The 106,415-nt window shown below is 39.0% G+C and overlaps 2 protein-coding genes and 1 long non-coding RNA gene across 7 annotated transcripts; 2 read left to right on the forward strand and 1 right to left on the reverse strand.

Annotated features, from left to right (window-relative positions):
• The first annotated feature begins 13,570 nt into the window (after positions 1-13,570).
• Positions 13,571-17,984, forward strand: LOC311614765. Its single transcript, XR_014793715.1, has 3 exons — positions 13,571-13,667; positions 17,265-17,357; positions 17,952-17,984. It is a non-coding gene; the product is annotated as an uncharacterized lncRNA (long non-coding RNA).
• Positions 17,985-18,164: 180 nt separating this feature from the next.
• ACE2 (angiotensin converting enzyme 2) lies at positions 18,165-60,133 on the forward strand (the record flags this gene model as incomplete). 4 transcript variants are annotated; one of them, XM_084869828.1, is made up of 20 exons in its annotated part: positions 18,165-18,348; positions 18,995-19,283; positions 27,616-27,774; positions 30,874-30,964; positions 31,394-31,537; positions 32,910-33,022; positions 35,100-35,205; positions 37,401-37,498; positions 39,895-40,064; positions 42,580-42,806; positions 45,110-45,254; positions 46,792-46,890; positions 47,607-47,729; positions 48,147-48,316; positions 49,088-49,146; positions 51,515-51,612; positions 52,294-52,410; positions 55,160-55,354; positions 57,087-57,222; positions 57,684-60,133. In XM_084869828.1, exons 2-19 carry the CDS (start codon positions 19,095-19,097, stop codon positions 57,193-57,195), a joined length of 2,412 nt encoding a protein of 803 aa, XP_084725954.1. In that variant the 5' UTR covers positions 18,165-18,348; positions 18,995-19,094. The 4 variants fall into 4 exon arrangements, with proteins under 4 accessions (XP_084725954.1, XP_084725953.1, XP_084725952.1 ...); XM_084869827.1 differs by having other exon boundaries at positions 18,990-19,283; positions 57,087-60,133; XM_084869826.1 differs by having other exon boundaries at positions 57,087-60,133.
• Positions 60,134-60,214: 81 nt separating this feature from the next.
• On the reverse strand, positions 60,215-106,066 carry BMX (BMX non-receptor tyrosine kinase). Of its 2 annotated transcripts, none has more exons than XM_084869836.1 (19): positions 105,856-106,066; positions 99,687-99,833; positions 98,309-98,413; positions 96,474-96,555; positions 93,881-94,000; positions 91,416-91,480; positions 87,116-87,291; positions 81,961-82,026; positions 81,251-81,304; positions 80,865-80,919; positions 79,311-79,390; positions 76,759-76,886; positions 72,816-72,890; positions 71,689-71,860; positions 68,816-69,032; positions 67,817-67,881; positions 64,912-65,030; positions 63,062-63,219; positions 60,215-60,867 (listed from the first exon to the last, which is right to left on the reverse strand). In XM_084869836.1, the coding sequence occupies exons 1-19, from the start codon at positions 105,856-105,858 to the stop codon at positions 60,793-60,795; spliced, it is 1,962 nt and encodes a 653-aa protein (XP_084725962.1). In that variant the 5' UTR covers positions 105,859-106,066; the 3' UTR covers positions 60,215-60,792. The 2 variants fall into 2 exon arrangements, with proteins under 2 accessions (XP_084725962.1, XP_084725961.1); XM_084869835.1 differs by having other exon boundaries at positions 81,961-82,029.
• Between the last annotated feature and the right edge of the window lie 349 nt (positions 106,067-106,415).

Raw genomic sequence — 106,415 nt, forward strand, 5'->3', positions numbered from 1 at the left:
ACTTAAACATCTTGCCTTCCTAGAGGTCTCTGCTGGACATCCTGGCTTTGTGCTTTTAGAATGCTCAGATAGTTATGCTCATCTTGTACTTTGTATTTAAATGTGATTTATGTAAGAAGGGGACCTCAAACCAAGAGTGCCCTAGGGCCCCCAAAACCCTAATATACCCTGTCTCTCTAAACATTTTCATAATCCACTTTAGTTTGCTCCCACCTCTAACTTGATAGAATTAATTACTTGTTGTAACCTCAGCATATCTATATAAATTTTCAATTGTAATATTTCATTTATTTGTTTGCATATCTATATTCATCCTAAATATAATATTCTTAAAGGCAGTTTACAAGTCAATTAAACATACTGCCTTATCTTCCTCTTTCATTCCCTTCCTTTCTCCTTCTTTTCTTTCATTTATTCTGCAATGGTGAGCAAAACTGAACACAGTCCCTGCCCTCATAGAGCTAAAAGTCTGCATAGTCAGAGCTCAATAAATGCGTGCTTATAGGCAAGCATGTGAAATTATAGTTGTTGCCCTCCTGAGAGCAAAGCCAGAATTTGTGAGTGCAAGGTTTTTGACTTGGACACCATTTTTACTTGGGAGCCATATACTCTTTATTATTACTAGAGTTTCTTTATTTTTAGGAGAGGAATGAGTTTTGATCTCATTGGCAAAGTATGATTTACTAAAGAACCATTTTCTATCTTGCATCCTCTTGAGTTGTATACACCAGAATGGGGTATCTTTGTATATAGAACTGATGAAACATCTTCTGAATTCAGTCAGTGTGTACTAGCAAGCAAAATCCAAAACAGGTATTGTCATGAAGATGGAAATTGTTCTTGGTAGGGAGAAAAAAGTTTAGATATTACAATGGTTTATATTCCTCCAAAGGGAAACAGTACATAAACAGATAGAAAGTATATCTGTGGCATTAACATTTCATGGTAAGCTATCAGGAAAATATGTCTAAAATGTCTCAATAATGGGGAAAATGGTTGAGAAACACTGGTTCTAGATAAGCTTATTATTTTTAAGGCATAGATAAACCAGTTTGAATAATTTTCTTTACTGTGTTTATTCTCGTGCCAAGGGGGATTTATTCCAGTTGCAAAGGTCTGTTCCACTAAATAGACTTATTGGGTAAGTCTTCTATGTTAGCAGAGATGTGCTGTAAACCTGACAGTCAATATAACAGCAAAATGGAGCTTATGTGTCCTGCCTACTGCCTTTGACAAACACTCTGGGTAATTAGAGAGTAGCAATCATCAACTACACCTTCCATTTTTAATGTAATGATCCTGCTATGTGCCACAAGGGAACACATTGCGAGGTGATATGTACTGGAAATAAAATGTTGTAAAGCAATTGGAAATATCGCTGTCATTCAAGTCCTTAACAAAAGCTACCATGAAACTGGAAAGATGGACGTGTCTGAAAACCAAGTCACTACAGAAAAAATTAGTGGGTATGGTAATAGCTGGACTTGTTTCACAGAAGTATTGTAAATGCAAAACTTTGAGGGGGGGTATAGTTTTCTCTTCCACATTTTTCATCAGGATTAACTAATATAAAATATCACTATATAAAATAATGCAATGAGTTCTTGAATTTAGATGATACTTGATCAGATTTCAAATGTGAATGTCACCAAGTGAAACATGAACATTTATGATTACTGGATAAAGGACAAGGAATAGGAGAGAACACAGGTTAAGAACCAAAAATAATAAAACATTTCTCTTTTTAATTTTTTTTTTTTTATTTCAGAGAGGAAGGGAGAGGGAGAGAGAGATAGAAACATCAATGATGAGAGAGAATCATTGATCAGCTGCCTCCTGCATACCCCACACTAGGGATCGAGCCCACAACTTGGCATGTGCCCCTGACCAGAATCGAACCTGGGATCCATCTGTCATGGCTTCATCATCATCCACTTGCTCCCTAACTTTTTCATTCTGGCTTCCATTCCTATAACCTTGAGGAAACTGCTCCCTCAAAGGTCACTAGTGAATTTCTGGTTGTCAAGGTCACAGATTCTCAGTCTTCATCCTACTGAATGAATCTCTTTGAATCATTTTACAGTGTAGGGGCATCCTATATCCTCCCCTTTGACACATTTTCCCTTCTTGAATTGTCTGTGATATAGAGAAGTTGAAAGAGAAAGAAAGAAAGAAACAGGTGAAAAATTGAGTGATTTTTGTGTAAAGTGTAGTGTAGTTCTCAATAGTGAAAAGAAAGAAGAGAGTTGCATTTTGTGCATAATTAAGGCAATGGAGAAAATACTTGGAGTTAATTATTATCTCTAATGACCACCAATAGGTTTCCATTCAGAGAAGCCTTGGAGTAGGAGAAAAAGGAGTGCAAGTAGTCATTGCTTATTAAATGATTAGTTGCTTCACATAGTGGTAGAGAGCACCAGGGCTAGAAGAATACATGTCACAATTCCTTATCTGCTACTCCAAAATTCAAAAACCTATGAAAACTGCTTGGCAGCAACACCTGACCTGAATAGATATGGTGTTCCATATGATATTTATCTATTGTGCTTGATATTGAATGCAGAAATATTTAAGTAGTTTGGCAATAGGATTCTACTGGGAGTAGAATAATATATGGCACATGCACTATACCATCGATACAGCCTGTGTTCTAATTCTAACACCACCATTTACTAATTGGGTGGTCCCAGGGGAGCAGGAATTCATAAAAGTGGAGCGAAGGCAATCCAGCAAAATAGCTTGTCTCCATTTGATATAAATAGACTAGCTTTAAAAAGAAACTAAAACTTGCCCTATTTGCCCAAAGCGTTATTGTGAGAATAGAATGAAATAAATAATAAAAAAGCAAAATTAATAAAGAAAATGTGCTTTGTGAATAAAACTTTTATTGAAATTTATTTTGAGCTTGTCTGGTGTGGCTCAGTGATTGAGGATCAACCTATGAACCAGGAGGTCACGATTCATTCCTGGTCAGGATACATGCCCAGGTTGCAGCTTGATCTGCAGTGGGGAGTGTGCAGGAGACAGCGGATCAATAATTCTCTCTCATCATTGATGTTTGTCTCTCTCTCTCCCTCTCCCTTCCTCTCTGAAATTAAATATATATATATATATATATATATATATATATATATATATATATATATAATAAAATTTGTATTGAGACTACTCAACTTGAGACCATAAAGAAGAATAAAAGGGTTCATTTAAGGCAACTATTTTTTTTTTTAAATCAATCTTTATTGTTCATATTATTACAAAGGTTCCTCATTTCTTCCCCCCTCCACCAGGTTCCCACCCCACCCTTTGCCCCCTCCCCATCCCCCATTGTCTTCATCCATAGGTGCACAGTTTATGTTCAGTCTCTTCCTCCCTCCCTTTCCCCGATAGTAAATCCCTTTTCAGATAGTAAATCTGTTACTTAGCATTTTCTCATATCAATAATACCTCCACATGCCCAATGATACATTTCACACAAAAGACATTTCCAAATAGGTTAACCAGCCTCATCCAGGACCCACCCAAGGCACTCACAGATCAACACCCCAGCGCTATACTAACTCAACACATCCAGATCTAAGCCTTCATCACTTGATTCAGCAGACCCTCAAGTTCCCGCAAAAGTTTCCAGCCATGTCTGAGAGGCAGCCGTGGGCAGGGACAGGCGAGGAGCGAGCTGTTTTGGGCCTAGCTGCTCCGGGCCTGGCCTCTGTTGCTCTGGTTCGTTCCACAACCAGCTGCTCCGGGTCTGGTCACTGCCGCTCCCGACCTAGTTGCTCTGGACTTGGCTGTTGCTGCTACAGGCCTGGCCGCACCCGACCCGGCTGCTCTGGGCCCAGTTGCTCCGGTCCCGGCCGCTCCGGGCCTGGCTGCTCCCAGCCTATCAGCCGCTGCTCCGGGCCTGGCCGCACCAGACCCGGCTGCTCCGGGCCTGGCCGCTCCCAGCCCGGCAGCTGCTGCTCCGGGCCTGGCCGCTCCCAGCCTGGCAGCTGCTGCTCCTGGCCTGGCCGCACCCGACCCAGTTGCTCCGGGCCTGGCCGCTCCCAGCCTGGCAGCCGCTTCTCCAGGCCTGGCCACTCCCAGCCTGGCAGCCACTGCTCTGGGCCTGGCCGCACCAGACCCGGCTGCTCCGGGCCTGACCGCTCCCAGCCTGGCAGCTGTTGCTCTGGGCCTGGCCGCTCCCAGCCTGGCAGCCGCTGCTCCGGGCCTGGCCGCACCAGACCCGGCTGCTCCGGGCCTGGCCGCTCCCAGCCTGGCAGCCGCTGCTCCGGGCCTGGCCGCACCAGACCAGGCTGCTCCGGGCCTGGCCGCTCCCAGCCTGGCAGCTGTTGCTCTGGGCCTGGCTGCTCCCAGCCTGGCAGCCGCTGCTCCGGGCCTGGCCGCACCAGACCCGGCTGCTCCGGGCCTGGCCGCTCCCAGCCTGGCAGCCGCTGCTCCGGGCCTGGCCGCACCAGACCCGGCTGCTCCGGGCCTGGCCGCTCCCAGCCTGGCAGCCGCTGCTCCGGGCCTGGCTGCACCAGACCCGGCTGCTCCGGGCCTGGCCGCTCCCAGCCTGGCAGCTGTTGCTCTGGGCCTGGCCGCTCCCAGCCTGGCAGCCGCTGCTCCGGGCCTGGCCGCACCAGACCCTGCTGCTCCGGGCCTGGCCGCTCCCAGCCTGGCAGCTGTTGCTCTGGGCCTGGCCGCTCCCAGCCTGGCAGCCGCTGCTCCGGGCCTGGCTTCACCAGACCCAGCTGCTCCGGGCCTGGCCGCTCCCAGCCTGGCAGCCGCTGCTCCGGGCCTGGCCGCACCCGACCCGGCTGCTCCGAGCCTGGCCGCTCCCAGCCTGGATGCTCCGGGCTTGGCTACTGTTGTTCTGGGCTTGGCTGCTCCCAACCCGGCTGCTCTGGGCCCGGCTTCTCCGGGCCCGGCCACTCCGTGTCTGGGTGTTCCTGGACTGGCCACCCTGGGCTTGGCCGCCTCTGCCTCAGGCCTGGCTGCCACTGCCCCAGGTCTGGCTGCTCCAATGCTGGCCGTTGATGCTCTTGTTCTGGCTGCTGCTGCTCTGGGGCCTGGCCACTGCTGCTCCGGGCCCAGCTGCCACTGCCTTGTGCCTGGCCACTCTAGGCCTGGTCGCCGCTGTTCCAACATTCTGTCCCTTTTTTCTCTTTTTTTTTTTCTTTTTTTAAAAAAAACAACAACGCATTTATGTTGCAATGTTGGCTGGTGCGTTGAGTTCTGACTTAGTCTTTGATTTTTCAAGATCTTCTTTGTATTCTTTCTTAAGTAATTTTACTATCATTTGCTCTAACTTGATTTCTTCACATTGAGAACTTCTTTGGTTTCTTCCTCCTTGTCCTGGGAGCTCAGCAGGTTGGCCTGTGGCACCCCTTTGTTCTCCACAGGCTCCTGCGCTGCTTCAGCCTGTTACCAGGGTTGGCGCCGCCCAGGAAGCAGCCCCCGTCCTTGGCTCCGTTGCCCGCGCTCAGCAGTCGAAGGCTCAGGGGCACCCCCCCCCCCCTGGGGGCCCCGTCGCCCGGCTCCTTGCTGGCGCCCGGCTGGTCGGTGTCCGGCAGGGGCTCCTGCTCCTTGTCGCGTTCCTCCAGTCTGGAGCTTTCTTTCTCCCTCCCATTAGGGGAGTCCAGGATCAGAGTCAACAGACTGTCCTCTGCGCGCAGTGTGCGCGACTCCAGGGGCTTGGCCTTTTGCCGCGCTCCCAGGACTCCACCTCACAGCCCCGTCTCCCCCTGCCCGAGCCTGGGTCCCCAAGGACTGGCCCAGACCTGGAGTTCGGGGCGGTCTGGACTGAGGCTCAGCGCCACCGCCTGAGGCTTTGTTTCTTCCGGCTAGGGTAATCCAGCATCAGAGTCAACATTCAGTCCTCTGCGCGCCATGTGTGCGCGACTCCGGGGGCCCTGCCATCCCCCGGAATTCCGCCTCACAGCCCCGTCTCCCCCTGCCGGAGCCTGGGTCCCCAGGGTCTGGCCCATAACTTGGGGCTCAGCGCTGCCGGTTCGGGGGTTCAGCCCAGGCTGGGGGTTCTATTTCCTTCCTGCTAGGGAACGCCAGGCAGCACCCAGCCCTCTCCTCCTCTCCGGCTGCGACCTCTCCGTGCGCGCGTACGTGCGAGCGCACAGCATGTCTCCGTACCTTAGGCTTTTTTTCAGCTCCTCTGATTTTTCTTCTGGTTTTCTCCCTCCTTCCTATTGTAGAGTTTTCAGTCAGTCGACTACCTGTAGCTCTGGGCAATGTCCACTCTACATTTTATTGTAGTTGTATTCCATTGAAATTGTTGTGAGCTGCTGCGGCTAGGTGTCTACCCGAGCAGCCATCTTGGATCCTCTCTAAGGCAACTATTTTATTATATAATTATATATTCATACTAGAGGCCGGGTGCATGAAATTTGTGCACAGGGATGGGGGGGTCCCCTCAGCCCAGCCTGCTCCCTCTCCAATCCGGGACCCCTCAAGGGATGTCTGACTGCCGGTTTAGACCTGATCCTGGGCCTAAACGGGTAGTCGGACATCCCTCTCGCAATCTGGGACCACTCACTCCTAACTGCTCACCTGCCTGCCTGCCTGCCTGATCGCCCCTAACTGTTCCCCTGCTGGCCTGGTTGCCTCCTTCTGCCCCCATGCTGGCCTGGCCACCCTTAACTGTCCCCCCACCGGCCTGGTCACCCCTTACTGCCCCCCTATCAACCTGGTCTCCCCCAACTGCCTCCCTTTACCAGTCTGGTTGCTCTCAACTTCCCCCCCTGCCAGCCTGGTCGCCCCCAATCCCCCTGCCCTTGCTGGCCTGGTTGCCCCCACGCAGTCTGTTGTTCAGTCATTCGTCAGGTTGTTTCAGTTGTTCAGTTTTTGGCTTTTTATATATTAGGATCTATAATGGCTGAATCTCAGAACTGTGCCCTACATTACCCACAAGCAAAGCATAAATAGCATAAATATCAAAGATACAACCACATGTAGATCTAGTAGGGAGACAGTGGGTAGGCATTTTCAACACAAAGAAAGAAAGAAAAAAACCTTCGAAAACTCTAAGAAAAATCTTTCAAGTACACATCACCTCTAACCCTAATTATAACATAACTTCCCCCCCAGAGGATATCATCCTATATAATCCCTAAAGAAGGACAGAGACAAACTTGTGGCAACTCAGCTAATTATCCCAGTATTAACTTTAACTCAATTAGGTAATGGCCATCATGTTTTTAAATGGTTATTCTTTTTTTTTTCTTTATAACTATCATTGAATCAATTGACATTTATTAAATCAACTATTGTACCAATCAATTCAGTTTAAAAAATCTGACTGATGGACAAGCTGTTTTTGTTGAATTTAATCAATATGGTAGAACCTTGTGTATGTAGTCAAATTCTAATGATATTTAGAGTCTCTTACATTGAGGTTTGGAGCCTGTGAATTATCTGCCAGGTACATGGGGATGAGTCACCTATTCTGTTTTTACATTTCCTGGAGCTCTTACAAGCAGATTCAAAGTTCCTGGGAGGATGGGGCCACAGCCAGCAGCGGAACAATTCATTCATATGATAAGCCGTTGGCCTTTATTTAGTACAATTCCATGGACAATCTAACATGTTATTTGAAGAACTAAAGAAAACTTAAATTAATGAATATAAGAACTCAAATCTGTTTGCTCAAAAGTGACAGAAACTTGCCAATGTTAATTTCTTTGCCATTATTTTAAGGGAGAGAGCACCATGTTAATTCCCATCACATGTTATAGTATCTGTTTGCTAGATTATCATCTGCTTAGCCATAAAGGGAAATGCCAAGGTTCATTTTAATTGTACAACGATTGCAGAAAACCTCAGGTTTATAGTTTCAAACGTAATGCTTTGACACAGCACATTTCAATAGATGAGCAAATAAAATGCCATTTACAAAACCTCCCCAAGGATTTTCCCAGAGTCCTTCAGGGGAGAGGATTGAGGTGTTGTGGGGGCTAGAAATGAGAGTACTTGGCAGTTTTCCTCATAGTTTCATACTTCTTTTTTTTTCTTTGTGCTGGGAATCCAAATAGGTGCCTTACATATATCAATTATAGTTGAAAAGAAATATTCTTTAAAAGGAAAGTTGCAGTTCTTGTTCCTGTAGCCTCTAAAATGTGCCCTGTATTACCCACAAGCAAAGCATCAATAGCAAATGATCTAAATAAATCAAGTATAGCACAGAAATGGCCAACAAGTTGAAAGTGCTAAACAGTGAAGCAAAAATATGATCCCAATTTTTAAAATTTTTCAGTTGTGAAATATATCCCATCTATTTAAGATTCTGATTCTTTCCATGCCACTGCCCATAGTTCTGTATTCAGGATGGACAAAGAATAATCCTAGCGATCACACTGCACATTGCTCAGGCATGGAGTTTCAGGCACCACAATACCAGTTCTTACCCTCCACTGAGTACACACCTGGCACAGCATAGATGACATATGCAACTCATTCCAGGAGAGGAGTTGATGACAAAGCATTTTAAAAAATGGAAATAAGCTAAAAGTCAAATGATAATAATTAAAACATGGAAACGGAAAGAATCAGCTGTTATGAATTCTTTAACACAATGTATGAGCATTTAAAAATACTCTATAATTTGGGTAAGACATTTAAATTGGCTTTGCCTCTGTTTCTTTTAAGTAGGATTAGTAACACTTGATATTGAATGAAATAAAGAATAAAAATCTGTAAAAATTAGTGAATAAAATGAACCATGTGATTCAACATACCTTATAAAGTGATCCTGTCACTATAGTTATTACAACATTATTGACTCTATTTCTATGCTGTACATTACACCCCCAGTATGTAATGAGACCAGTGCATATACATACATGTAGTGTGTCCCAAAAAGGTATACACACTTTAATAGCTCTTATGAAAATGAAATGTATTTCAATAAACACTGTCTTTATAATTATTCAAGGTGTCTATACATTTTAGGGACACTATATAAATATACATATATATACCTTGGCAGCTTTACCATTGGGAATAGGTAGTTTACTATTGTGCTTGGCCCTGACTGAGATAGAATCATGTACACATGTTAGTTCTTGAGAGCGCTATGATTATAGCACTATCTAGACCAGGGTCCCTTAACCTCAGCACTTGGAATTTGGGCTCAAATAATTCTCGTTTGTGAGGCCCTGTCTGGTGCGCTGTACAATGTTTAGCAGCATCCCTAGATGTAGTAGCACCCTCCCCCAAGTTGTTAAAACAAAAAATGTTTCCACATGTTTCCAGTTGTCCTCTGGGAAGCAAAATCACCCTGGTTGAGAACCACTGGTATGGATTTGCTTTAAAGAGAACAAAATTATTGCCATTCCCATCTGACGTTGTCATCTGGGAATCTATGATCTCTAATCTCTCCCTATTACTGAACATTCTCACCTTCCTGAGAAAAACAGCTTTTTACCAAGGTAGGGTAGAGCCCTGATACTGTCCTCTCAGTGAAAATCATGATAAATGTAATAAGAAGTGCAAGGAGAAACTGTGTTGGTAACTAATGCAAGTTTGATGTCATCCGTTTTTTGAGCTGTCCCTCCACGACTTTTTGCTTCTTCATGCCTTGACTATCATATCTGCAATCAGAATTGCTTCAAAAATCCCTTTCTGACCACAAAGAGTATGGACTTGAAGCCAGACTGGTGAGGTTTGAATCCCAGTTCATTGCTTTCCAGCTTTGTGATCTTGATTCCATGCCTCACTTTCTTCACCTAGAAATGAGGGAGCACATGTAATAGTACAGCAGTTAAACTCTGCCTGGCACATAATAAGCACTCAACAAAGTTTCAATATTATTATTGTTACTGTTATTAGTAGTATTAGTCTTTATGATTTAGAGTCTCCTTTCCTTCAGAAAACTTACCTAATTTCTTGGGCCCATGATGACCTTCTAATTCTCTGAAATCATGAAAACTTTTTAATCTTACAAATTAGTTTATTCACGTCATCTTTTTTTGTGTGTCATCAGAGTAAAAATTTTCCAACAACACATGTTGTATGAGCCAGAGATTATGTGTTCCACATGGTTTGTATTCTCTCATACATCTCATTTATTGGGTAAGGAGTTAACACTGTTAACTCTTATCTGGTTAATAGAGGCCCAGCACATGAAATTGCACACGGTAGCCCACCACTGCTTGCCGCCTCACCCACCAACCTGCTGCTTCTCGTCATGCTCATTGCCCTGCCCGCCTGCCACCTGCCTTGCTGCAATCAGAGCCTGTAGGCCATGGAGGAGGGACTGAGAGGTGCTCAATGCACATCCTGGTGACCAGTCATTTGGTCATCCTGATTGTCACAGACACTGGCTATATATATATATATATATATATATATATATATATATATATATATATACACACACACACACACACACACACACACACACACACATATATATATATATATATATATATATTATACACACTAGAGGCCCGCTGCACAAAATTTGTGCATGGATGGGAGGTGTCCCTCAGCCCAGCCTGCACCCTCTCCAATCTGGGATATCCCTCTCACAATCCAGGACTGCCAGCTCCCAATTGCTTGCCTGCTTTCCTTCCTGATTGCCCCTAACCACTTCTGCCTGCCAGCCTGATCACCCCCTATCCACTCCCCTGCCAGCCTGATTGATGCCTAAGTGCTCCCCTGCCATCTGATTCCCCCTAACTGCCCTCCCCTGCAGGACTGGTCTCCAATAACTGCCCTTCTCTGCAGGCCTGGTCACCCCTAACTGCCCTCTCCTGTAGGCTTGATTGCCCCCAACTGCCCTCCCTTGCAGGCCTGGTCCCTCCCAACTGTCCTCTCCTGCTGTCCATCTTGTGGTGGCCATCTTGTGTCCACATGGAGGCAGCCATCTTTGACCACAAGGGGGCAGCTATATTGCGTGTTGGAATGATGGTCAATTTGCTTATTACTCTTTTATTAGATTGGATATCCTACATAGTCAGTCAGTGGGTAGAGGCATCAGAATGATATTGACACTTAGATGGAAACTCCCTCCAGATCAAGGTACAGTTCAGGAAGATCTTGCATGTTCTGTCTTTTGTGCCTGAAATTCATAAGAACCCAAACTCATGGTTGGAATAAAATTTCTTTAAAACATATATATTTTATTGATTTTTTTTACAGAGAGGAAGGGAAAGAGATAGTTAGAAACATCAATGAGAGAGAAACATTTGATCAGCTGCCTTCTGTACACCTCCTACTGGGGATGTACCCACAACCAAGGTACATGCCCTTGACTGGAATCAAACCTGGGACCTTTCAGTCTGAAGGCTGATGCTCTATCCACTGAGCCAAACTGGTTAGGGCTGGAATAAAATTGTTTTTACAGAAAATATCCCCAGAAACAACTCATCTGCAGTGGGTAGAGAAGCACTACTTATATTACCTATATGAAAGACATCCCTTCCTACTTACTTAAGGCAGAGCCAAGTTTAGTTGGACGTATACCATTTTCCAACATAAACCAGATGTATATCTTTATTAGTCTAATCCATTTGTCCAAGTCCTCTGGAAAGGTTTCCCTTGTTATTATAAAAATTCATTGAAGCCAACCAGTGTGGCTCAGTAGTTGAGCCTCGGCCCATGAACTAGGAGGTCACAGTTCAATTTCTGGTCAGGGCACATGCCTGGGTTTTGGGCTCAATCCCCAAAAGGTGGTATGCAGGAGGCAGCCCATCAATGTTTCTCTCTCATCATTGATGTTTCCATCTTTCTCTCCCTTTCCCTTCCTCTCTGAAATCAATAAAAATATTTTAAAATGAAAATAAATAAAATTTTATTAAAAAAGAGATTCACAGGGAGAAACAATTCCTCTTTTCCCACATTGTTGTTTTTAGATGTGATGCCTGAAATGAATGTAGCTATCTTGTGATTGTTCACAGGCTTTAATCAGAGCAGAGGTCAACATGCTGAGGGTGAAACAGTGGAAAGATGAAAGAAACCAAGGTCTTTGATGATATCATTAAGTCACTAAATTAACCAACTCTGGATTTAACTTGTCATAATTTTTATGTGTATATTATTATGTTTTCCTTATTGTTTAAGCAATTGAGTAAGAGTTGCTTCTTATTTGCAGCCCCAAAGCATCCTGACTGAACAGATAATTTAGAAAGACCTTGGAGAGATTAAGAGAACGTATTATCACTTGTTTTTTGCTACATTAAAAGCCACCCCCAAAATCCATGGCTTAAAACAACAGCCATTTATCTAGTTTATGATTCTGTGGGTTGACAGTTTTGTCTGTGCTCACCCGGGAAGTTCTGGTCTCAGCTGCTCTCACTCATACATCTGAAGTCAGTTGCCAGAGAAACTGGAGGCTTGCTGGTATACAGTGGCCTCAGTTTGATTGTCTCATTTCTGGTTTCTCAGTGAGTGGCTTCTCACTCTCCAGGAGATTCAAGAAGAAAGGAAATACATTATATCTCTTGATGGGAGATGCTGAAAGTCACATTGTAAATGGTGTTGATACAAGGAAACGTGAAGAAGTAGTTTTATAAACCACTACAGATATCCTATAGTAAATATTTGAGAAGCCCTCTCCCTAATTAGTTGGGCATTATGATGAATAAATGGATTAAAGGTGGCCACCTCCACTTTTTAATTAGACTTGGGCTGTTTAGTTAACCTCTCTAAGTCTTCATGTATACTATTATTAAATGGAAATTATAAAAGTTCCTTACTCATAGGGTGACAGTGAGGATTCAAGAAGATAATGCTTATAAATTGTTTAACACAGTTCATGGCATATCAATACCAACCATTATTTGTAATCTGTAAAGGCAGATCCATACTCTAGTTAATGCCCTAGAATTTGCTCATCCTCTCTTTGTTAAATAAAACTTAGGTATTTTTTTAAATCCATTCTGCCTCTACTCACCACCCCATTACTATTCTAGTTGGCAGCTTGGCAACAGCATCGCCATACATGTCAGAAGCTCTGTGGCCCCAGTGGAGAGCTTCAAGGTATTGGATTGCCAATAATAATGCTCACCGATGAGTGTCTTGGGACCTGGTCTAATGCTTTGCCTTCTCCTTGACCTTGAAAACTCTGAATTTTTATTACCAGTACCTTTCTCCTCTTTCTCTTTAGAGGAGTGCCAGGTTGAAATTCCAACTGAGTAATAGGTGGAGATTTTTGTCCTCCCCCTCTGTTTACTAAGGAGAGTGTTATTTTGAGGCATGGATCCAGACTACCAAGTGTCTCCAGTGTCTGTGCTCTTAAGCATCATAGGTTTTTCAGCACCATCTTATTGAAGTGTTGGAGTTATTCCTGAAGTCAGGTTCATATTGAATTTGTATAAAACTTGGGCCTAAGGACGTCTTGACCACATAAATTCAGAGGGGATGCTGAATTATTTCCTAAATATTATCAAGCTACCCAGTGAGCTGTAACTGACTCTTGCTTCCAGCTAATTTTAGGGAGATTCCAGTGTTGCAATAGGGGAGAAAAAAAACTTTGGGTAACACCAATCACAAAACCCAGTGAAAAAGAGAAGAGAAATATATTCAGTATGAGAGCTCCTCAAGATCCAGCCACTTCTCACAAATTTTACTGCCACCATCATAGCTCACCTGGATTATTTCAATAGCCTCCTTACCGGTCTTTCTGCCTATGTAGTCTGTTCTCCACATAGCATACAGAGTGATTCTTTTCAAGGGTAAGTGAGATATGTCACTCCTCTGTTCAAACTCTGCCATGGATTAAAAATTTCCTTAGGATAAAGGCTCAAGTTTTGCTCCTATGGCTCTAGATGTAAATTTATGTTAGTGGGCTCTAGTATTGCCTGATATTTTGCAGTCTGGGTATGAAAATAAATTAGGGTTACATGGCAAGCACTGTATTATCATAAATTCGGGTCAGTAATAATCAGTACAAACTCCTTGAAATCCAGTTTGTCCTCCCAAGTTTGAACTTGGTTGGAAATATTTCTCAATATGGCTACTGAAGATTATATTTGCTCCATCTATAGGGGGAAATGACCACTAGGCAACTAGAAATGTAACCAGGAAAGAGCTATAGCTTTTCCTTTGGGCTAAAAAGCCAACTTATTTACTTTCTCTAAAGTACTTATAAATTCATTTTGTATAATAAATATGTGGTCAAAACTAATTTTACTAAATGCAAATAATTAATGGCCATGTAAGTTTTAAACTCTATATGCTTTATATTCTTGATATGCTTTCTTATTCCTGTCAGAAGCATTATTCTATCAATTTTAAGATAAGAAATTGCCCAAAGCATCATTTTTTCCCTCTGAAGTTTGCCAATTTCTCAACTTGGGAAATCTGAAGAAGTTTTTGCTAGAGCTATTTGGCAGTCTCGCCATTTATGACTATTGGAAGTATGTAAAAAGTATGAGCAATAAGGGCACTATGGATCTCAAAGTCTATGCACTTTGCTCCAGCAGAGTGGAGACCCACCCTCAGATCTGAGCCTATGAAGAGGGAGTTCTCTGATTGAACTCTCTGGTTATCTAGTTTCCATTTAGGTTTTAGTTGGTAGCATATCAGAAACAGGGAGGGGATTTATGGTGGGCAGGGCTACTAGAAGTAGATTCTTCAAGAAGTGACAGTGAATTCAGAGCCTACATAGACAGCAGAATTAAGAGCAATAAAGCTATTTGGAGCCATTTAATGTAAAGCCTAGAAGACATTGTCACATTACAGCTTACTCAGTAAACAATTTTCAAGTTGATGACAGTGAGTCATGGTAAAAAAAAAAAAGATCGAGAGATACAAAATAATGTACAGGCAACATCCTGATTAGGATGGAATATAGTTCAGAAACATTTCTACCTTAAATGGTTTAAAAATGTAAAACTGGTATAACCCAAGCAGTACATTTTAGTTTTGTTTATGTAGCCTGTTTATTCTTGGACTATCCCAGTTTCCTACAGAACTACTATGGACAATTCTCCTGTTTCCCCCATTTCCTAAAGTTCCCTAATGATGTCACAACTCCTCTCATTTCAAGTGGCTTTTATTATTAGGCTCACAGCATTCTTCTCTGTGTTCTCAAGTATTTTTGAAAAATATATTCTATTGATTTTTTACAGAGAGGAAGGGAGATGGATAGAGAGTCAGAAACATCAATGAGAGAGAAACATTGCTCAGCTGCCTCCTGCACACCTCCCACTGGGTATGTGCCCTTGACTGGAATTGAACCTGGGACCCTTGAGTCCGAAAGCCGATGCTCTATCCACTGAGCCAAACTGGTTAGGGCTCTGTGTTCTCAAGTATTGGTTCATATAATACACTATCCCTATGAGATTGTTATCAGCTTTGAAATAAGGAAATTATGTACAGGGGAATATTACCTGCCTAAAATCACACAAGTAATAAGTGGCAGAGTAAATCTGTTATGCTACTTAAGTCTTCCATATGATGGCCCCTGATGGAGAAGAACTATCCACTCCAAGTCTTTTCTTCCACGTCTGAACTGTGCTTCAGATGACATTATTTTAGATCCATTTACTTATTTTCCTCTGGATGCTCTCCTTGTCTCTGCAAATTGTGGTTATCAGAAATGAGCATGATGCTCTAAATTAATTTGCATCTTTTAAAAAAATCTATTTTATTGATTTTTTACAGAAAGGAAGGGAGAGGGATAGAGAGTTAGATCAGCTGCCTCTTGCACAGGGAATTGAACCTGGGACCTTTCAGTCCGCAGGCCGACACTCTATCCACTGAGCCGTACCAGTTTCAGCAAGAATGGTGGGTTACATCTGTATTTATACATTGCAATCAAAGGAGGGACATAGGTAGGTTACATGAAATTCACTGGTGATGGATTAAAGGAGTGGGAGGAAGCAGAGTGGAGGAAACCTCTGGGATTGGATAAAAAGTAAAATGATGGACATATACTTAGGTGGGTGCAGTAACAATTAACACGATAAAGAAGGAATATGTGGTCTCTGTCCTGGCACCCACCACATTTGGTTGTGCCCCAATGGGGTCCAGAAAAATGAAAGTTACAAGTTACCCAGACACTTCAAGGGTATGTTATCACAGATGCAAAAAGACAGTTAAGGTAAGGTAAAGGTTGGCTGGCCTAGGATGTAACTGCCCACCATCACAGCGTTTAGTTCAAGTTTAATTTCAGCCCATCCTTTGTTGTTACTTTAGGTCTCTGAGTTTGCAAGACCACCATGCGGGCCTCCCTTGAGCTTGTCAGGTCAGCATGTGGCCCCTCTCATACACAGTAGGTAGACAATAAATCATTAGTGAATCAAAATTCTTGTTGTTTTGGACATGAACTATTGATCAGAGGACTGCTCAATCCTACAGTGTGTGGTTGTTTCTGGGACATTTAGATCTATCTGGCAGAACTTTACACTTTGTTAAATCTCTTATTGAAATGGAAGAAGATACACTGTCTTTGTTTGTTTGTTTGTTTACTCTTCTATTCTTTTATCCAAAAGGATATGAAGCAGGCAGCATTTGACTTGTTCCTAGTGAATCCTTAGGTATCCTATATAATAAAATGTTAATATGCAAATTATTCTCTCCACTGGGAGTTCAACCACAAGCTTGACCAGGGGGTGTGGCCAGCCTTCCAACTTCTTACGACCCCTCCCTGTAGCCCCTCCCCACTGCCTGCTGGCCCCATCAACTAGATGGGGCAGGCTCGCGGGACCCCACCCGTGCTGGGCCTCTATACAGTATTTTTAGGGCCAGAGATATATATTTTCCAAGTTCAAATCACATTCTACAAGTTATATTTTATAGTTTTGAGAGGTGTCAAGATCAAGAGCTCTTCCTTCTACCCTTTATGCCTTTATAAAATTCACCCTCAGCCTTTGTGAGAAGTAGAACAGGTTTTCTGCATCTCCAAGGTCCTGATGTTCTCTGGCTTCATTCTTTCTCAATGACAATCCTTCCTTTAGGCCAGTTGTTTATATGGGTCCCACCCCCGGGAAATGGGGTGGGATTTCCTTTAGTGGATTTATTTGCATTTTCAGAATGGGCTGGATGCTTCTGGACAGGTGTCAGAAGAGCGACACCTTCTCATTGCAGAGTGAAAACATTCCACCAATACAGTCACTACTTGCAGTTGGCCATCACTGAGTTGATTTTCCTACAGAATTATTGCGGACAGTTTACCTATTCCCCATGCTTCTCAAAATTTCATGGCTTTCAGAATTTTCCTGCCTCACTGTTATCTCAGGTTCTTTGACACTGTTTTTAGCTTTCAGAGTTTGCATCCTGCTTTCTCCATTTTAATTTGAACACATTCATCTTATTTTCTGCCTCAGTGAATTGGAGTTGGACTACTCCCATTTTTGTCCTGAACCTGAGCTTCATTCAGGAAGTGACCTCAGTAGAGTTTTGTTTCAGCTTTTATTAAGGTAAGATTGAAGCTCCTTGTTCAGAGCCTTATGCTATGTTGCTTCTTTTCTTGACTGGTTATTCTCCTACTGCCTGTGAGAAGTGAGTGGGTCTCAGCTCCTCAAACGTGGGAGGAGAAATTTCCTATAAAATTTCCTGATTCTCTCTCCCCATGTTACTTTCTTTAAAGTTTGTTATTGTAATTACTTGAATTCTTCAACTACTTAACTTCTTAAAAGATTCTTGTATGATGAGTCACAACAATGGCAGTAAGAATCTACCTCTTTTTGACGTGGCGGGACCACAATCCATGATTTTCACAGACAGACAGCATCAGCACTGTCCCTCTGCTGGTCTTGATCTACACCCCATCACTGCTCTTTGACTGACTGCAACTTAAAGGCCTGTGCTCTAGGATTAAGCTGCTTGCATTTGTGTCCAGGCTCTATCACTTACCAAGGGAGTGAGGACTGACAATTGGTTTAACTTCTCGGGTCTCAGTCTCACAATCTGTATAATGGTGATAAAATATCTACCTCTAGATTGCTTGTAATGATTACATGACACACCATCATGGAAAACACTTGCTTATAATAATTTTTCCTATGCCACAGTGATACGTACAGCTTTGGATAAGGGGAAGAGGCGCAAACTTTTTCACAGGCTTTAATGACTGTAATTTCACCTGGACCTGGAAGACTTGTTTTTCTAGGTGAAGAAATGTTTCCCCTGTGTGAAGGTTTCACAATCACAGTCACCCAGACCCACGAGCCTTGCCATTTAAAGAGGCTCCTCTCTTTTATCTGTGGCATGAATGCCTACACCTTCTGAATGAGGACACTGATCCAGCTCCTGAAGATTTGCCAGGAGAACCACTGAAGTTTCTTTGGACTCTATGCTGCCATGATCCTATGGCCAATGATAACCAGAGCTTGACATGGACACTCCTTGAGTTTCATACCTCGCAGAGGCATTCTCATTTCCTGGTGACCTTGCCTGAGGTTTGAACAGGTAAGTGGAAGGGAAGGAGGCACACAGTGAAGGCTGCCATAGAGCCAGTGCTCACCATGGTAATCTCAGAAATAGAAACTGAACCTTTTGAAGTTTTTCCAAGCTACATCAGGAGAGTTAACCTGTGGAGTGGAAGCTAGTCTTATTATTTTAAAAACTAATTGTGTGAAATTTAAAACGTATCAGAAAGAAATGAATTTCCTAAATGCAGGGGCTAAGTCATTTATGTAGGAAGAGAAAATGTTACCCAAGTAGATAGTTTCTGTGAATATAAGTTTGAAATAAAAAAAAAGCAGGAATAACTCACTGTTCATGGAATTGTCTGAAAAACAGATAAGTAACAATATTGCTTACACGATCCTTAATTTGAGCCTTCTTTGGTCACTGTAAAATTATAACACCTTCAGTGTGTTTTTAACAGCTTTTTAGGAACTTATTAACCAAATGTACAAGTTTTGATTTGGCCATAAAAGCTAGGAAAGCTAGGATTCTCTTGGATTAATGAATAACATTTGTTTATTTGATTTCCTTTAAAAATCATTTTAAAACATGCGGACATATCTGTCCTCTCCAGGATTAGCTTTCTATTGGTCCATTAGATTGTTTACTGTTTCTTCTTCCTTTTTTTTCTGTCTTCCCAGCTCAGTGCCCAACCCAAGTTCAAAGGCTGATGAGAGAGAAAAACTCATGAGGTTTTGCTCTTGGGAAAGTTCTTCAGTGGATGGGATCTTGGCGCCCAGGCAAAGATGTCAGGCTCGTTCTGGCTCTTTCTCAGCCTCGTTGCTGTAGCTGCGGCTCAATCCCCAACAACTGAGGAAGAAGCCAGGAAATTTTTGGATAAGTTTAACTCTGAAGCTGAAAACCTGTCTCATGAAAGTGCTCTTGCTTCTTGGGATTATAACACCAACATCACCGATGAGAATGCCCAAAAAATGGTGAGTGCGCATGGCTTCCTATGAGTATTTATTGCTTCTTATGGGCTAGATTACTGCCCATCCAACTGAAAAAGAAAAATCAAAGAAGTGCCTTGAGCTGGGAAGTTGGATATTTGCCTCAGTATGTCTGATTTCAGAGTCCCAGATGACCAAACTTAATTGAACTTGGGGTTCATTTTGGAAAATTATTACAGAGTAGTTCACGCGTCTCAGTTCAGATTCCTGGAAAACAGCGAACTTGCCTTATAAGGTTGCCACCATATTGTCATCATTGTCAGGGTTTCAAAGCATTTCATGGAAATGCCATAAGTTATTGATGTGAACAGGAATATCTAAAGACTCTCTAAAATAATATGGTAACTGAAAAATGCACCTAGAGGCTTGGTGAAAGAGCTAGATAGTAATTATCTAACAATTGGTGGGGTGAGGCTGGACTTAGGAATTTCTTAGTTCGCTGTCACAGAGCTCTCTCGGAGGGACTTGCAAAAGTCACAGAATCCACACAGAGCCCTCCAGGAAAAAATACAATTTAGACAGTTTTGACAAATCTCAGAATGTTCTGGGAAGCAAGCTGTTTTGTTAGACGAATATACAGGTTTAAGGTTTCTTCTCTTAGGGACCCCAAAGAAGTATTCTTCCACATTTAGTGTTGGATATTGAACAACATTATTTAAGAAATAATTTTGGGGGCACTTGTATGACAATACATTCCTTCAGAAATGTAGTTCATAAGTTTATTTTTTCAAATGATTAGTAAGTTTGTATGCTTAAATTAAATAACCGTTATTCACTGGACAAAATAACTCTGACACCTATTATTTTATTTGAAACCTGTAAACATAGTTTTTTTCTTCTACTTTTTCTAAAGCTCAAAGAAATCCAGGAGATTTTGACAGTCCAGTATTGTCAGAGAAGATCATGTTGTTGTTGTTTTTTTTGTCTCATGTTTTTGTCATACCTCTTTTTCATCTCTTCATTGTTGCCCTTTTCTTATTTTTTATTTGATCGCTGTTGGAGGTGCTTGTAGTGTATTGTGTATTTGTTTGCATGTTCAGCTGAATGTCCTGTAGGTGGTGATGAAGGCATACTAGCATCATGCCTAAGAGCTCTAGAATCAGACAGTCAAACTCCAGATCCTGGCTCCACCACTTTCTAGCCAGTGAACTTGAACTAGTTCATTAACCTCTCCGCACCTTAGGTTTTTTGTCTGTAAAAAATAACATAACTTTCGTAAGGTCATTGTGAAGACTGAATTAGTACACAAAACCACCAGGATAGGACTTGATGCTTGTGAGCATGGAAAAATAATAAGATACCATTGTCGTGAATGTGAGAGGGAGTTGTGATTGCTGACGAGACTTGTAACACTTTTGTTGAATGCCCAGAGGCTGAGAAGGCCTGTTATAGAGTGATATGTAGTGATGTTTCCTGAAATCATCTCTGAACCACTAAGTGCTATTCCTTTTGAATGGCACCTATTGATCAGAGCAAAGGCCAGAGATGAAAGAACATAAACATAAAGTGTGGCCAAACTGCAGAAAGTCTGGGCCTCTTAAAGGAGAGTGAAAATATTTGAATGCAAGAAGCAAGCAGGGGCTCAATCTCTCTTTCCTCAAGCAGCGGTGAAGGGTGCACTGAGGTGCACTGTATGAGTTTACCTGCGGAGGGGAGTGATAGGCAGGGAGGGGAATGACTCTGCTTTCTCTTATCACATATATATTGCTATGCCCTGACTACGGCAGGTGGTATGAGAGGTACTAAGATAAGCAAGATGCTTAGAAATGCTGCTGGTGGCCGTTTTAGAAATGAAGAATTTTCCCCCAAAGAGAGCAACTGGACTGATTTAAGGAGATCAGAAAGAATGAGGAGGGAAAGCAGAATTAGCTATCCAAAGCCTGACTCACAAAGAAAAAAAAATAGTCTGAGGGGGAACAAGAAAGGATGGCATGTTCCCAATTGTATTGACCCAATCTCTTCATGCTAGAAACATGGTCCTTTTGAAAACTCAAAAGAGAGAAATTTATAACCAATAGCAGGACATGCTATTTACACCATAGGTGGTAAAACTGGTAAGACTTGTAAAACGAGGCCATTCATTTTTTTCAACCCCCCCCACCCCCGCCACCTCCCTCCCCTTCGGCAAACATCGGCACATCGGCTTCTCTGTATCTATGGGTCTGTTTTTATTTCGTTTTGTTTAGATTTGACATATAAGTAAATTCATACAGTGTTTGTCTTTCTCTGTCTTATTTCACTCACTAGCCTCTAAGTCCATCCATATTATTGAGAATGGCAAGATTTTTTTTTCCTGAGTAATATGAAAACCAGGCTATTCTTTAATCTAGAAAAGCGAGACACTGAAAGCTATTGTATAAATAGGTTCTTGAGATATTTAAGCAAATGTAATGATTGTAGCTCCACTCCGGGTAAGGAAGTACGGTTAAGTACATTGAGGGACCCAGCTCTTTACCCTTTCCTATATCAATGCCCAAGGGTCTGTCACTTTGCAGTGTCATTCCACCGAAAGTGATGCAAATGTGTTCATCATATCACTTAATGAGATCCATGGGATGTTAGCAGACATGATGCAAGTGGAGGCTTCGAATGGACTAGAACGATGGGGCTTGTCTTTTGTTCCTTCGCTTTTGCTATGAAAACATGCCTGGGCTAGCCAGCTAAAGAATGAGAGACACATGAAGTAGTTGTGCCAGAAGGAATCACCCCCCACCCCCCAAAGTGGTAAGTTAATCAAGTCAATATCAGCAGAGCTGCCTGGCAACCTCTGTAATCCCAGGCAAATAAAAAATACACTATGCCCTGACCAGTTTGGCTCAGTGGATAGAGCTTCAGCCTGTGGACTGAAAGGTCCCAGGTTCGATTCCGGTCAAGGGCATGTACCTTGGTTGCAGGCACATTCCCAGTAGGAGGTGTGCGGGAGGCAGCTGATCAATGTTTCTTTCTCATCAATGTTTCTTTCTCATCAATGTTTCTAACTCTCTATCCTTTTCCCTTCTTTTCTGTAAAAAAAAAAAAAAACAATAAAATATATTTTTTAAAAATGCACTTATATAATTAAAGATTTTTGTTTTATTGTTATGTAATTTTATTGTAGCAATAGATACTATGGTAAAGGAAATTTGGGCCAGATTTCAGAGTCAAAATATTGGGTTTGTCAGTCTATGAATCTGACCTAGCATGTTGATTTTTACATCAAGTTGTGTGAACATACCTTAAAATAATAAAAGGCATCAAAACTTGATCAGTGTAGTGTCCCAAATGCTCCCTACTTAGGTGAGTTCCATCAGATAGAGATAAGAAAAAAAGGTTGGTTCGAAACAGGTTTTCAAAGAGTTTAGAAATTCAGTAAAAATAAATTGTCAAGCACTTGTGATGTAATGTATAATAAATTGCCCCCATTATAGCAAATACGGTTTTCATGTTTGAGACTGAGTATTCACAATTAAACTGTAATTATTTTCTGAGTAAAATAATAGTACTTTTTTTTTTTACACTGTCCCTTTTTTGCAAATTTATTGTTGGCTTGCTTTTTGACATAGGATCCATATAAAATCAAAAGGATTTATTTTTGCAGAGAGGGAAGGTCTCCTGGACAGTTTTATTTCTGGAACAGAGCAAAAGGATCCTATTGTGGCAGAGACATCCTGGTTCATTGTTCCAGTGATTGTCAGTAACTCCTAAAGCTGCCCTACGCAGCTGAAGTGGGTGTTGAAGAATGCCCTCTTGGAGCCTCCGAGGTCTGAAACAACCCTTAATAAATATTTCTTGAGGAGTTGTAAGAAACTGCAAAGAGAGAGCAGGATGCCCATAGTTAGCCTTTGGATACTCTCTGGGGCTTCTTCAGCCCTTTGTTTCTGGGGCCCCCTAGAGATCTCTGGCATTTCTGATTCTTAAACCTTAATTCTTTGCCATTAGGGCTGGAGTCACAGTGAACTTAGAACAGGGGAATTTTAACATGCCATTATATGCCCAAGAGAAGAATGTCAACTTCATATCTATCTCCAATGATTCTGTCCCACCCTCCCGGACACACACAAATACCTACACACAGGTACAGGTTGGGAGAAGCTCATTGTGCTGGAAATACAATGGAATTCAGGAAATCTGATGCTCTTAGGACTTCTGAGATGGCTCTTGATAACCTTGCTCAAGTCACTTACTTCTTAGTCTCTTGAAATGGAAGGGTGTAGATGTTAAAGATAATTCAGTAGATAACAATTTTTGAATGGATAAATTCCTCCTGTACACAATTAACATTGGTGAAGTGTATTAGAGGCCTTGCTCTTACTGGTTTCCTTTTGTCTTGAAAACTTGATAATGTCCCAGTTCAGTGATGTAATTTTGGTGAAATTAAGATCGAGCATCTCAACATGATAGGGTTAAATACACCCAAATTTAGCACAATTATTCACTGATCTAAGCACTCTGATTGGATGCCAGGCAACCACCAACTACACCTAGGGAGGGTGGTTTGATGATAAGTGACTGCTGCTGCCTCTTGGTATGCACCAGGTACCTGGGTAAAAGAGCATTGCATTAATTTGGCTAAATCCTTTGGGTTAGAGCAGTTCCATGGGGATTTCAGATCTCGTTATAGGACTTAGAGAATGAGGTGATTTTTAAAAAATTTGCTTTTACTATTGCAGGCTGTAACAACAGCTTTATTGTGATTTAACTTAAACGGCATAAAATTCACACATTTAAAGCATACAATGCAATGCTTTTTAGTATATTTACAGAATTGCAGGATCATTACCATTTCTAATTTTAGAACATTTAGCCACTCCAGAAATCAATCACCAACTATCAATCAACACTTTGGCCAATCTTGTTTTATTTTTCTCCTTGATCCACATTTATTGAATTATTTGAAGGAAACCCAAAACATCATATAGTTTTATGTGTATTTCAACTTGTGACTCTCAAAGTGAGAATTTTTACAACAACCTTAATAATACTGCCATGCCAAAAACTTAACAATGATTCCTCAGTATCATCATATAGTTTGTCAATAGTCAAATGGTCCCTACTCTCTCCTTTAAAAAAAATTTATCAGCTAGTTTATTTGAATCAGAATCCAACAAGGTCCTTTCAGTAGTTTTGATGGATGTATCAATATTTCAAGCCTTTTTTAATCTATAGAGTCCCTCTCTCATTTCCCCCCAATTTATTTGTGGAGAAATTGAATTGTTGGTCCTATAGAAACTTCCACTTTCTGAACTTGCTGAGTGTGCCCTCTCAGTGTTGCTTTACATGCTTTTTTGTCCTCTGTATTTCCTGTATGTGTATAGATCAAAGTCAAAAATCAGAACACTTTTTCTGTAACAGCCCAGATAGTAAATATTTCAGACTGTGGGCTCTCCCACCTTTATCCTACTTTGCCATTGTAGTGTGAAAGCAGCCATGGGCAATATATAAATGGGTGTGAATATGTGACAATAAACTTTTATTTACAAAATAGATGGTGGTCAGAGTCCTCATATAGATACCTGATCAGACTCAGGTTTCACCTGTGTTATTTAACAAGTGTAGAAGTTGAATTTACACTACTAGCATAGTGCAGGAAATTGTGAGTTGTCTTCAAAGTTGATTGAGAATAAAATTATTCCTATCATTTAGTATCAAAATTTTACCAGAAATTTTGCTTGACACTAAGTCATTCTGGATTGGGTGAATAAGGGTAGGGATTGAGAATTGAGTACTGGGTTGCATCAATGAGTCTGTGCTGTAGACAAAATTATTCTTTCTGTAGCTCACTCCTAACTCATGCATGTTAGACAGAAGACTAGAATGTGTCGAATGCAATCTAAGTTACTGGTTAGAGAGCATTAGCTTTGGAGTAAATATATCTTGGTTGATTCTTCCAGTTACTAGCTGTGTGACCTAGGTAAAGTTATTTGTCCACTCTGTGCCTCATGTTCATCATTTGTGGAATGGAGATAATTATAACTACCTCACAATATTGTTTGTGAAGATTAATTGAGAAGTAGTTTCTGAGGGGTTGTTTGAGCTCAATAAAGAGAGAAATCATTTTCCATTTCTACTGCCACTTTTTCACCTCTTGTCTGATCCATTGTTATCACTTCCATCATGTCAGATGCCTGCTTGGAACCCCTAAATGACTCCCTAGTATTCACAAGATAAAAGCAAAATTTCTTGGTCTGAAAAGTGCAGTCATGCCTGGAATCTGTATTACCAGTTATTTATTGTGTAAAAAATTACCACAATAGAGCGTCAGCCTGTGAACTGAAGGGTCCCAGGTTCAATTCCAGTCAAGGGCTTGTACCTTGGTTGCGGGCACATCCCTAAGTAGGAGGTGTGCAGTTGATTGATATTTCTAACTCTCTATCCCTCTCCCTTTCTATCTGTAAAAAATCAATAAAATATTTAAAAAATTACCACAAACTTAGAAGCTTAAAGCAACACACATTTATCAACTCACAGCTTCTGTTAGTCATAAATCTAGGAAAAGTGTAGCTGACCTTCTGCTCCTGAGTCTCTAGTTGCCGACAAGGTCCTGGTTAGAGCTGTGGTCTCACCTGGGGCCTGACAGGGGATGAATCACTCCTAAGCTAATATGGCTAGTGGTAGCATTCAGATCCCTGTGTGCTGCTGCACTGAGATTCTTGGTTTCTTGCAGGATGTCAGCCAGAGGCTGCCATCCTTAATTCCTTGCCATGTGGTTATTTCCACAGGATAGTTCGCAACATGGCATCTTGCTACATCCAAATCAGCAAGGGACACAGAGTCCTCCAGCAAGATAAAAATTAATCTTATATGACATAAACATGTACATCCTATCTTCTTTGGTATATGCTACCGCTTACAAGTGGGTCCTGCTCACACTCAAGGGGAGGAGATCACACAAATGTGTACCACCAGGAAGTAGGGGTCATGGGAATTATCTTAGAGTCTGTCCACCACGGGATCCAAGATCCAGGTGCTGGCAGATGATTGCTAGCTCCACTATTATTTCTCTCAGACCCTCAAAACACACATGAAAAATGGATACAAAATGGTTTTCTATCTAATGGGATTGTTAAGAAGATCAAATGAGATAAATTATTTTGCAAAGTACTTTACATCATCTAACTCCTGCCTACTTTAAGGTCTGTCTTAGGTCCCACCTTCTCCATGAGGGCTTGGTCAAGTCTAGTTGTCTGAATGAATCTCTCTTTTCCTATAACTGAAACTGCTTCACTTACTCATAGTTTATATATATTATCATATGCTCTTATATATCATTAATGAAAAATTCATGATGCATATCTTATCCATAAGATGAAACTCCAAGCAATGTAAGAACAAAGATGTTTTTCTATTAAGTGCTAAAATAGCAAACTTTCCTTAATCAATAAAGAGAGGGGGAAAAATAGCAAACTTTTCTTTTTAATGCATAGGATGCATTGGGCACTCTACTAAGCATTTTCTTATTTGTTCATTCTTCTTATCCTTAAAACAATCCTTTGAAGTAAGTTTTATTATTACTCTAATTTTACAGATAAGGTAATTGCAGCTCAGAGAGGCTAAGTAATCTGCCCGAGGTCATGCAGCTAGTGGATGGTGTTTGACTCCAGGAATGGAGCTCTTTCTTACTTGCCTCATATGCTACCACTTTTATATGGTCTAGAGAAGTACAATGTACAAAGTAACTGTTCACCGTAGTCTGATAAATGGAAATTTGTGCATTGAGGGAAGACTGCACTAGAGAAGTCTGTAGGAGTTCGTTTGCCCGCTGATGTTCAAGTCCTGGCATCATCACGTGCTTGTTAGTTTCTTTTGATGGTAAAAAATGAGCACGGCTATCAAATAGCCATATTCTGGACAACCTTCTTTGGGGAACACAATTTAAGATCACAATATCTGGTAAGTCATGGCACTATGGAGCTTACTGCAAACCAGTGCTCATTTCTCAAGGTTCCCATAGTCATGAGAGTCTGTATTCACAGTAAGTCCACGCTAAGCTCTACCTAGCTCTCCCTTGAACATTCACCCTTGAATCCTGATCAGCTCGCACATGTCACAGTGCTAAGGCTATAAATTCCAGGGTCTTACAATGTGAATCATCTGTGAGAATTTACTTCTAGTTCTAGGGACAGGACTCTTGGGAAAACTAGGCAGTGGGCCAGGAAGAGAGAGTGACCAAGAGTGGCCTGGTCACTTTTAACCTAAGCCTCGACCTTCAGCAAAGTAGAGAACTAAAACACTTAGGAAATATTGCATGCTCCACCAGATGTTTTTGGGACCGCATCTTCTATTTTATCTGTTCAAGTAGTGTCATTCTGCCTTTAATTTTATATTTTTGTCATTTCAGAATGAAGCTGACAGCAAGTGGTCTGACTTTTATAAAGAACAGTCCAAGCGTGCCCAAGCTTTTCCACTGCAAGAAATTCAGAATCTTACAATCAAGCTTCAATTGCAGATCCTTCAGCAAAATGGGTCATCGGTGCTCACAGCAGAAAAGAGCAAACGAGTATGTGAACATTCTAGCATTGATCTCAAGAGTTGAAATATTGGGGAATAGTAAACATTCATATCACCCATGGCTGCTTCCTTTATCTGCAAAGAGTGGCATGCTGACATTAAAAAGAGCTCTGGGCTTAGAATCTTTTTGAGAGTGAAAGAAGACATGTAATAATTATGTTAGGACACAGAGATAAACTGGGATTGTTTGGGCGCTGTGGTGTATAAGGACACCCTAAACAGAGGTTATCTTCCTGAGGACAAGGCAGCCTGAATAATATACTTAGTCTATGTCTGTGGTTCATAATTGTGGGTGATTTTTGCCTCCCAGGGACATTTAATAATGTCTGGAGACATTTTTGGTTGTCACAACTTGGGAGAGGTGATATTGGCATCCAGTGGGTAGGGATGCTGCTAAACATTCTGCAATGCACAAGACATCTCCAAACAACAAATAGTTATCTGGTCTAAAATGTCAATAGTGCCAAGCTTGAGTAGCTCACATTGTAGTCTAATCCTTTCCTCTTTTCATTCTTGACTCTCCTCTGCAAACTCTTTAGCAAGTGGCTAAGAACCTCAGCTCAAACTTCTTTAGGGATGGGGGGTTCACCTCTTTCCAAACATCAGTTTCACATCTGATTTCCTCTAATTGATGGAATGATACTCACTCCATTGAGTGGTAGGGGATGTACCTACACTTTGTTCTGCCATCAAAAGCCAAATTGCTCTTTCCTATAATAGTCTTTAAATAAATAAAGGCTGCTAGTATATATATTTTTTTAACTAGTTGAGTCCTTTTTCTCTCTAGGCTAAACATAGCACTTTGAGTTGGTTCTGGTCTGCATAGAGGTGAGCAGCAATGTAACATTCTGCACTTTGTGCTTTATATCTGCCAAGACAATCTAGGTCTTATTGTTTGATTGTGTGCTTTGTTTTTTGACAAATTCCATGGTTTTGACTCATATCAATGTCATTGTCAATGAAGTCTCCAAATGTTCTGAAGGGATACTTTTAAAATTCTATACTTTTAAAATTCTATTCAAAGAAAATTCTATTCTTTGCTAGTTTGTGCAAATTTAAGAAAGCCTATATTTGCCCCATGTTTCATTCCATCTCTCTTGCCCAGGAGTCAACAAACTTTTATACAAAGGTAAAGATAACAAATATTTTAGGTTTTGTGGGCTGTATTGTCTCTGTCACAATAAGTTAACTCTGCTGTTGTAGTGGGAAATCAGCCATAGCTAATGCATAAACAAATAGGCATGGCTGTGTTCCAATAAAACTTTATAAAAACAGGAAGCAGATAGGATTTGGTCTGCAGATCATAGTTTAAGACCCTTCATCTAATCTATTGAAATATTTGGCTATTTAACATCAAAGTCTTATTTCTTAGTTGCTTTTCCTCTGGAACTCTGTGTTCTAATCTGCATCTATAAAAAGAAAAAAAAATGCATGAGAAGAAGAAAGATGAAACCATATGGCCTGTATCTTCTTACAAGTTGAGATTTATTATTTTGCATTCTTTGGATTCACTTACTAACTAGGTGTTAATCCACATTATCTTGTCCATTCCATGCTTCCCCATCTTTCCTACAAAGATACCGTGTGAAACTTTGCTCATTGATCTGGTCTATCCTAGCTGGAACCGGACATTCTATTTTTAAAAGATCCAGATACTTCTAATGTGCAGCCAGGATTGAAAAGCATGAAATGCATGTAAGAGCTTAAAGTGTTTGGGAAGAGGGGAGACTCAAAGATGCATGAATTCAATGGAAAGGAAGAAGGGAGAGAGTTGAACATAGTAGATGTTCAATAAATGTGCGCTCAGTGAATGCGGAATGTAATAACAATTGCACTTTGTGCATGCGAAGGTGAGAAATGTTTTTGGGATTTTAGTACATCTGTTTATTTTAATTACTTCACATATATTTATTACTGATTTATAAATTACTAGTTGATTCTTTTGAAGTTTTAAGCATGGAATCTATTTTATGTCTTAGGATAGCAACTCTTGTAGCAGAATAAAAGAATAATGGAAGCGGGAAATAGGAAAAGGGGAAACAGGGTATTTCATCTGGTATTTCTTAAATCATCTGGGGGAGAGAACCAGCCCTCCCTCCCTTCTTCCCTTCCTCCCTTTCTCCTCTTCTTTTATTACCAATCTATCGCATGCCTAGATGTCATGGAAATATTAAATGGTCTTACAAGTTTATAAACATTGATTCAGTTACTGTACTTATCATATAATGGAAACAAACCATTTGCTGCCTTGCATTGATTCATGGACCATATTTTGAGTAGCACTGCTTTACTCTATTATGCTACTCCCCTTTACACTCTAACTACAGGGTACAGTTTAACTTTTCAGTGTGACATAAAAGGTTCCTAATAATCAGGCTCCTGCTTATCTTTCCATTCCCACGTCCTTCAACCAGCACTACTATTCTAGTTTTCATCAACATGTCATCACTCCCTGAAAAGGCCGTGTCTTTCCCAACCTCCTTCCACCTTTTAGTCTCTGCCCTCCATCTCTCTTTTCTGCTTCTCTTCCAAGACAGAGCTCTAATTTGCCTTCCTCTTTGAAGCCATTACTGAATCTCCTCCTCATATTCCCACATTACTTTTTGGTGACAGTGATAGCCCATATCGCTCTGTTATATAATTATTAGTGCCATGGCTCCCTCCTTGTCCCATGTCTGTGGGGTCCTTGAGGACCAGTGATTTGTTCATGTCAGAACTGTCAGAGTGTAGAACATAGTAGATGTTCAATAAATGTGCGCTCAGTGGATGCGGAATGTAATAACAATTGCACTTTGTGCATGCGAAGGTGAGAAATGTTTTTGGGATTTTAGTACATCTGTTTATTTTAATCACTTCACATATATTTATTACTAGTTTATAAGGCTCTGTTGATAACTGATGGTGAGGAGATTTAACTGAGAGATTCCTGCCGTGCATAGAAAGATACTTGGCAAAGAAGTTGTGAACTGCTGTATTTGGATTCATAAAAAAAAAAAAAAAATCACATGGCTAACAGGACATCTTTACATTAGCATTTTCTTTTGCATATCTCTCGTTTTTAACAGTGTTTATTATCTTTAATTTGCAGTTGAGCACAATTCTAACTACAATGAGCACCATCTACAGTACTGGAAAAGTTTGTAACCCAAATAATCCACAGCAGTGCTTCACACTTTCAGGTAAGTTATTAATTTTGAGCAGTGATTATTATATTCACTTTTCCCCAAAGTTTTAAAAATGAAATTGATGTTAGATAATGGCATTGCGCTTTTTCACATGGATAATCCAAAGGTGAGAAGATTCCAAATATGTGATGCAGCACATAGACAAACTTAGCATTTAACAAAACTACATTTGTAAAGTCTGTCATATTCAAGTAACTTAATTAAGTTAACAGTTAAATGATGCCAATGGTTTATTTTCTCCTCAAATATTTTGGAACTATAATAAGAATGAGGAAATTAATGAATCATGATATTTCGTTTTATAACTTTATGACCTTATGTCTGCCAGCCTTATTTTTAATTCTTGAAGGTTCATGTAATTGTTTACAAATAAAAATTTTACCAATGCATGTTTATTTCCCTTTGGGTGCTTTGCAATAACAGGCTTGGAAGACATAATGGAGAAGAGCAAAGATTATCATCAAAGGCTCTGGGTTTGGGAAGGCTGGAGGTCTGAGGTCGGCAAGCAGCTGAGGCCATTATATGAAGAGTATGTGGTCCTGAAAAATGAGATGGCAAGAGGAAACAGTAAGTTTGCTGGTCTTTGAGGTCTTTGAGGTCATGGTTTTTTTCTCCCCTCATGGATTCCCAAGGCTGCCCTTTGACATAAGGTATATCCCTACATTAAGGATCCTCTGCTGAATAATTCATGTTGCCTTTCTCAAAGAAGAAACTACTAGGGAATAAGGAAAGGTGAATTGACATTCTATAGTTAAAGAGCTCAACTACAGGGCTTCAAACAAATCAGTTGTCTGGGAAGGTCTCAGGTCCCCAAGGTTCCTGAGCTTGTTTGGGGATTAAATAGGAATTCTGTTTCGCAGAAAGAATGAGAAACAGAGACAGTCTCTCACCTGAGCTCCCATCTAGCTACAGTTCATTCTCAAAAGTCATTTGTGTGTTTACCTCAGGGTGGTGTTACAGAAAGAAAAAAAATCAGATTAATTAAGGCTGGAAACTCATAACATTCTGCAGTTGTAATAATAACTCAAATCACGTGGTCATAAAAATCTTAACATGGGGAGGAATTCCCATCTTTCTTAACTTATGCTCCTGCCTGGGTAATGAGCTGAAGCCCATGGCATTATGAATAACTTTATTGGGTTGAGCGAGAAAGAATTTTTTCATCTGTGGTTTCCAAATATCTTTCACTGATACATAAACTCATATTCTCAAGGTATTGATAAGCTGGAGACAGTAACTCATCACCATATCCTTCTATTCAAATATTTGTTTTTCTCCTCATCTTCCTGATCATTCATTGCCAATGTGCCTGTAAAAATAAAGATTATTAATATACATTTGCAAACTTTATTAGCTAATAACTTAACACAAGCTCATGTTTCCTGATGATGAGATACTACATAAAATGTAAAGAGATGTACTGTTTATACATATGATTTGCAAATAAATATAGGCACACTGTGGCAATGTCTAAGATGAGTTGGGTTGGATTTTTAAATATATGAGTGGGAATTTAAAAATGCAGATGCAATCACATATTTTAAAGCTAAAGATGTAAACTACGGAGAGAGTAGAGACCCAGGGTTAGGAAAGTAGGAGTGTGCTCCTGTGCCTTACTAGCTGTGTGCAACCTTAGACAAATGATTTAATCATCTAAAAACAGGCTGTTAATCTGCACAGTGGGCATTATAATAATGTCAATCTTGTAGAGTGTTTGAGTCTATTAGATGAGATAATGCAGTTAAATTTCTGACACAGAGCAAGTGCTTAACAGACATGAGCTAGTGTCATTATTCGTTTATAATCCTTTCAGTTGATATTTAGAAGGGCAGTAAAAAAATGTGATATATCTTTGGATTTTTTTTTAGCCTCCAGGCAAGGCTAATACATATATACATTGTGCTTTTACTCTTTCTTTCCCTTGTGTTCTTCTAAACAGATTACGAGGACTATGGGGATTATTGGAGAGGAGATTATGAAACAGAGGGGGGAGATGGCTATAACTATAGCCGCAACCAGTTGATGGAAGATGTGGACCGTATCTTTTTAGAGGTAACTAAGGAATTGTACCCAGAGACAGATGTAGGGCAGTGCTCAGGAAGAAGGGAAGGTGACAAAAGGCATTCTGGCTTTTTCTAACACACTGGTCAGTCATTCCCAGGCCTCATAGTTATGTAATATTAGAGCTTGAAAGTATTTTAAAGGATAACAGGTCAATTCCTACAGATGATCAGTATTACTCTACTCCCCCCTTCCCCCACTTTTCAGCCACTAACCAGAAATTACCAACAGCAAGATTATAAGAAAGAAAAATTACAGGAAGGAGCAGTCTTTTAGATTATGAGAAGGCATGGTCTTTGTGAGCTGCCTAGGGCAGCATTGTCATCCTCTGTTAGCAGATCCTTTCTCAGGACAATTGGTACTATTGCTTCCTTATCTTTATAGGAAAGAGCGAGTCTATGAGTCTAAGTACCCCATGGACACTTCTTAATGTCTCCCTCTTCCTTCATTTTGATCCCCACATCTCCTTATTTCTGAGCCTTCAAACTTCTTATGTGTAGTTACTCTGTCTATCCATAGTTGGGCAGAGCTATAAAAAAAATGAAAGCAGGACAAATATCCCCCCCCCCAAATAAAGAGAAGTAGGCAAAATATTTTAATAAGTATATCATCAAAGAAATGGCAAATAAGCAAGTAAAGCATTATTAGGAAAATTAAAACTATAATTAAAAACGACTACACACCCACGAGAATAGCTGTAATTAAAAAAAGACTGACAGACTGGCCAGCATGGCTCAGTGGTTGACTGTTGACCTATGAACCAGAGGTTGCTGTTTAATACTCAGTCAGGGCACATGCCCAGGTTGCAGGCTCCATTTCCAGTGTGGGGCATGCAGGAGGCAGCTGATCAATGATTCTCTCTCATCATTGATGTTTCTCTCTTTCTCTCTCTCCCACTCCCTTCCTATCTGAAATTAATAAAAAATATATTAAAAAAAAGACTGATTGTACCAAGTATTGGTGAGGATATGAAGATACTGGAGCTCTCATACCCTGCTGACAGAGATGTCAAATGGTACAGTCACTTTGAAAAATAGTTTGACAACTTAAATGTTAAACATACACTTTCCATATGACTAAGTTATTCTTAGGTGTCTATATGAGAGAAGTGAAATGTATATCCATACAAAGACTTATATGTGAATATTCATGGAAGCATTATTCATAGTAGCCCTAAAGTGGAAACAATCTAATCATCCCACAACTGGCGAATTTTATCCATGAGATAGTAAATGAAGCAGACTCTAGTGTATTCATACAATGAAATGTTTATCAGTAATAAAAAGGAATGATCTACCGATGCATGCAATATCATGGATGAACCTCAAAAACATTATGTTAAGTGAACAAAGACAGACACAGAAGGTCACATATTATATAATTTCATTTATATGAAATGTCCAGACCAGGGAAAACTACAGAGACAGAATCAGTTCAGTTACCTAGTGCTGAGGGTAGGAGTGGAATAAACTGCAAATGGGGGTAAAACTGGGTGGTGGGAATGGTTGCTCAACAATATAAATGTTCTAAAACTCATGAAACTATACACTTAAAGATGGGTAAATTTTATCGTGTGTAAATGATATTTCAATTTAAAAACAAAGGAAGTAGATAACATCTTTTTTTTTTTTTTTTTTACAGAGAGGAAAGGAGAGGGATAGAGAGTTAGAAACATCGATCACCTGCCTCCTGCACACCCTCCACTGGGGATGTGCCCGCAACCACATGCCCTTGACCGGAATCGAACCTGGGACCCTTCAGTCCCCAGGCTGATGCTCTAGCCACTGGGCCAAACCGGCTTGGACATCTTAGAAATGAATATTTTTGCATCTGCTTTTATTTTGGAACGTGTATATCTTCAGGTGTGCTTATTGCTTTATGCAATGAAGCTAGTTATCAGCATCTGGAAAGAAGGAACACTTTCAAACTCTCCATAATATTTGAGAGGAAAAGAAATGAAACTTTAGGGACATTCTACTTGTCTAAATAAGCTTCTATTTTTAGTGTTGAGGATTGGAAATAGGAACCAGCTTCTCTTGGTCTTAAACTTTCTTCCTGGGCTTTTCAGATTAAACCATTATATGAACAACTTCATGCTTATGTCAGGGCAAAGCTGATGAATGCCTATCCTTCCCGTATCAGTCCGACTGGATGCCTCCCTGCCCATTTGCTTGGTAAGAAACTCCACCAATTCTTCGTATACTTTGCTCTATGCTATTTCCACTAATAAAGTTCTTTTATGGAGTGAGGCCCAACATAAAACTTTTGGAAAATTCTGTGAATGGAATTAATAACATCATAGAAATTATATTTTGAAAGCACTGTCTTCAATAGAAAAATTATTTTGAAATCATTATGGCATTACTTTATTTTGTACATAAACAGTTATTATGTTGGCTACAATTCGAAGGATAAAGGGGTGATTAAGACAATTAGAGAAGGAACGCCAAGTTCAAATAAGAGTGTGAATGGGGAAAATAAGTCTTATTCAAGTTGGTTGGCTAAGCTTTTGAAGTGAATTTGGGATCTTAGTATTATATTGTCAGAAGAATGAAGCTTGGTAGTCAGCCATGAGAGAAAGGCTTCTAGAATTAAGGTATGGCCTGAGCTAAAGCTTTGTAAGTCCTTTCTTAACTGTAGCAATTACTTTTGCTGGAAAGTACTTGGTTTGGAATCACATGAGTATGTATGAAGTCTTTATAATGAAGGAAGATGCCTAGCTTAGGAGAAAAATCAATCTTCCTAAAACCTTGGATTCTGCCACAGAGCCTTTGTAGACTATACAAGACCTAGGGCCCTTAATTGAACCTGCTAATTTCCCTCCAGAGAATGACTATCCTCCACTTGAAGCTGAAAAATTCATGTCATGTATACATAGTATTACTACTGCAGTCAAGCTAAATTAATGGCAGCAAATTCTCCAAGACCAAGCCTTGTTCAGCAGAAGAGAATATGGACAAAGACTTGTGGAGACTTTTTACTCTAAAACAATATGTATAAATACTCTCTACAATGTCTTTGCCAGGCGTTCTTCAGTAATTCAGTTTCTGCTTAAACCTACCTGGTGTGATGTAGCTTTTTCTTTCTTCCAAGGCAGATTATTCCATTGCTTCATGGCACTAATTATAAGAAATGTTTACTTTGTGTGGAACTGAATTAACACCCCCTATTGCCTTACATTCGTTACACCTAATTCCATGTTAGGAGGTTACCTAGGGTATATCCATTCTTCTTTTACAAAATGGCCTTTAAGATATTTGCAAATAGCCATCATAGAAGACATAACATAGTATCTGGCATAAGAATATGTACTCAGTATACTTTTGTGAGCATTATTGTTATCATCATGCATACACTATTTTCCAATTTTAAGTTAAATGTGAAACAGAATTTTTAAACCATTCTTTTAAAATATCACTTTTCTATTTGTTCTCCTTTGGATAAGCCATCCCTTGTTGATGTCACTCTTCAAATATCAAGCTCAGAACCACAGTTATTTTGATGAGGTTTAGCCAACATGGAGTAAAAATGGAACCATGGCTTCCTTTGTTCTAGATACTTCGATTCTATTCATTTACGTTATAGTCATATTTGGGTTTTGGAAGCAATGTCATACTGTTTGCTGGGTCCCTTTTGGCCTGTGTTTCAGCCTTATGTCACACATCACATATTTCCACAGTGAATAGATATCTTTTTCTTTAAAACGTGACTTCATTGGATCATTCTTTGTATAGTTAAGTTGCCCTATCTTTTGATGTCAGGATTCTGGTCCTGCTATTAGATTCACTTGTTCTACATCCATCTTCCCTTTTAGGGCCTGGCCTTGAAATTCATTTTAACGTTTATTTGAGATGTTTGAAAAATTACCCAGTTAAGTGTATTACTCTATTATAGGAATAAAAGTGAAATGTAATCACTAATTACTAGAGGTCGCTGAATGATGATCCTATATGATCTCTCTTGAAGCCAACATTAAGGATTACTAATAGTTTAATTTGTAGTATTTTTGCCCCTTGGATAGTAAATTCAATAAATATGCTTCTAATCTATATTAGCTATGATGTTCCACATATTTAGTAAATTGTGCTTTTTAAACCTTAAATGGGAGAAACTGGGATGATTCCCTAACAAGTTTTGCCTAACTACAAAATCTTCTGCCATTTTAACCTTTTAGAGGAGATAGAAAAAGATGGGAGTTTTGAAACTAAAATAAGAGAAAAAGAGATAGTGAAAAGAAAGCACAGAAATTAGATTAAATGTAGAATACTAAGTGACCTGTTTATCAATCTCACCTCATGTACTATGTAAATATCAGTTCTGTACTTCTGCTGTCCTTTCTGTGTATTAACAAAATCTTTTTTTTTAATAGGTGATATGTGGGGTAGATTTTGGACAAATCTGTACAATCTGACAGTCCCCTTTGAACAGAAACAAAACATAGATGTTACTGAAACAATGAAGAAACAGGTAAGAAGAAGAGGCCTTGGAAATAAAATCTCAATCCTTCACTTCATTTCTTTTTAGGCTATCTTTCTCTTCTAGCTAACAGATGCTAATTGTTCTATGAAACTATATAAATAAAAAAATTTCAAGCTAATTAAATGTATTCCTCATGTAGCTATCTCTTCATGGAAAAATGGTTTACAATTTCAATGGCATCAAGTACCTTGAATAATAGGTAGGGTATTGATCTCACTGAGAGATATTAAAAATGAAGAGGACCTAAGTTTTCCATTAAACAGTGACATGTGTAATTATCAACTGTCTGGCCACACTCTTTCCAAAGTTAGTCATTACTAAGCAATCAGTTAGTAATCTCAATGAAAAAAAAAAGGACATCATTAGATAATTTTTGCATACTTAAAATTTATTATTAAAATATTGCAAGAGTATTTAAAATAATTTTAAAATTACCTTTCTGTTACCATTTTGGTATAATTGTTTAACTTCTTTGTGTTCCCTTATATTTATGACATTATAATATATTATTAAATTCAAATAATTGTCTACATTTCTGGGTAGAATTCATAGTCATACTTCTATTGGCTGTGTAAAATTTCTTCAGATAGTTGCACCATAACTTACATTTTAGGTATTGCTGGACTTTTTTGTTTATTAATAATTTTAAATCTGCTGAAACCAGTTTGGCTCAGTGGTAGAGCATCGGTCTGCGGACTGAAAGGTCCCAGGTTCGATTCCGGTCAAGGGCATGTACGTTGGCTGCGGGCACATCCCCAGTAGGTCGATGGTCGATGTTTCTCTCTCATCGACGTTTCTGGCTCTCTAGCTCTCTCCCCTCCTCTCTGTAAAAAATCAGTAAAATAATTTTAAATCTGTAAGCAAATCTGTAAGCAATGAACATTTTCTCATATATTATATAACATACTTCCCATGCTCCTGGGAAAAGTCCAAAGCTGAATAAAAACATGAAACTGTTTTTATTTTATAGTTGAGCAGTAGCAGAGGCCTATCTTTATGTTATCCCCTTAGCTTTTCTACAGTGTTTTTACACCCACCATATCTCCTAATGTTACCTTTACAGTAAACCTCTGGGATGATCAGAACAGGTATTGTGATAAATATATATATATTGATAGTTCTATATTGTAGTCAAGAAAACAGAGGCTCGGGTAAATGATTTGCTAAAGTAAAAAGGAGTCAGTGGCAACTAAGGTATGAACTCAGAGCTCCTAATATTTCCAGTGTAGTTTTCTATTCATTCATTCTTTATTTAACAGATGTTAACTGTTCCTACTAGTCTACACTGTTTTGGTATTCATTCATTCTGTTCAAGAATGCCTTGCTCAAAATCAGTATTGGCTGATATTAAGTCTTATAGGTCAATAATTTTAAAAAGCCATAGTGTCATATCCTGTTTTATATCCCCAGGGTTGACATAGGAGAAAAACCAGACTTCACTGGTCTTTGAGATCAGAAGAAATTTCCTGTGTCACCAGAAGTGATTCATGAAGCATATGCTGATTACACAAATTTAGTTTGCCTGATGTGGGCCTTATCTCCAAAGAAGTGTTGGCTCTAGGGACACTGGTTCCCAGAAGAGTTTTTTTGGATGGGAGATAGCTACTGCTGCCTGTGTCTGATTCCAGAATATTCTAAAGTTTAGATTCCCATACAGACTATAAAGCCAATGCCCAACTACACATTGGCTATTGGGTCACACGTCGGCCATTTTGGTTCCAAAAGCCCCTGACTTCATGTCCATCTTACTGTTTATGTCTTTCACTGAGCCTAGTACCAAAGGCTTACTCCTTGAAGGAGCTCAATCAGTAGTTGTTGGTTTGAGTTAAATAGTTTTTATCAAAGAGGTTGCTGTTGTTTCTGTTATACTTGGAATATAAAGAATAAAGACAAAAATACATCACATATAATGTCACCCAGTCTATGAATATTTTTGTGCATTTCCTCATCAAGATTATGTGCTATATAAATGGTTTACATATTCTACTTTTCACTTACTAATTTATTATATTTTCCATTTCACAATGTCGTAATTATTTACTTAATCATTTTAGTGGTTATTTCCATTTTTCCTTATTAAAAACCATTTTACATGTTGTACATCTTAAATTTACACAATGTTATATGTCACCTATTTTTCAATTTAAAACAATAATAAACAAAAAATCAGTTTAAATTTAATTCTTTGACCTACTTTCTGAGAAGTTCCCAGGTTAGTTCTCTAGAGACAGGATTACTGAAACAAAGAGTATAAATACTTTGAAAATTGTTCATTCATGATGCTAAATTGCCCTCCAGAAAGGTTATGCCTATGTACGAAAGAATGCTGTTGTTTTAATGCTAGAATTAAATGCTGTTATTTTTTCTTTTTTTCCTTTTTTCAGTCCTGGGATGCAGGAAAGATATTCAAGGAGGCTGAGAAGTTCTATTTGTCTGTTGGACTTTATAGTATGACTCAAGGATTCTGGAATAACTCCATGCTAACTGAGCCAAGCGATGGCCGGCAAGTGGTCTGCCACCCCACAGCTTGGGACCTGGGGGAGGACGACTTCAGGTAGGGAGGCTGATATACAGCTGATACTGACATGGGAGACATGGGAGGCATGGAAAAAGATGAATTTAGATTCCTGCTCTTCTTCTCTGAGCACAGAAGAGATGAATGAACTTCCCTTTAATGAAAGCTGGGAGTCCATGAGAGTACATCTGAGTTTTTCCAGGAAAAGGGGATTGTCAGCAGGCCCTAACTTGAACCTTTAGACAATTTGCCTCATTTGAAATAATATGCACCCATTAGAGTTGCATGGTTATGGGTATAGTGGTGCCCCTATTATGAAAGTCTTGGTGGTAAGATTTATGGAAGGTGGAGTTGTGAATCAGGCATTGGTCTTCCCCTCCATGTTAGTGAGACAGGACAGGTGAATAAATAAGCTAGAATAAAAGAAAGTGGTACATGTCTTAAGAGAAACCGATACCACTCAATGGGGGAATTGGAAGAGAACTGACCACACCTGGCATAGCATGTAGGATCAGACAGGGCTTCTCAAGTGGCATTTGAATTAGGCTTGAAAGACAGGAAGCATTCAGACAGACAGAGCTGGGAGGAATACAGTGGATTAAATGCAGAGTGGCAGGACCTGGCATTGTGTCCTGATATCAGCAAATTAGACTAGAATAAAGGGCCTCTGAAGAAGGTTCTGTGTGATAGGACATACGAGCACAGGCTTTTGAATCGCAAGCGCCACTTAATGGCTGGGCAACCCTGGGCAAGGTATTTAACCTTCTTGGATTTGTTTCCTTATGTATAAAATGGAACAGTAATTCACAGTTGGCAGGTTTGTGAGTGTTTTAGGCTGAATTCCCTAGCTTGAAATAAGATGCATTGAGGGGAAGCTCTCAGGCAAAGGGGTGTGAAGGAAGTTGAGAGGGGGCTGGAGAAGGATTTAAGTAAAGATGTGGTCTCAGCTGGAGCCTTGCCTCAGCCTCATCCCACAGGGCTCTCTGGAGCGTGATTTGTACCTGAGTTGGTGGTCATATCTTGAGACAAGGTGTATGTAACGAACAAGTTGTACTCGCATATTAGTCACTCATTGACTGTGGACTGCCTGAGTGGGGGAGGGGGGCATAAACTCCTGGCTGAGGCACCTCACATTTAGCCAAAAACAGTGAAGAAGAAAGCAGCTATAGGCTGTTAAGGGCTATGCCTCAGGCAACCGGAAGATGGGTGGATGTGCCTGGTAAAATAGATCTGGGCAGGAACCCAGCAGAATCCACTGGAGTGGCAGTTGGCAATCCTTTTCTATAAAGGTTCAAATAGTAAATAGTTTACGTTTTGCAGGTCTCTGTTGCAACTACTTAGCATGACAATAGCTCCAGGTAACTAGTGTGGTTGTGTGCCAATATAACCTTTTTATCAAAACAGATGTTCAGCCTCAGACCATAATTTACTGGCTCCAATACTAGAGTGAGGCTTAATGTAAGTATACATAAGTTTTCTAGCACAGGATCTTACATACAGTAGACATTATATATATAGTAGCTATTCCCATGTTTTAAAAGAGAATGGAAAATAACCAAGTTAGAAAATTAGGTTATGTTGGGGTATATAAAGAAGGTTGAGTGTATTCTTAAGCAGTGGGAAGTCCAAAGGGTATTTATCAGGGAGATGATATGGTCAGAGTGGTAGAAGGGAAATTAATTTTGGAACCTACTGAAATATGACCCCTCCCCCCTACATTCACCTGAATGAAATTGCTATTGCCAAGTTGAAAAGAACCACTACATAATTGCCACATGCGGTCCTTATTTCATTGGGCCACAACAACATTAGATAATATTTACAAATTGTCTTTAAAATGCTGTTTTTCATTGTCCTCTGCATTGTCATCCTCTTCTGGACTTATTTGACTTCTCTCCCCAACTCCTTTGAAGAACCTTCATCTCTGCACTCCGTACATACTGAAACTTCCTAGGACTTTGTCTTTGGCTCTCCTTTTCTTGCTACTCTACCTATACCTGCTTCCTGGACTTACAAGCTTATTATTCCAAACTAACAATTTCCAACCCCTTCACTATTCTGACTATACCAAACTGCTTTCAGTGTCCTGAATGGCATTTTTTTCTTAAGCTTTTCTTACTGAGCACCTCCAGGAATGTCAACCTCTTGTCGCTCCCTGCCATCTACCTGCAAACTTCTGCATGCTGATCAAGGTCCAGTATGCTCATTGCATCCTCAGTTATGCCCTTCTTGGTGCTTCTAGAACACTGTGCCTGTATTCACTCATTGTTATGGCCCAAACCATGCCTACTGACCACTTACAGAGTACTTGTCTCAGTTTATTGTAGTAGAGAACTGCTTGTTTTTCTTCCTGTGAGCCTATGACCAGGAGAACAGCATTCAATCCTGCCCAGCACTATATATTCAGCACCTAGTGTAGTTCCTATGACCTAAAAGGTAGATCCTCAAGATTCACTGGTGAATGAATCTTGCTACCAAAATCCTATCCAGCTCTACTGTGATGATTAAATGAAACTCAATGAGATGCATTTTAATCTTGTCCATTTATGTGCAGGATCAAGATGTGCACAAAGGTGACAATGGATGACTTCCTGACAGCCCATCATGAGATGGGACACATCCAGTATGACATGGCATATGCCAAACAACCCTACCTACTAAGAAATGGAGCTAATGAAGGATTTCATGAAGCTGTTGGGGAAGTCATGTCACTTTCTGTAGCTACACCCAAGCATTTGAAAGGGATGGGTCTTCTGCCATCTGATTTTTCTGAAGACCGTGGTATAGACATTTTTTTCATGGCTTGTTTGGTGGGTTCTTTAGTTTGATGTGGGGAAAGATATTTATTATCACGCATAGGATATATTTAACTTTTCCACATAAAATATAAGGTATTTATGGGTAACTAGAAATTGCTACTTGTAAAAAAAAAATAAGTATTTATCACGACATGCCAATTTGTGGTTTTGTATCTTTGAAGAGGGCATAAGAGAGGTAACTGAATGAATGGTCTTGGGACTCTAAGAAACATCTAACAAGATATTTTTAAACATTTAAAACAGGCCCACAGAACATAAATGATTTATCCAAGGTCACCTAGCTAATTAGGGTTAGAGTTCTGACCAGATCCTTCTGGTTCTAGATACAACCTTCCCAAAATGTTAGAGGAAACAGATTCTAAAAACCATTTTGCAGAAGAAGCAAACTGAAGATGAGAGGGAAAGTAACCAACCCAAGGTCAAAAAGCAACATGGCTAAACCAGACCCAGAACCCTAATCTAAAGATTTTCCCACCATATTATGTTAAGTAAATGATAATTTGAAATTTGGGAGTTCTTAAAGAACAGGTGGTGAAAAATCATGATTGGAAAGGACTGAAATGTTTTGCTTATCCGCAGGAAGCATAAATCTGCCCTTGTAACATCTCTTCAGATCCATGCTATTTTTCAACAAATTTGCTTAAGGTAGCATGTTTGTCTTTGGATGGCTTAGACTTGATAGAACATGACAAATGTTCACAATATTCAAATTCTTCAGTGAGGATGTCATGCCTTTTTATTCTTCTTTGTAAAAGAAGGACACTTAGAGCCAAATATATTACTATTCTCTTTTGAGTATTCCTGTCCTCTTCGTTATTTGATACATAAATATGAGCTCTGCTAGTTGGACGGTTTGGTCAATAAGGTCAAGGTCACAAGCTCCATTCTTGTGTGGGCAACTCACTCTGCCTTGACTTCTAGCTCTAGACCTTACTGATCTCAAGAGAACGTGAGAGTAGGTCAGTGTAAAGCCATCAGCATGTCTGGAAAAGTTACTATAAGCAGGTCCAGTGGGTAGCAGACGAGTAGCAGCACCCTTCCATGAAGGGAACAACAAATGAAAGGGAGTTCACAATAACCACACCTGTTCCCAATTTTAAAATATCATCCTCCAGTCAACTAATAGACAATTATTTGTTTTATCATTAAAAAATATTCCCTGACAGCAGGAAACGATAGTTGAATTACAGAGACAGTACTAAATATGGTTAAACCACTTGTTTGAAAAACTCTTTTATTGGTTCTGCTCTGATTGGTGAATGATGTTAAACAATTAAGTTCCTTTATTCTCTTTCCCCCCTCCATTTCTTCTTCCAAAAATATTTATTGAGCACATACTATGTACAAGCGTATTTCTAGACACTAGAGATAGACTGGTGTGACAAATAGATAATATTCCCCTGGTTACATTTCAGTAAGCTTCATTTGTACGTTGGAGTGAGCTCTACTGCCTTTTTATATCACTAATAAAGGATAAATAACAATTTCTTAAAGCATTTTAAACTCAGGTAAGGAAAATGTCAGTACATTTAAAGAATATTGTACTTCTGATTATCCAATAGATGGTTAAAAGAGGTTCTTGTTTGCTTGTTTGTTTTATTGCCTGGTTTACTGGCTTTTTGCCTCCTTTGTTTATTATTTGTTTACTTAACAAAGACACAGAATGCATCATGTAGCAAACACCAGGCTAGATGCTGGATTTGGGAACATCCAGCCCGAGTTCTGTGTAAGGCCTTCAAAATCATCTGGTCTGGCCCTGCCAAGGCAACCATAGGTAGGAGTTGAAATTCAATAGATCTAGGAGCTTTTTTTCATGGCAATATAAATTTATATTAAGTGAATTATATTAAGCGAATGATGTTATAAATATCCAAATGTCCCTTGGCAGAAAAAGATTCTTCACCCCTGATATACAGTCTTCCTTTATGGAACTTACAGAAAATAAATAGTATGACTGGTAAAATAGATGAAACAGCTTTATCTCTGATCACAGGTATTAAAGGAAGGCAATTGAAGCTAATAAAAAAATGAGGATTAGGAGTTACTGGTGGGTTTATCTTGTCTGTTCTATCCAAGACTTCACTCTAAATTCCTTAGGTGAGAAAATGAATATGTACATATTATGTCCACTGTTAATATTTCTCATGTAATCAACCTTATAGTAAGTATATCCTGAGGAATATTTTGAGGTTAGGAAATTAGCCAACACAAAACATCTACTGTCATCCTCCCTTTAATATTTACCCTTTTCTATTTTCCTTTCAGAAACAGAAATAAACTTCCTACTCAAACAAGCACTTAATATTGTTGGAACTCTACCGTTCACTTACATGTTAGAAAAGTGGAGGTGGATGGTCTTTGAGGGTAAAATTCCTAAAGAGCAGTGGATGGAAAAGTGGTGGGAGATGAAGTAAGTCAATGAATGTCAATGGCAATCAGTAAAATGTTTTCTCATAAGTTTTCTGTTTATTTAAAAGTGTTTGACTGGTGACTTGCTTGATAATACATCTTCTAAGGGCGGCCTTTATTTCCCTGTCTCACTTCCTCACTCCTTTGCTAATGTTTCTCAGAACTTTGTCTCAGGGTATGCTTCTGTGATAATGCAATCTAAAACAACTAGGATTGGGGTTCAAAATAACTTAGATTTCAACAGTTAAATCTTAAAATATGCTGAGGTGCGGCTAAATGCGTGAAAATGAGAGAGAAGTGCATTTGGGCTAGGGAATGCCATCACTACACACACACACACACACACACACACACACACACACACACACACACACATACACACACACCATCACCACTACTACCACAACACAAGAACTTCTTCTATTTTTTAAAGTCTTTATTTGGGTGCCCTCTCCTCAGATAAATGTGTTTTGGCTCTGCCTCCCACCCAGGCAGGACCAGGTGACACAACTTGCACTGTCTTCTTCGGTGTTTGGTCACCTATGAAACTGTGACATTATTTAGGAAGTGATCAATTTATTCATTATATTCATTCTTTTAAACAAAAAGATCAACTCTTCATTTTAGGCCAAGCCCTGGGGACCTAATGCTGATCATTCCAGATATTATTCTTGACTTCAAAGCACTTTAGTTTATGAAGAGATGTGGAAAATGAAATTACTGCAACATGTTGTATTATGATGGGAAGAAATGGGGATTCATGAGCAGTCAGGTGGTGCTCCAAGGCCCAGTCTGATAGGTCAGATGAGGGGAGGCACCCAAATTGAACTCTGAGAAAGGCGCAGGAGTTAACCATGTGTATGTAGAGGGAAACAGAAAGAACTCCAAGCTAAAGAGAGCCTGGCACATTGGGACAACAGATAGTGATTCCTTTCAATAGTTTCCGCACTACATTATTTATCACTGTTTCTCAAGTGCTTTGCATGGCGCCTGACACATGCAGATATGAAATAAATGGGCTTTGGATAAAAAATTACAAAAGAAGACAGAAAAGAAAGGAGGGAGGGAAGGAAGGAGGGGAGGACAGAAGGAAGGAAAGAAGAAAAGGGGGTTTACTGTGCTGCCAGTTGGGTAGAGGAAACACGGGGCAGGCCTCTTAAGAAAGGGCCATTTGAACTAGCCTTGAAGAACAAGTAAGATTTCAACTTTATAAAATTCTGTGTGTACATAAACCGTGGTGCCAGAGGTGAATTATTAGGACTTTCACTGATTGTTTTAGGCCATGCAATGCACTTTATTAAATCAGTGTTTTGAAGACAGTTATTTTCTAATGGTATAGTCTGGCTGAATTAAATAAAAGGAAGAGATGACTACATAATAGGCTGTAGTCTGTCATGTTTGGCATGGTTTCTATTTCACCTGACATAGTATTATAGTATAAATACCATTGGCTGATGAAACTGCACTAACTGCACCCAACTGTACCTCCTCATAGTGAGTGAGCCACAGCTAATATATCTTCTCTCCACCCCCCAAAGGCGAGAAATAGTCGGAGTGGTGGAACCTCTGCCCCATGATGAAACATACTGTGACCCCGCATCTCTGTTCCATGTTGCTAATGATTACTCATTTATCCGGTAACGTATACTTTCTCTTCATTGTTTAACTAGTAGGTTTTGTGGACAGCTGTGCTAATGGCAGATAAATAGGGATCTATTAAGCAAAGGCTATAATTTTTCTTTCCATCTCCATCCACTCCCCCCCCCCCAAACCTCAAAATAGATGATGAATTTCCATTCAATTTAACTCAACACAATTTATTGGGTTAAATAAAACTGTTTGAGATCTTTTCTCTTCTATCAAGGAATTTATGGTACCTGGAGATAAAAACAGAAAAGTATTTTTGTTGGTCTGTTGTTACTGGCAGAGTTCAGAGTGATTGTAATAGAAAGACCATTTTTAACATGAAGTGCAAAAACTTACGTTCTTCACCAATTAGCCCCAGATTTGAATTTGCTGAGCCTCAGTTTCCTTATTTGTACAGAGGAAATAATATTATTGACCTGCCGTAAGGACTGATTGGTATCATTAAAGAGCTATTTATCTGTAAAACACAATACAAATGTGATCTAGCATTTAACAAAACTACTGCCTTTTTATCAGCTGATACAGAAATGCATGCAGGTTATGGTGAATCTATAAGGGTTCATGTTTGGGTCTTTCTGGAGAAAGAGGTTTAATAAGTATCTCTTTGATTACTAGGGCCTCAGAATTTAAATATATAAGTCTCAATCTATGACTTTATCATAGTAACTAAACACGAGCCTGCTTATTTTCTTTGTCTCTTTTACAGTTATTTCACAAGGACCATTCTTGAATTCCAGTTTCAAGAAGCCCTCTGTAAGATAGCTAAACATGAAGGTCCTCTGCATAAATGTGATATCTCAAATTCCACTGAAGCTGGGAAGAAGCTGAAGTAAGAAATGCTTCAAAATGTTGAACCTTTCATACTATCCAAAATTCTCATTTCAACACCTATGGCTATGTTTAACTTTGATTTCTTTTGTCTAAAAAGAAAAAATTTGGCCTCAAAATTTGCTCATCCATTAATTAAATGTTTATTTTGGAGTCCTACAGGAACCTAGACCATGTGATGGCTGGACAGGCCACCTCCTTTCTCCATGTCAGTACTACAGAGTTCCCTTGGTAGTGATCAAAAAGGAGAAGAGATTGAAGGATAAACATACCTATTAATGTGTCTTATTTTCTTATCTGCCAGGAGCAAACTTACATAAGCCAAAGAGGAGAAACCATAGATCATACATGTAAATATATGTACACCTGAAAGCCCTCAAAAGGCCCTGAACTTACCCTGCCCCATTTTTTCATGTAGAGATATGCTGGAACTTGGAAAATCAGAACCCTGGACCTATGCACTGAACCAGATTGCAGGAACAAAGGAAATGGATGCAAAACCACTGCTCAACTATTTTGAGCCTTTGTTTAGCTGGCTGAAAGAGCAGAATGGGAATTCTGTGGGATGGTCTGCCGACTGGAGTCCATGTGAGTTTACTGAGTTGACACATTTCAAATCCCTCCCTCTCTGCTTCCCCTAGTTTTCTCTGGCCCCAAACTACCCCTCCTCCTGGTTTGTTAGCCTAATATTTAAAATAAAGGAGTATAACAGCCCCAAACCCACTCTACTCAAGTCCTACTCTTCAAAGACAATAAAGCTTAATAATGATTTTTAATAAAGAAATTACCAATATTTATATCATTATGTCTGCAGAGCCAAGTAATATACTATTTTATATCTTTTATTTTGTGGCTTTTGGTGATAAAAGGAGGTGGAAGAGTAGGCAGAAGTGTATGTCTAAAATTGGCCAATAGAGAAATAATAAGATAAATAAATTGTTTAGAAAGATAAAAGTAATTGCCATAAAAAAATTAATTCAAGAAAGAAGATAGAATCCAGAAAGCAGTGAATTCAACCCAGAAAAGCAGCAAAGGGATGAAACTGAAAAGAATATCTGATATATCGAAATAGTTTGTATCTTCTCTCCACCCCCATCTGTGCCTCAATCCCAAGCCTCGCTGGGATTCTCTGGGACTTTTGAGGTCTGCACTGCCTCTGCGTACAAATTAGGCCACGGCTTCCTGACCCTTGAGAAAGCACTCACCACTCCTCCATTACTTCTCATTTTCCAAAAGTGTGTTTATATCTCTTTTAAAATTCACTTACTATCATTTTAATGGGATTTTAGGAGGGGAAGGAAATAAACACACATGGTCAACCTGTCATATGTAGTAACGCTGTGATTTCTCTTTAATCAGATTCTGAGCAAAGCATTAAAGTGAGGATAAGCCTAATATCAGCTCTTGGAGAAAAAGCAGTGAGTATTCTGGGCAGTGCGTCCTTGACCTTTCAGTGTACTCCCTTAAGTAGGACACAATAACACAATAAGCCCATTCCAGCGGGGTCTAAAAGATGAGCACCCACATGGTTTCTTAGGAACGGCAAGTCCCCAATTCTGGCCTTTGGCTTTTGTTTATTTACCTTCAGTAACACATTCCTTATTGGATTGGCTATGTCTACTTTTTTCTTGTTACCTTGAAGGTGTTATGAAGATCAATGAGAACTTAAACTTAAATATCAAATACCCACCCTTACAATTTACTGTTATCATTATTACTTGTATTTGAGGAAGAGAACATCATTATATTTTGAGAGATTGTTTGTTTTTAGAAGTAATGCAGGGAACTCTGCTTAACTTTATTTTATTCAATCATCTATATCCTGGAGGTGTGTTAAAAATGCAGAATCTTAGGCCCCAGCCCTGGACCTGACTATTCAGAACCTGCATTTGAACAAACCTCCAGGTCATTTGTAAACACAATAAAGACTGGGACACTCTGATTTAGAACACTGTTTCTCAAACCTGGCTGTACAGTGGAGTCATATGGAATGTCTTAAAAATATGAATGCTTGAGTCCCTCTCCCAGAGATTCTGACTTAACTGTTCCGGGGTGTGGCATCAAGAGTTGGGCATCAAGTGTTTTGAAAGCTCCCCAGGTGATTTTGATAACAGCAAACTTGGAGAACCACGGTTGTAGAGATGCATTTTTGGATAACAAAGTGTTTTACAGAAAATAATATTACTTACACCCTCATGTGAATTACTTTAATCAGCTCGTGCTTTCTTCTCAACACTGTCTCACTTTATCTGGTCTGAAGAAGTAGTGTCTTTGATTGGGAAAGGGAAAAATGTTGTCTCAGACAGATGGGAATCAAAGGACTGGGTTGGGGCATGGCACCCTGAAAGTTCTGCGGGATTAGAGAATAATCTGGGACTCTTGGATAAAACAATCCAAGGTGCTATAGTAAAATGTTATTTGCACTTGATAGATCCAAAGATTGCATTTCTATTCCCTTACTTTTCCTGGGAAGTTAAATATTATCCAAGATTCCACATTTGTTGTAGCACAATTTTCAATAGACATCTGAATATAAGCAACATAGTAGGAGTGAAACTGAACATTTAAAAAAGAAATAATAAAAATGGAGATACATCACTCCCCAAACCCTAAAAGATACACTACCCATTTCTTATCATTGGGATTCTTTCTCTGTCTGCCCTTAACACTTGTCTCATGTGCTCTTTCCATGCACTGAGGGATTGGTTTGAACATTCTGAGGCTGATTCACTGAGCAAACAGCTCTTCTGATGACACCAGAATTATACTTCTAGCATATCTACTGCACATCAGGGTTAGAATGTCTGTCCAACTCAAGCTATTTCATGGCATAGTTTAATTGGATCTTTTGAGAAATCATCCTTTTTACCAAAGAACTTATATGTGTACACACACACAGACAAAATTGTGGGGTGAAGGCCTGGGGAGGGGGCCGAAGCAGGGTGGAGAGGTCAATGGGAGGAGAAGAGGGAGGGGACATCTGTAATACTTTTATCGATACAAATAAATTTTAACAAATATAGAAATAGTAACCAGAATATTGTTAGTAGTAAATATTAATAATGTTATTACTATTAAAGCAACCTTTTCCAGAACTCGAGTGATATCAAACAAGCTAATATAACAGTTCTTTTGTGAAATCTTGTAAATGTTTTTCTTAAAAGAGAAAGGGCAGATGCAAAATTTGTGCCATTCATTAATCTCTACTGCCAACTACTGGAGACAAGAGTGAATACATTTTTCTGTTGTAATTAGTTTTTCATAGACTATGCAAATACACAAGATATTTTTTTTTAGCACTGAAAAGAAAAAAATTACCTTGTTTATAGAATTAGTTTTTCCCTTGAATCTCATTTTTATTTTATTTTACACTACACATATTTGAGAACTTACTATAAAATAATAAATCGTACTTGTCTATAATTACGGACATTTAACCAAAACCCGCGACTTGCATGACTCCTGTCTATAAGCCTACCTTCAGAGTGTTTATTTCATGTTACAGGAAACTGATGTTAAAGAATCAATGAACCTGGTGGTTTTTAAAGTGTGGTTGCCTGACCAGCAGCATCAGTATCATCCGGGAACTTGTTAGAGATACAACTCTGAGGGTGGGGCTCAGTATGCCATGTTTGAACTAGGATTCCAGATGATGCTGATGCACACTCAAATGAAAGGTCACTGACTTAATGAATAACAAGAATTTAAAAGTAATGCTTGTGGGCTATCAAGCCTTGCATGTATGCTATGATCCCTACTGAGCAGTGTTTTCTTTTGAATTCGCAGTATGAATGGAATGACAATGAAATGTACTTGTTCCGGTCATCGGTTGCATATGCCATGAGAGTGTATTTTTCGAAAATGAACAAGACGATTCCTTTTACGTGAGTTCATTTGCTGTGCTTTCAAGTTATTCCAGCTAGTACTCCCCTCATTCTTGGGTCTGAGGAGATAATTTTGTTTAACCTTTTATTCAAGTGAAATTAAGAAAATCCTCCTGACAACTTTTTAAGACTTCTTTTATATCCTATTACGTGTGCCATTCTATTTGCAGAACTGTGACTCCTTTGACTTGCAGATTGCAAAAGTATTGTTCTTATTAAACACCTTCTCCTCTCCCTTTCAATCCCCTCCCCTCCCCTTCCCTACTCTCTTCTTTTTTCCTATCCTCTTCCCTCCCCTAAATGCTCTCTCGTACGTACCCTCAACACTGAAAGAAAAAGGCATAAACCTCCCTTCACAAAGCTTGTATTCTAATGGATATATATATATATATATATATATATATATGTGTGTGTGTGTGTGTGTGTGTGTGTGTGTGTGTGTGAGAGAGAGAGAGAGAGAGAGAGAGAGAGAGAGAGAGAATTTGTCCTATTGCCCTGAGAGAGAGAGAGAGAGAGAGAGAGAGAGAGAGAGAGAGAGAATTTGTCCTATTGCCCTGACCCATATTTCTCTACTTAACCCTGTGGTCCCCTACCAATCTCCTTTTCACCAGTGGAAGTCTTCATTCTATTCATTGTGTTCTCTGCGTTACAAAGGAAGATGTTTCTTTTGTTTCTCCACAGGGCAGAGGATGTGTGGGTGAGTGATGAGAAAAAAAGAGTCTCCTTCAAGTTCTTTGTCACTTCACCTACAAATATATCTGACATCATTCCTAGAAGTGAAGTTGAAGATGCCATCAGGTGATATTTTACTTTCAAACTATAAGGTCGAGGGGGTTAACAAATGCAACAATATCCATAACTAACATTGAGTATGCTCTTACTGTGTGCCAGGCATTGGTCTGAGTAATTTACATATTTTATCTCATCTTTTTAAGAAATACGTTTTTATTGATTTTAGAGAGCGAGAGGGATGCAGAGATAGAAACATCGATCGGCTGCCTCCTGCACATCCTCCTCTCTGGGGATTGAGCCCACAACCTGGGCATGTGCCCTGACTGGGAATCAAATGGGGGACTTCTTTATTCATGGGCCGATGCTAAATGACTGAGCCACATCAGCTGTTTTACTTCATCTTAAAATTTGGGCTTTTATTCCAGAAGGATCTCCTAGCAAGGGAATTATTTTGATTTGAGTTCCTCCAGATGCAGGCCCTTAGACAAGGATTTGAGTGGAAGCAGTTTGTTTGGGAGGTGATCTCAAATAAATGTATATTTAAAAAAAAGGCTTAGGGTATTTGACAGTCTGTTTGATGCTTCTCTGTCTCTGTATCTATCTTTTTGTTCATCATAAGCACTGGTAGAGAACTGTGCACAGGAGACAGAATGGAAGGAAGATAACACATCACATATTACCAAGCAAGTTACCACTGTGGGCAACTAGAGCTCCAATTTTGCTGTGGAATTCTGGGATACCATGTAGAATATGCACCCACATTGTTCCAGCAGAGCTGGGGTATTTATTCACCACCTCCCATCAGTTAGTGGTTGAGAACTGCTTACAGGTGACAAATTCCCCAGCATTTCTGGCCTGCAATCAGAGCAGAATCCTGTAGTCTGAGAATGCTCTCACAAAGGCAGCAGGCACAGGATGAAGAAAGTCTAGCCAGCACTCATGGAAAATGGTTTCAGTGTGGAAGGGACATGGACAGGTATTGTCATCGTTTGCTATGGGGACTTGATTTCACTCACCAAAGTCGGAAACAAAGTAGGCAAGCAGAGATTTCCTTAGACGTGGTTAGCCTCCACACAAGGAGAGGGACTTGCTGTGGGCAGTGAGTAGTTAGAAGGAACAGCTTGCCCAATTGCCTCAGCTGTTTCCCAAAACAGCAAAAGTGAAGAATGGGCAGATGCAGATGGTTCCCCTTGTATTAAAAGACTTAGGGCTGAAACCATTTTCGCTCAGTTGCTAGAGCGTAGGTCTAAGGACTGAAAGGTCCCAGGTTCAATTCCAGTCAAGGGCATGTACTTTGGTTGAGGGCACATCCCCAGTAGGGGGAGTTTGCAGGAGGCAGCTGACCCATGTTTCTCTCTAGCTGGTCGATGTTTCTCTCTCATGGACGTTTCTAGCTCTTTACCCCTCTCCTTTCCTCTCTGTAAAAAAAAATCAATAAAATGTATATATATTTTTTAAAAAAGACTTAGTATATTTGACAGTCTGTTTGATGCTTCTCTGCCTTTGTATCTATCTTTTTGTTCATCAGGTTATAATGTTCTTTATTATCCACAAATGAGTGAGATCATGTAGTGTTTTTCTTTCACTGCCTGGCTTATTTCACTTAGCATAATACTGGAGAGTGTTGCGGGAGGGGGGGGAAGGGGCGGTAAGAGATCAATCGAAGGACTTGTATGCATGCATATAAGCATAACCGCATAACCAATGGACACAAGACACTTTGGGGGTGGTGGTGAGGGCATGTGTTGGGAGGGGGGGGGATAGGGGAGACTGGGGAAAGGTCAATGGGGGGGGGGAAAGGAGACATGTGTAGTACTATTTGTAATACTTTAAACAATAAAATTAAAAAAAAAAAAAGGCTTAGGAAAGCCTGCTAAGGCGAAGCACACTAGATGGCCCTCTTGAGCTGCTGTTCATCTTTGGAAGCAGAACTAAGACAGGCTGGGCAGTGTAGGTGCAGAGAAAATCTGGCGTAGGTGGGGGTACGACCCAACCAGACCAGAGACTGAGAAAGAAATGAAAGAGCCCAGCCCCCCTGTAAGCTGCAGGGGACCTCAGACTTCCTATTTCCAGAATGGCTTGAGACACTTTCAGGCTAAGGTTGCCAAGGGTTACATGACTAATTCTGCTTTGAGCACTGTATTTCCCTGGGTAGGACTATGGGCTGCCAGACACTTTGGCTTTTGATCCAGAATATTATCTATTTCACTATTTTTTTGTTGTTTTGCTTTTAAAAGAATTTTCATCCTTTTAAAAAAATCTATAAAATTCAGCCATGTCCCATCCCTGTGCTGGAGAAATTGGCAAAGGCCCTTTTCCCGTGTCCCTGCCCAGTGCCTCTTCCAAATGTCAACACCTTTTATTTGGAAAATACAACTGGGTACAGGACCTTATTCATTTATAGAAGAGGTATATTCACATTGTCCTTTTTCATTGTTTGACATTGTCATTGTAGGTATACTCTGATAGAAAGGAAATTCTTGCTAAATATACTAACTTTGCCTTTGCAACATAGTCATCACAAATGAACAAATGCCAGCCATTTGCATGTTTCCACACTTGCAACCCATTATCCGATGAAGCTGTTGCCAAACCTAATCCAGATTGCAAGATATTAAAGGTGCATAATTGTTAAAACCTATCATTCCTTGGACCTAGTGATATACTTTGATTTCATGGCTATTTAAGGTGTACATTCTTAGGATAGGCCTTATCAAAACCTTTCAGGAACAATGCTATAAGGAGTAAATAATTGCACGCCATTTTATTTCGCCTGAATGTTTCTTTTGCCTAAGTGTTTTACTTTTGGGGATAGGATGTCCCGGAGTCGTATCAATGATGCTTTTCGCCTGGATGACAATACCCTGGAGTTTCTGGGTGTTCAGCCTACACTAGGACCCCCTTACCAACCACCTGTCACCATATGGCTGATTGTTTTTGGAGTTGTGATGGGAGTGGTAGTGATTGGTATCGGCGTGCTCATCTACACTGGGATCAGAGACCGAAAGAAGTAAGTGACCTTTCCTAGACTTATCTATCCTAAAACAGGAAGGTTTAGGGAGTACTAATTGGAAAATTTGCAGTAAGTGGTACGTTGTACAGGATAATTGCTACATTTCATCAGCACTTTGCCTACCTGGTAAGCCCTACCATACAGTAGAGGCCTGAGGTTTACTGGCATTCCTTGGTAAACCCAATCCTGGCCACAGCATCATTTTCCTACTGGCAAGAGGCATTGAAAACTCAGTAGTGGGCTGGCTGAGAGGATTATCTTTACTGATGAGACCTCCATGGTCCATGCTGGATTTTTCGATAGGTTTGAACTGTGAAACATTCAAGAATGAGCTTTGCTTCAAACTGCTACTCTTTAATCATCTTCATTCTTTATCAGTTAGCACAGATTCACCATCATCTTTTTAGTGCATGGGTTAGGGACCCTCTAATTTGTTCTTGAGTTGAAGGTCCAAGTTTTTCGAGGATTTAAATCACTAAAGACCTGGTGTGTGGTCTTGCTCTGCCACTAGATTATTTTTTCCTGGTCTTGAGAAATCATTTACTTTTGTTTGGCTTATGTAATTGCACTTTGGGCTGTTTAAACATATTATTGGTGTATTTTTTACATGCATTAGTCAATTTTGCTTAATTTTCCTCACTATAGAGTCTTTTAGTTCCCCAAAGTAGCTTAATTTTTAAAAATAACTATTAAATAGTATCTATCTGTATGATTAACATTTTAAAAATACACAAGGATACTTAGTCCCTCTGTCACTCTTTGCCTCCAACTTCCCTTCATAAAGCCAACCAAACTTATCAATTTCTTGGAGACCTGTTATATTAGAATCCTCATTTTAGTAAGTCCTCCCAGGTAATTTGTGTGCACATTACAGTTTGAGAAGAACTCTTCTACATACTAAAAACTTGCATATGAGATACTATTCCAAAGTTAATTCATTAACACATTATTTGGAGACACCTATCCTTCATGCCACACACACAATGTAAATAGAAGTTACACAGAAAAATAACACTGGCTGCCCTGCTCAGTACTTTCATACATTAATGTTTTCGGAAAATCTATGGTATAAGTGTGTAATTATCTTCATACATATGTAAAACTGAGATTCAGAGAGGCTAAGTAACTTTCTCAAGTTTACACAGCTAATGAGTAACACATTGGGATTTATACCCAGTTTCCAAAGCTGGTTGTTGTACCACAAAACTGCCCTACCCTGATCTTTATACTTTGGAAGTTGCTAATATAGTAGGGAAGCTCTTTAATATGAGGTGATTGGCTAAATGATCACTGAGTTACTACTACTACTACCTACTACTACTGCTACCACTGCTACTACTGGTTAATATCAATTGAGGGTTATATGTTAGGTACTGTCAGTGCTCTGCCAGTAATAATGCTCTCCAAGCATTATTTCATTGTCTTTACATAGTTGCCATAATTTTCTGAATAGGCAAACTGAGGCACAGGGCCCCCCTTTCTCTGACTCCAGAGCTCACATCCCAACTTGTCTCTTATGCTTGGCCAGCCAGAGTGACAATCTTGGAGCTAAAAAGTGAACCCAATGCACTGCAGGAGTTTATAGTCCATTAATAGGGGACTGATATGCAAACAAATACATCAGTGATTAGATGTTGAGATTTCAAAGATGCCTGCGCCCAATAGGGCCCAAGGGAGGCAGTGTCATTCTAACATCACTATTTTAAGGTGACTTCATTTTATTTAACAGGAAAAACCAAGCAGAAAATGAAGAAAATCCTTATTCTTCTGTGAATTTGAGTAAAGGAGAAAATAATCCAGGATTCCAAAGTGGTGATGATGTTCAAACTTCATTTTAAAAAAAATCCATTTTATTTCCTCTTGAGGTGATTTTTTATTGCATGTCAATGTTAATTTCACACTAAAGAAAATATGAGATTATAAAAATGTCATTAAACATCAAAACCATGGCTCTGTTCAGGAAAATTGTCCAAAGAAGACATGCCGAGGCCTAGAGGCCTCTTTACTTGCATTGCTTTTAGTATTTACTTCTGCCTCAAATTTGAGAAAGTGTGTCTTTGGTCTTCCAGGCTGTTCAGGGGCAATGGAAATAAAACGTTTGTTGTGTTGCTGGAGTTAGGGGAAAAAGCGTATATGGCGGGAGGATTCAGTTTAAGGGCTAAGATGGAGTCTGGATGGAGGGCTTTTAAGAACAGTGAATGTAAACTGATGGAGCTGCAGATATTGAGAATGACACACATTGTTCACTTTATTTTAATTCATGTGTAGAGTATGACATGTTATCTTCATATCAACTTAAATCTAAGTACAATAGCAATTTCCCCAGGCATGATTGGACTAGACCATGTGTTTCTCGGGGTGACAAGGCTGAAGAAGAGAGAAGAATCCAGAGTGTCAGAAGATGTTGCCTTCTCACTTCCGAGCTACTTGATCATCATCTCCCTGACAATATTAAAGTAGCCTCTGGGGCCTCCATGACACTGCCCCCACCTAGCATACCTGGTAGAAACTCACTTCCATTGTCCTCTACCTATGGAGTGAGTGGAAATCCAACTGCATGTCACCTCTGAAGTTGGCACTTAATCTCTTAAATCTTTTGTTTTTACCCACAATGTTTGAGTAGCACTGAGCACAAAGCATATACTCAATAAATACTACATTTGCACACTCCTGTGGTCTCATGGGTACTTATATACTGGGGCTTCTGTGGATTTTGTCCACTTCCAGGGACTGGGTTGCTATTTGAATGTCTGGGACCTTTGACCTCTCAAACATCTTAGAATGTATTCCAATTTAAAAAATGTGTTTATTGTATGAAGCAACTGAAAATTCAGTCTAAAATAGTTGAGTTAAGATGATATATATATAACATTTAGGTTAGGAACCACAAACCTGATGTGCTTTCATATACATCTCAGAGCCCCTAGCCCAGTTCTTAGCACAGCATCCACTGCATACATAAAGACTGATTTAAAATAGATTAAATAAATGAAAGTATAAAAACTCTACCTATCAATTCTCTCTGCGTGGTAATCAGCATGATGTTAGATAACTTTGTTCTTAATAAATTCTATAGAGATATGGGTCAGTTAGCCAAGTCAGGGGAGGACGAACGTTTTCTTCACTTCTAAGAAGCTCCCTGGTTTAAAACAATGACAATAAATGCCAGGTATCACACTAAACAAGTTAAATAGCATTTAAAATTATTATGCATGTTTTAAATCATATGAATGTTGTTCCATTACCTGGCTCCCCTTAGCATCACTGGACTTACTTCCTGATAAAGCTCCACAGTAAAATCTTCCTTGACTTGGAGCCAGGCTTTTAAGCCAGGCTTTGGCATCTTTTCATGGTAGACAATTCTATATTGTTTGAATTTTTGTAACAAACATGTATTACTTCAATTATAAGGGTGATTATTTTTAGATCAAATACATAAAGATACAAAGAAAAGGGGAGAACAACTGTCAAGGGGGTGGGGCAGAAAGACCTAGTTTGGGCCTGGAAAATCTTTCTCTGCGGAGTCACAGTCTGCACTGCAGTCTCTTGCAGACAGAGTCTGAGAGCACAGCATGGCTGGCACTCCCACCTGACTGTGACCCACTGAACCTGGAACCGAGAACACGCTAAATAAATGCATGATGACTGTATAAATGCCCTAGTAGTTCCTTTTAAAGTTCATTTCATTATACATTGAGATTTGTGTACTTCTGTAAAAAAAAAAAAAAAAAAAAAAAAAAAAAAAAAAAAAAAAAAAAGAAACAACAACAAGGAGACTATTATAAGTAAATTGTGCTGAAAAGAATGGAATCATTAAATGTCAAGTAACACATAACTAAGAGGGATAATTTGAAATAGCTGGGGGCAAGGGAATAAGTGGGACAAGAAAGGCTATGAATGCCTCTTGAGGGAGATTTTTAACTTATAGCTAGAAAGTAGTGCCCTCAGCACAACCTCTCTTTCCCTTCTTGACATTATAGAGATGACAATGAAGGATTCCAAGAGCGATGAAAACCTATGGGTTCAGCAGCAGGCTGTGAAGGAGGGAATTCTCAGGAAGAGTTTTAAAGCTAAAGTATATTTTAGTAATAGCCATGAGAACTAAACTCATACTTCTGCATCTTTGTGTCAAGAAGGAAGACTGAAATAGAAACATCAGTTGTCAAACTGGCCAGAAGCCGTAGGGCCCCAAACTCAAGGATTTAAAATGACTAGAAAGCAACAATCTTATCGATTCTACATATAAGATCTTGGTTACACTTGAGTTGAGATTGAAAATGGTTAAGGGTAAGGAAAAAGGCACAGTTATACCTTAGCACCTTTTAAAATTTGCTCTGTGTGAAACATAGTTAACATATCATATTATGGAACTAGAGGCCCAGTGCATGAAATTCACTGGGGATCCCTTAGCCCAACCTACACCCTCTCCAATCTGGGATATCCCTCTCACAATCTGGGACCTCTGGCTCCTAATTGCTCATCTGCCTTCCTGCCTGATCACCCCTAACTGCCCTCCCCTGCTGTCCTGATCATCCCTAACTGCTCTCCTATGCTGGCCTGATTAGCCCTAACCACCTCTACCTCGGCACCTGCCACCATGGCTTTGTCCAGAAGGAAGGTAGGACAATCAGAAGATGTCCAGTCAGCCTGGTCTAATTAGCATATTACCCTTTTATTAGTATAGATAATATTGTTGAACTTTAGTTTTCTATTTGTGTACATGGTGACATAAAGTCATTGTTCTAATCTAAGCTTCAAGTTAAGCTTAACAGTGGTCTGTGATGAGAATTGTGTTATTTGGATTAAGTTGTGGACCACCTAGTGATGTCCACCATATAATGAAATCTCCTAGGGCAGCTCTGACTGTCTGCACAGGAACATCTGGACACTTGTTAAAAATGTACATTCTCTGGCTGCGCTCAGACCTGCTCTACCAAAATCTCTGGGGTAGTTCCTAGGAATCTGTGTTTTAATTAAAACTCTCCATTTGATTCACATGCATGTTAAAGATTGAGAACATTGAAACATGAAGGCAAATGTCCACATTTTTGTACTTATTAATAGCATATTTAATTATCATGGGAGTGACGATATAAAGAAAAGAACAGATATGGAACCAATAATTTTTCAGTTCTGTTCAATCTTTACATGTGGTATATGCCTTTACTGCAATCAGGAAATGTGCTTCTGCTTTAGGCTTGGAAGTATAATATTAAGAGCAGCATAAACAAAATCATTAATTTGACCTAAATTTCAAGGAAATCTTTTCCTTCCTACCTTGTTCATTTCTAGATAATATAACAGACAAACAGCACACAGAATACCATTAAGAAGAACTCACTAAATTAGGTATTCTGTGCCTTGCTACATTCTTTAAAAAGAATGCAGATGTTGGCTAACATTTATATCCATTCTTATCAGATCTGGTTTCTTCTTTAAGGCTTGTCTTTTTCCCGAAGTGGTTCAATGGAAGCCAGAAGTTGCTGAAATGTGGGACGCTTTTCTGGAAGCTAAATAAAAGGGAAAAAATTGGTTTAGTTTATGATGGTTGTGATTAAAAATAAAATATATAAAATATTTATGCCTGAGTTCTAAAGCTAGTAACATTGAAATGTGGAAACACTACAGACATTTTTACTAAAGAAATAACAATTATAGTTCTACAAATTGAAAAGAAAAAGTAAAAGTATCTTTGTTTACATAAGATATGATTGTATGCTTGGAAAAATGAAGAGAATCCATGATAAAACCCACCCATATAATAAAGGAATTCATCAGAATGGTATATAAAATTAACATACAAAATCAATAGCCTTCATATATATATGTACAATAACCAATTAGATGATATGAGAAAACCCAATTACATTAGCAACAACACCAAAATAAAATACTAAGAAAAATGTACCTCCAAATCAAGGAAACTTTAAAACACTGCTAAAAAGTATAAACTTAGATTTTAACACATAGAAAAAAAAAACATTGCTTGTTCTTGAGCATTACAAATCAATATCATAAAGGTGTTAAATTTGCTAAGTTAAAATATAAACTAAATACTTTCACTTTATAAAAGGATTTTAAAACTTGAGGCAGGGAAAACAAAAACCTGTTAGAAAGAGGAGCAAAGACATGACATATAATTCTCAGGAAGATATACAAGTGCTGCCAAAACCGGTTTGGCTCAGTGGACAGAGCATTGGCCTGCGGACTGAAGGGTCCCAGGTTCGATTCCGGTCAAGGGCATGTACCTTGGTTGCAGGCACATCCCCAGTAGGGGGTGTGCAAGAGGCAGCTGATTGATGTTTCTAACTCTCTATCCCTCTCTCTTCCTCTCTGTAAAAAATCAATAAAAATATTTTTTAAAAAGATATACAAATGCCCTTAAAATATACTTCATTTATAATGAATAGGAACATATGAAAGCTGCCTTAACTGCCATTTCTCATATATCAGATGGGCAGAAATTCAGATAAATTGGAACCTAATGAAAATTGTGAATGTTTTGCAATAAAATATGAAGTTGAGGGGAGAGCCTTAGCTGGTTTTGCTCAGCGAATAGAGCATCAGCCCACGGGTCAAGGACACATACCTCAGTTTCAAGTTTGGGGCACGTGCGGGAGGCAACCAATTGATGTGTCTCTCTCACATCAATGTTTCTCTCTGTTTCTACTTTTCCCTTCCACTCTCTCTGAAAATCAATGTAAAAAATACCCTCAGGTGAGGATTAACAAGAAAAATTGAAGGGAGACTAAAACGCTCACTAGATGCAGAACATTCATCGGGGATTGTCTCTGCAGCCCCCCTCAATGGATCCTACCATCATTCACACACTTATGTGGAGCAGCTGTGGAAAGAAGGCAGGTCCTTCCTGTTGAGGGCTCCCTGTCCAACTGATGGTGAAGTTCTAGTTTCTGGAGCTGGAGTGGCGAGGGCCAAGGAGGTCTGGCTTCACCTCAGAATCCCTTGTTTACTCCTCTTCTTCAACTGACCAGTGATGGCAGTAAGTCCTGTACTTGTTTCTGTTTATATTGTGCGCAGGTATAGTGTGTATAGTTATAAACTGCTTGGTGTTTTCAGTTCCACAGTATGAGTACACGTGTGTGTGTGTGTGTGTGTGTGTGTGTGTGTGTGTGTGTGTGGGCTGAGTTCTTTGAGGGCAATCAATCAGCAATTTCAGCTCCATGTCTACTTCAAAACATATTCTTATTCCTTATCTGCGTGGAGTGCTTTTACTCAGCCTTTGGTAAGTGTGGGAAGAGAGGACGGAGTCATGTCCATTATTCTCTCTGTGTATTCTCTACACATGCTTTTAAGTTCTCTATTACACATTTTCTACCCGAGGAGAGACCCTATAATGTGGTTAAGAACAGGGACTCCAAGACCAGTCAGTCAGCGTCTTCATGGCTGTATGACCTTGGACAAGTCACTTAAACATCTCCGGGTCTGTTTCCTCTTCTGTTAGTTTTAGCCATGATATCAGTGTGTTTACTGATGAATAAATAAGCTAATATTTATGAAGTTTGTCGAACAGCGTTGGGTATAAGTTGTTAAATGTTGGCACCTGCATTTCTTGTTTTTAATTGCAAACACTTGAGGGCAGAGGGCCTCGGCTATTTCCACCTGATCTGAAGCTGGTGCCTCCCCCCTCAACAATGCTTTACCTAGGGGTGACATGGCACCCAGTTCCCCTGGTGGTGCACTTGCCTCATGCCAGCAGCTGTACATGATCTGGTAGACGGTGTCCGATGCCAGTTTGGGCCGGTAGAGCCTGTGGCCCTGGGAGACCTTCACAACCACTTGGGAGTTGTCATACAAGTCGTAGGGCTGTTTCCCCAGGCTGAACACTTCCCACATCAGGATCCCTGCACCGCACCAAGGGGCCGGGAGGGGGGCGGGGGACAACAGACAACAAGGAAAGAGAGCAGACATCAGAGGGCGCACAGTTTGTTGAATGAGCAACTCCTTTTTGAGAGTTACTTGCCGAGGCCCTGGTTCATTTTGAATATCTTTATTGGGGACAGATTATTGAAGAATGGATTTAGTTTTTGAAAACAGCCAGAAAATGCCAGGAGCCACGTTCTGGTGCAAAGATGAGTCCTTAATCTGGATAACTCAATTTTTTGGTAAAACACAAGGTAGAACTATTAAGTAAGCATGTTGTTTTAAAAAATATCTTTCACAAGGCATATTAACTGGAGCAAGGAGATTGAAACCAATTTTGACAAATGAATCAGCATAAAATATTGTCAAGTATTCACCAAAATGCTATCTTTGTCGTTTTTCCTTTTTCTGTATATACTGGATTATTATTTTTTACAATGAACAATAGCACCTTTACTAAAGGAATAATTATTTTTAAAATCATGTTATATAAAAAAGTAAATGCCTAACCCTAATCCTAACCCTAACCCTATTATGTTATTTTCCATCACCATTTAGTCCCCCTATCTTCTCTTCCACTTTCATCTACCCCCTTCCGCCCCACAATCACCACACTGTTGTCTGTGTCCATGACTAAATTTTTCTTTTTAAAGGCAGTCTTATAGATGTCATGTAGAAAGTCCAATTATGCTTATGGACCAAGACAAGCATGAAATAGGTTTTAGTTGAATTAAATACATTCTATAGCTTGATAATAATTTGGATTATTTATCCTGGATGCTTCTGATGGTGATTGTAAACAGGTCTGACATCCCTCCCAATATAGAAAAACATCAGCAAATCTACAAAATCACAATTTAATAATTATTTCAGTTTTCTAATTATCATCACTAAACTTCAATATAGATCTTTTAATAAAATAGAGGCCAGAAAACTTTTTCTGTAAAGAGTAACATAGGGACTATTTTAGTTTAGTTTAGGTTTTTTTGTTTTGTTTTGTTTTGTTTTGTTTTTGTGGGGGGACATGCATCTATGCAACTACTATACTCTGTTAGTGCACAAAATCAGCCAGAGACAATACTAAAACAAATGGGCATGGCCTGGTGCCAATAAAATTTTAATTACAGAAACAGGCCACTGGATTTGGTCCTGGTTTGTGGCTTGCTCATCCCTGATTTAAATTAGGAATTTTAATGAGGAAGCTAGTTGAAATTGGTATGGGTCAAAGAGAACACTGAGTCATATTTGTTTGTTTGTTTCTTTTTTTTTTTTTTATATCAGGCATGTCCCCCAAATGGGTCAATTCAGAAAGGAATGCTTATCACAGCCGCTCTCATGCCGAAAACAGATGATTCCATTGTAAACCCTTCAGTGTTTTCCACTTCATGCAAACTCAGTTTTTGTTTTCAATGACTCATTTTTAAAAAATTGCTTGAACTCTTCAGTAGAACAGCTTTTATGAGAAGGTGGTAGCAGGATGCAAAGTACAGAATACATGCAGACATCATAGCACCAGCTCAAGGAAAGATCATTTTCTTTCTCTTGCTTGCCTACAGGTAGTTTTGTAAGCGCTCAGGGTTTTTGCTGAAAATGGATGTTGTTACCCTTGTGGTTTCCTGTTGTTGAAGCTGGCTTGTGAAATGGGGCTGAGGCCTGTGTGGCCACATTCTTACCGAATGCCCATACGTCTGACTTGCTGCTGTATTTGAAGTAGTGAAACACTTCTGGGGCTGACCACTTGACGGGAAACTTGGTTCCTACTGAGCTGACATACTGGTCATCAAGAACATACCTGTGTGGGAGGGGGAGGGATCAATACAGACCTTAAGCTGCTTGGCTGTGCAGAATGGGGAGACTCTGCTGGCTGCCATTGCCTGGTGGCAAGTAGTACAGGCAGCCAGTCAGCTGGATGCCTTGATGTTCTGGATCTTTTGCTTCCTTTCAACGTGTATACTTAGGTAGAGCCTGCTTATGACTTGTAAGCTTTAAAAAATGATACCTAACTTTGAATACACCAAAATATGAGTGCAAAATGTTTGGTAAATATAGAAAAACACAAAAATGTAAACATGAAGTCACTCAGAATCCCACCCCAAAGATAACCTGTAATTCTACCACTGAAGATACATTTTTGCTTATAGTTTCCAATCTTTTTTCCCCCCTGTATATAACATGAAAAAAAATTGGGTTTCTTTCATGTTGAAATTTGCTTTTATTTTTCCTTTAACAACATATCAAGAACATTTTGTCCATATGGTTACATTTTCTTCTGCACCATCATGTTCAATGGCTGAATGCCCTCTTATAAATTAACATAATTTGTTTAACCATGTAAATGGCTTCTAATATTTTGTGTTATAAACAATGATGAACAAAAATATCCTATGGGGCTATTAAGACCATAAAAATATATGTTCAAGGATATTCACTATACTGTGGCTTATAATAATGATAATGAAAACAATCTTAATGTCCACATGTTGAGGAGTGATTAAATATAATATGGTACATTAATACAATAGAATAATATGCAGCTATAAAAAATAAGATAACTCTATATTTACCATAAGAAAAAGAGACCATGGGTATACGTTTATATGCAAAAGCAAGCACATATAATGTGATTCCACCTTTATGGAAACAAACAGTAAATGTACTTACGTGTATACATAATTGGGTATACCTAGGAATCAGGTATGGAAGGATATCCACTGAATGTATTAGCAATAGTTATTACTAGTGCTGAGAATGGGGTAAAGGGTCAAATTCTACTTGACTTTATACACCATTGTTATATTTCTCACAATAAGCACATACTACTTTATAATTAATATAGGGGAACCCAATATATTTGCCCACAAACCAAATAAATAATGACTCATAAATAGGACGATATGAAAATAAACATTATGAAAACTGAAATTTTAGATATAATTTATAGGAAAACTATACACAACAAAATGTGTTAGAGATATTTACCATAATTTAAAACATCAGAAATAGCTGGTTTGGCAAGTCATTCTATGCAAATAATAGTAATAATGAATAACAACTTCATAGGATTATATATAGCACCTTCCGTACTTTTCTCCCTGGGCCTCTTCAGCTTCACAGACACCACAAGACACCCAGAAATTACATTGGCACCCCCAACTGGTAATTTTGTGTTGTTTAACCCTTTGTTCACATCACTAGGACCAAGTTAAGTCACAGGCATCTGAATGATGTGACACATAGCTTTGTGACAGAAAGGGCCTGGTCCCCAGCATCCCTTATTCAAAGTAAGACTTGTATTCCCCTTTTTTCCTAAGAAACAAAGGACTTGAGGTATATTCCCTGCATATTGGCACAAAAGTCAATATTCCTACTTTATGAACAAGGTGGGAATCAGCCCTGTTCTGAGAGCTTCTTCCTGCCTTCATATATGGAATGTCAGTGCAGGAGACTCAGTGTATGGTGTTTGGAGTGATGGCAGGTAACACAGCTAAAGGGTACCTTGCCATACTGAGGAGTCCCAGAAGAGGAGCGCTTCCTAATACAGAATTTTGTAGAAAACTTAGAGACAGGTCTTCCTATGGTGTTTTAGGGCTATGTTTGCTAAATACAGAGCTGGCCTTGGTAAACTTGTCAGATCTGTTTGAAACTACATTCTTCCTCCTCAGCATTATGTGAGTTTATGTTGAGTCAGCACAATTTTACAGCTGTATTTTGTCTCAATGTCAGTAACATCTACTTGCCCTTTGGACCAAATGTTGGCATTTTTAATGCCCATACATTTGACTTGCTGCTGTATTTGGGACTATTCCATTCATATCACTATGCCCCATAAGTTCAAGAAGTCTAGTAGGAACTTGATAAATGTTCAGTGACAAGGCTAGCATGTATGTTTTCATTTCCTATGTAAAGTCATGCAGATTGGCTTTAGGGCTTAAGTAGAAAGAGAATTCAAAATTAGGGAATGGAAGACTTTTAAAGTAAGTGCTATCAGAATCAAGATGATTCTCCAAAATGATGAAATGGTGATAGAACACCCATCAGGAGAATCTCAGAGTCTAATTTCATGCCTTACTTCATGATAAAGATAATTTAATGACATGACAACAAAATTTTCCTGATGCTAATGCTCTACCCATTTGGATATACAGTATATTAAGAAAACCCCCAGACAGAGGGCTCAAGGAACCTTGATGGACTCTATCATCTATCTATCTATCTATCTATCTATCTATCTATCTAATCTATCTATCAATTATCTATCTATCAATCATTTATCCATCCATCCACATATTTATCCAAATCATCTGACTGTAATATTTTATATTTAAATATGTAGGATCTTGCATGGAATTTATAAGTTTAGAAAGTATTTATCAGGATGTTGAAAGAACTGAAAGGGACTTTACAGGTGAGGAAATGTGTTTCATAGGTAGGCAAAGATCGTATGGGGAAGGAAATCCAGGTCTCTAAGCCCCCAATTCAGCGCATGTTCTGTATCCCCACAGAGCCTTTAATTATGATGGCATTGAGTTGAAAATGGAAATCTTTCTTTTATTGGTTGCCCCTTTGGGACTGGCTTACCTTGTCATTCCAAAGTCAGATACTTTCACAGAGAGATCACTGTCCACCAAGCAGTTTCGAGCAGCCTTTGGAGAAAAACAAAAACAACAACAAACAAACAAACAAGCAAAACAACAACACAAAATCATCAAGTAGTAAAGGTGACCATGAATCTTCTGTAATCTTTCTTCTCTTTGGCAAAATTCCCTGCAAAATCTAAGATTTCCCAGCAAAACCCCAAATGTTGGGGAGTTGTCTTTTCTCCCTTTGCAATTTTTGATTTTACAAAATAAAAACGTGCTCTCATAAGTATTTTCACCCATGCACCCATCCTTGTCAAACACAAAAGGTATTACATATTAAACACAGGACCCGAGCCCCTCAATGAGAAGAAAAAATCAGTTCAAGAGGCTTCTTCAAGGATACCTTGCAGCAACATGCACTCTTAAGGTAGAAATGCTGTACCGGAGACTCACAATGCACCTGCCTAGTGTACATGGCATGTTTTCTGTTCAACACAAGAAAATCTCTAAAGATAAATACTAGTGCATACCAAGCAGAACACTTTTCCCTCCCCTTCTGACTCAAACACATACACAAGTTTCATTTCTCTCTGGTTTTCATTTGTTTTTATATTTTCAGTTATTGTATTAAATGACTGCTTTGGCACCAGGCCCTTCTTAGAGTAAGGGTTTACTTGGGTTTAATGGTTCCCAGAAACACTAAATTGACCAAAGACTTCCCTTTCCATCCCCTTTCCTTCAAACGACACACAACTACAAAGATCTTGATGGCTTCTTTTACTCTCTCCATTCTTTCTGAGCTGCAAATATTTTATTTTGAAATTGTGATTTTTAAAAAAAAAATTATGAAAGTGTCATGTGCTTAAGGAAGTCACATGTGAGCAAAGTAAAAGCTAAGGTGGCTTTCTTGCCATTCTTCCCAATGGCCCCAGTGCTGAAGGTGGGGAGTGTGGATTGTTTTCTTTCCTTTCTTTGAGTTTCCTACGCCTTTGCTTACCAAGTCTCGATGTATGAACTGGTGGCTCTCCAAGAAGGCCATGCCTTCACAAACATCATAGCACATTTCTAAGAGCTGGTAGGTTTCCAGTCCTTTTCCGTGACTCTTCAGGTAATTAAGCAAGCAGCCATTGGTTATATATTCAGTCACTATATATATAGGGTATCTCTTTGAGCACACTCCATAGAACTTCACCAGCTTGGGATGGTTGAGTTTCCTGGAAACAACAGATTTTCAAAGTTAAGTATTGAATTTCCACACTCCACTTTCCAGATGTCCTGAAAAAGTATCACGCTCAGATGTTTGTTTGTTTGAATTCCCCTCATCTACTTGAACAGGGAAAGAAGAAAACACTATTGAATCTTCTTAGTCTTTGAAGGAAAAAAAAGTGTGGTCTTACATTTGACATTGATAACCCCAGCAGCAATTTAGTGGTTATGGATACTGTGCTCAATTTCCGTACAGAGAAGCAGGGAAGCAATGGTCTGGTGCCTTGGAAATCCTATTTAGTCTAGTGGCATCTCGAGGACTTCCATGACTGATTTGGATGAACCTAAACCCTAAAATTACACACTTCCATTTTAAAGATCTAACTTTCATGTCTAAATATTTCGTTCTAAAAAATTGTATCAAGTCTAAGGCCATACCACCCTGAACACGCCCGATCTCGTCTAAAAAATTGTATCAAAATATGAATGGCATAGATAAAATGAACATAGTCACTATGTTAGGGAAATAAGACTAGGCATAATTTTTCTTTAAAAAAAGCACATTACATTGTTACATTATTTTTTCAATAATAAATTTAGAAAATAGTAAAAACATGACATAGCACTTCTAGTAGGTTATGATGGATGACACTCATCTGTTATGATGTTCATCAACTTGTCCTTATATAATCTATTCTTATCCATTTACAGGATGATTCTTTAATCTTCAGATGTGTAAAGTAAACCTGAACTTAATATGTCAACTTTTAAATGTTTTAATAATTGAGGAATTATTAAATATTTAGTTATTTTTCTTTCTTCTTGAACTATAGAGTCATGCCTTATCATATTACTCAGGGTGATGAGCCCAGTTATGCATCTTTCAGCAACTGTAGAGACCTGGTACTCTTCAGAGGGAAGGCTTGTGGCAGAACAAAGGTCCGTCACCCAATTGAGCAAATTCTGTCAATAATCAGAGGGCACATGGTGGGAACACCATGTCAATTGGTATCCCCACCTGATAAGTCTCAGTTAGTTGATCATTACATGTGGGATTTAATGCTTATGGTACAGTTTGACTTCTTTTTTATAACTAGGTGATTTGTTAATGACTTTTTTTTAATGATTCTGCTTGATTACCAGCCTTCTAATAGCAAAAAAGTATGTTTTAAAATTATACCAGGACATGGGGGTGGGTGGGGTTACACCATGAGCCTAAGGGAATTTCTGTGAGATTTTTCTGTCTTACAAAAGGGAGAAGACATCAGGGCTTCCTCCCCAGTTTTATCACAGTCCAATTGCCAAAAGCAGAATGAGCTACATAATTTGCAGGAACTGGAGCAAAATGAAAATGCAGGGGTGCTTATTTAAGAACTAGAGGCCTGATACATGAAATTCATGCATGGGGTAGGGATTGTCCCTCAGGCCGGCATGCACCCTTCTTACAATCTATGATCCCTTAGAGGATGTTTGACTGTCAGTTTAGGCCTGATTGGCAGTCAGACATCCCTCTCACAATCCGGGATCCCTCACTCCTTACCTCCCACCTGCTCCATCCTAACTACCTGCCTGCACTTGCCAGCCGTAAACCCAGCTTCTGTGGGAGCGCACTGTCCACCAGGGAGCAGCTCCTGCATTGAGCATCTGCCCCTTGGTGGTCAGAGCACATCATAGCGACCAGTCACTCTGGTTTTTCTGGTTATTCCGCTGTAATGGTCACTGGGCTTTTATATATAGAGATTATTAAGAATTTCAGATGGTGACAGAACTGCCTTGAACCAAGTGTGGAGCCCTTCTAAGTTGGGTTACATACCCATGCAGCCAGCCCTAGCAAAGGTTTCTATTCAGGGAAGTCTCAGACAAAGCTATATGGTTAGATACCCTTCAAAGTCTGAGTCATCATATTGTACTTTCATAGGAGAGAGAGAGAGAGAGAGAGAGAGAGAGAGAGAGAGAGAGAGAGAGAGAGAGAGAGAGAGAGAATTAAAACAGAGAAAGAGAACACATACACAAACATACATATGTAGTGCTTGGAGTTGAAGCCCATTGGGAAGGATTTGTTCATTATCAGTGAGGCAAGAATAGGGTAAGAAAGGGATTTATCAGACTCAGAACCCATACATCCCTTTTTTCTATCATAATTGGTGTACCAGGAATATCATCCCCTGTCCACATAGTCCTGAGGCCTCTTCTAGGACCTGTGCAGACTCTTTGAGGATCTGCCCCCCCACCCCAGGAGTAAACCACCTAACCAAGATAATTAGCCAGTAGTTGTTTGTGGGATACACAGAGGGATCTTGGATATACGAATTCTATGTTTGAACACAAGTACTGAATATAGTGCAGGACAGAGCAGGGATTGGGAGGAGAAAGGGTAGAGGGGGAGTTTGTGGGGGCCATGGGCCAGAGACTGGTTCCTCTAAAGAGTCTTTAGAATGCTAAATTTGATTATGGCCTTTCAGGCTGTCATGAAGGTATACTTGTCAAAAGAGGAGCACAGCTGATTTTATTTAAGTGTGTTAGCTTGATTTTTAACTTGTAAGCATTTATGTCTATGATATGTGGCCACTTGCTCCAGGCCTTGCTAATATTAGAGTCAGGCCTATTAGCATGAATGTTTTCCCATGGTGAGGGCTAAACTGCCTTTCCCCAGAAGAAACTTACATCATGGTCTGAGCCTCCTGGAAGAATTCATCTTCTGACATGGAGCCCTCCTTGATCATCTTAATGGCGACATCATACTGCCCCTTCCATTTGCCCAAATGGACCACTCCAAACTGTCCACTTCCCAGTTCTTTCAACAGGGTAATCTCTTCTCTTTTCAGTTCCCAGATTCCTAATAAGGCAAGACAGGCTCTCTTTAGGATGAGAATATAAGGCTTTGGGGCTAACAACTTTCCAAGCAATTTCTTCCCCCGCAACAGTTTCATATTGGCAATATGAAGAACAGCAAGAATTTTTAGTTGACCACTTAAAAAACCCTTAGTAATGTGGTCTTATGACTTATTAGGCCACATGGTAATATCAATAAGACAATATTATTTCTTAAAGCAGCTATAATCATTGAAAAAAAAAAAGCTTACGGTAAAACCACTTTGCCCACCAGAGGCATCATGGAAAGACTCAGTGTCAAAATGTGCTGATTCTTTTAGCTTGGTAAAATATCATATTTTCTTAAATATGTGACCTGGGTGGATGTCATTATCCTCAATACACAAGGGTGAAAACTGACTCCCCTTCTTCCAGGCACAGAATCCTAGAAGAAGAACTAACAGGCAATGGGGCTCTAGAAGCTGATGATTGGATCTAATAAAAGAAAAATTTTGACAATCTTTTTGTCAAATGCTGGAGAGATTACAGAGTTAGGTTGGGAGGACGGAAAGTTATTTGTTTTTAGAAAATGAACAAATATATTAGAGCTGAAGCCCTCCCTGGCACAATCTGACAAGGATAACCTTCCTGTCTTCCCTATTCCCCCCCCCCCAGTAAATTATATATATATATATATATATATATATATATATATATATATATATATATATATATTAGAGAGGAAGGGAGAGAAAGAGAGATAGAAACATCAAAAACATCAATGAAAGGGAATTATTGATTGGCTGCCTCCTTTATGTTGGACTGAGCCCACAACCCAGGCATGTGTCCTTGACTGAATTCAAACCTAGGACCCTTCAGTTTTGCTCTATCCACTGAGCAAAACCGGCTAGGGCTATATGTACATTTTAATTTAAAAAATGTAGGAAATGAAATGTAAGAGCCAAAGTGTATGTCCATACCACTTCCTAAAGACACGGAGGTGGGGACCTTGTTGGCCTTGGTTGACACGGGGTGGCGGAGTCGTGTGATCATGCCTGCAACAGAATCAGCATTATATTATCATATCACATCACATCACATGACATCACATCACATGACATCACATCACACCTCTGCTTATACTCTCTCCAGAGCAGCTGGAAAAACAGAGTTCAGGTTGTGATATGCAGAGAATGAATCCTTTCTGATCATAGTCATCCTGTAGTTGTATCAGCTTGCTTGACTTGACTAATTAGCTCAAAGTAAAACAAAAATTAAAGGAATAAAACAACTTTGTCATCTTGAAAATCCCATCAAAGTGAGTGGCTTGATAGAGTTTTTCATTAAAAAAAATTCCCACTTATATGTTGCTATCGTTTTATAGTTCTATATTTAAATATGTATAAACACAACACACACATTTGGTAAAAAAAAATTTTCAAAGTGCAGAGGGGTACAAAATAAAAAGTAAACCACTTTAAAAAAATTAAACTGTCAAGTCATTTTAGTTGTTTAAATCAAGTTATGATAAAGCAGGATTAAAATAATCATAGTATTTATAGTGGCTTGAGAGAACTCATTCAAAAAATATATGTTTGTTGCTTTAATTGTGTGAGGCTTTTCAAGTCCTAGAAACTGTCTCTCCTTTATTTTTCTATATTTATTTACTTTTTATATGAGTGGTCCTCAAATTTTTTAAATTTTACACCTTTAATTGTAAAAATAATAATAGTGCACTCCTCCAAAATATGCATGTACACAATTGCTGCTGTATTGATACAGTATTTGAATCATAAAGTGTCCTCATAAATAGTAAAGTTAATAGAATGAGATTTTAAAACTAATCTAAATAAACATTTTACTGTGTGTGTGTGTTTTTTTTCTTATATCCTGTGGGGTTGCTTGTGCATGCTCTGGAGAGGAATCATCACACTTGGAGATGTCTATATAATCCCTTGCCAAGGGTCCTTTTGAGGCACTACAGGTTAAAATAAACAATTGATGAAATTGGGGCAAAAGAAAAATTCAAGTAGGAATCAAAATTAAAGCGAGGAGTGAGGCCAATTCACTTAATGTGCATGTAATTAGGTTGGGTAAAGTTGCACGATTTGACTCTGAGCCCACAGCTTATTATTACTCACTGTTGGAAATTTATCCAAGCACTGCCTCTAAGTGACACTAGTCTTGAAAAGACATTTAGAAGGAATTTCTTTTTTTTAACTTCTTTTTTTCTACATTTATTGAGATGTTACTTACATATAACTGTAAGGTGTATAATGTGATGACTTGGTACATGTATGTATTGTGAAATGTTTACCACAATTAGGTTAGTTAACACTTCCATTAGGAGGGATTTATACAATATATACAGTTTTGCTAATCAGACAAAATTCGGTGAAAATATGTGGTGAAGAAGAAGGCTGTTGCTGTTGGTGGGAGTGTACATTTCTGAAAAGCATTTGACAATCTTTAAATTTTAAACATTCTTAACCATTATCTCAGAAACTAGTGCCCTGGTGTACGGATTCATGCACATTGAAAGGAAATTAATTAGAAGGTGGGGGGACTGGGTGAGATGGGCTGGACATGCCCTTGAGTCAACCTCCCACAGTCCCTTCCAGGACAGGCGCACTGGGGTGGGCATCTACAGAGTGAGTGTGGTCCCTCCATTAGGCAGGGTCCCTTGGCCTGGCTTGTGGGAATCAGGCCAAAACCAGCTCTCCAACATCCCCTGAGGGGGTCCAGGATTGCAAGAGTGCAGTTCTCCGGTGATTCACCCCAGAATTGGGCTCCCTCCTCTCTGGTTCCAGTTGCATCACCCAAGAACTGCTGCTGCCAAGTCACCGCAGCTCAGCAGCTTTTGCATTACCTACCAGCCAGTGAGATAGTCATGTAACTTAGCCTTTTATATATATAGGTTACCTTTCTAGGGAATTTGGCTACGGAAACACCCATATATTGGGTCGGCAACTAAGTAATTGCGGGTTTCACACATATATGGCTTCAGTTGAATTTTTAGGTTTGCAGACATAGTACAAATGTAAAACACATTTTGTATTTGATAGTTGGCTATTCAGCTGTTAATCAGTAAAAAAAGTTTTTTGATCTGTTTTGTAGTTTTTATTTGGCGTTCGTTGAAAAATGGAAAATCAAAAGGAACATTTTCGTCATATTTTGCTTTTTTATTTCCGCAAGGGAAAAACGCATCACAAGCTCATAAAAAGTTATGTGCTGTTTATGGTGACGAAGCCTTAAAAGAACGGCAGTGTCAAAATTGGTTTGCCAAATTTCGTTCTGGTAATTTTTCACTCAAAGATGAAAGACGCTCTGGTCGTCCAGTTGAAGTTGATGACGCCCTAATCAAAGCAATAATCAATTCGGACTGTCACAGTACAACACGTGAGATTGCAGAGAAGCTTCATGTATCACATACATGCATTGAAAATCACTTAAAACAACTTGGCTATGTTCAAAAACTCGATACATGGGTTCCTCACGAACTGAAAGAATCACAGTTAACGCAACGCATTAGCAGCTGCGATTTGCTAAAGAAACGTAATGAAAATGATCCATTTTTAAAACGACTGATAACTGGCGATGAAAAATGGGTTGTTTACAACAATATCAAGCGGAAAAGATCGTGGAGCAGGCCAGGTGAACCAACTCAAACAACATCAAAAGCTGATATTCATCAAAAGAAGGTTTTGTTATCAGTTTGGTGGGATTACAAAGGAATTGTCTACTTTGAACTCTTACCACCCAACTGAATGATCAATTCTGATGTCTACATTGAACAACTAACGAAATTAAACAATGCAGTTGAAGAAAAGTGGCCCGAATTGACAAATCGAAAAGGTGTTGTATTCCATCATGACAATGCAAGGCCACACACATCTTTGGTCACTCGGCAAAAATTAATGGAGCTTGGTTGGGATGTTTTGCCACATCCACCATATAGTCCAGACCTTGCACCATCTGATTACTTTTTGTTTCGATCTTTACAAAACTCCTTGAATGGTAAAAATTTCAATAATGATGATGATGTCAAATCGTACCTGATTCAGTTTTTTGCTAATAAAAAACAGAAGTTTTTTGAACGTGGGATTATGATGCTGCCTGAAAGATGGCAAAAGGTCATTGATCAAAATGGGCAATACATTAAGAATAAAGTTATTTAGTTCCATGAAAAAATTGTCTTTGATTTTCTTTAAAAAATCCGCAATTACTTAGCTGCCGACCCAATAGTTGCACTGAGCTATATTGGCAGGACTGCACTGAAATATTAATTGTAATGGGAAATAGTGCATATGATCCAACTTTTGATCAATATAGGGTTAGGTAAATATCTTATGAAGTAATTCTATAATAGATTTCTCTATAGCTGTTAAATAGACCAAAATAAGCTATACATATCTGCATGCAAAGACCTCCAAGACATGTTGAATAAAGCAGCTGGAAAGTGGCATGTGTAGAATGATTTCATCTCAGTAAAAATATAATGTATCTATTTATGCATATACATAAACAATAAGTGTTAGTACCATCATAGAAAAAATTCTTTCAGAACAGACACCAACTTGTGTATCATTGGAGAGATAACCTACTATATCTATATCTATAATGTTTGAATTTTGCAATCAACTCCTTAGGCAGAAAAAACTGCAAATATTTTTATAAAGACAATTTCTATGTTTTAAGTCATTCAGCTCACGCAGCTTAAATTTTCTGGTATTATTGAGTGTATAAGGGTATATTCCAGGAAATATGGGTTAAAAATCACAGCAGGCATAGAGCTTGAGAGCATTTTTTCCTTATACTTTCATGGTTCCCTATATAATTTGGAATATTAGGAGGATCAGTAGTATCCAAGGAAAATATTATTTATCAACAAAGACTCATAAAAGAAAAACTGAAATAAATTACCTGCTGAATTGTGTTGATGATAGTGAATAAGCTTTGGAATGGAATCAAAACAGTAGTTTTCTGCCAGGTACAATTTGTTCTCAGCATTTGTATGCACATGGTAATGTTTGACAGTTCCTTTCTTATCACTAGTAAAAAGAAAGACTGTTAGAACATTTTTAATAAACAATTGAAGCTTCATGGCATGATGGTTAATTATATTAGGTGTATTTGCAAATTTTGGAGAGGGGAATCAGAGAGGGTTTCCCAGTCTTGATATCTGGCATTTTTCTGGAGGTATTTATAACAATTACTAATTATGAGAGAGGGCTCTTCTCTGAACTCAACATATCCTTTGTGCGCATACAGAATTCATGTACAATAAAATTCCAATTTTCTAGACTGTTCCTCCATTAGTAAGTATAAAGCTGGAATCTTCTTTTGATGATTGAAAGCCCTGCAATTTTTCAGGACCATTATTCTAAACAGTAAATCTTTTTAATGGTAATAATGAAAATTAAAATGTGGGAGGCAATGGTGATTAGGCTGTGGGTATTCTTTCCTGGAGTATGGATGGGTAGGAGGCTCTCTGGGGGAGTGGAATGGACAGGAGTGTGTGGGGGTGTCCCTTAATTCCTCATGTAAACTTGTACCTTTGTACATAAAACATTTTTCTTTTGCTCTACTTTTAGAAGACAATGGTAAATTAGAGTAACTGATTTAGGCTAACCAGGAATAATATGTCTGTCTTAGATTTGAAAGGATTGCAGAGTGGTTAAGAACTGCCTGCTGGCTACCTTATTTGTTTGTTATAAAGATTGGGGAGATTATATACATACCAATCTGAATTATGGTTGGCACATAAGACACTGCTAATAAATTTTGTTGCAATGCCAGCCTAGTTAAAACTGCAATTATAAAAGGGGAAAAGGGTACTTTCTTGTTGCAAATGGCTCACCAGCTCTTGGTGTCAGTATGAAACTCATTCAAGCCCATTGATGGTGTTTGGTAAAAGAAGGCTTCTGTATTCATTGATTTGATTATTTTAATTTGATTCCTTATCCATCTGCTGATTTTTTTTTCTACCTGGTCACCTTCAAGAACAAATCTGGTATCAAGAAACTTGACTAGAAAGACTTCTGATATCAGGTTTGGCTAAAACTGCAGGAGCAGAGGGCCACAGAGCTTTTGATATTCGGTGAACCAAATCTTCTACCACTTCTTACTGAGTTGGCTTCAGCCAGCATCCAGATGTGCAACCTAGTACATGAGATGCATCAGGGAATTCTGGCATTGGAAAGTTCCAGATGACTGCTTAAAATACATCCTATTCTCTCAAATTGGAGATAGAAATTCTGTAAAAATCTTCTAAAAATAAAATAACTTTTAATCATGTAATTATTGCAAAAATACATATAAACACCACAGGGCAGGACACATGGAGAAGACACCAAGGCAGAGGGTCATTCAATCCAACCATTAAAAGAAAAAAATTGTTCAAATTTTTTGTTCATATTATTATTTCAGAAAATTTGGAGTTTCAGTGTAGAAACAAGTGTGGTTGAAGGAACATGAACTTGGGGCTGTTAAAAGCACAGCTTCAAGTTGACATTTATTAATCTGTGGATGGGTCTTCATAAACTCTCTTTGAACCTGTCTTCTCATCTGCAAAATGGTGCAAATGAAAACAGCTTTCCTATTTGCTTCACAGTATGATTAGAAGGAAAAAAAGAGCTGACAGCCAATGGGAAAGAGGCTTGTGAAACTGAAGTGGTATCCTGATGTTGGTAAGGATGATTTGCATGAGATGACTGTGGAGGTCTTTTATGCTTAGGTGTTGGGATGGAGGTGGTGGAGCAGGTCGAACTACTCTTTCCCAACAACAATAATAATAATTGTTACTAGTTTATTGAGTGTTTACTATATGCCAGGCACTGTTCCGATCTGATACACAAAATTGTTTTATTCATGGAACATAGTAAGCATTATTCTGTTTCATTTTCAGATAAGGAAATTGAGGCACAGAGTTTAAGAAACTTTCTCAATGCCAGAAAGCTTTATAAATGGTAGAGTCAGGATTTGGAACTCGAGGAGTGGCTTCAAATCAGAACTCATAACCCCATGGAGAGGCCAGCATCCTAGAAAGAAACTATCTGGGGAACACAGCTATGCTGATTCACCTTTTGCTAACTGCACCCACTGTAAAAACTTACTAACTTCAGACGTTGGTTTCTCAGCCCAGCTTGTGGCAAGGACCAACAATGTAGAGGCTCTAATGCTATTTTTCTATTTCTAGGCTTGGGACTGAATTGAGAGGAGTAACCCAGAATTCCTTTAACATTTACTGACGCATCCTGTGCACTGGGCACTTTGCTGCCACCTGGGATAGGCAGGAAAGGATCCCTGAGGACAGCCTCTTGGAAGTAGCGGGGAGAAAGGCCAATACAAATACTCTCATTCAACATAAATACTTTGACCTAAAATTCCAGAGTTTAAATATGATGACGAAATGATCAGCATATTCAAAGAATACACAAGAAAATTTAAAAAAAGCAAATCCATGTCATACTTACTTCACAGCCTTACTAAATAAAGACACTGTGTACATTCCCACCTGACTGGAATTTCTAACCATAAATGCTCCTTCTTTTCCCTGAAAAGGAAGGAAAATAAAAAGAAACTGAAAACATTTTTGTTGTCCTTGAAAATGATTTGTTTTTCTGGTAGGCAGTAGGAAACTAGATCTTTTAGATTGACTTTATTTTCTTATTTTGTATCTTTCTTTTTCAAAAAAATATTTTCTTTATTGTAGAAAGTATTACAGATGTCCCCTTTGTTTGTTTTTCCCGTATTGACCTTCTCCTCCCACACCCACCTCTCCCAAACCTTCACCACCCTATTGTCTGTGTCCATGGGCTATGCATATATACATATAAATTCCCTGGTTAATCTTTCCCCACCCCCACTTCTCCACCCTCACATTCCCTCTGAAATTCACCAGTCTGTTCCATGGTTCTATGTCTCTGGATCTATTTTATTCATCACTTTATTCTGTTCATTAAATTCCACATATGAGATCATGTGTTACTTATCTTTCTCTGACTGGCTTATTTCGATTAGCATGATACTCTCCAGGTCCATCCATACTGTTGCAAATGTAAGAGACCCTTCTCATAGATTCACTTTAAATCTCGTTGATGACACAGATTATTCAACAGTTGGTGCAGAAGGGGGCCCACAGTGTCGCTTCTTTCTTTTCTCAGTTTCTTTCCAGATCTACCCTGTGTGTTTCAACTCTTTCTTACCAGTTAACTTTGAATACTCCCTGATAATTTTCTCTGTTTTGTATTTATGTAAGCCTAATGTTTTAATCTTTCAGAAATGAAATCTAAATGCACATGTCATCATATCATACTCTTGAAAGTTTTAAAAAACTAAAGGTGTAGAACAAATCTTTTAGTTCTACGCTCAATTTGTCTTTCTTAAGAACTTGTGTTAATTCTAAACAAATTCACATTCAGAAAGAGTAAATAAAAAACAAAGATTGTGTTAAAATACCAAGTTAGTGAAGTCCCCTCCCACATTGATTCTTGGCTGGGCCATGTGACTTGTTTTGGCCAATGGGACATTAGCAAACATGAAAAAAACAGAGACTTGATAATGTTTGCACTGAACTGTAGGGCTCATCCTCTTCAACCATTGCCTTGAGATTACCATGCTGTAAGGAAGCCCAATTTAGCCACATGGAGAAGAACCATGGCATCCAGGTTGATTGCCTCAGCTAATCCCAACCCACCCCCCCCTTCCCCGCCAGTGACTGCATCCACATGAGAGACACTATACCAAACCTGCATAAAAACTGCTGACTCAGCTTAATCACTTGCAGAATTATGAGAAATTATGAATGTTGTTGTTTGAAGCCATTACATTTTGAAGTGACTTATTACACAAATAGATAATGGGAACAGAGGAAGTGGCTATATGTGAAGGGCATGGTAACCTATAGGCTGGAAAACCAACACTATGATGATGTGATGCCTAATTAGCACTAAGGTTTCTGTAAGAAGTGCATTACCCAACAATAGAAAGACATTCTTAGGTGCTATTTTAAAGACCAGATTATTTACCTTTTGTCTCAGTAACTGTTCAGCTTGTGACCTGGAGATGTTACCTGCAAACCAGCTGCAATAGGAAAGAATTCAATATTTGACAATTAGTAATGTTTAATTGCATAATTTGTCATCTAGCTTTCTAATCTGTAAATTGAGACATTGGCCTAGATCAGGGATTTTCAAACCTGGCTGCTCCAGAGAATCACCTGGGGAACTTTTCAGAAATATAGATTTTTGAATCTCCACCCCCCAAATTATGATTCTGGATAGGGCCTGTATATCTTTAAATTTAATTGGGCTGGCATTTAAGAACCTTTGGCCTCCTTCTAGGTGATCTCTGCAATACAACAGAAACATCTCCGTCTAGTTGTAGAGGTACACAGAGAAATTTCCAAACTCACTCATAGTCATCCAGGTTTTCCTCTTCTTCAGATGAACTTGACTCAGTGAATCCCCTTAAGAAGAGAAGAATCAAAATGAATTTTAAGAAGCACCAAGAAATGATCTGAGTATCTAGCAGTACAATATCAAATCCCACCCTGCTTTCATCCATGCAAACGAAATGTAGACTATTAGGTTTCCCTTTGTGTACTTGGGAAGGTATCAGCAAGGTGAAGAGAGAGTGACTCAGAAACTGAGTTCATGCTCAGTTTAATGAGAAAATGGCTGTTTGATACAAGAACTCTCCAGGAAGGTGGATTTCATCGAGCCTTTCAGAAAAGTGGGCTCATGAAATAGATGAAGATACCTTCAGGGACAGCTGTAGTATAAAGTTAAAAAACATCTCAGGTTGTGTATAGAACTATTCTTAGTATTCAACTCTAGGTTATTTTTCTTCCTGCTAGAGATGCCTGAGCCAGGCATATTAGTGTTCATGTTAACATCAGTGTGCATCACCAATGATGCAAGTGAAAAATCAGAATGAGGGTAATGGTAACCCACAAGTTATCAAGTCATACCAATTTAAGGGTTCAGAGAAGCGAACTACATAGATTTGGGGGTTTTACTTTAAACGTAAAGTGTAGTTGCAAAATTATTTCAAATTTGGTTAGTTTTCTTGCAGATGAAAATAAATCCCCAGTGTGTAAAGGACTATCTAAATTTGACATACCATGAAATTTTTGAGGTACCGTGATTCACATTTTTTTCTCTTTGGTTTCTGAATGCAAAATCTTCACTGCTATAAAAAAAGGAGGTACATTTCATAAATTTATATTTATTTCTAAGTGTTAAATGACAAAAGTAATTTTGTTAGATATGCTTTAACTTTATTAAACATTGCAACCCAGGTGTTTCACTTGGTTTGGAAATTTAAGCTAATGAGTGATTTTTACATTTCTGTCCTTGCAGGGTCTCCAATAAAAAGCAGTAGTTTGACAGTACTCATAGACAAAAGCAAATTGTTCATAATGGCTCATATTGGCCCCAAACAATAGGACGTTTGGATTAATAAATTATCTTTACCGATTTTGTCCTGCTTTTCTTAGAGATATATGCAAGCATTGCATCACATCCATGTTGAAAATAGGTTATTTTTTTTCTTTTCTGTTGTGATTGGAATTAAAAGTCTTGAAAATACTAAACTTTTAACTCCATGTGGACACAGATGGATCAGCAAGATTTTTATCATCCTCTATCATCCATCCTTTTCTCTTTCATTTTGGGTGTTAAACAGAACATGAGGACTTCTCTAAGTTCAAAGTCTGTTTTACTTGGAATGTAATACCTATTTCCTGTTTGCCTTCATATCCCAGGCTCTTATTCAAAAATCACACTTCATAACTGACAAGTTTTCTTAACAAGGAAATGTCCCTCTGGCTCCATTTCCAGGAGTGCCTCCCTCTCCGCCTTCCCAAACATCCTTGCTCACTAGCATAGCTTTTTCACTTCATCTCTTCAGAAGAAAATGGATATTTAAAAAGCTAAAAATATAGTTAAAATTTTCAACTGAATTTTTTTAATTAAAAAGTTTGTCCATATAATGGATTGCTATATAGACATTCAAAATAGTGAGGTAGGTTGCACAGCAACACTAATGTACCGTACACTTAATAATGACTAAAATGGTAAAATTTGTTATGTTGTACCATAATTACATTTTTTAAATTAAAAATTAAGTATATCTTCATGTAGGCAAATGGGAAAAATGTCTAAGATGTTAGGTAAATAGAGCAAGTGGCAAAGAAAACTCCATGGTAAGAACCTGATTTTTTAATTATATATAGTAAGAACCTGATTTTTTAATCATATATATATATATATATATATATATATATATATATATATATATGGCAACATGCATCAAAAACATTTTAGGGGACTATACATTGAAGAGTCTACAATGTTTAAATGCTTTAATTAGAGCATGGATTATTTTACTACTCAGAAAAACAAAGAGTAAAAAGCAGCTCAGGCTAAAACAGTATGAATGACAGAAATGTTAGATGTACTTATAATAATTGAGAATCATGACTGTATTTTTACAATTCAAGCTCCATGAAGAGCATTTAGTCATTATTATAATTCATCCATAGGGGATGCAATGCTGTTCATGCTAAGAAAATTAATTAATCCTTTGGTCAGATAGCTAGTTTCCTGAAGTTCTAGGGAAAAACCTATAGTTGGGACCATATCTTGGGTGCAAAAGCTAAGGGTGTGTCAAAAAACTCAGTAACCAAGATAAACAGTGTTTTCACAAAATATTTTAAAATAAAAATTAATGCAAACATTTATGATGAACAAAATGCCAACATTTTAAATAAAGCTAGGATCTGGCAATCTTTGAGTTGGTAGCTGTGCAGCAACCCCATGTGAATCAATAGTGTTGACTACTTATTTGAATACTGGTCAGTCCGTTTCACTGCACACCCCCCTCGATGAATCACTTGGGTCTCTGGCAGGGAGGGACCTGGCACAAAGTTGATAAGACATTCACCCTCCTTGAATCTGGGCTTATTGTCTCCTTCTAAGAACACTAGGCTTTAGGCAAATAAATGTAATTTCTGTCCTCAGACACCAGCCATAGATGAATACACTTGGATTCAATCTCTACTTTGGAATGAAAGATACCATGACTTGTTATACTGAAGAAAATAGCAAGAACACATTTATGTCCTTTCAAGTTGCATAGAGCCCCTATGGCTGCACATTAGTACACTGAGGCTTTTTCTTTAGGTAAAAATGGTGAAGATGGAAAGAATAAAACAATAAAAGGACAAAGGAGAACACAAAAGAGATACACTGTGAGTCAGAGAGATTCTCTGCATGCTTTGTGGAGAAATACAAACATCAGTACCCTGGAGGGATGCTATTAACTGGGTGACAAGATGTCAGACAGTGAATAGTATGATGGGGAAGAAATATAAGGAAGCACATAAGGAAGGGTAGTCAGTTTAGCGAGCATCAAGTGTGGGGCTGACTTGGTACTAAACCCCAGTGATATATACAGTTTAGGTACTGTCTTCAAGGTAGTTTCAATTTTGGCTTTAGGTAGCCTCTCTTTAAAAACATGACGAGACTGAGAGAAATCAAGATGGTGGCATAGGTAATCACCTATACTTGATATCTCTCACAACCACACCAAAACCACAACTAAAGGGCAGGACAACTACCACCCAGAACCACAGGAAAGCTGGCTGAGAGGAAGTTCCACAACTAGAGAGGTGAAGAAAGCTCATTGAGACCGGTAAGAGGTGCGGAGGCACCAAAAGTGCTGCACCTGGATGTGATGCTTTTTAAACCAGGAAGAAGATACAAGCTCCTGACTGCTCTGAACTCCAGTTCCTGATGAAACTCTGAGGGACCCAGGCACATTCGAGGAGAAACTGGACTGTCTGGCATTGGAAAGGAACAGGAAGGCGGATTACTCTTAGAGGTGCTTGCAGGTATCATTGTTCCTGCAAGAGGGCATGGGACTTGGAGAACTAGGGATTTCTCAGGTTCAGGGCAGCCATTGTTATTTGCTCCGCCCTGGTGATTCCCACAGACCCCCCCACCCTACCGATCATTTGCATATGAATTGCCTGTTTTTCACCTAAAACAAACTGCAGCTGGGTCTGAGAGCCCCAGAGATTCCAGAAGAAGGTCCACTACCTGGCAGCAGCAGCGGCCTTGCTTTACAGCTGGGCCTCATCTGGGCACTTCCAAACCCCATAAAAAGAGGAGGAATCTGCAGATGTCTCTGTAGCTCCTGCTGGGCAGCCTCAGACAGTGGCTGACCTTGCATCTTCTTGGAGATCCAAGAGCCAGTGTACCCAGTGGTCAAAGTGAGACCATATTGGATTACAACTCTTCACATTCATAAGAGATGTCAGGGGGCAGACTCAGTGAGCACCAAAGCCCTACTGAAGTAAGTCCTGCCCCATAAGGGTGGATTCTGTGAAACAGATCTTCCAGTGTAGACACAGCTGGTCATCTCAGACAATTGGCCTGGAGGTTAATTCCCCCCAGTGATACCAACAGCAATCAAGAGTTAGCTACAACAAGACTGTGCATACAGCCCACTGAGGGGTGCACCAAGAACATCCACCGTGGTGACTGGGGAGGCTGAGACACTGGGCCCTATAAGATACCAACCACACAAGGCCACTCTATTAACTCACGGAGACTTAGCAGCTACCCAGTACATAGAAACAAACACAGGAAAGCAGCCAAAATACAGAGACAAAGAAGTCACAAATGAAAGAAATAGATGAAAGCAAAATACTGGATATAGAGCTCAAAACCACAGTTATAAGGTTCCTCAAGAATCTTCTAGAAACCTCTGAGAATTTAGTCAGACCTTCAAAGATATAAAAAAGGACCAATCAAATTAAACATACACTGACTGAAATAGAGAATAATATACAGAGATCCAACAGCAGAGTAGAGGATCCCAAGAATTAAGTCAAAGATTTGAAATACAAAGAAGCAAGAAACGCGGAACCAGAAAAGCAAAAAGCAAAAGGAATCCAAAAGTATGAAGATAGTGTAAGGAGCCTCTGGGACAACTTAAAGCGTACCAGCATCTGAATTATGGGGGTTCCAGAAGAAGAGAGAGAGCAAGATATTGAAAACCTTTTTGAAGAAATAATGACAGAAAACTTCCCATACCTGGTGAAAGAAATAGACTTACAAGTCCAGGAAGCACAGAGAACCCCAAAGAAGAGGAACCTAAAGAGGACCATATCAAGACACATCATAATTAAAATGCAAAGACAAAAGACAAAGAAAGAATCTTAAAAGCAATAAGAGAAAAACAGTTACCTACAAGGGAGTATGCATATCACTGTCAGCTGATTTCTCAACAGAAACTATGCAGGCCAAAAGGGAGTTGCAAGAAATATACAAAGTGATGAATAGCAAGAACCTACAACCAAGATTATTCTACCCAGCAAAGTTATCATTCAGAATTGAAGGTCAGATAAAGAGCTTCACAGACAAGAAAAAGCTAAAGGAGTCCATCACCACCAAATCAGTATTATATGAAATGCTGAAGGGTATTCTCTAAGAAGAGGAAGAAAAAGGTAAAGATAAAAATTATGAACAACAAAGTGACAACAAATACATATTTGTCAACAAGTGAATCTAAAAAAATAAAGTGAATAAAAAATATGAAGAACAGAATAAACTAGTGAATATAATAGAATCAGGGGCATAGAAAGGGAATGGACTGACAATTCTCAGCAGGAAGAGGGTGTGGGGGTGTGGGAAGAGATTGGACAAAAATATTACACCTATGGATGAGGACATTGGGGGGTGGGAAGGGCAAGGGAAGGGATGGGAACCGGGTGGAGGGGATCTATGTGGGGAGAGGGGATAGAGGAACAACTATAATAATCTGAACAATAAAGATTTATTTTAAAAAAAACACACATACAACAACATGAGGAGACTAATAACATCCTCAAGATTCAAGCTTGAAATTCTACTTGTCATTTGGCCAGTGATGCCCAAGCACTTTATAAGTCAGCCCAGTCTAAACTCTCTTCATAAAAAGGACATAATTTAAATATTCTGAGTTCTGGAGTGTGGGGTTATTAGGAGGTAAGGGGAAAGAAAGAATATGAAATAAAATTCTCAAGTATTACTTAGATCATTAGATTGGATAGACTAAATGGAAATACTGTGCTGCTCAGTCCCAGTGGTGCTTCTGGCTCAAACAGTGAACATTTTGTAACAGGACAAGCCTATCTCAAGCCTGTGTCATCCTTTGAGACTGAGGTCCAAGGCAGTGGTTTAATGTTTGTTCTACCTGATGGGCAACCAGACTGAGAGCTGAGGTTTACCTTTTCAGTTTTCTTACTTGCCACCAGTCAGGGCAATCTTCCCTTGGAACATACGGCATATTGACGTTTGGCTGTGAGTCATAGTTTTTCTTTGAGTCACTGTCATACTGGACTAGAACGGTACTTGAAGATGGTTCATCCATTTTGAAAATAGGAACTGCTCGAGGAATCTTCAGCTTTGGAGGATAATATATATTAATAGATCACAGTGAAACACACTCACAGATTCATGTATCAGGAACTAACAACCAAGGTATATCAGGTTTTAAATTAAAAAGGAAGGAAGTTAAGAGTGAAGGAAGGCAGGAAGGAGGGAGAGAGGAAAGAAGGGAGCAAAGGGGAAAAGAGAAAACAAAAGACAAAGAAATAGAATGAAAGCAAAAAGAGGAATGAGGTAGTAATATAACAGAAACTGTCAACTTTGCTGGTTGGAGTTTGAAGTGGTAGAACCATATTGAAAAGCTGTTTACAGAATCTACTAAAGCTGGGCATGCACATGCCCTATGATCTAGATTAGAAAGTCTATATACATACCCAACAAGGAAATCAAAATACATATAAAAGAATGCTTATAGTAGAATTATTTAAGTTAAATAAAACTGGAAATTACCTAAATTTTATCAGGATAAAATATTAAAGATATTGTGGTTATAGTGGGCTAAATAATGTTCTCCCAAAGATGTTCATGTCCTGGTCCCTGGAATCTGTGAATATGTTACCTTACATGATAAGAGGGACTTTGTAAATGTGATTGATTTAGGGATCTTGTAGTGGAGAGATTATCCTGGGTTATTGGGGTAGGTCCAATTTTATTATCAAAAGGGCCCTTATAAGAGAAAGTCAAGAAAGTCAGAGATTAAGAGAAAATATGTGTATGGAAGCTGAGATCAGAAGGAAAGAGAAGATGCTACCCTCCTGGCGTTGAAGATGGAAGAACGGTTCAGGAACCAAGAAACACAGGTAGTCTCTAGAAGCTGGAATAGATTTCCCCCTAAAATCTCCAGGAGGAACACAGCTATGTGGACCCATTTTAGATTTCTGATCTTCAGAACTACAAAAGAATAATTTTGTGTTGCTTAAAATCACTAAATTTGTGGTGATTTGTTATAACAGCAGTAAGAAACTAATACAGTGAGTTCTGGCCAGTTTTCTCAGTGGTTAGAATGTTGGCCCATACAACAAAATGTTGCAGGTTTGATTCCCAGTCAAGGGCACATATCTGGGCTGCAGGATTGCTCGCCAACCCCCCACCCCCAGGATGGGTCTCACTTGAAAGGCAACCGATCTATGTGTCTCTCTTAACCCCATCTCTCTCTCTCTCTCTCTCTCTCTCTCTCTCTCTCTCTCTCTCTCTCTCTCTCTCTCTCTCTCTCTTCTCTCTCTCTGAAAAGCAATGGGAAAAATATCCTCAGGTGAGGATTAATAACAACAACAAAAAGAAACTAATACAGTGGCATATTTACACACTGGAATTCTATATGGCAATGAGAATAAATTATAACCACATAATAAAAAATGAGAAAATTTTATAAATTGAACAAAAGAAGACAGACAAAAAAATAACTATATGATTCCACTTACATAAAGGTTCAAAGCAGGCAAATAATCCATAATGCCATAAATCAGGCTATTGATTACTGTTGGTAGAATGTAGTAACTGAAAGGAAGCACAAGGGTACGTACCCCTAGGGTTCTGTGATGTTCTGTTTCTTAATGTGAATGTGGGTTATAAAGATGTGTTCGGTTTATAAAACTTTATCAAACTGAACATATTTAGGACTTGTATACTTTTTTTAAGTGCATGTTATACTTCATTTAGAAATTTCCATTTTACATATATACAATGAATTTTTATTTTTCCACACTTTATTTTACTTTTTTCCAGGGCGTAGCATCCTGGAAAATTTAGTTATTCAGGACACTGCAATTTATGAGCTTGGGGTGGTTATTTTCAAAGACAAATGCAGTGGAAAGTTCCCTAGACAGAATAGGGAACAGAATAGCTAGAAAGCAAATTTTAATTTTTGTCATCTCAGTAAGTCCTCTACTGAATACTCTAATAACAATGAAACAAAGGAAAACATACTTTTCATAATACTCTCTCTGATCCCTGACCCCTAGGGCAGCTTATAATCAAAACAGACTTTGGTCACTGATTTGCGTGACTGATAATTTTCAACACGTTTCCCAAAGAATTCCTTGTCCTACACTAGATGCAATGATGTCTGGCTCCTAAATTAGACTCTGCTCTTAGTTGTGTTTAAAACAAACTTTATTGGAATATAATTTATATACCATAAAATTCACTTTTTATACGTGTAGAATTCAGTGACTTTTAGTAAGTTTATTCAGTTGGGCAACTATCCCTACAATCCAGTCTGAGCACATTACTATCACCCTAGTGTCCATTTATAGGCAATCCCCATTCCCACCCTGTCCTCAGGCAATCACTAATTGACTTCCTGTCTCTATAAACTTGCTTAGTCTGGACATTGCTCTTAGTGTTTCATTAGGCAGTAATGTTAAGCTTCAGGACTGGAGCATGCATCCAAGACAAAACAGCAATATCACTGATAACAAAACACACACCCAAACCTTAATAATTGTATTAGTTTCCTGAGGACTGCCCTAACAACTTAGTGCAAATTTGGTGGGTTAAAGCAACAGTCCGTCACAATTCTGGAGGTTAGAAGTCCAAAATCAAGGCTTCAGCATGACCATGCTCCCTTGAAAAGCTCTAGGAGAGAATCTTTGCTCGCCTCTTTCAGCTTCTGGTGGTTCTAGACGTTCTTTGCTTTGTGACAGGGTGACTGCAATATCTTTCTAGGTCTTTAAATGGCTGCCTTCTCTGTGTAACTCTATGTCCTCTCACCTTGGAAGGATAACAGCCCTTGAATTTATGGACCATCCTAATCCAGTATGATCTCAGCTTGGTCCTTAACTAATTACATCTGCAAATAACCTGTGTAGATCACAATCTGAAATTCTGGGTGAACATGAAATTTGGGGGACCTAATTCAATTTTTGTCCATGTTGGTTCACAAAATAATTATATTGTTTTTACTTAGAAAGATAGAAGTAGTGTGTGTGAATGTGTGAGAATGAAAAGAAGTATCCAAAACAACATAGAGCTGATGGGTGGCTGGAGATGCACCCTTAATTTCAGATGAGCTTCCAGACAATCACTGGGAGGCCATTTTATGTCTCTCTTGGCACTTGAGGAGGCTGCTGCCCTCCTGGGAAAACTAAAAGCAGGAGACTATGGTTAGGAACTCAAGAAAGCAGAGCACAAAAGAGAGCAACAACCTGTATTGTGAGAGCAAGCTGCATACAGTTTCACTAAGTAAAGCATCCAAGGTTTTGTTTGTTTTTCTGGAAGCCAACTTCACCCCTGGGAGAGGGCTAACTGGAAGCCATCTTGAAATCTCCGCTCAAAATTGGTGAATTGACCCAGCAGAAAAGTTGGGGGCTAAAATCCCAAGAGCTAAGGGTCAAAACATTTCCTCTGTCATAAAACTACATATTTTCAGTGGGAAATCCGTAAGTCTCCCATAAGATAAAGAATCAGCATTGGAAAAGCCACCACTACCAAAGCATGATGCACCAATCATATATGACTGTCTCTTTTTCAGGAGACCTGCTCTTCTAGGGCCCCAACCCTGAAAAGGTCAGAAACTTCAGCCCCTCCATGAGCCTTTCCCTAAAGCAGGCTGTTCTCTGATGCAGACTTGAGCTAGGTGAAGGAGAAGTTTTAACTTGGAAAGATATTCAAAGTTGTGTGACTATCGCATTGGATGGGACAATTAGAGGCTGTTTTCATGACTACTGGTACTTGGGAGAATTTATATTACCTGAGAGTGACTAGAAGAAAACCCTCCAAGGGGATTTGAAAGGAAAATGGAGAGAAAAAATTTTGTTTTCTGCTAGTGCTCTAGGTGGTCCCATTCCTTCACCAGAATTGCATGATGCAGTCTTGGCCATGATAGTGGTAGTTCAGGAATGATAGCTAGTAACAGCTGCCTGTTATATGTGATGCTATCTCCCACATGCTCCATTTCAGAGACTATTTATGTGCTTACAGGTTAGAAAAAGGCCCTGTTATTAAATATAAAAATAAAAAATGGTAAATTGTTCTGTATTTGAATTTACTATTTGATATTGCCATTGCTATTGATGATGGCTCAGTTTCTCTCTCTTTGTTGGCAGTTTGAAAGAAGCCCATATTTTCTAGCCTTGAATCTGGCAACTCTTGATTTATTTACTATACCCTGATCATGGGAAAAACTAAATGGTGACTTACCATTCTGTCTGGGAAGGTGGGAACTCTTAGTTTCTCTTCCTTTATTGCAATGTGCAGATCAGCATCTAAAAAATAGAACCAAGTAATATCAGAAGTAACTTTAAATAAAACAAAGCAAAACATCTAATGTTATGATTCAAAGGAATAGCTTATGTAAGAAATACTGGAGATTAAATAAATTTCGACACAAAATCTTGAGTTATTGTTGTTTTCCTGTATAACACCCAAGTAAAGCACCACTCATCCACCATTTCAGTACTCTCCCAAAATAGATAAGAGAGTCAAGTTCCTCTAAATCCTAAAAACTATTTATTTATACTAAATTTCCACCTTGTATTTGAGTACTATATAGCTAATTGCTTAGGAAGGACCCATGACCCTAGGATTCAGAATTCACGTCTGATTCATCTTTAATTGACTCACACAAGATGCTTAGAAATAGATGATTTATAAATGAACAAACCTGTTTTATTTATTTTTCTATTCTTAAGATAATTGTTGGTTTATCTTTCTACCCACACATATAGGTAGATATCCAGGCGGTGAGTGTGAAGTCATTATATGCCTTATCAATGGGGTGGCCATGTGATTTATTGACCATACTGGAACACTCCTGACTTTTGGCTTTTGATATAATTATACCAGGTCACCAGCTGCAGAATGAGACTGTCCCAAACAAACTGGGGTGTATAGTCAACTTTTTCCTAGGACACGTACCCTGGAAAGAGGGTGATCCAGGGCATTTTGGAGACAGAAGGAAGCAAAGACACTCATCACTTCCTTTCTGTGCCCATGGGGCTTTCCTATAATTCAGCAAAGGATTCCAGAGAGTAAATTATTCTTGGGCATATAGACAATATTACAGCTGCTTGTGAGACAGAATACTTCTATATTCTGTAGTTTCTTCAGAGGCTGGGAAAGAGCCTGTGGCACCTAGAACACATGGCAGGTGGCATCCAGCTGGAGCCTAGGCAGATAATCCAAAGGCAATGCTTTCTCTTGGCTTTCTCCCGATCTTCCCCTGGGAGTTAGGGCAAGGTCAGAATTGGAATTCGTCCTGCTGGGTAATGATATCAGACCATGGACAGAATAACTGGGGGAAATGATTAATGCTGTAAGGAGACATTATTCTTTAGTCCCTCATAGTGGAGGGAAAATCCACATACAGTAAATTCTGAATAGCTATTGATAATTAAATCACCACAATTCAAGAGTATAAAGGGCAACGTGATCCCATTAAGATGAATAAATATTCATTGTGCAGTCTACTTGAAATGGAAAACACAATGCAAATTCATTGATTTTGTTGTAAAATGACCAGCAGTAACATTAACATAATTGTCAGGTGTCAATACTGTTATGAAGTGAATGTGGATAACATTCCATATGTCTCTGTGTGTTAGAATTTATGAAGTTTTATCACACCGTTGATCTCATTCAATTCTTTAAAGTCATTGTAATCCAAGCAAATTTTATTCAGGCTGCTAAAACTGTTTTTATTTATTGACAACTTCATGCCATGAAACAATGGCAAACTAAAATATATAACACTGTCTCATCTAAGTATCCTGGTGAAGGAATGGGACTTAAGGGCACAAGAAGAAAATAACATAATTCTCTCCCTCCATTATCCCTTCAAAACCACTCCGTGTGCTTCCTTTTCTGTTCCTACATAAAGTCTCAGGTAGATTTCTCTAGGAATAGAACCCTTTACTACCTCTTCTGATGTTATTAAGAAGCCAACAAACATGTAGAGTAGGGGTGTCAAACTCCATCAGAGAAGAGGCCAAAATCTAAAATCCAGCCTAAATCGCGGGCCGAATGGTTTACTGAACAGTCATAAACTGACAATGTCATAAACTGACAGCGGAGTGCAGTGATGACAGCGCGGTGCGGGCCACATTGCAAGGCCTGGCGGGCTGGATTTGGCCCGCGGGCCTTGTGTTTGACACATGTGATGTAGAGGATGGCAAACCACTTTAAAAATATATATTAAAACTTGGCCACCCATCATTTTGTTATATATGGTGATTAATAGTTTTACTTAAATTTTATCCGTTGCCATATTTTAAAAGGTAATTTTTTTTTCAGTTTATGGTTTAATTTATGAACCATGGAGAGATGGTCACCATGTTCTATCTCTTTGGAGTTTATCTTTAAAAAAAGAATTATAGGAGGGAATAAACAGCTCCTTGCTTGAATTAGGATTCAAATTTGAAAAATATTCCTCATCGAGTAAAAGAATGACAGATGTTCATATTGTTATTATTTTAATAAACATTACTCAACTGACCCTAGAATGAGACTTCATTTTCCAGATAGCATCTGTGAGGCTGAAATTTCATGATGCCAATCCATCTGGCACACATTGTTTTCCTGAACTGGCGAGCTGTTTTGGCTTGTGGCAGATTTGCCTAATGGGGCACCATCTACCCAGGACCCACCCAATAGAGGGGTCACCTTACATGCTTCCCAGAGAGTACATCCCGGGGCCGCTTTGCAGCTCTGCTGGCAGCACAGGAACTTCCCGTCCACAAAGAACCCACTGTGGTACTTGATCAGCAGGTGGGGGTTACCCCTTATCTCTGGGGTGCAGGCAGGAAGAAAACACATTCAGTTAGTACTGTTATCAAAGAACAATGAAAACATCATTTTTGCCAGCAACCAGGGTAGGAGCAAATGGCTCCCAAAAGATATGTCTTTCACTTAGAAGTTAAAAAGCACCCCCCCAAAAAAAAAATCTAACCATGTATATGGTAAGAACAACACAATAACTATATCAGTCTTTAAAAATAACTAGTAGAAAATGCATATTGATACAAGATCAGCTTGTGTAGGATTTTAGAAATACATCCATAAAGGAAGTAAGCGTGTTATAGCACATGCATGGTGTGCTCTTGTAGCAGAAAGAGGCTGGAGGGTAGGACTAGATATTAGGAAAAAGAAAGAAAGGTTGTAATAAGCATATACATTCCACCCACTTTTTATTTTGAAACATTCCAAACATACAGAAAAGTAGCAAGAATAGTATAATGAATGTCCATATACTCTACCCAGATTCAATTTTTAACCATTTGCCACATTTGCTTTCTCTCTCTCTCTCTCTCAATATATATATACACACACATATATATATATACACATACATACATACATATATACATTGATACCTATAGCTCTATATCTATTTAGATTTTATTCTTTTATTTTTTAATTCTTTATATTGTTAAAAGTATTACATAAGTCTCCCTTTTCCCCATTGACCTCTCCCCAGCTGTCTCCACCCTCCAGCACATTATATGTAGACTTTAAATCATTGTTATATTTGCTTGACCATCTGAGAGCAAGTACAGATACTATGACCTTAGTAATGTCACTCACAAATACTTCAGCATGTAACTTCTGTTAACAAGTATTACATGCCTTTATATAACCACAATGAAATGACCAAATTCAGGAAGTTTAACACATATACAATACTATTACTTAATATATATTTCATATTCAATTTTTTCTCATTGTCCCAATAATATCCTTTATAATCATTCATTTTCTTCTGGTCGAGGATCCAATCCAGAATCATGGCATTTAGTTATCTAGTTTCCCTTGATATAGAAGTTTTTCATTTTATTGTTCATGACTTTGAACTGTTTACACTAAGAAATTAATGGTTTATGGGGTTACTTTTCTAGGAATATGTACATATTTTAAAAGCCATAGAAATAGGACAAAGAAATCCAAAGAAATGACATTGTAAGAGTGAAATATGGTGTCTACAGCAAGCTAGTGCCTCTCGAAACAGCAGAGAAATCTACAAGGCCTTAATAGAGAATAGTTCAAGAAGAAACTCTAGATGGGGAGGGTTGGTTCTACATGCGGCTTCAACTCTTTCCATCTTGATTTTTTATTCATCTTAAGGACTTATTTTGATCCCAAGGGAATTCTGCTACGCCTTTACAACCCTGACTGAAGGAAGTGTATGGAGAGAATAATAACCACTTAGCTGGGTTATTGAGAAACTGTATGTAAAGCGTCCAGCACAGTGTTTGGCTCAGAGTAGGTGTTCACTTAGTTTAACTCAGCTCAGCTTACCTGAAAAGGCTGCATTAAAAGAAACGTCGCTGCCCAGTGGGCATGGCTCAGTGGTTGAGCATTGACCTATGAACCAGGAGGTCACAGGTTCGATTCCCTGTTAGGGCACATGCCCGGGGTTACAGGCTTGATCCCCAGTAGGGGGCATGCAGGAGGCACCTGATCCATGGTTCTCTCTAATCATGGATGTTTTTGGCTCTCCCTCTCCCTTCCTCTCTGAAATCAATAAAAATATATTTTTTAAAAGAAACATCAATAAGTGCTAATGAGACTTAAAAATAAATTATAGAAACCACAGAAAACAAAAGGAGTTAAGTTTTAAAACACTAGTTTCTGACCTTGAGATTTTCCAGCAGCCTAACATATATACTGTATTGGTTAAAAAGTTGGATTTGGGTAATTGAATTATGAGTTCCCCATTGCTAGGTATGTGACATTGGCCATGTCTCTTTAACTTCACTTAGCTGAAAAAATGGAGACTAGTATGACCCATTTTCACAGAGTTGTCAAGAGGGTTACCTAAGAAAAATGTTTTCCAAGTACTTGATACAGTTGCTGGCAAATGATAAGTGCCTAGTAAGTGTTACCTATAACTTTATACAAACAACCAAAGTACAGTAACTATAGGACCTGACGCAACCCCAAAAGGACCTAGACTAGACTTTGCCCTGGAAAGGCAAGCAAAGTGGGTGGGGAGCAGGTGGCCTGGCTTCCTCCAAACTGCCGGGAAGGACAATAGCCAGCACTGTGCAGGGCAGGGAAGGGGCAAGAGGGTATCTGATACCCAAGCTTCCTCTCTGTAACAATGAGAATGCAAAATGAGGACAAGCACGGCATGTTCTCTGAGGCTGGTAGGAAAATCAGTAGATTCTGTCTTGGCATTGAGTCCTTTTACTGTCATGTGTTTCTTCCACCAACCCTCAAAAGAACTCAATTGATGACTCCCTTTGATGACTTTGAAATTACCATTTTGTAATGCTTTCAACCATTGACTTCGGCTCTCTTCATTTGATGCATAGACATAGAGAAGCCCATCTTTATAGACAATCTGGAAATGAAAAGATTGAGAGCATTAAGCTAGAATTGCATCACAGTTCACTATGGTGCAACTGTAAATTTTCTGTTATTCAAAAAAGACCTCGAGTTTGCTTATATAATTCCATTAGCTCTGGAATTAGGTAGAAAAAAATCTAATTATTTTTATCCTCCACCTTTCAATGTGTTTTATTCCAGACACCTCTTCACTTTAGAAAACCACAGCAGAGAATTAAAAAATTATAAAATGTTAGATATAACAGGTGTTTTAGTGTTCTCATCTACCCACCTACCCAATCCATGAATCCCTTTACAGCCAGTTGGAAAATGTTTAACTGCTGTATTCTTAAAAATACTTTCAGGCCCTATCTGGTTTGGATAGAGCGTCAGCCTGCAGACTAGAAGTTCCCAGGTTCAATTTCAGCCAAGGGCACATTCCTGGGTTGCGGACTCTATCCCCAGTAGGGGGCGTGCAAGAGGCAGCCAATCAATGATTCCCTCGCATCATTGATGTTTCCATATCTCTCCCCCTCTTCCTTCCTCTCTCAAATCAATAAAAAATATATTAAAAAATACTTTCAGGGAGCATTTCTACTATGCCATCCTCACCAATTTTAATATAGTCTCATCATTATATAGTTTATGCTTATAGTGAGTAAAAACATGTCTCCCTGGAACTTATTTCTCTGAGTCATGTCCCACTCTAACAATCTTCAGCATGTCATTTTTCTTTTTTCTTTTTTTAAATATATTTTATTGTTTTTTTTTTTTTTTTTTTTTACAGAGAAGAAGGGAGAGGGATAGAGAGTTAGAAACATCAATGAGAGAGCGAGACATCAATCAGCTGCCTCCTGCACACACACACACACACACACACACACACACACAAACACACACACCCCACTGGGAATGTGCCCACAGCCAAGGTACATGCCCTTGACTGGAATCGAACCTGGGACCTTTCAGTCCTCAGGCCGACGCTCTATCCACTGAGCCAAACCAGTTTTGGCCAGCACACTATTTTTCTATTCCTTAAGACACTTGTTTAAATGTTTGAGGATTACAATGTCTCCCAGATCCTTCTCTAGTTTATTCACTTTTGTGGAGGAAATAATACAGACGATTTGTTAAACACCAACTAGTTTGGAAGATCTTTCCTAGATGCTTTAATATTTTAATCCTATTTCAAATTTGTGAAAAAAATATGATTATGCCCATTTTTCAAGTGAGAAATAAACCAGAGAGAAACAGTATGTTGTCCATGGTTACACAAGTATAAGCAGTGGCTAGGATCCCTGTGGGCTCCAAAACCTGTGTCTCTTAAGTACTTCATATCCATGTGAGACAAATTTGAAGCATCTTCCATGAACACACACTCCCCGGGTTTCTCCCAAATGAGTAATGATCTTTTTTAAAGCAGGAAGTACAAATTGTTCAGCAATCAGATTATTTTATCTCAGTTTTGGCCGCAATTCTTTCATACTAGCACTAGGTATTCTGGACAATGGAAGGTTAGTCCATCTGCTTTTACATCAGAAAGATAACTATTCATGATGTAATAAAAGTAGGGCTTCACTTAATTCAAGCCACTTCCAAGGGTACTGTAGGCACACTCCCAACTCCTATCTAGAAGTGTTCCTAGTCTTGTCATTGTCCTAGTGAATCATTTTGCAACATCTTTATTTATCCCCACTATATTGAGTTCATAATAGAAAATATTAAAAAGAAGAGCCATCCATCCAATGGAATGTTGCCTCTCTCCTTACCTGAAATGGGTACTGTCTCTCCACAGGGGTCTGCTCCTCCAGATTGACTTTCTCCACACATCTGATGTTCTTAATATCAATTGATCCTTTTCTGCTACCTCTTTTCTGAATTAAAAAATATATACAACATATCTTGTGTGATACACAATGGTGCACAAAGAAAAACATAAACTTAAGGTTATGCTTGGAAGGAAGATTGGGAAATGGGGTGAGCATGTGAGACTCATTTGAATTCTTCTGTAATAGACAAAAATCCAATGATAGCAGAATATATTTTCAAGTGTAGACAAAAACTCATATATGCCTCCCAAAGCAAGTCTTTAAGCAGCACTTCATAATTTTGTTTGATAATCTTGAAACATTTTTCAAATCACCTACCATGTGGTTAATCTACTCAGGGAAGGTGGCTGGGAAGAGATCAACCAATGAACTTATGTGCATATATGCATAACCAGTGGACACAGACAATGGGTGGTGAGGGCCTGGAGGAGGGGGGGGGGTTGGGAGCATGCTGGAAGAGGTCATTGGGGGGGAAAGAGGGACTTCTGTAATACTTCCAGCAATAAAGATAAATAAATATGGGATAAAATATAAATATAGATAAATAAACAAAATAATAAAAATATTTAACTCCACAAAGCATCTTCATTTTGTTTCAATTTTATTACAGTATTTCAGTTTTTCTACTTTATAGAAATAGCCTGATTTTCAGCATTGTGTTACGTAGGATCTTTCACTTTCAGCACTATTTAAGGCCAGATAATTCTTTGTGGTGGAGGCTGTCCAGTGCATTATAAAATATTTAGCAGCATCCCTGGCCTTTACCCAGTGAAAGTCAGCAGCACACTATTCCCACCAATTATGGCAGCCAAAAATGTCCCCAACCATTGTTAAATGTCCCCTGGGGGGAAAAATCACCCACTGATTTGCAATTTGTCTTTATAAAGTTAGCCATTTTTTTTGTATGTATGTATGTTTGTTTTACAGAAAACAAATAAAAGGTTCGTTGCTTGGCTTCTCTGTCTCTCTATGACTTCCTTTTTTTCTTTATTGATTAAGGTGTTACATATGTGTCCTTATCCCCCCACTCATGCCCTCACCCCCTGGTGTTTGTGTCCATTGGTTAGGGTTATATGCATGCATACCAGTCCCTTGGTTGAGCTCTCCCTCTTACCCCCAAAAGTTAGCCAGTTTTAAAATCCTTTTTTCTTAAATTAATTACACCTTGGTTAAGAAAAGACAAATATGATAATTGAGTGAAAGTTGATCTTTACTGTGTAAGCTAAGAAACCTGATATTGTTTCATTATAATTAAGTACTTTGTGGAGCCTTAAGAAAAATAAATAGTCTAATAGCAATGAAATAAATAGGATCTCACCATTTTGTCGTATTCATAATAGGAGAGGTTTGTTTTGGTCAAAACAAAAAGCCGCTCTTTGTAATTATTTGGTGACATTTTCTTCTTTTGCTGTGATCTTTTGAGAAGAAGTTCTTCTAGAATGGATTTTGTATCCATACTGTCGTCCTAAATAAAATAATTAAAATGAGTATTTGCATCCTGTACCTAGGTTCTCTTTTATTTTCATAATTTTTATTCCACTATTTCATTTAAAGATACTAGAAATGATACAATTTTTAAAGTTAGATTTAAATTTATAGAGGAAAAGTAGCTAAGCAGGCTCTTAACACACACTTGCACATTTTTCCTACTGGTTTGGCTTTCACTTTCATAAATATGCTTAATTTTTATTGCATTTTACTCATCTTACTCCAGATCATACATTCACCATCTTCACACTATCCTCCAGATCACCTCATAAAAATTCTCCTTATTTCTTGCCCAGTCAGCATGGCTCAGTGACTGAGTGTCAACCTATGGAACAGCAGGTTATGGTTCCATTCCAGGTCAGGGTATGTGCCCAGGTTGGGGGAGGCAGCTAATTAGTGATTCTCGCTCATCACTGATGTTTCTCTCTCTCTCTCTCTCTCTCTCTCTCTCTCTCTCTCTCTCTCTCTCTCTCTCTCTCTCTCTCTCTCTCTTCCTCACTGAAATCCATAAAAATATATTTTAAAATATTCTTGTTTCTTGAGCATTCTATAGGCATTTGTTGAATTGAATTGTATAGAATCAAACTTTTAAAAATTGGAACTCTACACAGCTCACTATATCTGAAGTAATTGATCAACTGAAATTTCTCTCCATCAAAGTGACCAGTTGTTTGACTAAATTATCCAAAGTACTGTGAAACTCTGACATCATTTTAAATAACACCCACAGACCCTGATCGTGATCAAATCTCTAACACCAAGGACATGGGTTTACTTTTCAATATTTCCGAGAATAAAACACTTAACATTATATCAAAAGAGATTTTAAAAACTAAAAAATTGTACTTTATTAACGAAAAACACCATTTTTCTTCCCAAACCATGTAAAACATAAATATTTCCAGGAAATAAATTTATTAATCTGATCATGAAAAGTACTGGTCAGCAGTAGAGCACAAGAGAAACTGTCTTGTGTTCTTTGCTTTGTGAAATCACATCATTATTAGCAGTCATATGTCCACTAGTTACCATCTTTATTTTTTTATTGACAATCTGAAGGTAATTAACTTTACTCACCTTATGTTGGAGAGCCTTGAAGTGTGCTTTAACTTTAACTCTGAAGCTCTAAGCAAAATGTTACAGCTCTGAGGCCCCACCCCTCATATCCCCTCTGGTCATGTATTAGAAGATATTTGCATTCTATTTATCACTCTGGATCAGGAAGCACCCACATGGGCATTGCTTTGTCTGGATGGAGGCAGATGCCAAGTGAACCTGTCCAGTCATCAATGGGAACTTCTAACTGGCTCAGGAATATGGTGGGTCCACGATGGGAAGTGGGAAGAATGGGAGACTAAGAAACACAACTTGGCATTGAACAAACCATGGTCAGGCCCAGCCAGCTTCTGTCCTGACATGTACCATGCCACATCTACTTTTCACCTTTGTCTCTATTAGAAACTCTACACATATGCCTGTTCAGATAAGATGATTTTCTATACCCAGAGTCCCTGTCCAAAAGAGAATTTGCTAGAAGACTTGTTAAAAATGTGGAGGGAGGGCCTACTTTTTGTGAGTTAAAGTCCCCTTTTCGGCATCTTGTGGGGCAACTTTGCCTTTTACATTTGAAAATTGACTAAACGCAAAAAGAGAAAACTGTGAAAATTCTTGTCAATTATCTTTTATATTAGCAGCTAATACATTACTCCTCAAAGCAGAGTGCTGGCTAACTGGGTCTGGTTAGTAGAATAGAAAGGTTACTTTTCAAAAATTTTAGATGCTGAATCAATTTGTAACAGTAAGAACACTGTTTTGAAAATGTAAATCCCAGTGTCCAAAGTAGTACTCAGTCTTTCCCAGTACTGCATGATGATACACTTTTTTTTCATAGATCTTTCACATTCATCACATTAAAGATAGTGTAGGGGGAAAAGATAGTGTTGGGGGGAATTTTACCTAAAAAAAATAATATTGTGAGTCACAGAAATCACTGACAAATGGAATTCACAAAGTTGCTTCTGTCTATTGAAGGGAAGAACACTGAGTAGAAAGGAAGGTACCAAGTCCACAACACATTCTCTAATCTCCAAGGATTTATACATGTTGTTTTGTCTAAAGCAATAGAATTGATCAGGTTTCAACAAAATTGTTCGTCCTAAAATTCTGCCCTTTGTGAATTTGTTTTGGCTTTCATTTTTAAAATGGTGTGATATATGTTTGTTCTGCAAAGCCAAGAACTACAGACAAGCAAAAGGAAAAAAAAAATCAACATTTTCGTAAACATACCTTTAGTTTTTTTTCAAGTATATACACACATGTGTTTGTTTTTTTAAAAATGAGTTCACACCCTGGCCAGTGGCTCAGTTGGTTGGAGCATTATCCCATGCACCAAAAAGGTAAGATTCCCAGTCAGGGCACATACCTAGGTTTTGGGTTTGATCCCTGGTTGGGGCTTGTTCAGGAAGCAAACAGTTGATGTTCTCTCTCTCTCTCTCTCTCTCTCTCTCTCTCTCTCTCTCTCTCTCTCTCTCTCTCTCTCTCTCTCTCTCTCTCCTTCCCTCTATTTAAAAGGAACTCAATAAACATGTCCTTGGGGAAGGAAGGATGAAAAACCCCATGAGTTCACATACTGTATACTTATATATAGATCTGTAACCTGTTCTCATGTAACAAGCACTTGGAGCCACATGACTTTGAAGTCCTTCAAAATTCCATTCCTGAAATTAGACTCTCATTCTTCCCAAAAACCTTGAAGAATCCTGTTTAGGTGGCTCATACTTTTGTCATCTCCAGGTCAGTTTCCTCTAAGACAATACCTGGTTCCTGCTCAAGTTTGGACTTACCTTTCTTCTTCTATTTGCTTTTGTCTCTTTCTTGTATTTCTCTGTTCTTCTCTATTAGCCTAAATTTTAAATTGACATTTCTCCAGTCTCCCGTGGTTTAGGAGGTGATAATGAGTGATGACTAATTTTTAGAAATGCAATCTCTCTTGACTGGTATTAGGACAATAAGTCAACAGGGCTCAGGTATCATTGTTGACTCAAATGCCTGTCCAAAGACTCGCAAACATGGCTCCGTGTATCCTTACTTAAAGGAAATTCAGTTGGGAAGGTAAAAAACAAAATAAAACAAAAAAACCTTTCAAAATAAGATTAGATCTTAAAGCTTGTCTGTATTAACTAGAAATCTATTTCCATAGAGGAGCTGGTAGGATTTGGCTGGAACCATATTACCAGCTACATAAAATAGACATGTCAATTTGCCTGCCAAATAGCCCAAGCTTATTTCCATAAGCACATGAAACTAGAAAGAGATTAAAGTGCAGGGAGGATGGCAACATTTTTTAAAAAAAAAAACTTAACAGAAATCAATATAGTATTTTCTATAAGAAAGCCAGCAACCATTATATATCCTATAACATACATAAAGATGCATGCTGAATTTACATGACTTGGAATCACTAGAGTTATTAAGAATTTATGAGGAAATGATATCATGAGAGTAAGGAGCTCAACTCTGTAGGTCTATTCAGCACACTTGAATTTGAGCGTCCAGTGTGCTTGGAGTGACAATGATCAGGTTTGAGAGCTAGGTTTCACAGATGGTTAAGATGCAAAGTTGCTATGGGGTGGTAGATTTGGAAGGCTTGGAAGAGATGATAGTACTGTCATTTGTGAGCTGTGTCACCCTGACAAAGCCTCTTTCTTGCTAGCTACAGATGTCAGTTTTCTGATCTGTAAAATGAGATGGGCAACAGCTCTTTCACTTTATTTAACATAAATGAGAAATCTTATGTGAAAATACTAGGCACACTTTCGGCACCAAATCATGATTTAGAAAGAAGGTGGAAGGAAATAACTCACATGCTAAAGTGGAGTATGTTGTCTTTGCTATGTAAGGCTCAAGCAAGGGAAAAAAATTTCCTTAAGATAATCAAGAAAAATGTTATGGAACAGAGAACATTAAAATTGGACCTTGATGGATATGCATGATTGTAATAATAATCCTAGCTAACATTAAAGGAGGACTCACCATGTGGCAGGCACTACTTAAAGCACTTTAAAAAGATGCTTTCAGCCTGGCTGGCAAGGCTCAGTGGTTTAACCAAGAAGTCATGGGAAATTTAGAACCCTATGACAAACTTATCCTCAAATATTTGCCCCAGGCCAGGCCTGCTTATCTTCCTGCTTAATAACTGAACAAAATATGATGGTAAATTAAACAGGAACAAAAAGCTGAACTCAGAATCAGGTGAGTTGGTTCAAAGGATAGCTTTTAAGATGCTGGCTAAAGACAAATACCAGCTCCACTGAACCTGCCAAGTCACACTTTCACATGATGTTATGTAGGAGAGAGAGAGCTACAAGTGTCTTGGCATGATATAGACAGAAATCCTTTAACACTGACATGCAAGTTCTCAGCATTTTGAAATACCATCCATTAATTGCTCCAAAATGAAGTTATGAAACCAGATATTTTAAGAAGTTCATTTTTGCACAAAGAAGGTGAGAAGTCCAATGCCATTTTTGTTGGAGCTAAAATTTGCATTACATGTGAAATTCATATTTGGTGTCTAAGCCCTTCCTTCTTTTCAGCCACCTCTTTCCTTCTGCTCCCTTCCCTTTGCCAGGGCACTGCTCTAGGGACATTACTTACCAGAAAACCAAAATGTGATAGATCTACGTCCCAATACCTTATGCTGAATTAGTTTAACACATAGCACTGCTGAGGGAATACAGGTTGGTATGTGCAATAGCATCTAGCTCTGGTGGGTTCAAATCTCTGCTCTGTCTCCTTGCAACCTGGCATGTTACTAAACCCTGCTAAACCTCAGCTTCCCCTTCTTAAAGGGAGTGAAAAAAAATAACCACCTCACAGGGGTAGGAGGAGTCAAGAGAAAATGTCGGTAAGATGCCCAGCACACTAGTAGATGTTCCAGAAACCCATCATCACCCCATAGGCAGATTTTTAGAAGGTCCATAGCAAAGTTGAAAACAAAATGATCCTCATACCCTTACCACCAAGCTCCTGGGGATCGGAGATAAAGGGAGTCAGGAAGAGTCCCCATGCATTCGCTGGTCAATAAGTACCTGCTCTGCAGGTATGTTACAAGCCTTCAGCTCCGGAACTGGACCTTAAAATCAGGTTGCACCAGCCCCTTAGTGATTGTATTTGTGCCACCAGATTTCTTACAAACCAATGTAAGATGCTACTGAAAACGTACTCCATGGGCTAGCAATGTCAGCATCACCTGAGAGCTTCTTAGAAATGCAGAGTCTCAGTTCCCAACCCCGACCTACTACATTAGAATATGAATTTTACTGAGACCCTCAGGTGACCTGTGCGCATAGGAGATTTTGAAAAGCACTGCCCTAGACCACATTATAGCGTACTATTTTTTAAATCCAATGAAATCATCACAGTCCTCAACAATGTTCAAAACTATACAGATATAGGTACACCTCATCAGCTTAGGGTTCACCTCCCTCACATATTTTTATCTCCATCTAAAATACCCCTTAGTCTCTAATTTAGGGAGACTTCAGGAACCTAAGAACGAATATTTGTAGCTGAAATAAAATACAAACAAACAAAGAAAGAAGAATGAATGAATAGCATTTCTTTGCCTTTCAGAAGCAGTTATGAAGCCAATATGAAATCACGGAAAGGCAGTGCCCAAAAAATAGTGAGGAGAAAAATTAAAGGACATAACAGAAAGCCAAATGGAGCTAGTGGTGATATACACATAAAATGACAGGTTCCCTGAGCAAGATTCTGAACTGGTGAAGGGGAGGGTGGAGAGGGGTGGGAGACAGGAGAGAATAACAGTCCCATCCAAAGTCCCGGAGGAACCCCAGCAATTTAAAATTCCTAATTTTTGTACTTTTTAAAGTTGCCCCCCCCCCACATTTTGTGAACTCCAAGCTCTACAGCACCCATATTTGAACCTGTGTTCCTGTAGGATATGACATTGCATAGCTACTTGCCGCTAAACGTACCATTTTGTCTTGTTCCAATGCCCGGTCCGCCGCAGTGAAGTCAATCTGCTCTTGCAGGAATACAGCCTCAGCTGACCTCCTTCCAGCAGCAGCGAATTGTCTCACATTTTCCCTGCTGCCCGCTCAGAAATGGCTACATTACTCAGTGCCCCCGAAAGGTTTATTGTCCTGCAAGGCCTTACACAATCCCACAGGAAACCGCGCTCAACACTTAGCCAACACTTGTTGATCTGATTGAATGCAACAAAGACGGAGACAAAAGCATATTTCTTAAAGGTTCCAACTTTGATAACCAAGGCTCCTGCTTTTCCCAGGCAGCTCTTGGGTACATGTGATAACCCTGCCTTTGTTTATAGAACTTGAGGCTGGAAAGGACAAGAAAATATTTCTGCAAAACCCCACTCTGACTCTGACTTCTCTCACATGAGTCAGGAAACCATGAGGTAACGCCAAAGTGTACAGAGGATAAGCAATGAAAATTTCAACTCAACATTGGATAAAGGGAGGTGCTTTGTCATCTAGCTATTTATGCACCTCTCTATTCATCCATCTGCCCACCT

Source organism: Pipistrellus hanaki, assembly GCF_964339955.1.
Source record: "Pipistrellus hanaki genome assembly, chromosome: X".
NCBI lineage: Eukaryota > Metazoa > Chordata > Mammalia > Chiroptera > Vespertilionidae > Pipistrellus > Pipistrellus hanaki.

Bases quoted from the DNA above. Each gene is read 5' to 3' on its own strand.
- BMX (XM_084869835.1), bottom strand. The intron at 79,391-80,864 runs GTAAATAATCTG...CTTCCTTTTCAG, and splicing joins AACAGTTACTGAGACAAAAG to GGAAAAGAAGGAGCATTTAT. The intron at 76,887-79,310 runs GTAAGTATGACA...TCTTTTTACTAG, and splicing joins TTATTTAGTAAGGCTGTGAA to TGATAAGAAAGGAACTGTCA.